At 38.8% G+C, this 144,179-nt stretch overlaps 4 protein-coding genes across 11 annotated transcripts; 2 read left to right on the top strand and 2 right to left on the bottom strand.

Moving 5' to 3' along the window:
- The first annotated feature begins 3,740 nt into the window (after nt 1-3,740).
- On the top strand, nt 3,741-9,280 carry heyl (hes related family bHLH transcription factor with YRPW motif like). Its single transcript, XM_065253692.2, has 5 exons — nt 3,741-4,297; nt 5,856-5,922; nt 6,250-6,333; nt 6,449-6,530; nt 7,934-9,280. The coding sequence occupies exons 1-5, from the start codon at nt 4,218-4,220 to the stop codon at nt 8,572-8,574; spliced, it is 954 nt and encodes a 317-aa protein (XP_065109764.1). The 5' UTR covers nt 3,741-4,217; the 3' UTR covers nt 8,575-9,280.
- Nucleotides 9,281-15,372: 6,092 nt separating this feature from the next.
- Nucleotides 15,373-41,628, bottom strand: LOC135779939 (homeobox-containing protein 1). 6 transcript variants are annotated; one of them, XM_065290868.2, is made up of 11 exons: nt 40,663-41,628; nt 39,975-40,077; nt 34,135-34,546; nt 33,573-33,658; nt 31,428-31,556; nt 28,824-28,949; nt 20,485-20,635; nt 19,235-19,317; nt 19,051-19,146; nt 16,707-16,824; nt 15,373-16,618 (listed from the first exon to the last, which is right to left on the bottom strand). In XM_065290868.2, exons 2-11 carry the CDS (start codon nt 40,051-40,053, stop codon nt 16,591-16,593), a joined length of 1,308 nt encoding a protein of 435 aa, XP_065146940.1. In that variant the 5' UTR covers nt 40,054-40,077; nt 40,663-41,628; the 3' UTR covers nt 15,373-16,590. The 6 variants fall into 6 exon arrangements, with proteins under 6 accessions (XP_065146940.1, XP_065146938.1, XP_065146937.1 ...); XM_065290866.2 differs by having other exon boundaries at nt 16,703-16,824; nt 39,975-40,100; nt 40,663-41,626; XM_065290865.2 differs by having other exon boundaries at nt 16,703-16,824; nt 40,663-41,625.
- A 1,120-nt stretch (nt 41,629-42,748) lies between these two features.
- On the top strand, nt 42,749-53,632 carry tmem54b (transmembrane protein 54b). Its single transcript, XM_065290871.2, has 8 exons — nt 42,749-43,724; nt 44,451-44,647; nt 44,986-45,045; nt 45,432-45,626; nt 47,772-47,921; nt 48,162-49,015; nt 49,836-50,004; nt 51,377-53,632. The coding sequence occupies exons 1-6, from the start codon at nt 43,712-43,714 to the stop codon at nt 48,369-48,371; spliced, it is 825 nt and encodes a 274-aa protein (XP_065146943.1). The 5' UTR covers nt 42,749-43,711; the 3' UTR covers nt 48,372-49,015; nt 49,836-50,004; nt 51,377-53,632.
- A 2,714-nt stretch (nt 53,633-56,346) lies between these two features.
- On the bottom strand, nt 56,347-126,532 carry hpca (hippocalcin). 3 transcript variants are annotated; one of them, XM_065253741.2, is made up of 5 exons: nt 126,345-126,532; nt 78,100-78,248; nt 73,412-73,693; nt 58,517-58,622; nt 56,347-58,236 (listed from the first exon to the last, which is right to left on the bottom strand). In XM_065253741.2, the coding sequence occupies exons 2-5, from the start codon at nt 78,193-78,195 to the stop codon at nt 58,139-58,141; spliced, it is 582 nt and encodes a 193-aa protein (XP_065109813.1). In that variant the 5' UTR covers nt 78,196-78,248; nt 126,345-126,532; the 3' UTR covers nt 56,347-58,138. The 3 variants fall into 3 exon arrangements, with proteins under 3 accessions (XP_065109813.1, XP_065109814.1, XP_065109815.1); XM_065253742.2 differs by lacking the exon at nt 126,345-126,532 and adding an exon at nt 89,770-89,998; XM_065253743.2 differs by lacking the exon at nt 126,345-126,532 and adding an exon at nt 85,650-85,742.
- Nucleotides 126,533-144,179: the final 17,647 nt, after the last annotated feature.

Genomic DNA, 144,179 nt, shown 5'->3' with positions numbered 1-144,179 from the left:
AGTGGCCAACCAAAAGCGTAGGAACTCGCTTTCTGCTCAATACGATTCCTTTGTTCTCTGGATTTCGTTCTTTATTTTTTCTCTTTCTGACAAGTTTATATATATATATATATTATTTATTTAATTATTCACCCACTGTTTTTCTCGTCTAATTTCCACTGCAATTTTTCCTTCTTACTTTGTCATCAATGGAGGAAGTGTGCCATGACAAAGATCAAAAACTCAAAGGAAGCGGAGGAGGACGAGGGGAAAAACAAAAGATGGAGAAAAACCTTGCGAAAGAAAAATAATTTGAATGGAGAATGAGAAGAAAGCTTGGCTTTGAAGCGGGTGGACAACAATAATAACAGCAGAGGCACCCGACTTCATTGATTTTTCTCTCGAGCTTCTTGCTTTCTGATGGAGCCTGTGAAAATTAGATCCAGACGTGAATAAAAGAGGGACTGGTAATGAAAGGAGATGGAGGACATCGGGGGACGATGGAAAAATAAAAGGATCTTTTACACACGTTATGACTGGCTCACTAAACCGTAAGCCTCCCGCGACAGTCGGATGTCAGATGTCCGTGCTGTGCTAAATGGTACCATTATCTACTGTATGTAAACATCACGGAGAGAGATGTTGATATTGAAAACTTATAAAGTGTCACACACAGAGACAAATGTGCTATATGTGTGTACACTGGCCCAAAACAAACCTAAACATTTCATTACATTCTAAATAAAATAACAAACCAAGTGGCATCTATAAACAAAAGATGCTAAACATTTTCCCAGAATTAATTTTTTTACCATCTGGTAATTTTAAGTGGCTATTCAGTCTGTTCCCCTCAAGTTTACACAGGTGTATTTCATCATATCGAATATATTCCACTAAAGTGTGACAAACAGAAAGTGTCCAAAAACATCATAACAGTCAACAGTACACATAATATTCACTTTATATCAAAGTATACCTTCATTAGAATGTGTGATGTCTGAGTTTGAACCCTCAAACTTATTTTTCTGAAATATTTAGCTTGAATGGTTCACTTACTTTACCATATGTTGATGTTTTATGATGCTAATACTTTATCTAATGAAATTACATTCACACCATTTTAATTGTAGTGTAACCTTTTGGGTGGCCATCATACTGTACATACGTCACACAAGACGGAGAGTGTTGGGTGTCTTGTGTAATGCAGGGCATGTTGTTGTCATTCTCAGGTCAGTAAGGCACCACTGCTGACAGCAAACTCCTGCCAGGAACTTGTAATTCAAGTTACCATGGCTATAAAAGCCCTGCAGCTTCCCACGGTAGTGTGCATAGGGGAACATCTCTGTGCATGCAGGCCTTTGTATGTATGATTGTATGTTTGTCATTGGGGTCAAAAACAGTTATGTTATCACCCTTGAGGTGATCGTCTCTTTTTTTTTACTCTTGACTTTTATGTTGTGTTTTCCATTTTTTAAGGTAGTGTCTAATGGATGCTTGTAGTGTTTCATATTATAGACTTATGTGTGTATGATTTGAAAGCTTAGTTTGATTTTGAGTACAAGTGAAATGGTTTTGAAGGAATTGTTTGATTTTGCTGGAAGAGTCAGGGGTTCTGTGAATTTTGTTTAAAATTGGGATTGAGTGATGGTTTCTAAAAATGTGTTTTAGCAATTCAGAAAAACTGTAATCGAATGATCATGCCACTCAGAAATATTGCGGTGTTGGCAGAATCCATTAAACGGCATTATGATTTAGTGCAAAGTCGTCAAAGTGCACGTAAGATTAATTGGGAAGTGCAAGAGCTTTTTACCTGGTAAAAGGTTTACTGAATTTATTAGGATATTGACCGATTTATTTATCCTTTTACTGTACCTTTTTCCCAGAAAGGACAGTGAAGAGAGGTTGGGTGAGGTCCAGTGTAATGATATTCTTATTTGTTGATGTTGGTGAGTTTTTGATAACTGTGAGCCAAAATCATCACAATAAAAAAAAAAGACTTTAAGGACTTCAGTTTGTGTGCATTGAATTTATTTAATACATGAGTTTCACAATTTCAGTTTAATTAATAAATTAAATGTCATTTTCTGTGACATTCTAATTTACTGAGATGCACCTGTATGTATGTTCAAGCCATAGACTGTAAAAAATATGGACGTAGTGTCTGTGACGTCATCCGGTTGGTGAAGAGCATTTTTGAAGCCAATAGTAGGCGGGGCCTGCCGTCGGCATCTTGGCCACACATCACTCGTGTAAACCACACACGCCTAGCTCAACGTTAGTGACAGCAGTAGCAGTTCACCTGTCACTCAAGTGGACACGCCCTTAATTATGCAGAACCATATGGCTCAATATAATTAAAATGGATGAGTTACAAAAAAATTCAAATTGTGTATGGGCTGACACAAAAAACTTCCAAAAAGTGTGTTTGGTAAATCTGTTACTGTATGTATTTTTCTTGTACTTGAATATTTAAATTGACAATGCCTGAAAGCATGTGAAATGATTGTTTGTGACAACGCAGCACTGGCCCGATCGGGCAAATGACAGGTCTAGGCTGTTCCCGCTCCCATCTTTTGAACTTGGAAGCTCAACCAGACGTGCATGCTCGAAAGATGATTGGCCTCATAACGCTCACTTTTGATTAGGTTAATGTTACTTTACTTAAATCTAACTAACAAACAAAAAACATTGGCAGAAATGGTGGGGGCGAGTTAGAAAGTGCCGGGGACATGTCCCCAGTTTCTGGAAGGACTTCACTGAGACAAAAAAAACAGAACTTTAATGTGTTGAATCATATATAAATCATAGCTGTATGTTCAAAATATTTTAAGTATTTTAAGTCTCTTTTGCACTTAGGAAAAGAGTTTAGCGATAAAGCCGACCACTGGGTGTTAAAACCACTTACTGATCAAAGATCGTGGGCAGCCTCACAAGGGGGGCCTGTTCTTGTTGTTTACTTATTTAATGTAAAAGATTGTAACCATAACCTAACCCTAACAAACAATAAATTATTAGAAATATCTAAGGCTCAAGCATTTGTATTTGACCTTTATTTTATTTAGAAAATCTTATAGTGACAGTAATGTCTTCATTTGTCCATACCTGTAAAAATGAAATATGACCTTCAGTCCCAATCATTGTGAAAAATCTCATTCATGGTCATCATAAAAGCACTTCACAAAACAACATCGGGACTTTGGGTTTAAAGGTGTGAATGTTTGGAAAAATTTTGATTGGTTTTGTTTGTTTACTTCAAATGTCTAAAGGAATAATATTTATTTCATTTTTATTCCAAACGCGGAGATATGAGCCACTGATTTACACTAGTCGGTTTATTCACGCGTAAAGCCTGAGAGTGCCCTCGTGCACTCTTGTGCAGAGACCGTCCAAAATTGAGACACGAAGCAAATCTTATAGTAATAGTGATCCATGACTAGGAAGCACTGATGTTCTGTGCAGATACTGGGAATCCCCTGGCACTCCTATTGTCACATTCTCATGTTTGCAGACTGTATGTGCATGTGGGTTCATATTTAAGGCAGGGTTCCCACAGCAGCTCTTCTATTGTCCTGTGATCGAGGGATGGAAACTAATTAAAGGAGTGGAAGAGACACAGAAAGAGAAATGGCAAGAAAAAGAGGCAGGGTGAAGATGAGAGCTAACTGAAAGGAAAGAAATGACAGAGAGAGAACCATGGGTTGGGAGGGTTGATGAAGGGGTAGGAGGGAGGGTTAAGAGAAAGGAGGGGATGTGGGAGTGTAAGGAAGAGGGAGTAAAAACTGGCAACTATGCCAAAGTGCCCAACTTGAGTGCAGTGCATTCTGTTGCTGTAGCACTGAAAGGGACATTGGTAGCCAACTTGACTGACTGACGGTAGGGCTTAGAATAGTGACAGTGTGGAGTATCTTAAGGAGCATCGTCCAGTGGCAACGTCAAAACTCTGGTATCCATAAGGGCAGAAACAAGGACCAGACTAAGCGAGAGAGTTCCAATAAAATCTTTTTATTTTGGACAGAGGGAAAAGTAAAAACAAAGCATAGATTGAGAAGAAGGTGGAGGATAGAAGAGAAAAAGGGAGGGGCATGCTGGCATTAGAAAGTAACTTGTTTCATTACGGTTGCATTTGAAGGGTCGAAGAGGAATCCATCATCTGACATCTTCTCAACTGGACTGCAGTTCTCCGTTGCTCTGTTGCTTTATCGATCCTGCAGTCGCTTGAGGGGATCGACCTCGTGGAGATGAAGAGACCTCACGATTACAGTTCTCCGGACTCAGACACGGATGAACTCATCGATGTTGGACAGGAGGACGGCTACTGGTGAGGACGTTAAATTATACATAAGTATCAAGTGTGACTTCTTGAACATGCATAGCATTATTTTAGAATAAAGGAATGAGCTAAAACTAAAGATATGTGACCCTGGCGGTGAACATAATTTACTGTTTTCTACATAAACTAATTCTACATAAAGAACATTCTGTGGATATATAACCTTGAACAAGTAAGGTTATGTCAATGATTGAAATCAAACATTGATGCTCTTTATATCATCATTAGTATAATAAAAGTTTCGTTTATGAGTTCAAATGCAGTTTTATGACATTTTATCTTAATCATTATGAAATAACAACTCTTGAGAAGGTTTCCAATGGGCCTTCTGGGTTTCTGATGTACACATCATCTCACATCTCATTTCAGCATTAGAAAGTTAATGTTTTGGCAATAAAAAAAGTTTCTTATCATGCAAAGAAACATTTTTTATTTGCTGTTCATTTTCTCATCTTTGCCAGTTGATTAAGTTGATCAGTTTAGTGGATGTTAATATTTGAACAAGAGACTCATGGGGGACAGCGAGGACACACTGTACCCAGCTTTGGGAAAAACATAAAATAGTTTGTATTTTCTTGTTGTAATCCTCTCAAAATGATGAAAAGGGTCACATTCCTACATGCTGAAGGTGGGCACCTTCAGATTGGGCACCTGTTGCCAAACTCACACATACGTGTATAGGGCCGATGCTCGGAGCGGCGACTGATGGATGCCCATACTAATCTTATTTGGTTTGCTCTTGTATTTGCATAAAGCGCTGCCTGCTTTGTTTCTTACTGTCTGTTTTTTATTGTAACTCAGCCATATTGAGTTCTTTTTTCGATTTTTCAGTAAAGCTGTGTGCACAAATCAAAAGCAGACCGAAGAGACACGCGACCACCGTTCGGTCCCTTTGAATCCCGCCTCACGGTGACCAATCCTTGGGGTTGATAAGCCCAATTTGTCAAAACTCTCATCTATGATGAAAAACATCAGAGCATCTTTACAGAGTTGAAACTGCTTTTCTTTTTGGACAACATTTATTTGCTTCTAAACAACACAAACATTTGGAAATGAAGTTAAGTCGATGTTAAAAGGAACGATCAAAATAATAGTTGTATGCGTGTCAACAAAGTCAAACTAACAACGAAACAAAGACTGTCGTTCTGTTGGCAAAGCGCAGAGAATGCCCATGCAAACCAGATCCACATTGAAGGATAATACCAAGTATTGATGTTTTCAAATCGCACGCACAAGCCACTATTTCAGCATGCCCTGCGGATCTGTAATCATCGTGTCTTTTGAGCTTTAAAAGAAAGCGCAGGGAAAAATATAAGAATCATAACATATCAACCATCTGACAATAATGTCCAGAAACGCGTTAAACCAAAATAATCTTGTTTTCTGTTTACCCAGGCGCTCCTGCGTCTCGCTGTTCCCCAAGACAAATTAGATTGGGTTTGATGATGTGCAACTTGGTTTCTGCCTTGTGTTAAGTACAGTAATGACAACAATATGCATTGACATCAAAGCTTCAATCTTTATTCCCGCTGTTTCTCGTTCTCAGCCCCGTCACTGGCTCCATGTCTCCAGGCAGTAGCTCTCAGATCCTGGCTCGCAAGAAGAGAAGAGGGGTGAGTTTGCGTCAATCTCTGCCGCTTTATTCCCCCTTTCATAGTTTCCCTAAATGCTTGTTCAAGAACAGACATTGAGCTTCATTCATGTGTCATTTCGGGACAGGGTTCAGAGGATTAGTCCTGCTATTCTCAAAACTCTATGCTGTGTCTGTAGTCACTGCGGCAACATTCACTTCTCTGACTTTAATTTGTGTTTATTTTTTCCAAAATCTGATCTAAAGAATCCTGCGACTGGGGCCTCGACCACAAAAATAATCCAGTTAGCAAATGCTTTCCATTGCAGATCTTGTTCTGTCTTTGAATTTATTCCACTGGATTCCACAGATAATTGAGAAGAGGCGCAGGGACAGAATCAACCACAGTCTGTCAGAGCTGAGGAGACTTGTACCCAGTGCCTTCGAGAAACAGGTAAGACTTTGTTTTTTAACAGATGACAAAGTTCAACGCATCACTTCACTTTGGTGTTATGTCAATGAAAGCAAATCAAAATATTAAGGCATTTATTTTCTCACTTATCGACCAGGGTTCCTCTAAACTGGAAAAGGCTGAGATTCTTCAGATGACTGTAGATCATCTCAAACTGTTGCATGCAATGGGCGGCAAAGGTGAGAAAATCAATAGTCAAATTATTAAAGACTTTAATGTGATCTCAAGCATTTCTTATCAAATTTAAGCCCTATACCAAAGGGTTTCTTTTTTTACAGGATGTCTGTAATATAAATTTTCAATTCGCATGGGGTTTTGACTATAATTATCATTTTTAGATGTTTTGTGACCATTTCAGTCCAGTGTATGTTGAATTCTAACAAAAGCAAACGTCGGGAGTAGGGATGGGATGGTATGAAAATTTCATATTATGATTATAGTGACCAAAGTTAGCATGGTTATCAATATCATCATGGTTTTATTAGAATGAGATGGAAATGTTCAAAAAGAACTGATACTTTTTTTTTTAAGTTTTATTTTTGAAAATCACAATTTAAAATTTCATGTCTATGAAATTATTTCTGTGGTAAAAAAATCTGTCTAATAAGTTTACTGTGAAAGAATATAATACATTATCCCTTAAATGCCTTCTTGTGCAAAAACATATGTTGCATGTGCGTGCCTGCGTCAAACCAGAATTCACCGCAAGTTTTCAAAATCACACAAATCAAACACGGTTGTAATGATAATTAATTTTTAAACGATAATACTAACCGTCAGGACATTTTATCGTGGTTAATCCTGAAACCGGTAATCGTCCCATCCCTACTCGGGAGTAACATAAAGTCACCCAACAGCAAATGTAAAAGACTGAGAGCATGACCAGAGTCATGAAAGATGTGACAATTTTTTTTTTATAAATGTTTTATTTCTTTTTTTAAATACATTTAAAAACAGTATAATTTTGTTGTTGAGAAATTACTTTGAACTTGTTTTCTCTGCAGTATTAAATATGGGAAAACACTGCATATTTTTTCTAATCAGGTATTAAGAATTTGGCAGAAATGTTGTCAGTAGTTTTTTTTTTCATTTTACTTAAATACATTTAATCTAGAAAAAAGTTAGTTAATCTAAAAGTTAATCTGAAAGGGCCTACTGAAACGATTGAAATGACACTACTGAATGCGCCTCCATTTTGAAAATTGCCAGAAAATTTCCCCAAGGTAATTTCTCCAGACCTTTTTAAGAAGGTAAAACTAAGATTGTCTGTAATGATTACTGAGATGACACAATCGGACAAGACTTAAATCATTGAGAAACTCTTGTAATAATTGCTTTACCCCACCTCTCAGTGTTAAACTAATCTGAATAGGGCTTTACAATCCAGATTTTTCTACCTATTTACAATCTACATTCAATTGAAAACTTTGTACTTGCACTTATAATAAATATATAATCTGATTTTATTTTTACTTCCCCCAAGCAAACTCTGGGTTATACTATGAGCATGAAACATTTACCAGCATCATCTGTTTATCCATTAAGTAGAAAATGTAAGAATGTGATTTGTTTTCTCTCCCAGGCTACTTCGACGCTCGCGCTCTGGCGGTGGATTACAGGACTTTGGGTTTTCGGGAGTGCGTGGGAGAGGTGGTGAGATACCTCAGCTCTCTGGAGGGGGTTGAATCATCAGACCCCATAGGTGCACGCCTCGTGTCCCACCTCAGCCACTGTGCCAGTGAGCTGGACCCTCTGCTTCAGAGCCCGGCCGCTATGCCGTTCCCTCCGTGGCCTTGGTCTTCCTTTCCTCAGCTCTCCACCACTTCCCCACCTGGTTCGGCTGCCCACTTTCCCCAGGCCTCTCGCCGGGATCTGGCACCTCACGCCACCGCCGCCCTGCTGGGCTACCCCTCGCCTGCCCTGCGCGTGGGATCTCTGGGCGCCCAGGGGGCGATATTAGCCCAGGTGCGTCGAGTGCCCTCTGTACCCGGCAATCCTCATAGACTTCAACAGCACTCGCCAGATGGACCCACGATCCCATCACCACTCCAGGCCGTCCTTCCACCTTCATCATCTTCCTCCAACTCCTCTTCATCCACTGCCCCTCCCCAGGTGTCCTTCAGACCCTTCGCACCTCTAGGGTCTCCAACAACAGCTCGTAGGGGTTTGGGTACCTCCAGTCATTCGGCACAGGGCTGGGGAACGGAGATTGGGGCATTCTGATTCACTTTGGAGTTTAAAAGGAACAAAACATTTTTGGTCATTCGGACTTGCCTGTGACAAATATCAACTGTGTTTTAAAGGAACTACAAAGCATTGGGACACATGCAGATGTGATCAGTCTGACACACAGTGCCAAGTTGTAAGCTGGTTCATTTAAAAACTGCAGTGGCATTCAGAAACAAAAAAAGACATTCAAGAAAAACCAGCATGAGCCAGATGAACGAGGGTAAAATCAGCACTTGAAAATTTCCATGTAGACTCTCAGTGAAACTGAACGAGTGCTTTGGTTTTGAATTGCAAGCTTGTGATAGAAAAGCCTTGATGCTTTGTCTTCTTGTTACATTTGTGTATTTGTTTACTTTGTCATTTAAACCTTACATTCACATAGATTCTGACAAATATATCATACATGTGACAAATTTCATAAAGAGAAATTTGTCTTATTAAAACAATCTTCCACTAATGGTGCAATGCAATGCACATACAATACTTGTGTGTAAGGATATGGAAACCTCCAGGAGGTGGCAGCATTTCAGCAAACTATGTACTTATTGTATTTTAATGTATATCTTTCCTAAATCACTTTATCAATGGAAAGCAATGACCAGTGACATCTCTTTAATTTCTGTACCCCATCAGATGGATTCTTTAATTGAAAACACAAATAAAAATAAACCAGTTTGCAAAAGCAGGAAAGTGGTTGAAAATATTTTGAGCTGAGAGGTTTATAGCAACTCCAGCGGGTGCTAGTGTATAAGAGTAAGGTGACATTTATAGCATCTGTGTTTTCTTCATGCAGCATGGTTAATGATGAGAGGACTGAGGTTCAGTGGTCACTGTCAGGCCCTGGTCCTCCAACAGGAGAAGAGGAAACCTGTGTGCCCTCTCATTGACTCAGTCAACTACAGGCTGTCATTAGAGTGCAACCTCACAAACCATCTCTCTGCAAAACAAACACACACATAGGAAATACAAACAGCAGATCTTTTTCATCACACATCGTAGAAACAGTCAGAGGAGACAAAAACAAACTTAAGAGGATGATGGGAACTTGACTAAATTATGATCCCACTTATTACACATCTAGCATACTTAATAGAAATAAACATACAGCTCTTTCCAAAACACTGAAATCTTAACAGCAGCTCTTGTTAAAATACCTGTCAACAGATCCTGGAAATTACACGCAAGCTTTAATCAGTCCCTCCAGTTGGATAAAATGTTCCATTTTAATCGCAAAATAATCATAAAATTAAAAATACCTCATAAAAATAAATCAAATTATCTTAAATGTTGTCATGGTACGAGGTAGATAGCTTTGTAAACATTTTTGGCTTTATTTTGCTAACGCACATGCGCATCTCCTTCTAGCACGCACCTACTATGGCCCTGTCTCAAATGGCACACTCCGGACTTGTGGTCCTCCTCAGAGTCCACACTTTGATGACACTATAGAGTGCAGATTTTAGGGACCCTTGATGCGAGTCCACGCGGGTGCACTGGAGTCATGTTTTGGTACGGACTCAAGCGTCACGTTGGAAATACGAAGGGAAGTTGCCCGTCAGTATGAACTCCTCCCTTCGGTCGTCTTACTGGTCTGATTGTTCTTTCGCAAGGACTTGTGGGTTGGTAAAGTGCACGAAGCCTGCTGCAGCGTGGGCTTCGCTGGAGACCGCATCAAGGTTGGCAAAGGGGGCGCTGATGAGCACACTTTAAAGCGTATTAATTACAGATGAGACACCCTACGGCAGTGTTCCCCAAATCTTAAAAATTGCCCTTTTGTAGGTGTGAGCAAAAATGTGCTGTTTTTGGATGTGTCCTTGAAAATGCAAATGAGCTGATCTTTGCATTAAATGGCAGTGTCATGGTTGGAAAGTGAAGATAAAGGGGCGGAATTATCCCCTTCTGACATCACATAGGGAGCCAAATTTCAATGACCTATTTTTTACATGCTTGCAGAGAATGGTTTACCAAAACTAAGTTACTGGGTTGATCTTACAGTTTCTAGGTTAATAGAAGCACCGGGGACCAAATAGAACACTTCACTGAAAAAAAAATCTGTAGAAATTACAGTGTTACTTGCAGCTGGTTGCCGGTAATTTACCGTAGATTTAAATTTAAGTTATTTACTGGCAAGAGTTTGTTCAAAGTTAAATAACTTTTACATATAAACAAGTCTTTTATCAAATTATCTTTACAGAATAAAACTTTAAAATAACAGTCTCATGCGAAGCATTCTGGGAACCAGAAATCATCATCAACTTTTTTCTGTTTTTTGCTTCAGATTTTGTTTCCCAGAATGCTTTGCTGTTATTTTAGTTTAACACTGTAAAGACAAAGACTTGTAAATGTTTAATGTTCATTTAACTTTGAACAAACTGTTGCCAGTATATAACATAAATTTAAATCTACGGTAAGTTACCGGCAACCAGCTGCAAGTAACACTGTAATTTCTACTGAATTATTTTACAGTGTTAAACATGGAAAATTCAGATTTTTATGATAAGTCCCCTTTAATATTAAGCATTTATGATATCCCAGTTAGAAATAGAGAAAATTTCTTTTGACTATGTCTGGAAATTACAGCCACAAAATCAGTCATTTTGATTGCAAAAATCACACAAAAAAACCCTGTTGCGGTAATCCTGCTGGGACTGTTTAACGTTGCCGGAAATGATGCTGGGGCTGAGCACAAAACTCTGATGTACTGCCTTTTTAACCTGCTAAAATAATATAATTTAAAGCCGACATTTGAAATGAAAATAAACAAAAACAGTAAATCAGTGTTAAAAACTGCATCCTTAGCCCAATTCACAACAGCACACTGAATAACACGTCACATCACACCAAATCATTTAGAATCAGGAATTGTGTACTGCAGTTCAACAGGTTGGATTTATGAAAAGGCGTAATGATTATTTCGGTTCAAACGTGTTCATTATTTCTGTTGTGAATTAGTTCAAAGCTCTGTTAAAAATGTAGTCCATCACAATGTACACACAGCTGGGTGAGTAAAGACGAACACTGCAACCCTGCTGAATAAACAATAGACAAACTAAGGATTTCCATTACATAGTGAACAATCAACCATTCGAACCATTGCAAACATTTCTTTCTATAGTTTTGGGTCTACCGAAGGAGGATTTAATGGCGGTCTATTGGTTCTTATGCACAAGATAGCATGCCACCAGTAAAAGTCAACACGTTAGACCCATTACAGTTTCCATTAAAACCAATAACCATTAGAATTTCTGTGATGGTTTACATTTTTATTAGCAGGGAAAGTGCTGTATAACAACATGAGACCACAACACATTGTAGAACAGAGGACATCAATTACGTCTTGCTTGATTCACTGGATCGTCTTGAAACAGAAGAACAGATTTCCAACAACACCAGCGGAAAAGCAGAACGCATCATTAGCTAACCAGACTCAAATGAGGATTGGGATTGACAATGAAAATCAAATAACGATGTGTTTAATCACCAACATAACAAAACATCAAAGCCTTGATGAGATGTGATGGACAAGTGATGTTTTTTATAGGCATCCGAGAGTGTTTTTGGTTCTGGGCTTGTTGTTTGTTTGCTTGTGTGTTTTCCTCAGTTTGTACTTCAAAATGGGCATGGAATGTGCGTATGCGTGTTTTAGACTGGTGTGGTGGGACTCTGCGTCTGTGAGGGACGTGCCGCTGTGAGGAAGTATGCGGCAGATTCTCATGCAAGTGCTGCGCTGTATGTGTGTGTGTGTAGACAGACTCGCGTGTGAATGGTTAGACTTGACTTTGTGTGTGTATGTGGCTCTAGATCTGTATTCCTTTGGCACCAGCAGAGTCAGACGAAGACCACAGCTTCCAGTATGGGCCACCACAATCACATATGAGGCCAACTTTCCCACGGGGAGGGGCCATAACGTACATAGAAAGAGTGGATGAAACAAACAGGGGAAACCCAAAGACACTCAAGAGAAACTGGCAAATAGATATTTTCTTGTCAAGAAGTACAGCTTGTGTTCACAGATAGAAACACAAAAGACTGACTCGTAATTATGCTCTTTTACCGTTGAATTATACAGTAAAGTCTACTATTATTTTACTGGTTTACACAATTTCCAAACTGATTTCAGTGGTATTTCCTTCTTTTCTTTTCTATTTTATTAATAACATCAAAACTATATAGGACTGTTGTCGGTTGTTAACATATTCAGGTATAAACACAACTATCCCACAGAACAAATAATTATCTTTTTTTTTTTTTATTCTATGCAAACCAATGCGTGGGAGTTTAGAAACATTTCTAATTTGATTTTACATGCTTATCAAGATTCAACATGCTCTCATTTCGGTTTGGCTATAGAAGTTCATCTATATCACACAATGTTGTTTTGGGCTGTATTTGCTATGAAAAAGATGTAAATATTGAATGCACTCTTGGCGTACATACTGTATATAAATCTTTGCTGGCCTTTTACATACAGAAAAGTTGTGTGACATGTGACATTGCCCTCTACTGGTTGAGTGCTGAGAAAATACTCTGATGTTAAATTAGGTTATACTGATGATGTTAAACTTTCATGTGTAATCTTTAATATTCACAGCACACATACTGTTAACATAATGACCTGGTGAAAGCATGTCTTTCTCTGTCACTATGAAAAGCAAAGAAGGGAAATAAATGTTAAAACGATAACAAACGCTTGTGCTTGTATTTCGTTGTTTAAAAGTTACCTTTCAACTCACAACCATTATTTAGAGTGCATTTAATCGTTGTTTTTCACTGGTGATCCCTGTGATGTACCATCTGTTCCCAGACCTTACCGGTCGAGGCCAAAGATGAAAATGAAAGATGTGACAATGAGCAGGTGATGCTTTCTGAAAACTAACATTGCCAAGCACACATGTAAAGATTAGAAAACCAAAGAGCCAAGCAACTACAGATAAATGGCAATTATTAGCACATTACATGAGGCTTACATCACAAATACACAAGGGGATTTTAATGCACAAAATGGATTTACTGTATGAATGTTTGGGGATCATTTTGTTCATGCTTCTGGACTGATGATGAGCAATCTGGGCTTCCTGTACAGTGATTCTCAGTCCTGGAATGAATGCACTTCTAAATGTGAAATCTATAAAACGCATATTAATCTTGAAATTGAGATTTGAACAAGCTCTCCACCTTTAAACAGTGGGTGCCTAATAAATTTTAGACAAAGCCCCTGTCTATTCTTTTTAAGCAGCAAGAATGGCTTATATCTCCACAACCTGCAAAACTCAGACAAGCAAAAGTGCGTAAGTCGGCTCAGACCCTCACGTGGCCATTTTCATAAATATAACTGTTGCCGTGAATTTTTGCACACTTTATGAAGGAGGCCCCAGGACTGCAGTTGAGAAACACTGCTGTAGGACATCTATGAACTGACATGAGATGCCACAGACATGAAAGACACATGCACACTGGTATAATGTTAAAATAAACCTCACTATAAACTAATAATCAAAGCTGTCTACAGTAAAGTATGTGTGTGCAGCTTTCCCCATCCGGACACACTACAGTTCTTCCTAAGAAATCCTACTTACAATGAAATCTTTTCTCAAGGTCTGTTATACCCATAACCCCTATCTGAACTGAACAACACATCGTTATCTGAGTGCTGAGGTGTCATTTAAAACATTCATATAAATATGCATAATTGCTAATATACAGTAAGCTATATCAGACTTGATTTAGTACAAATGATTAAACCACATGCACTGTATGTTCTTGAACTTTAAACTTGTATGAACACGCATTGGCTTAAAATGGAAAATGTTTTTTTTCTCCTGGAAGGTTTACTTTTTAACAAACAAGCTAATTACGTATATCAAATCAATATTTTGTGTGGCAAATAGCAGCTTGATAAGTGGAATAATGTACAGTCAGCCAATTGTCACAGCCTTTGGTAGCAGCGTGTTTGAAGGATCAGACAGCACAGGTAAGTAATTATATTATATTTAGTCAGTTTTGGAACATAAATCCTGACAAATTTATGCACATGTGGTTGACAGTAAAGTTTGGACAAGCTACACAGTCAAAGCTAATATGTGATCTATTTCAGACAGCAGCAGACCAAGAAATCACTTTGTACACCTTTATGCATGCTTGTGAGTGTACTTACATGTACAGGGAGAAGCAGTGAGTTACAAGCCACTTGTTAGAGATGATGGATCCACCACAAAAACATTTTCTTGACCTCTGCAGACTTACTTGCCAGGACAATTAAGCCGTTTTGTTATAAACCACTCCCAAATACCCAGATTGTGAGTATTAAGAGAGCCATTAAAAGAATGAGATTCTGGCAGCTTTATATTTTCCACCATGATGCTGATGGGATCATTAAAGGGACTTGAGGATATCTTTTGCTGGACTCACTTTCACTCATATCCCTCAGTCTAAATCCCAAACTCAAATACCAGAAATTAACATATTTTACCAATGAAGTGTTTTTACGGTTCCTCAGGGAGAAGCCATTAGAGCCTGCCTGGTTAGATGGTGTTGGGCAGAGTATAAACCTGCCGCATTTCACGCTGGAGTGTCAAGAGTTTGGGCAAAAATGAGTGGTAACTAATGAGTAAGTAAGGAATAATTGAAATGAATAGCTGAGCTGGCAGAACAACAACAAAAACTTTAAGCCCTGTTATTATCACAAAAATACATACATTTACATATATGTATATAACAGTGTTGCACCTGAAGAAATGCACACAAAAACATTAAACATTTGAAGCAACAATGACATTCAGAGTCAACACTACATATTGTTCAGTTTATTGTTTAATGTCATTAGGAAAAACAGAGAATGAGGCCCTGACGGCATTTAGCAGTTGCATCTTGTTTGTGTATGGCCAGAATAATCCTTACTGTGCAGTTTAAAGCCTTTATACGCTCAAAGCGTTTCTCATTATGACACACTGATGTGCCAAAACCACTTTTACTTCTCTTTGATGATGTAAAATCCATTGCTTTACTTAAGCTTTGGCTTTTGAGACCCAGAATTCAAACTGTGGCTGTCCATCCATTCAAAAGCAGCTTGTTGCATTATATGCTGATATTATATAGTTACATATATTCTACATTCTATATTAATAAATGATGCTTGTAGCAAACAAAAGTAAAAAAAAAACTTGAAGCATTTGACCCCCCCCAACACCTGTCAGGGTCGGTGTAGCTTAAGTGGCTGGATATAAACAATCATTGTGTATACAAAAACAGATAAGAGCGATAATCTGAATATTACTTTCAGATCTGAGGAAACAACTTGAAAAGACAAAGAAATATGTACACAGTCCGGTAAGATTGATGAAATTAAGAACCATCATTATGCAAAACTCATTGATTTCAATGACAACGAGACTGGGATGAAACAAACAACATATCTTTCCATTCCCAAACTGAATTCTACCTGAGTTGGTGTATCTGTCCCATCTGGCATATTGCATATGACAATTAATTCTCCTAACACTCGGACAGACTTCCAAACAGTGTTCATTGGACCCTTTCTGTTGACTTGAAACACCTGTCCTGCAGGTTTCTCTCTAGACCTCTTATTCCAGATGCTTTCTTTCAACAGTTTCGACTGATGAAACCGTGATATACAGTATGAGAATAATGAAAAATGACAGGAATCAGCACTAGCATGTTGAGGAAGGTTACCAGTATGCACCTTACACATCATTTCCCTCTCTCGGGAAGAGTTAAGACTGTTTCGGAATGCACAATATACTGTATAGGGATAAATATTGCCATTACTACAAGCGTAATTACTGCAGATACATAAAGTGGCCTCCATACCACTAGAGACACCAGAGAGCTTATGGTCAGGCTTTACTGAGAACAAAAACAAGACTCCACCCATTGGCTAATCCTTATCCACAGCCTCCCTTTTTGATTCATCCAGCGTTTGATCGGACACTTGAGATGCGGGACTTGGAAGAGATGGCACTTCTACAGCAGGTAACATGGGAGCGTCTTGCTCTATGTCCTTTCTCTGCAAGAGTTCCTCCTGATAACAGACCGAACACATTTTAGTCAACCACAAAAGCCTGCATTTCATAAATGTGAATCATATATGAGACAGGTGTCTAACTTGCTCAGTGAAGCGGTGATTCGTAACATGATCGCTAAACTCTTGAGTCTCAACCTCTTCACTGTTTGATTGACAGCTGGGGCTGGGCACCTCGATTCCATGACTCTCCAGTATGGCAGCCTCTGAGGAGAAGATAAAGAGGAGGCAACGATAGCTCATGAAACATCTTGTCGTATGCAAGAGCCAAACCATCACTTTACATATGGATGCGACAACTGCTGGAAGGATTTAAGATTATTTGCACCTCTTACATCACAATAGTCACTTTACATAGAAACCGATAAACAAGTTGCACATTCAATATTGCATTTCACGTTCAGTTGTTTATTTAGATGCTATTTGGTTGCCGCTGGTTATTTCAATGACTGACTTGTTGCCAACCAGTTCGTTATTGTGGGGACTTTCCGCACTCCGAAACGCAACGCTAGATGAAACATTCTGTGATTGGTTGTTTGGTAGGTGGTCATAATGTTATGGCTGATCGGTGTATAATTCAGTGTGAAAATAAAAGCTGATTATCTTTCTTTTCTGTTTTCACTTTTACAGCCGTTACATCCTTTATGAAATAGTATCAATACATTTAAATGTCTTCTACATTTTTCAAGTATTGCTACAGTAAAACTAATTCATGAAGTGACACAATTAAAAAAAAGTTTGATTTATTTTGTCTGCCAAAACCTTGGCGTTTTGTACAGTACTTATATGAAGCAGACTGAGAGGAAGCAGATAAATACTTCCTTTAATACAAACATACAATGACATTATTTAAAGACTTGATAAAATATCACAACCATTCTCACATAGAAATAATACGGATCATTTTATAACTTTAATCAGTCCCTCCAGGATTTCCTGATTTATTTTTGTACTTTGAACATTGTAATTATTACTGGTATATCTGTTATTATATTGCTGTCTTAAAAAATATTCCTGTAATCATAACCATCTTTAGAATTATTATTAATTACATTATTATACATACTATTATTACTTAAATACATATATTATTATTTGTTTATAATTTTTTCTTATTATCATTCCTTTATAATAATATCAGTATCATTACTGCTCTTTTTTCTCTTGATTTCTGATTTTTGATTTGTTTAATCAATGTATGTTGTATGTTTTGCACTTCAAATAAAAAAAAAAATATATGATTTTGTCTGTGATTATTTTGCAAAAAAACAACAAATATGCAGGATCGCAAAAATAACGTAACATAGTGGAATAACGAAAAACTGGAGGGACTGTTAATACTATAGTACTTCATTATACTATTACCTAAAGACTCAGATATCACTGTAAATAAAGATTATAGACAGCTGGCTTGATTGTGTACTTCAAAACCAAATTATGTCCAATTTGCCCCATACACACTACAAATATTCAGCAATGACAACTGCATTTAAACTGTGTTGATTGACACAAAGGTAACATCGTAGCAATGTTCAGCCTTCTCGCGTGTTAAGCATTCACATGTAATTGGGCTTAACACTTTTTTGGGCTTGGCTCAAAGTTTTTTAAGATATTGAAGTGGGAAGGTCCCATGCCATGTCCTTGATCCACATTTAAATACATCATCAACAATTAGTTGTTCAGTTGGGTTCGGTTCACACTGCATTATTTTAAATGGCACAAAAGTAATCAGAAACATACGGTTTTATTAAAACAGGGCTGTCCAATACGTCGGTCGATAGCAAAGGCAATGCCGGTAGATCGCACATAAGTTAACTGCTGCTCCACGCGCGAAATTGGCATTATGGTCTTAAAATACTTGCGTGTTTTACAATTATTCTGAGTTGCTGCGCCTTTCTTCTCAAATGTGTTTTTATAAATCTTATGCCAGCTCAGTCGTCTAACTTCCGAAATTCACCAGGATGTGCATTCTCGCATCCACACGGTGTGTGTGCGCGAGCGAGCAAACGAGAGAGAGAGGGCGAGGCAGCGTAGCGCTGATTAATAATATAAATAACATAATATAAATAACATATAATAACATTATGTTGTCATTTTCTAGTTTGTTTCACTAAACCGCATCTCCGCTATTTTAAGGAATACTCGACATGTACTCAATTATTTTTTTAACTCCTCAAAAAGAATAGAGTAATGGTGACAGCCCTAAATTCAATGAAGAGGTATAGTCCTAACAAGCATTTTAAGTGTTATAAAAATAATTAACTGTGTTTGTAGCAGGTAGATCTTGTCGGCTCTATCATTTTAAAAGTAGAGCAGCACACAAAAAAGTCTAGACACCCCTGCATTAAAAGATGAAAGCCACCTCTGTGTTTGCGTCATTAGATAAAGCCGAACGATCAACAGCAGAAAATGCCTAACAAGTAAAGTTTTACCTATATTGGCACGTCTCTTCATCTCTTTCCTCCTATTGGCAAACCAGTTGTACACTTTGAGTGCAGTGACTCGTTCAAACTCTGAGAGTTTGCATCCTAAAACAACATTTACACACAAAACACGTCATTTATACTGTGAAGCAGGCCTTACATTACTTCGTGCTGACTGATTTATATCACTCACCAGGTTTTTGAATGACAGCATTACAGGCGTTGGCAATTTCCTCTCTCTTGGCCTCATCAGGATACTGATTCTCTATAAAGAAACTACAACAAAAACAAGACATTAAGAACAAGAGTCTATCTGAAATGTAACTTTCACTGCTATTTGATTAGAACAGTTGTTCCCAAACTTTTTCAGCGTGCTGCCCTCCTTGTGTACGGTGCATTCCTTTGCGGCCCTCAAAGACAAATAACTGTTCTAATACTCAACATTTGAATTTAAAAAAAACAATTATACAAAAAAGTTGTGCTTTTGGTCAGTAGCCTTATTTTTTTGGTTTAATTACACAGAATTCATGATAAATTAATGTATTTCATAAAATGTCATAAAACTGGGGGCCCCCTTGGCACCATCTCAGGGCCCCCCAGGGGGCCCCGGCCCCCAGTTTGAAAACCACTGGATTAGAATACAGCAACATTTACACTTTTAAGTAATTGCTAGATGTTTGATTACAAAATAAAAATGAGCCCAAAAGGCAGCTGTCCGTAAGACACAATACTTTATGCAGATCAGGCTCTATTGTCTGATCATATTTGACAATATTTATAAAAAATATTTGAGTAAATTTAAATGGAACTGAATTATAATGCAAATTATAGACAGGCAAAATGTATGTTCCAATTTTCTGGAATCAGTAAAGAAACATAAAAGCCCAGAACAGAAGAGATAATAAAACACACGACACTAACAATTATGATTGAAGTGGAAATAAGAAAAAATGTTCCACGTTTTATGGGTACATTGTTCCCCGCCTCTCTATAAAATATTAAAGCATCATAAATATGGGGATTATGCTGCAACAACAAATCCTCTTCATAATGTTTCAGAAATCTCATCTCACAATGGTCACATATACAGCAGATAAATACAGATTTAATGAGTCTCGCTCTCTCTATATATACAGCCACAATCTCTGTGCTCACACACACACACACACGCACGCACGCACGCACGTACGCAGACACACACCAATAATAATTTTGAGGATTCCCTCTGACTTCCCTCCTAACAACCAAGAGCAAACTCCAGACATCATTATTGTTTTTTTAACAAACACCAGGATTAATAAAGTAAAAAGATTTTTGGGTCAGAAAATGATACTGGACATCTGCAGGTGATGAAAACAAAGAAATGAAAGTAAAATATGTTGACCAGAATATTATTGTCTAAATAGTGTTGTAGATAATTACCTAATTATCTAAGTAATTTACCTTTCCATGATTGACTGACACTCTTTCCTCCAGGTAAATCGGCTCCCCCTGCGCAGTCTGAAAGGACCAACCACTGCTCTGTCTCCAGGACTACCAGTCAACCTCCAATCAGGCTCCTCTTTAACCAGCGAACGCATGGACAAAGTGGCACCTGTCATAAACATTACCCCAATATAAACATCAACCCAATGACAACCAAACATGCAGGGATGCGTTTTACTAAAGAATCGGTAGCCAACGTCATTTACGGCATAGTTTACTAAAACCATCACTCCAATGAAAATTCACAAACATGTATGATTGTAACTTGTGAGCTCTCAAGATGTAGTTCAGTGTTAAGGGGGTCGCACACCGGACGATAAGCGCAGCGCCGCACCATGAATCTAAAAACAGAACACTTTGTTTTCAATGAATGTACGCACACCGGTTGTGACTCGGGACACAGCTCAAATCGCTGTCGCGCCACAGAGTGCCACTCACATAGTTTAACATTAAATAACATCATATTGGTCCCAAATCGTTAGGGATTAACATTGGCTGCTAACGTATATTATGCATTTTGAAGTAGACGCTATCTGACTAAGCTCGCACTATTTAATGTGCACTTCCAGTGTATGATATCTCCAAGTTGTCCTAGACGCGATGCGGCGCTGCGCTTCTCGTCCGGTGTGCGACCCCCTTTACTATGACAGATCACGCTGTCAAGTAAAATAAGCAAGCAACAAGAAGCAAGTTCAATGAACATCATTCCACATACAGTATATACACAAATTAAAATAAGCATATTTGAATTTGTCAAGAGAATTAAAGCGCTGCTTTTGAAGAGCAAACATGTGCACACGTGCTTTAGTACACCGGGAGAACCATAAAGTGATGCAAGATGGAAATGCAATTAATGAAAACCAGGGCTGCCAACCCTCACACTTTCAGCGGGAGACTCGTGCAATTGACCACATTTTCACGCTCTCATGCCACACATCCATTTTCTCACACAGGGCTGAGCCCACCATTGAGATCCTCGTGGTCTGTAATAACAGTCATGAAATAATTGCCTAATATGCCAAATACTGTACAACGCCTATCTCTATCGGGTCTGCCTCAAACAGCAATCTAAAAGCGCTCTTCAAAGTAAAAATCATGCGATGGCCAATCAAATCAAATCGATCTAGGAACGGCGATGTAATGTAGTCCAATGCACTTTTAGCAATGCATTAACAGGTGTCATATCAAAAGTTTTCTCTACCGTTATCAATAAAGGCGTATCAACGGTTCATATCGATATCGTTTTATTGCCCAGCTATAGTCTGTGCACCAGCATATAATGTCAGTCACACCAGGGGTTTTCAAACGTTGTGTGTGGACCACTATTTGTAATCAAGAATGTTCGTGGACCACCTCATAATACTAATACTAATATGTCTACACAAAGTCCTGAATTTATCTGGACCTCTAAATAGGCTTACTAGCACTAAAACTATAACTGGTTATCACATCAGTACAACAGATTCTTAAAACATATTCTGAAAAAATATTTTTTTCTTAAAAAAGTTATTTTATATTTTATTTTGCCTTTACACAGATCACCTGCAGTACCCTCACGGACCACTAGTGGTCCGTAGACCACAGTTTGGAAATGGCCGGATCACACAAAGCATCAAGAAGATAGTTTGAGATGAGCAAATTCACCACAGAGTCAAACACTGGTGATCGCCGTGAGATGCATGCTGGTTAGAAAAGTGTCTGAGTTACGTCCGACTTGCTGTGATGTCACGCTGTAGTGTGCCAAAAAATTATGACGACTTGATTCTAAGAACTTCACTTCCTGTAGTAGTTTTTATGTTTTTTCAACTTCATTGATTCTCAATGAAGCAGAGGAAATAGTACCACTGCAGCGGTTGAGAAACAGGGCTCCTGCAGGAGCAGAGATTGTGAAAAGCAGGGCTCCTGCGGGAGCAGAGGAAACAGCACCGTTGCGGCAGTGGAGAAACAGGGCTCCTACAGGAGCAGGGGAAACAACACTGCTATGGCAGTGGAGAAAACAGAGGAAATTGAGGCTCCTGCGGGATCAGAGGAAATAGTACCGCTGCAGCGGTTGACAAACAGGGCTCCTGCAGGAGCAGAGTTTGTAAAAAGCAGGGCACCTGCGGGAACAGAGAAAACAGTACCGCTGCTGTGTTGGAGAGAAATTGCTCCTGCAGGAGCAGAGAAGGGTCACTGCTGCGGCAGTGGAAACAGTCTTATAGTTGTGTTGTCTCAGAGCAGGCTGGTGCTGGTGGGATCAGCTGATGAGGGTTCACTGAGCTTCTCTGATATGGGAGCAATTTGATCGAATGTTAGTCTTGACCAGCATCTGAGTGCTTGAATATGTTGTTGGGATGTGGAAGGAATGGCTGGAAAAGGGGTCTGCTGGGATGCCAGGTTGGAGTAAGACAGATTAAAGGTTTTTTTGGAACCAGAAACGTGTAGCCAGGCGATTGGAGTCATCTGTGAAGAATAGGTATGAAGCGGAATCCAATATTTGGATTCACAAACTTGAATCTACAATACTTTGATAAAGCTGGCTTGGAGGTTCTTGTGGCTTTGCAGGGGGGGATTTGGAGATGGAGGAGTTGGTTGGAGAGAGATGTAAAGATTGTAGAGCTCCGCTTTATTCATTTTCGTAGAGAAGATGATGTCGGCATTGATTAATGCTTGTTTTGAGCTAAGCACTGTCTATTTCTTTATTGCAGGGATTGCTGGATGTGCTGAAGTGTAGGACGAAGCTGGGGAAGATGGCGGATGTCTTGATGGTAGAGGTGAAGGGAGATCTTCTGCATCTTGGGGTACGAGACACTGGGCGACTGGGTCGGTGGTTGTGTTGGGTTGCTAAGTTGTGTTGGGTTGCTAAGTTGTGTAGTGGTTACCTGAGTGTGAGTGCTCTTTGCTGTGGTGGAAAGCGGCATTGATGCTTTGAACTATCGAGGAACATGGGTAAGTTGATTGCCAGCCTATATAGGTTTCCATTAATGCTGATCAGGTGGACACCTGATTGATGATTGTTGACAGCTGGTTGCAATTACAAGGTAATTAGGTTGTTTATCTGAACGTGTTCCTCCTGAACTTTGTTAATAAAACATCATAAAACATCTGGAAATAAAGCAAAACAATGGAGAACAAAATTGGAGTAAAGTAGTCATTAGATGTCATGTTTGTTGTAACATGCAATAATCTGACATGAATTATCATCTGGAACGGATTAATTAGTAGATGTTATTATGCGATGTTGTTGAAACAATGTGGTTTGAACAACCAATGTGCAACAGAGCCATGTGTTTTTGGGATAAAATCCAGACTAGTTAGTTAGTTTCTCCTACGATGCATGGTAGATTAGATTAGATTCTTTATTGTTCCCAGAGGGATAATTGTTTTAACACAGTCAGGTTGTCCAGGACAGCATACATTACAGCTAATACACTCTTATACAGCAGATGACAAATAAACCCTCTTCCCACTTATAGAACAGATAACAAATAAACCCTCTTCCCACAAACAAGAGATAACAGATAAACCCTCCTCACACATATAGTACAGAAAAGCATATGGAAAACATAGACATCTACAACCCCAAAACAGAAAAAGTTGGGACATAGTAGAAATTGTGAGTAAAAAAGGAATGGAATAATTTACAAATCTCATAAACTTATATTTTATTCACAGTAGAATATAGATAACATATCAAATGTTGAAAGTAAAATATTTTGAAATGTCATGCCAAATATTGGCTCATTTTGGATTTCATGAGAGCTACACATTCCAAAAAAAGTTGGGACAGGTAGCAATAAGAGGCCAGAAAAGTTAAATGTAGATAAAAGGAACAGCTGGAGGAGGACCAATGTTTAGGAATAGGAATGTTGTCCTATTCTTGTCTAATACAGACTTCTAGTTGCTCAACTGTCTTAGGTCTTCTTTGTCGCATCTTCCGCTTTATGATGCACCAAATCTTTTCTTTGGGTGAAAGATCTGGACTGCAGGCTGGCCATTTCAGTACTCAGATCATTCTTCTACGCAGTCTTGATGTTGTAATTGATGCAGTATGTGGTCTGGCATTGTCATGTTGGAAAATGCAAGGTCTTCCCTGAAAGAGACGACATCTGAATGGGATCATATGGATCTAGAACTTGTATAAACCTTTCAGCATTGATGGTGCCTTTCCAGATGTGTAAGCTGCCCATACCACACGCACTCATGCAACCCCAAACCATCAGAGATGCAGGCTTCTGAAATGAGCGCTAATAACAACTTGGGTTGTCATTGTCCTCTTTAGTCCCGATGAAATGGCGTCCCAGTTTTCTAAAAAGAACTTTAAATTTTGATTCGTTGGACCACAGAACAGTTTTCCACTTTACCAAAGTCCATTTTAAATGAGCGTTGCCCAGGGAAAACGCCTGTGCTTCTGGATCATGTTTAGATATGGCTTATTTTTTGACCTACAGAGTTTTAGCTGGCAACAGCGAATGACACGGTGGATTGTGTTCACTGACAATGTGTTCTGGAAGTATTCCAGAGCCCATGTTGTGATTTCCATTACAGTAGCATTCCTGTATGTGATGCAGTGCTGTCTTAGGGCCCGAAGATCACGGGCATCCAGTATGGTTTTCCAGCCTTGACCCTTACGCACAGAGATTGTTCCAGATTCTCTGAATCTTTGAATGATATTATGCGCTGTAGATAATGATAACTTCAATCTCTTTGCATTTTTTCTCTGAGAAACTCAGAAAACTATTTTTTTGCCGCAGCATTGGGGGAATTGGTGATTCTCTGCCCATCTTGACCTCTGAGAGACACTGCCACTCTGAGAGGCTCTTTTTATACCCAATCATGTTGCCAATTGACCTAATAAGTTGCAAATTGGTCTTTCAACTGTTCCTTATATGTACATTAAAATTTTCTGGCCTCTTATTGCTACCTGTCCCAACTTTTTTTGGAATGTGTAGCTCTCATGAAATGCAAAATGTGCCAATATTTGGCATGACATTTCAAAATATCTTACTTTCAACATTTGATATGTTATCTATATTCTACTGTGAATAAAATATAAGTTTATGAGATTTGTAAATTATTCCATTCCTTTTTTACTCACAATTTCTACTGTGTCCCAACTTTTTCTGTTTTGGGGTTGTAGAAAAGAATAAACATGGCATGGGCAATATACAGTGAGACCAGTGAAATCTACATTTTCATATTCAGTGCTATGATAGCTGGGACAAAACTTTTTTTGAAATGGGCCTTTTTCCAGTTCAGTACCTTATATCTGCGGCCAGATGGGAGTAAAATGAAAAATTTGGTTAAGGGGGTGGTCCGGGCTGCTAACTTTGACACCTGCCAGGCGTGTAATAGCTAGATCATTTATTTCTGACAGGCTAGGGGTGGGTAGGTTGATTATCTTGGATGCTGTGTGTGGGATTTTGAGGAGTCTGTTTTTACTGGTGACAGTAAGCAGGGTGAAGAAACAGGGGGAACAGTACATTAGAATGGGTTGGATGATGCTTTTGTAGAGTAGTAAGAGGAGATGGGGGTCCCTGTGGTCTGCTGCTTAGGAAATTGTATATCCAGTGAATGTGGAGTGGAATGGTGTCCAGGTGTTGGAGCTTCTTGATGAGCTGGTGCCGCTGGATGGTGTTGAATGCAGAGCTGAAGTCAACGAATAGGACTGCTGCAAAGTTGTTAGGTGTCTGGAGATGGTGGAGGATGGAGTGGAGGAGGCATGCCACTGCATGTTCCGTCCCCCGTTTTGGCCTGTATGCAAACTGGTGGGGGTCCAGTTGTGATCCGACGGTTTGCAGAATAAGGTGAAGCATGATCTTTTCCATGCACGTCAATATTATGGGCGTGAGTGGAACTGGATGGAATTGGTTGGGCTCTGACGGGCGGGGTTTTTTGGGTATTGTTACAATGGTTGAGGTCTTCCAGAGGGTGGGTACAGTAGCTGTTCTGTATGATTCCCAGAAGATGGAGTGAAAAACTGGGGAGAGCTCCATGGCACAGAGCTTTAGCACCCTTGCTGGGATGCCATCCGGCCCTGGTGCCTTACCAATTTTGCACCTGGCCAGCTGCTGCTGTACATCCTCCTGAGTGAAGGGATGGTGCTGGGGTTCTTCCAGGAGCTTGAGTAGCTCCTCACAGTTGGTGGTATAGTCCTGGGTGTCAAACCAGTTGAAAAAGCTGTTTAGGGAGTTGGCAAAGTTCAGTGGATCTGTCGTAAAATTGTGTTGTGTTGTTTGTTGACCAGTTAGTATTTTTACTTTCTGAAATGCTTGTTTTGTGTTCATTTTACTAAATGAGTAATCAAGGGTTTGGAGTTTGGATTCTTTGTGACCTTTTTCACGGGGATGGTGCTGTGAATGCAGAAGTTGATGTAGTCTGTGATTAGTGACACCTTTTTATCCCGACTGCCCTGGAAAATGTCCCAGTCCGTGCAGGCAAAGGAGCCCTGTAGTTATGTCATGGCATCATCAGACCATTGAGTGGCGGTGTACGTTTTTGGCTTGATTTGTTTCAGTTCCGGTTTATATTGCGGAAGGAGAAAAATGACGTTGTGGTCTGACAAACCAAGTGGCGAGTGAGACCGGGCTCCGAAGGCGTTGGCTATATTACCGTAGCACAAGTCAAAGATGTTATCCTTTCTTGTGGGGACATCCACGTACTGATGAAAAGAGGGCAGGACATTGCTGAGTCTACAGCTGTTAAAATTACCCAGAATAAACGCAGGAGCCTCGGGATATTCAGCTAGCATGGCATTGGTGTTTTCAGCTACTAGCCCCACTGCTGCGTTAACGTTAGCACTGGGTGGAACGTAAAAACAGCTAACGATCACCGTGGGAAATTCCCTGGGTAAATGAAAGGGACGTAGGGTCACCATTAGCATCTCCACGTCTGGTGTGCATATCCTTTTGTGGATTTTGATGTTATCACACAATCTGTTGTTGACGTAGATGCAGATCCCACCACCTCTCTCTTTGCCTGACTGACGGGTCCTGTCAGCTCTTACGATGGAAAAGTTATCGAGGCTGACCTCGAACTCCGGAACTTCATCGTCAAGCCAGGTTTCTGTGAGGGCGATGATGCAGGCGTCCTTGTAGGCTCTCTCCACCAGGCATTTGGCGTGCAGCAACTCCGTCTTGTTCCTTAGAGAGCGGACATTCACCAGGATGATGGAGGGGAGATGGGGCCTGAATGGACGCCTCCGGAGTCTTGTTCGAACACCTCCCCGTCTGGCTCTACGTCTCCGTTGGATCTCTGGTGGAAGTGCAACTGGTGGTCTTTGGTTGCTGTGCGTGGAGGCCCGGAGATGTAGGAGATCCGCCCGGCTGTAGGTGAGTGATCCTGTGTCACTGACTAGTAGCGCCAGCGTAGGGCTGTTGTTGTTTATCCATAAAATAATGAATGTGATGGCAAGTATTTTGTGTAGATCTGGCACTGAAGACATTAGACAGACAATAGACAGACAGGACACGGTTGACACGTGGACTAAACTTCACAGTACGTAGATTAGATACTATACAAACAAACCGACGAGAGACAGATGTGACGCCGCCATTGAACACCGACTGACTGTGTGCCGATAGGGAATCTGATTTGATTGGCCCACCGGTAGTAAAGCAGGAGTTTCATCGTTGTGCAGGAAACGTTCCTTAAGCCCTATTCAGACTGGAGTAGTTTTCCGGGGGTAGGTGGTGTAATGTAATGTTACCACAAGAGGTCTGTAATATTGATGGTCAATTTGCACGAGATCTCTTCATCATGTGTACATTACCTTGCTTCTTGATATCACATGTGCAAACAACATGACAAAGACGAGGAAAACGCAAAAAGCACTTTTTAATTTCAGTTTGGGGAGAACGTCAGTTTCAGAAACAGCTTTTATATTTGAAAGAAAGCCACAAAATAATAGGAAATGGCGAAATTATGTGTATATTTACAGCTGGTCTATTCGCACTGGAGTAGTATTACCTGAGGTAATTTCTCCGGACCTTTTTACAGAAGGTAAAAGTCGCTGGTATCTTTACTGATATTGTCCGTAATGAATACTGACATGGACCATTCGGACAGGACTAAAATCACTGAGAAGATCTGTTAATAATAGCTTTACCTTACCTCCCTATGTAAAACTAATCCCGTCCGAATAGTACTTTAGATTGACAAGTATGCTAAAAACAAATGACGTTTAAAAAGGCAAGTTAAGGTCCTAAGACCTTCAGAGAACAAACAGTAATTTTTTAAAGCATCTGATCTTTAAATGAACGTGTGTTGGCAGTCACCTCACAGCTCAGTGTCAGTGTATAAGAGTGAATGTGTGTTACCTGACTGAGACTGTTGAGCAGAATACCAAGGAAGAAGATGCATCAGAAGTTCTCTCTGTCTATGCCAGGCTGTGTCAGTCCTGCTCCTGGAGACCTGAGCATGCTGGTTTTCACTCCATCTGATTCCTTTAACCCATTTGGGCAATCAGAAAACGGTGTGTTAACTAGGATCGTCCTTTTGAGAGGCCGAAAGTGTGTCATTTACAAATATTAAAGCACTGCTTAATGAAAATCATTTGAAGAAAAACTAGCAGTGGTGTTAACAGGCATTCAAAGTGACAGTTCGAAAAAGCAACATGCTTGGGGGGTTTGTTAGTAGGGTCGGGTATTAATCGCACCTCAGTGCAGAGAGGACATGAAAACCAGCATTTGACAAACCCAGGGTCAGGACTGAGAGCTGCAAAGGAGGAACTAACCTGGGAGATGAAGAACAGATGAAGAGTGGTTCTGGAGGGCTTCATCACAACTAACTATTGTCTTGTAGAGTTTAACTCAAATGATAATTTAACAATCCTGAAACCCCCTAATTCAAGGGGTGCGTCTCAATCAGCTTCTAGTTCAGTTGTAAAGACACTGATCATTGTGTGTCGGCCTTAACAAATTCCAATGCAACATAGAAGCCAACAGTGTATCCGAAGTGTTAAAATTGCACCAACCAGCCCAATAAAAATCAAGAACAGAAAAACCTTTATTTTAAAAGTGCAATACTTAACTTTTTTGATTAGAAATAAACAAACATCAATTATTGAACAAGCACATCAGAAAGTAAATCAGTGTTCAAAACCTTGCCATGATTCACAACACTAATGTAATCTTCTAGTACCCATTTGTGCACCCATGGGCGTGCTTGGCTTTAAAATGAGGTGTGTTCAGGTGCATTGCTATTTTGAGGCAACTAAAATAGACTACAACAATGACCAACTAAAACCTGGTCTAAAGTCAGTGGCGCAATATTGTTTTTGTTATTTAAAGAGCGTGTTATTATAATGACCCAACTGCTGGGTTATTTTAACCCAACTGCTGGGTTGTTTCAACAAGGTTGATTGAGGTATTTTGCAGTTTTTTTTAGCCCAAAAATAATGTCAAATAAGTAAGGAATAATTAACAACGGGCCTATGATTTTTCAAAAATAATGCGCACCCAAGGAGGTAATGTTATTATACTGCGGGTGTGCATTATTTTCAAATAATTCAAGGGACCGGAGTCAACTATTCCGCTTATACTACAGTGACCACAAACATTGCCCTGGTGTTTATTTTAAGACATTTAACAGGTTAAGTGTGCGGTTTACAGAAAAATAATCAACACCCATGGAACATTTCTCAACCACTTATTACACGGCTCTCTGGAATGCTTGATTCTGATTGGTCAGTTGAGACATTTGCAGGTTCGTTCTTTTCAAATAATAACCGCTCCAAAATAATAACGCATAGCCGGACTACTTTCACGAGTAAAATCGCTCCGCGCCAATAAAGATCAATAAAGATTACTGTCTGTTTGGCGCCATCTTGTGACAAACACTCGACAACCACGACAAGACACAGAGAGCTTACTGAGACTGAACTTGACAAAATAGAGCATGACAGCTACGAAGCCAACACACAAAAAAATACAGAATGGGCATTAAAACTTCTCAAAGACTGGCTAAAAGAGAAAAAATGGAGACAGACAAGTATGAAGCAGAGGATCTTAATAAGGTATTACGATCATTTTATGCATCTGTGCAAAGTTTCGCGGAAGGATAAAAATGTTAATTTAAAACAAATATGCCAATAAAATGTTTCAAATTCATATTCATGTCCAGTTTTTTTTCTTATGTGGCAAGTAGCCGTGTAATAAGCGGGATAATGTAGAGGCAGCCGGTAGTTATTGGGAAATAAGCCCCTTCAGTGTGATACAAGACCCTCCGCTTCGCGTCGGGTCCTGATCACACTGTCGGGGCTTATTTCCCAATAACTACCGGCTGCCTCTACATTATCCCTTACTCGAAATAAAGCATTCAACAGACCCGTGGTATAAATAAAAGAAATAATATCAATCATGCCTGTTGTTGATAAATACCAGGTGTGATATTGCTTGAAAAATGTGTCATTTCAACATACAGTGAGCCAGTGTCCTTACAAGTGCCCAAAACTTTGTGTACAAGACATACTGATTTACAAGTTAGAGAGCTGACTAAGACATAGAGAGATGAGTTTCAGACAGTGAGCCTTCAGGAAGAGGATTGCATTACACCATTAGCTTCTTCAAGAATCCACACATTCACTGTAAGAATGAATGCCAGATCATGCCAGCATTGGCGTTGTTAGAGCCTAAAAGCTTCAAAAGCATATTTATGACACCAACAGCCAACACCTGACAGTTCTGCCAAGAATAGCATTAACCTAAGAGCGTAGTTGATGGAAATGACACCAATTGATTGACTTTGAATTTAGTGCATCTACGTGACAAGTTCTTCCACTACACTTTTACTAAATAACAAACAACATGATTTCGTATTCATATTAAGCCCTCAAGGACCATAAGAACTGGTGTAGGGGAGATTCTTGGCAAAAAAAGACAAAATTTAAGCCTTTTGGTAAAAGTTCAGCAGGACAGACTCACCTGGGCTGTTACGCTCCAGCAGGTACCAGCGATAAAACGCCCTGCGTTTGGAGTCGCTCATCTCCAGACCTTGCTGTAAAAGCCACTGAGAGATGTAGCTCTGACTGATACCTGCAAAATATGATATAGCTATAGCAAAATATGAATAACAAAAACAATAGAAGCACAGTAAAAAAATAATATTAGATTTAATAGATTTCATGTAGTACTAAAATCAAAAGTGAACTGATTTACACATTGTGGTCTTATCGTGCAAAATACAACTAATCTAGTTTATTGTGTTTAACTTGATTACCAAGCCTTTTTTGAGGCTTTCACACAAGGCGCGGCAGTCGCGAGTGTTTACCGTAGTTCATTTTTAATAAGAGACATGCGGAAAGCATGTGCTTCACAGGCAGCACAGATGCCTTTACAGGCAGTTATTTGTGGCAGGTGCAGCTAAAAATAAAGTATTTTTATGTTTATGTGAGAGGCAGTGGGCTTTAACCAATCACTGAACAGATTATTAACAACCAATCACAGAACATTTTACTGAATTCCCAGAGCTATAGACCATTTTGGAGTAGACGTCACAGTTACGTCACTGCAAGCTGCCCGTGCAATGTGGTTGCAGAAAAACAGTGGAAATGAATTAGACACGAGTGAAATAAGCAAGATAACTCGAAAATGTCCTGTTGTGCTGTTAAGTGTCATAATAGAAATGACAAAAAAGGTGACTTTCATTTTTTTTTAGAATACCATTGTCGAAGACACCATTTAAAGATAAACGTAGGTGTTTATGTTTGCAATAAGCCCTTAAACGAACAGACTGGAGCGATTACATTTATAATTTATTCAGAATAAATGTTTTTTATACTGAAAAAGCAATAATATCACATTTTTTTAAAAATATTTCATACATTTGTTTTCTATAATTATTTCTTTTTATTTCCTTATATCTTAGCTGATGTCTTCTTCCTGTTTGTTCCAAAATTATTATGTTTATATACTTAATAAATATATAATTATAGCCCACACACACACACATGATGTAAAGTGTTATTTATATATAAACAGGCCTTTTTAATGTATGTGTAAACATAATACTTTTATAATAGTTTTAGAACAAACATGTAAGCTATAAATAAAAGGAAGAAATAATAGAAAACAGGAAAATGATGAAATATTTAATAAACGTTATTATATATAATACATGATAGTATTGCTTTTATTTGTACTTTACCAATAAAGAACAATACATATACATTACAAACATGCATATCAGTAGCCAAGCCATTTAAATTTTTTATTTATCTAAAAAATAAACGTAACGTGATTAAAACGCTATAAGAAACATTGCACTAAAGGGAAATATAGTGGAATCAGACTTCGACAGAACACCAGATCCATAATAATCACGGTTTAATGCTAAAACACTTCTCACCGCTACTGTGGAGATATCACTTTCTGCAACCAGTTTGGCTCCACCCACAAAAAAACTCATCTCTGTTTGCAACACATCACAAATCTTATACAAAGATAACTAAAAAAACAAGAACATGCATCACACGGGGTGCATGGAGTGCTCATGTGAGTCGTAGTTTCCCAGTGTCATATGGTTTGTCATTTTAAGTGACTTACAAAAACTACCCACATTTTGTTAATGTCAAGCCCTAGGACTTAAGCCCTGTCTGTAAAACCGGGAGGGGGGGGGGTAATGTAATGTTTTATCAGTCAATCACGTTTGTGCTCAGCCATTATTATGGTAATGGGCGTTTCGTTTTCAACATGCGCTGATGTGGAAAGACCAATCAGAGCAGAGAAGGTTCACGGACCGGAGTGGTTTAGATATCTAATTTTAAAATCTTTGAACCATTGGATCATAATAAATGTATATTTGCCATTATTTTACATTTAAGCAATTTCACTGCGTGAGACACTCTTTATTTATAACCCCTCCAGTATGGAATGCTTACTTTTTATTTTTATTTTATATGCATGAGTGACGTGTTCAGGTCATGAGCATTAGGTTGGCAACACAAAGACCATAGGTTCAATCCTTTAGCACAAATATTGAAATAAGAAATGCTTGAATTCACTAAGTCACTATGGGTAAAAGCGTTGGCCAAATGCACAAATGTAAATGAGTAAAGATGCCCAGAGTACCTGTGACTTGTCCCACAATCGCCTGCGAGATCCGCCTGTTATTGAGGAAAGCTTTAATCTCTTCTTTCACAAGGTTACTGTCCCTCCTACAGACAACACAAGACAGGTATTACAGGGACTTTAGGCAAAACATAACACAGATAAAATCACTGTGAGCAAAACCACTTAAAAATCTAATAGTGCAAAAGATTCACTGCAAATTAATTTTGTGCTACACTTGAAATAGATTTTGTGGAATTCTTCATATACAAACAAACCATTTGCATGAAATGCTTTACACTGCCAAGATGCTTTACACTGCCAATATGCTTTACACTGCCATCACCTCAAACACAATACGTCGTCGCAACGTAAAAACTTCAAATTTTTGCAAAAGCTTTTTCCTTTTACCAATCACAAAATGAACTAAATGCTAAAATCCATTTAACCCAAATGTCCACCTGACCTGATTCAGCAAGAAAATTACACGGTTGCTCAGGGACATTCACTGTCATTATCCTCTGTTATATTAATCTCTCTCTGAGGACAGAAGCCTCATAATACCAGCACTAATAAAAGATACCTCATGTATTCCTCCACCTTCTCTTCTAGATCCCAGTCCTCTTCCGCCAACTCGTAACTGAACGACCTTTGAACTCCGCTGGGTGGGTACAGGGGCGGGGGTGAGGCTTCATAACTGTTGCTAGGCGATAAGGCAGAATCCATAACCGGGGTCTGAGTGGTTGCTGAGGTAAGAGAGGATGAGGAAGAGGATGAGGAAGAGGGGGCAGCAGGGGCTGCAGAGGTAGGGGCATCAGATGGTGCTGTGTGGTTGTTAAAGTACTGAGTGCGATGGTCTGGGTCAAGCCTCTCCAGAGACTCGAGGGCTTGTATGATCTGAGGTTTGGTCATTCCTGACAGCCTTAATCGCTGGAGCAGGTCAATTTGTTCAATGGTATAGCGCGGCTCCACGTCACAACACTCCATCCTGTCATCTGGGGGACAACACGGGCCAGTTAAAGATTTCAGAGAGGACATTACTAAAGCTTAAAACTAAAAACATGTTAAATGAAGAAGTGTGTTTTGTTGGTAATTCTAAATTTTACCATAACACTTCCTTCACATCTCCCATTAGTCAAACAAACCCCACTTTTATCATACACCACTTGTTGGGCCTATGTTGCTATGTTAGGCTGGTGAGAAACATCATGAAAGGCTCAAATTATTTACACTTTTAAAGGACTCAACAGACGAAAGACTTATAATTGTTGTATTTTAAGCAAGTTGGATAAAACAAAGTTTTAATATTGAGTATAGACCATTTTAACACATCTTTGCATAATTAGTGTTTGCAAGGCAAGAAGATTTTTGCTCATTAATTTATGTAAATAATTCGTAGAGACGTTTTATAGATAGTCTTGTGTGGGTTATCTAGCACTGAGACAGATAGCCCACCCAAGATCCACTTAACTGCCTTTATATGCACAGCTTTGTATGATGCACTAATCTAGGGTAAGTGTAACTTTTAAGCCCACTTTCAACTTTTCAATCATATTCTATGCTGCTCATTATTTTAAAGTGCCCATATTATGAAAAACTCAACATTTTCTGGGTTTTGTGGTGTTCTTTTGTGTCTCTGGTGCTTCCACACGCATACAAACTTGGAAAAAAATCAATCCATGCTGTTTTGAGTGAGATACAGGTTTCTGAATGTACTCTGACTTGAGTCTCAGATTGCACAGTTTCACAATCAGCTCCGATGTTACGAAACTAGCCTTGTCGTCACATTCCGTTTGAATTTCCCGCCCACCACCCCACTACCCAGGTCTCCATCCACCAGGTAACTAGAGAGCAGTCACTTCGCTGATATCCTCCATACTGTTTTCATCGTTGATATCCTACATATTGTAATCATGTCTCACGGAAATAACAGCGCTATTTGGATATCATGTATTATACTTTTTAAAACCAAGTTATAACGGGTGTTTATCGGAACCTAAAGTGTAATCTCATATACAGTGTTACGATATTCTATTACAAGACGTTCATGTGAAATCTAATGTAAACAACAGAATTTATATCTATACTTCACGGATTATACGCATTTGTGGACAAAAATGGTCATTTGATGTATTTTATTGAACGGTTTTCATGGTTTATTCACACATCTGAAACAGACTGGATTCGATTTGTGGTCGCGATTCACGATATCAACACAAAGGTAAGAAGTCACATTTATATTCTGCATGTTGTCATCTGGACTTCTGTCACAAAATACTACATTTATGATGCTAGAGCATCTGTATCTCAAAACAGAGACCATACACTGATGCTAAACCCGTAAGTTATACCTTTTAAACGATGAATAGTAATGTTAATATATAATTAATGTTTGTAGGCAGTAGGCTATATAGATATTGTTAGCAGCGTAAACTGACATCATCCCACCCATGAATTGGTGTATGTTTTGGGGTGAACTTGTGTGTGTGTTTTAGCAGTCATTTGCCATTGAGAACGACGAGGTGGCTAACCACTGTGCTAGTTAGTTTGCAGGGTGGTTTCTCTTGCAAAGCCAGTGACCAGCTACCATACCTTTCGAAAGTTAAAAGAAATACTTAAAGCTCACGTAACACACGCTGTTTCTGCATTTCTGATATTAATCTGGAGTACCTATGGAGTAGTATGACATCCTTTATATCTCTGAAGAGTCTTTAGTTTAATCAGATTTATAAAAGAAAGATTAGCTTTACCGAATCTTTCCGATAACGTACGAAAAAATGAAGAAGGAGGAGTTATAACACGGGAGGAGCGAGTACGAGTCATGCAACACTATACAACACTGTTTTAACTTATGATTCACTACATGTTCGTGTCATTTATATAATATACATGCGCCTATTTCCAACATAATACAGAAGTCTTACTTACCGCGTGTAACTCGTCATGAAAATCCACCGCATCAAACACATACACGCAAAACTCCGCTGCTAATCCGGATAATAAACTATATCCATTGTTTCCATAAGGCTGGATGTCTTCTCCTTACATCCAAAAACACACTTCTTGTTGTGCCATTGTTGACTTTTGAAATTAAACAAAGCTGAGTGGCGTGATAAGCTGTTAGCAAGCTCTAGCGTCTCCCGCTGACTGACGGCTGGGCGGGGTTTTCCAGGGGAAGTTTTCCGGCGGAAGCCCATATAAAGAAGTGATACGTATCGAAAACCCCTGAAACGTCAGTTAGAACCGTAATCGAAAAAAATTAGCCGAAACTTGTACGAACCCTGGCGAAGTGCATTCGGCACAGAAATACTCTGAAACACGCCCAACTGCATTTTTGACACTTTGCCTACATTTAGCATGAGGAAACAACTCTATAACTGTGTTAATAAGTCAGAATGCTTGAAATACCATTAAACCCCCCCTTTAACTGCTTTATTTTACAATTCTACATGAACTAACTAAGTAATAGTGTTTTCCCAAAGTAAAAGTGTTTTGCCAAACTAACCAAGAACAGGCCTTACCGACCCGGCTTTTCCAACAAGCCTAACATACCCTCGAGTCTCTTATCACTTTCTCAAGATACGGCGGACATCCTGCTAGCTTCTAGCAATTAGCATGTGGTCCACAAGCAGTATACATCCCCTGCCTGGTCTAAATTTCCATAATTTGCAAAAATAATGAGTGTGTAAATGTTTTATAACGGGAATATGTTAGCATTGTCCTGGGCAAAACGAGTGTATTGTTGAGACTGACACATCACATCACAATTTTCTCTGGAATCATTGTGTGTCATGAGTTTCTTCTCCTGGAGTGTACTTATTAGTACTTATTAGTGATACTTTTTTGTTTGATTTGTCTGTTGGCAATACATAAACCGTTAATAATCATATATAAAAATAATAATACAGTCTGTACTGCTCGTGATACCATTGCACATGCGCACATGACATAAGTAGTGGGGCGTGGCCAAAGGAGCAGCAGCTCATAAATATGTATGACCAGCTCAAAACGGTACAATCTGAAATGCACAAACAGCTTTTGAAACATGTTTTATGGAACTCATACACCTATTTAACTTGTGGAAAAGCAGTCATAAGATGGACACTCTAAGCAATTTAGTAATTTATTAGTTCACTGACATTTTTTATTGCATTTACAATTTACATTATTTCATTAATGTAATATGCATTGATATTATGTCAAATAATAAGAGATAAATTTAATTTTGTGTGTATGAACAAATAGTTCAACTTCTTTATTATGTTATATCATTTTTCTTTAAATGTAAAGATGAGTTCAAAACAATCCCAGTGTCAAACCATATGTGAATCAAACCCAGTGTGAAACACAATGGCCCTCATTTATCAAAAGTGCGTACACCAAATTTCCAGCGTACACCTTGCGTACACCCAAAACCACGGTGACTTTGAGATTTATCAATATGGACGTTGGCGTACGGCACGCTCAAATCCTACGCCAGCTCAGGAGGTGGTGTACGCACATTTTGAGTTAGTGCAGAAATGCGCAAAAACTTCCAAACACCACAAAACGTACTGACAAACTAAAATATATGATATATTATGACCCACTGTAAAAAACATAGTAATTATAAACTTCAGTGTTTATTTTTATGCAACAATGTTCAATGTTTAATTTGAGAGACTTTACCAAAGCATTTGATTTGTATGCATATGTATTCCTTCAGTTGAGAGCCTGTGCGCTTTACCTGATGTTTCAGAGCGAGCATGTGAACGGAGCTTAGTGGGAGCGGAGCGTTGAACGGTGCGGTAATATTACCATCAAAGCGCCTTTCCGAAAATTCCGCTCCCTCAGCACCGCTCGTTGAACCCAGAACGCCCTTTGATAATTTGCTAGTTCGAGAATCTGTAAAAACGTCTAGCAATAAGTTATGGAATTCAAGCCTTATACATAAATGTAAAGTAAAAATCAAAGTTAAGATTGAGCAGGAAGAAAAAATTGAAAGGGACTGCGGAGAGACTGTAAAGAGTTAGCAAATATTATTCCTGGAATCTGAAGCGGCACATTGCAAGAAAGCACAAGGATGTGCTACGAAAACATGGTAATGCATCAAAAGGTAAGCTAGTTACTTACCATTCGATGATAAATAAATACAGATGAGGTAAGGTAAAATGCTTGTGTTGAATGGAGCCGTAAATCCGATCATGATGACATGCGGACAAAATTATGCCCACGAATAATTTTTTATGCTATGGACACTTCTTTTTCTTATTTAGTCTAAAGTATGGCCATAAATTTAGAATTTGTTCCCAATATTCAACAGTTTGTTCCTTGGAATTAATTATTATAATATTTAGAATATTTCGTAATTACTATTACAATTATTATTACTTCAAATTATGAATTAGCTTAGCTAAAACATGTGGATGTCGTGGAAACAAATTGTTAATTTGAATTATATCCGGAGCTCCGTATCAAACTGGATCTAAGATACAGCTAACAAACAACTGTATGTAAATACAGAACAACACACTACAAAAGTTACTACATCATTTTAAAATATTATATAAAAAAAATTAACTGAACCATTAAGCAGACATAGAATTTAGATGTAGGCAACAGTAAATAATAATAATGATAAATAATTATTCTTCTAAATATCAATTAATAATAAAAATAATAATAAGAATATTACAAATTGTCATCCAATTATTAATGTGTCTTTAATCCCACTCTTTAAACTGCCAAATAAAACAATTTTGTTTCTTTTCACTTCCCCGGATTCTCTTCTTTGCCGTCTTTCGTGTGTCAATGTCGTAAAATGAGGGCGTGGGGGAGGCGGAGACTTGAATTTATATGGGCTTGTTATTCTAATGACGCTCGTTTTCGGCCGCGGCATTTATGAAGGGCAGATATTGCGTACACCTGAATATCAACGGTACGCACAGTTTCATAAATCAGGCGGTGAGAGGAGTGTAAGCATAATCTTACGCCAACATATACGCCCGTTTCTACGCAAGAATGATAAATGAGGGCCAATGTTTTGTGATTCTTGTTACATTCATTTACAAATAAATACATCATAAATTGTTTTGTAGATTTGCAGATTTTCATACATTAACTTGGTTTTATAAAAATAAATTAAGAAAATATTATAAGGAAAATAAAATAAAGATATTTAATGAATAAAGTAAAAAGTATGGAGTGGTCTTAAGTGGTACTTTGGCACCCTTTAAGCCCACATCTCTCTCTCTCTCTCTCTCTCTCTCTCTCTCTCTCTCTCTCTCTCTACAGTTCACAACTTTTCTAACTGTCACTTTATTTCTAACTTGCACTATTTTAGATGCATGGTAAATTGTCACTCCCTTATGGAAATGCAAATCAAATAGTACATATCAAAATAGTTATTTCATCTTTGTTTGTATATTAAATTTGTGTTCGTACCTGAGATTTGAGGTGACACTCGGCCCGTTGGGAGCGGTTCAGCGCGTGGAGCCACAGCAGGAAGGCACCACTGTCGCATGGTCACCCGCAGGGGACAAGGGAGCTGTCAAAACATCACAATAACCCCTAACAGACAGCCAGGATGCAAGAGTTTTGTCATGTTAAACCAACCATGCCATAATATCAATCCAAACGGTCCGCTTTAATAACGAACTTCATAAACAGCTACATCAGATCTGTAATCTCGACTTTATTTACTATCATTCTCGCGCTTAGCTCGCGCTAACTGGCTAGCCCCAGCGGGTGCGCTCCAGTTTTTAGGCGTGTTTGACTTCATGCGGAATTAGGACATCAGAGTACCGCGAGAGTGACACGAAACCCAACTTTCGAATTGCTCTCGCGGTAACGTGATGTCATACACCACTCGGCCTGCGCAACGCCGCACCAAGTCGAACACACCTTTTGTTTTAACACTTGCAGCTGAACCCAGTGACTTCGGGACGGTTGTTACTCTTCACAAACGACACGTAAGGTCATATAATGCTACTTTATTTTTTAATGACTCACTTGTCCTTATATGACTTGTTATGATCCGTTGTTAGCAGCACAGCTTTGATACACGTAGCGCTACGGTAAATGTGTTGCTGCTAGCAATGAAAGCTATGCGATGCACAGTTATCCGCCTTACCTCCCCGTGCTACGGTCAAACTGCAACCCGGGCGGAAGATGGTGCAGCTGGAGACACCCTGGGTTTAATCCCGGCCCCTCCGTGCTGTCTTGCGCTTCAAGTCGGCAGCTAATGAAGGTGATCCGAGGAGGGTCACATTGTCCCGGGATGCCGCAGCATAATATTACTGGATATATGGAAGTCAACATTGACCTCTCACCCGCAGCGACAATCCCATGTGGATGCAGGAAGTCATCGAAAAAAGCAAGAGGAGGCTTCTATGTTTACTACGTTTATTATTGTCCCGCAAAATAGTATACATATGTCAATAATCGTGTTTTAGAAAATATCAACTTTATGATAAGTTATGATAAGAGAACTTTATTTGTAAACATTTCTGGATTTGCGCAGGACTACTTTTCAGGACAGATTATTATATTTTTCATTTCGTTTACCTTGAACCGATATAAATGTGGAAATTATGTCTAGGCTTCGACAAAAGAAAATGTTGTTATCATAAATAAACATCAGAATGAGTGACAAATTGCCAGTTTAAAATATTAGTTATGAAGAATTTATTGATGGCATATAAATAAAAACGCTTTAGGATGAAAAACATTACATTCATGCATTTGGCAGACAAATTAATCTGATTTATAGATTATCTGATATATTTTATAGATTGTTTTCAAGCTATAATTTTTTTCAGTAATAGTATGTGTATGCTAGGATTATGTGAATATAAATATTTTGTATAGCTTGTAAAACTGAATATATTATATTATGAAGGCAAGTTTTGAACCAAAATGTTGGTGATTTTTTTATCTGTGCATGTTGCAAATAACATTCAAGTTTTCAATTGTTTATGTGCTACCATTCAGCAGTATTACAGGTTATAAAGGACAGATGTCATTAAAAACACTGAATTATTATGATGTTACAATATGACATCAATCCTACAGGGTTCCCACAGGTCATGGATTTTCTGGAATATCATGGAATTATAAAAGGTCTTTTCAAGACATTGAAAGTCAGAGACATTTATATATATATATATATATATATATATAATGTATGTATGCACAAGACATATGCCCAAAAAACAATGTCTAAATGATGTCTTGTGCTCGGTGGTATGTATGTATGTTGTACATATGTTCAATGTATACATCTGGTATATATCATTATGTTGCACAATAAAATACAGTTTTTTGGAGCTTTTAGAGACCAGATGATAATACTCTAACATTTGCCCTTTATTACTTAGTCGTTATTGCCTTTTTTGACAAATATCTAAAAAAATCTAAACCCTGTCTGGGAAACCACCCCCAAATGTAAAAATGCATGTTAATGGGTTTCAGTGCACCAACAGGTAAAAGCGGTTTAATATTACCAAAAGGTGCAGTTAATAACAGTAACTCCCATTAAAATTCAAACACAACTCAATAACCCTTAATCAAAGCTATCATTTACACAGTGATAACTTAAACAACACAGTCAGAAGATTTAGTTGGTCTGCCTGTTATCTTGACTTTTACAGTAAGTTCTCATATCATTCTTATTTCAGGCAAATAAAGGCTTTTTGCTAAAAATGCAATCATATCTATATTAGTCTAGTTGTAATAAGTGATAGACTGTATGGGTTAAATGACCCCAACTTTCATTTAACAATAAGCTTTCACTGTTTGTGTGGTCATAGACAAACCCATTCTGCTCCTGATTTAACCTACATGCTGTCTATGACTAAATCGATTGAGTTACTCAGTCTAAAATATAAACTCTTTCAAAAGAAGAATCAAAAACACTATGGGATGTTGTTTTCATTTAATGTTTTTGTTGTGCTGCATTAAAAGAGAGCGAGCAGTTATAAATCCATAATCTGTACAGTACTGTGCTGTTACCAAAAGGTGGCACTTTTGTGCTCTTCAAATGTGCTGTTATAATAAAATTAAACCATAAACGGAGTTACTAACTGCTTGAATTAAAGTAAACATGATGAAAGGATTCTGTACATTTATAAATGCATCATTTCATATATATGTGACACTTGAAGCATATCAAATATTTCAAACAGTCTGTTGTCCAGTTTTAAACATATTTTACTGAGAATACAGGGATGTTTGTGTTTCTTATAACAAGTAACTCAACGTTTCTCATGATCTTTAAATATCTTTTGATTAAAGGCATATGCTTAAATGTTTAAAATGATTTTGTAGATGAAAAATAATTATTACAACATATTCATTTATTTTATTAAAAGATAATATTTTAAAATGTTTTTAATATAATGACTTATGCTGGGGGCAAACCTAACAACTTGCTGAAAGACTCAACACACATTAAAAAAGTTTCTTGCATAAATGTTGTGAATGTAAATGAAGACTAGGCATGATCAGTCATTATGATCAAGTTACATTCATAATCTGTGCAAAAAATGAATAGTGCCACCAGCTTTAATGATCAAAATAATAAAGAATAAGAAGCCAGTAAGAGCTCAGAACAGATGGAGAGAGGCTTTAGTCAAAGCATAAATCCCATACAGTAGATGCATTCTTGTTATTGCATAGTTTTCATAAGTTTACTATTATTCTACAATGTGGGAACATAACGTAAAGAAAGAATAAGTGATCCTAAACTTTTAAGTATTCACCTTTATCCTGTGCGACAACTACAGTATTTCAAGTATATTAACACTTGGTTATTTAGTCAATTTGATAATAACAATGTTAAAACAAAAAAATAAACACAGGAGTGGACTTTGAACATTTCAGATCTAGACCTAAACGTTGAAATAATTTGTCTGATGTGAATTTAATAAAATTAAATATAACACAGAGTTATGCAGAATAAAAGAAATTTAAAAATCGCAAACTAATTAAACCTAAACTAATTAAGTTAAAATGCAAATTAATCATGCATTACCTGTCAGTATATGGTGTTTATAAAAGCGTTTCACTCCTGACAAACACAAACATCTGTGTGACCAAAGCCACAGTGAAATCTGACAGAAGGTTCAACTTTCCTCTCCCAGAGGATGTTGAGAAATGCGACGACCTAACTAGTTATTCAAATGGATAATTCAGGTAAGCCTCTGAATATTGAGACACACACTGTATACCTAATACAAGTCTTGTCATTTGCACTTTTTATGATTTTGAGACAGTTTTGTTAAATGAAAGCTACTATGTTACTACTATGTTAGTGGTAATATCACACAGTTTTGTGATTTTTTACGCAGACATGTACAGTACATTAGTTGTTAAAAGGTTTAAGAGAAGTACCCTAAATGTTTACTCAATTTACTTTATTATACTTAAAATGTTTTTACAACTAAACTTGAAAAACAGTTTTCAGCGTATATGCTGCGTTGACGTTTTCAAAACAAGTCTTAATCATTTGAAAAAATTACACTTTAATAAAAAGCCGTAGCACTTGCTCTGCTAAAATTGTGTTTCTTTTTTTATTTTGCTAAAGTCTAACAAGTACATGATCTGTCCAGTTTGCTCCATCAAGTGTACACAGTGTGTAATGATTAACTAAAGTGGCATCTCTACTCCAACCCTGTCCACTGTCCATCAGTTGTGTTTATTTATAATGATGTTCTTATCTTTCCTTCAGCCTTCATGGTCCATTCCAGAGGACTGGAACAAAACATTTAAATTTCTGTGAAAATGCGACCCTTGTCACGTTCCTCTAACTCATTGTTCCCTTCACATGTGTTAGCTGGAGTGATGGACAGACTGTAATTTCAGCAGAGAGTTTTTGAGTTCATATCTCTCATCTCCTCTCTCTTCACACATATACTGTAGGGTCGTGTTGTAGTAATCTGGAGGAGCAGAAGGTTGTGATGAAGATTGGCATTAGTATGGTGTTAGTAGGACATGTTAATTTCCTGTTGGGTGCTTTGGTTCATGGTGTGGTGCTGAGGCACTTTAGTCTTCATGTGCGGGGACAGGCCATGGAAAGCACCATCTCCAACATCATCGCCTTGACAGCAGGCTTACTGGTGGGTCATGATACAAATTTAGACTGTAAAACAAAGTAGTTTTGTATAGAGTACAATATATGGTTTTATATATCTACTGATACTGCTGTATAGTTCAGATATCACTGCATCAAATAAGAAATATTAATGCCGTTTTATGCTGGACCTTATTTGTCATTTGATTTAACCAGTTTGTATCGAAGTGATTTTTTGGAGATGTAGTCACGTTCATCACTTTAACTATAGACATGTTTTACTACGTTTGACCAACAATAACTGTATATAGTTGGATTTATTTCAAATAAAAATATATTTTGATGTCTAATGCAGTGACATTGGAAAAACCTCTTTATCCACAGGGTGTCATAATTGGTATATTGACTATTATTTTCTCCAAAAACATGAAGAACAGGATACTGGTAAGTGCTCTGAGATTGTCTGTATCTACATAGAGGAATTGCTAATTTTAGCATCTGTGCACTGTTTGGATGAAGAGCCCTTGGCTGCAGTATGTTGTAAATACTCGAGGAACCTTGAGTTAAAGGTATAAAGGTGTTGTCATTGATGTATGTGTTTGTGGATTATTCTCTGTCAGTCAGTGGCACACATACTGTACACCTGCTGCTTCCTCTCTCGTTCATCAAGTCTTGTTGTTGAGCTCTCAAGCTTTTGATCATCAGTGAGCTTGCAGCTGCCGTCACATTTAATAAGCAGCTCAAAAATGTCAAACCTCTGTGAGGAATAAAGCCTTTCCTGGCACTTGAGTTTCTATTTACTGGTAAAACATGTCTTGTTTTTGCTGTAGGCCTGCTCATTGTTTGTGTTAAGTGCTATTGCTGGTCTCGTGGCCACCGCCTCAGTCATAGGATTGAGTGTGTCATTGGTAAAGACCATCATTCGTGGTGACAAGAGTCTGCTTGCCTACTGCGGCTATACTGATGATGTCATGAGCCATATAAGCATCGCCAATAAGTGTCCCTTTGACCCTACTCGAATTTATGTAAGTAGAATGAAAAGCATAATTTAATCTCATGTCATTTCAAAACCACATACTGTTCTTTTCTGTTGAACATCTGTCAAGCTACAAAAACATAATAATAACAACAACAACAAACATCATTAAAGTAATGTGTATGATCTATAGACCAAGTCTTTTTTTTTGACATTTTGTAAAAAAATACCATCACAGGGGTTGAAATGACATGAGCGCAAAAATGATGACAGAAATTTTCATATTTTAGGCAAACTATATGTTATGATGAATGCTTAAAATTAATCTGCACTTTAAAAATGATGTGTTTGAGCTTGTAAAATAAAGTTGCTTATATGAAAATGAATATCCCAGATGCTTTTATCTGTATAATGAAAGTGAATGACCAGCACCAAAAAAGTAAATGTATGCTAATTATGTCAAATATTATGGGGGTCCCCTAGCTAAGCCCCCACCCCATCATTATAGGGTCACCAACAGTGTTGGGGAAAGTTACTTTTAAAAGTAATGCATTACAATATTAAGTTACTCCCAAAAAAGTAACTAATTGCGTTACTTAGTTACTTTTTATGGAAAGTAATGCTTACTTTACTTTTTAGTTACTTTTGCGTTACTTTTTCTTGGTTGAGGCATGATCTCTTTCAGGACTTGCATGTGTTTTTATAACTGAAAAGTTCTGCATTCAGAAATTGAATATTTCATTACAAAAATGTCGAGCTCTGGCCTGCCATCTCAGTTTCTGACTCAAACTGTTCCCACACAGGCATAGTGGAGTGCATAACGTGATTATGTTTAGTTTAATTCCTTACATAATTTATTTTAAATAGAATTAATTACACTAAAAAAGTAACATGCATTACTTTTTAAAAAAAAGTAACTCAAATATTAATGTGTACATTTAAAAAGTAATGCGTCACTTTACTCGTTACTTCAGAAAAGTAATATTATTACGTAATGCACGTTACTTGTAATGCGTTACCCCCAACACTGTTCACCGATATTACACAAAGTAAGATTGGGATCCTGGATCTTTTTTTTGTTGTTGTTGTTGGTCCTGGATCAACGTTTTAATCAAAGTTACCCCAACTTACTTAACTCAAACTCTCAACCATTTTACCCTTTAAATAAGTGTGAAATAATCATGTGAGAATAATTTTTTAAAAGCCCCTAACCCAATCCTAAATCTAACAATCTTTCAATTCCTCCCAAAAATGCATGAAGAGAACTTGAGAGACATTTATTTCAGACAAAAATCTTTTGGATTGGTTTATAGTGAAATTGGGACAAATAATGGACAGTATCGCTTTGTAGCAGCATAGTACAAGACTTTTAAATTAATGTAGTATTTTAATTTTAATAAAAAGCAGGAGACCCCCCCAATTTATATTTTTGTGCTTTGGGGTCCCTCAATGCTTATAAGGGTGTTTTCACACCTAGTTCATTTGAGCCCTCCAAACGCTCTCAAAGTAGTTCAGGGTGTATATGTGAACAAAGACAGTGATCTCAGACCCCCCTAAAAAGACCCAAAAGTGAACCGAACTCAGACCATGTCTGGAGGTGGTCTGAGTACGGTTCGCTTCTGGGTTCTTTTGTGGTTCGATTTCTTTTGGTTTTGTGAAATCAATGAGGTCCCGGTCCGCTTCGCGTGCCGTTTTGATATTGTGTCAAAATCAACTGCTACACAGAACGCTGGAGTCTGAGTTCTTATGAAGTTGTAATGTGAAAAAGAAAGAGTCTGAGATGACTTAAGTTCTGGGTCCTCTTTTTTTCAAAAGGACTGAAGTCACATTCGGCTAGTTCCTTTTCTGGTTCACTTTAAGTGAACTGGGTTTGGTTCTTTTAAAATGAAATATATGTGAAAACACCCTAAGAGGTCCGGGACCATGCCTCCCTTCAATTTGAATACTGTGTAGCCCATGTGACTATTATTATTAAATATGTAATATTTTAATTTTAGGAACAAAACTAAAAGACCTCCTCTCAGTGTTACACATGTTCAGAGGGAAAGACTTTTTGTTATACAAGGCTACTGTAAATTAAGCATATGATTCATTTGAATGACCTTTCTGCAGTAATGGATGTAATTTATTACCAAGCAAGGGATTACCCTTATTTTCAATTAATTTAATTACAGTTACTGTATCTTTTTTTCAGAGCACCACTATAATCCTGTGGGTACCGCTGATAATCATCAGTGCTGTGGAGATGATTTTCTCGTGTCGCTTATTTAAAGTCTCCAGCATCTATTACATCTCTCTGCCCTGCTGCCTAGGCAAACACCTTCAGCACGATCCAAGCAGATCGGTATGACAGACTGTACCCTGATCAATTAGCATTTAAATATCCACCTTAACCAACTATTAAAAAAATAATCAGCGCTTAGGCGTAGGTGGACCCATCCTGTGAGTTTTTACTATCATATCTGACAACTTGAGTGCTCAATAGATGCTTGAGAGAATTTTGTGTGCGAGTGACTCATGGACCCCTGTATCGATGACTCATACTGCAGTCATACTGTAATGCTATCACTGCGTTTCATTTCAGATGGAGCCCCATAGAGTTCCAGAATCCCCTCTCCTCCCCCACCACGTGCTCACATCCCGTTGTTGTCAAGGAGACGAAGAAAGGAGGCTGCCCATTAGACCCCCAGACAACTCACGAGCACACCGCTCCGTACCCACCGCTCCACAGTTTCACCAACCCTCTTCCCGGTTCAACCGGGGAGCTTTGGATAGGTCCAGTATCTGGATCTAATGTTGGGCCATACTGTGGCTTTGTGACTCCTGCAGGACATCTCAATACAAGTGTTTCTCTTGATAAGAGAGGAATGTTGCACAGCTACTTGTACAGGTTGAAGCAGACGTCAGGTTTGGTTAAGGAATTCTCTTCATATGGCCAGTATGTCTTTTTGCTGCACTGTAAAACTTTTCTGTAAATTTACAGCGAATTTCTAACAGTATTGTACTGTATTTTCAAAAAACAGTGTTAGACTGTATATTTACAAAATATTTACAGAATGTCTGTAAATGTACAGAATTGTCCTGTTTTCAGCATGTAAAATTCGTAATACAGAATAATACTGTAAAAGCATTGCATTGTGGGATTGATTTCCTTCGCGCTCAATATTTGAATGTAAGCAGAGCTAGTGCCTCGGACGTTCGGACGCCCTTTATTTGTTAGGATTGGTTATTCATATAAACAACGACGATATGAAGACAACGCGTTCAACTTTTAATCTATAGCTGCCTATGATGTGAAAACGTACACGGAACATTTAAAAGTTTCACGACGACGCGGCAGAAATGAGAGGATTATGCATGCAACAAGAAGACGGAGAGAATACAATGTGTCTGTGATGAAGATAAACGAAGATTGACTGAATGTGCATCATTGACACGGTAAGACACTGTTGTGTTATTCGATTGCATTTCTGAACGGTTTGCACGAGTGGGCTATTTTTAGGAGCTGCGTTAAGTTACGCTAACTTGCTAGACTCTTAACAGACAGCACACGACACGTTGATAAAGATGTTTTTGTAACTTATCTGTCTGTTAATTCTTTCGTTTTAGACGACTAAACATGATAATGTGAATTGCCCTAAAACAACACAATGTTGCTGTCTGTCGGTGCGTTGTGATTTAGCTTAAGTTAGCTTGTAATACACGTAAAGAACTAAACATTTCAGCTTGTTCTCAAAAATACACCAAGTTAAGTTACTTTGATATGAAAACGTTGTGGTTGTAGCCTGGATTCATCACAAATATAGTTTTATTTGTATTTTAAAGTTATTATAAGTGAAATGATGTCAGACTTATCTCAGATATTAAAGTTTAGTTAAATTGTAACCCCCACCTCCATTACTTCTTTGTCACGTCATTTAAAAGTGTTTGATTAACATATTTTTGCAATTATCACTCAAATTTGGTGATGTATAGTATATGTATGTAATATACTTCTATATACAGTACCACTCAAAAGTTTGAACTTACTTCCCATGTCCAAACTTTGGCCTGGTACTGTATACAGTACCAGTACAATATACTGTAGTATATTTGTATTGTCCTGTAATATACACATTTTAACCTAATATCTGTATTTGCATTGGTTGAGCTCAAGTTATGTTTAATAGTTATATTTGTAAATGGCTAAATAACATCACAAAAATAGAAACAAATTTTATTTTAAATATTTTATCTGTTTTGTTTTGGTCGATTTCAGGTCCATCTCTAAGCAACCAGCTCTGGATGTTGAGCATGGACGGTCAGGTTGTGTGTGAAGGAGAGCAGCGCAACTTTGTCTCTGGTCTTGCAACGCTGATTGCCTCATTCTACAATTTTAACCTCCCGGATCTGGAAGCGGTGGCATGCACCCTTGGGTTTGTTCAGAGGTTAGATACACATTTCCCATTCATATGTTAAAATTACTTTTTTTTACATATTGTGAAGGTCTGCATCAAGATGCAAAGCGTAAAACTGAAACTTCATATTTACATTAAATAAGTAAGTATGAACTGTATTCATCTGACCTCAGTTTTTCTCCGCTTACACTTTTGGCATGGTTTTTGTGCTGAAATACTGCCAAAAGCATTGCAAGTTTGCAAACACAATTTTATGAACGACAAATACAAATTAATTGCACAGAATCTGTCTCGGTGTGTAAAATAAACCACTTTTAAATGTGTAAATGACTTGTTGCATACAGAGGGTAGGGTGGCCATTTGTGAAAGTTCCGCCGGACACGTCCCGAACATGTTTTTGGGTGCTTTCTCCGGAAGTCGCGTTGCTCGAATGCATACGTCACAAAGGTCCTCACATTTCAGTTAAAATACATTAGAAAATTAAGATTTATTTCTTTTAAGATTGCTTTTCTGAAATTAAACCCAAAATATTAAACCTTGATGACGTATGCGGTCGACCAACACGACTTACGGAGAACGAACCCGAAAACATGTTCGGGACGTGTCCGGCGGAACTAGCACGAATGGCCACCCTAACAGAGGGTAAAACTATTTCCTGAAATAACCTGACATTAACAGTTTTGTCATAATTCTCTCACTCATTTGAGCTTGCTAGCGCGTGTGGAAAGGCGTGGCTATCAAATGAGGCTTTTAATGACTCGTTGTTTTCTCTTTTATGATTGGTTGAATAACGGCAGTAGTTGTCTCAGTATCAGGTAGCCCAGTAGATATTGAGTTATTTCAGGAAATTGTTTTATGAAAACTGGTTTATTTTACACACTAAGACAGATTCTGTGTGATTCATTTGTGTTTACCGTTCATAAAACTGTATTTTTGAAAGAATGCCACTGTTTGCACACTTGCAATGCTTTTTGCAGTATTTCAGCCCAAAAATCCATGCCAAACGTGTAAATGCAGAAAAACTGAGGTCAGATGAATACAGTTTATATTTATTTAGCCTAAATATGAAGTTTTACAAGACATGAATTACGCTTAAGATTAACAGTTCAATGTTGCCAAACCTTTTTCTTATGCCTGCAACTTGATTTTACACCTTTACAAAACAATGTCACCTTTATGCTTGCAATGTCACATTTCCATTTTGACCAGTGATTTGTTGTTTTTAACAGAACATTGATCTTCCCCCATTACTCCTGTTTAAACCAAATAATTCAATTAAATTGCACAATTATTAATACAGATTTATTTGTTGTTTTTTAATTACTGTGTAAAATAAGAAGACTTATTAAAAATGTTTTATCAACATAATAATAATTGTTCTTGTTTGTTTTCTGCTTTGCAGATGATTTCTCTACATCAACCTGGAACATGGATCAAAGATGAAGAAAGGGAAAAAGAACACTACAGTGAATCCACAGGTTTCCACTCTTCTTAGAAAACTTACGGACTTTAAATGGAATTTTGTTTAGACACTTCCACTATCCAGTGTAGTTAAATTAAAAGGAATTAAAGTTTCCTACATTGTTAATGATGTGCTGTTAATTGAAATACAAACGTACAGCTGGCATTTCATCCAATATGCTTATGTTAAAGAATTAATCCACTTTTAAAATGATGCAAAAAAAGAAAGTCAGGAGGGAAAATACAGTAAAGGATTAGTCCACTTTCTTAAAGGAGTAGTCCACTTTAAAGATGGGGTCCATTGACTTTTCATAGTAGGAAAAAAGTTAATCTTTAAAGTGGACTACTCCTTTAATAAAAAATCCTGATAATTTACTTACCCCTAAGTCATCCAAAACGTTTATGTGTTTCTTTGTTCAGTCAAGAAGAAATTATTTTTGTTTGTTTTTTTGAGTAACACATTCCAGAATGTTTCTCCATATAGTGGACTTTAATGGACCTCAACAGTTTACAGTGTAAATGCAGTTTAAAAGGGTGCATACAGCTTCAAAGGGCTCTAAACTAGGGCTGCATGATAAATCGCATGTGATTGTCATTTCGCATCTTGTAAGTAAAGCAGCATGTACTACACAAAGCCATAGATCACTGACAATCATGGCAAAATTTGCATTAATAATATGTATGCGATATGGCCCTGCTTGTCAGTGAACTACGTCTCTGTCTAGTAAAAGCTGCTCCATCTGAAAGCAGGTGATGAGATGCGCATGACTATCGCATGTGATTTATCGTGCAGCCCTACTCTAAACTATCCAAACTGATGCATAAGGGTCTTAACCAGCAAAAATCATAACTTTCGGCAAGAAAAAAAAAATGCACTTTTAATCCACAACTTCTCATCTTGCACTAGCCGTGTGATGCGACAACTTGACGTCATGTAATGCATAGGCATGTCGAAAGGTCACACATCACAAATGTGAAACACACACTTGCAGACCATTTTAAACAACAAACTGACATAAAGACATTAATTGTTATCATTCCACATACAACAACGTCTGAACGTTCCTCTTTCTCCACGCTTGTAAACACTGGGGCGGTAGTTTTGCATGCATCACGTGTGACCTTTCAACATGCTTAAGCATTACGCCAGATTGCGCTGGTGGGACACAAGGCTAGTGCAAGATGAGAAGTTATGGATTTATAGTACTTATTTTTTATTTTTCTCAATAAAAATTATGATGGTTTGCTAGATAAGATCCTTATGCCTTGGTTGGGATCATTTAGAGCCCTTTAAAGCTGCATCAAAATAGCAATTTTAAACTGCATTTAATATGTAAACTATTGAGGTCCAGTAAAGTCTTTAAAATTGAGAAAAAGCATGGAGTGTTTTCCCTAAAAAACTTAATTTCTTATTGACTTAACAAAAAAAGACATCAACATTTTGGATGACATGTGGGTGAGTAAATTATCCAGATTTTTTATTAAGAAAGTAGAGTAATACTTTAATGTATTTTCCCTCCTGACTTTCTTATTTTACATCATTTAAAATATTTTGAAACATTTCCATTCTTTAAAAGTTAATAAGATCACTTGATTGTTAATGTTCTGATAATTCATAACTGTTCTGTCAACTGTTTATTAATTGTAATGCATACAGCTGACATTTCAGCAAACAATGTTTATGTAAATTTTATGGCCTTTGCTTTAAAAAAATAAAGTTTTATATTCTAAGAATTTTGTATTTGTGTATTATGTATTTAATTACCATTTGAGACTATTGTTACTGTTACACATATAATATAAATTCCTAATTTAAAAGTGGCATATCAGTAAAATACAGAATGGGTTATAGTTCTGTAAAAATACAGTAATTTGCTGGCAATATAGCTGCCTGTATGTAAATTTACAGTGTAAAGTTTTACAGTGTATACTGTAAAAATAAATAAATTACAGCGTTATACTGTATCTGACAATTACAGTGCAAGACTGTAAATGTTGTTTACAGTAGTGGTTCTGTAAAAATACAGTAAACGGCTGGCAACCCAGCTGCCAGTATTTTACTGTAAATTTACAGTGAAAAGTTTTACAGTGTGGTTTCTCTCACCCCAAGGTGCACTTGGTAATATTTAAAGACATTTAATGGTTCAATGGGATTTAGAAGTAGCTACAATACAATAAAGCAAGAAATATGAGTTCACTTCATTTGATTTTTATGGCCCTTACAAAAATGAATCATGTTTTTGTTTTGTTTTTTGCTGTAAAAGTGGGTTACACTTTATTTTGATAGTCCACTTTTGACATTCTATTAACTATAAATAACTACAACTGTCAACTTAGTTGGGAACAAGTTGGGTTAGGGTAATAAGTTGATCTACTCCTACAAAGATACTTATAGTCAGTTGAATGTCTGTTGAGGGATCAGCACAATGATGTGTTAAATAGATATAAACAAGACAGTTTACTTATACTTTAATGATTGGTAGTTGATAAGTAGTTGCAAAGTTACTTATAATTAGGGTTAGGGATATTATTAGTAAAATATCTAATGTGGACTAACGAAATAAAGTGTTACCAACCATGGTTAATTTTAAGAGGTGTGTAAATGTAATGGTAGTAAATTGTGCTTAGGGCAAAACTGTTTAAAGTGCGCATATTGTGAAAAACTCACATTTTCTGGGTTTTGGGGTGTTCTTTTGTGTCTCTGGTGCTCCCACACGCATACAAACTTGGAAAAAATTAATCCATGCTGTTTTGAGTGAGATACAGGTTGCTGAATGTCCTCTGCCTTGAGTCTCAGACTGCACGGTTTCACAATCAGCTCCGTTTGACGTAACTAGCCTTGTCTTCAAATTCTGTTTGAATTTTTCTGCCCACCACTCCACTACCCAGGTCTCCATCCACCAGGTAACTAGAGAGCACAGAGCAGTCACTTCGCTGATATCCTCTACTGTTATCATGTCTCACAGAAATAACAGCGCTATTTGGCCAAAGGAGCCAAAGGGGAGTGACCAAAGGAGCAGCAGCTCATAAATATATACTGACCACCTCAAAATGGCACAATCTGAAATGCACTGAAGCAGAGGTTAATAGAGATGGGTAACAATCTTTTCCTACAAGCTATTTCGAGCAAAACAACTTTTGAAACATGCTTATGGAACTCATACACCTATTTAACTTGTGGAAAAGCAGTCATAAGATGGACACTTTAAGTAAACACTGAACTAGTAAAAAAGCTACTGTATACTTCAATATGAAATTTGTTTTAAACGTCTAATAGCATAAGAATCTGAATTTTTCCATGTTTAAGTGCTATAATTGGGTCCCCGGTGCTTCTATCAACCCAGAAAACATGAAAAACATCAACTCATTCTCAAACCATTCTCTGCAAGATTCGCTTATGATGTCATAAGGGGATCTTGTTATAATAATACCGCCCTATAATCTGCACTATCCAGCCACTGCACTTCCATTTAGTGGAAAGAGAAAAAGAGAGAAAAAACAGCACAACTGAGTTTCAATTTTAACACACTACCATTATGGTGATCAGTGTTTCATTTCATCCGCTCATTTGCATTTTAAAAAATACCCCAAAACGGCATATTTTTGCTCGCACTTACAAAGTGGCAATTTAAACATGCTATAATAAATTATCTGTGGGGTATTTTAAGCTTAAACTTCACAAATGTACTCTGGGGAAACCAAAGATTTATTTTACATCTTAAAAAAGTCATGGGACCTTTAACAATTAAAATCATAATGTCATTCCTAGTGTGTCTGGCACACATATATATTTATTTCTATACAGAAGTTAAACTTTTGGACAAACATTTGCTACGTATTTAACAGATTGACAGTTCACAGAGTGACGGTTCACAAAAGCAAACAAATTAATGGTCTCATAATAGCACTGATAGTGATTAAAAATCTGTCAAAATCTACAAAATATTTAATTCTAAATTAGTAGAGTTTGTAATTATTATTGATGTGTTAACAGAGTGCTAACTTAAATCTTTAAAGACAGAGATTGTGTAAATATACATTTACGAGATATGTTGACTATAGTGAAAGAAGTGCACATGTAAAAGAAATATGAAGTTTCATTCTAATATATAAACTAAAACTAGAGTCTTTATTAAAAAAAAACATTGTGATGTAAATCTAAGTTTTTAATAAATAAATGTTTATGTGTTTATTTATCTTATTAATATTGCTCCTCAGCTCAGATTCTTGCATGTATCATAAATTCTCTACATTTATGTCTAGAATGTTTACATTTTATCTTGATAAATAGCTTTGTGTGATTGTGTGACTAAGCCCTATTCAGACAGTAATTGTTTCTCGTGGGGACATTGCATCATTTACAGGGGGTAGTCAGTGATTTTATTGCCGTCCGAATCCAGAATGTTTGTGCTTTTCTCCGACCACCCACGTAAAAATTCCCAGCCGAATTACCTACTGTTTTCTGACAAACACGGTTGTTTAATATTTTAATTACCGTCTAAATCCACATCTCTGGTCTAAAAGGAAGTGCAGAATGACTTTTGCATTGATCCTCTTTTATAATCTCAATTAAAAGCAATGTATGCTCATGTGCTTCACATTTATTCTGCATCAAAGAAGCATTTTTTTTTTGTGAGCATTTTAAAGATTGACATCTTCATAGCTGAAATAATGAGAAGTATGGGCAAAAAAATTTTCATTGCTCTTCTACAGCGTGTGGAAGCTGATGAAAATAAAGAGAAGAAAATCATGGAAATGTAAAAAAATGTCTGTTATCAGCAGCAACAAGTCCTAAATACAATTTTAAAATGCATTTAATTAAACAACAGTAGGCTATTCCATATACATATGATCCAGTATCCGGGTCATTTCCATGGGTTTCCAATTATAAACTCACACATCCACCGCAAATGTATCTTTATCCAAATGCCTGAGTTTTATTGCGGAGGAGGCATGCAAATATATTTTACAGACATCCTCGTGAGAAACAATTACCATCTGAATAGGGCTCGGGATCATCATCGATATGTTTATTGACACAATATTAACAAATATCGTGCAAGCTTAGGTTTGTTAAAAATTACTCTCAGTCAAACATGCTAAACACAGAAGTATATTTGTTTTCAACGTCAGTAAAAGGGGACAATCAGTATGTCCTCGCATGAGGTTTCATGCAACATAATATAGGAAAGTTGCCATAGAGGGGTGCAGCATCAAATATCGTCTCAGTACAAATATGGAAGCAACATGAATACCAGCAAACAAAATGGGTTTGTGTTAGTCAGCTGAGCTTCATGTTTTGTATTTTGTGTTTGCAGGAGCGCCTGTTGAATTCAGGCTGTGGTATGTCAGTCGTTGCATAAAAACACAAAAGAAAATTCAAAGCAGTGGCATTTTTTCCTCTTCAAACCTGTTCGTTCAAGTTCTGTTGGCTTAATTGATAAAGCAGTGTTTTAGCAGTGCAAAGGTTGTGATATGCCACTGAACTGTAAGTCGCTTTGTGTCAACCAAATGCACGTAATGTAAATAAGCCCTTAGTGGTCGCTTTCAGTATCCAAATTCTCCTTTTGGTGAGGCTAGTTATCTAAACGTAAGACATAATCATAAATCATAGCATTGTACATTCTTGTCTACTGTATGTTGTTCATGGAGCGCTTGAAATTTAAAACGCTTTTGCAGAATAGTTTGCTGCTTAAAACTGGGGATTCAAAAACAAACTTACTGTTGCATACAAACAGATTGTAAGGAAGTACACAAAGTGATACTATAAAGTTAGCACAGATGCATACCGCAAACATGCAAACCTTCACTCTTGCATACAGTACAAACGCTTATAGCCGCACGCACACGGATGAAGCGTTTTAACAGATATGTGCTACGAGTGTCTTTGATTCAAAACACAACAGCATAGTGTACAGTATATCCCCTGATGCACTGAAGAGCCTTGATTTAAAAACAACTTACAGGTAACAGCATCACCAAGTGTGTCACGTCTCCGTTTAACACAAATAAAATAAAATAAACACCATAGAAATGCAAACAAATAAATAAAAAATAAGGAAGCAAACAACATATTTACAACAAAATGAAACTAACAGGCCTTCTTTTTGTAAAAAATAAAGATCATGAGTGCCAGAGCAGAAAAATCCCAACATTCAGTCCACTGGAGGCCGGATGTTCTGGATGCTCTGTGAAGCTACATAATACTGCAGTAAGGATGCAAGTGAGTAAAAAGACATTTGTCGTTGATTTCCTTTCTCATCGCATCTTCCGATATGAATTCATACTGTATATACACATAAATATCAATATAAAAAGTTGATAAGGGGCCCTCACAAAACAATTGGGAAACGAATCAAAACCAAGAACAGCACAGATATTGAACACAAGAGGGTGGTGGGGATAAGGAAAGTGGGAGCGCATGCACGATCGCTAAGAAGAAACATTCCATTTTAAAATCCCGAGCCCGTAACACCATCAGCCTGTAATATTTCTGCGGAGACATGCACGGGTGATGCGCAGCGGACAAGAGACATCTTGGCAGGCATCATCTTTGTTCTTCAGAGGTACATGTGTCCTTTTAGGAATAACTGAAAGTAAAATTGTTTTTTTTTTGCACTTTTTTTAAACTGATCCATTTGGAACACAAGAATAATGAAATATGACAGCTTTCATGCATCGAGCGGCAGATGTCTGCTGAGCTTTAAAACTGAGAGGCGCTGCTGGGGTCACATTGCAGTAGTCGCACAATGGACGGATCGCTTTTGGCACCTTTTATGAACTCTTCCAAAGACAACTTGCCTAGAAAGACAGACAAAAACGGTTGGAAAAAGACAAATAAGACAGAATGTCAGGTGTAGGATAAGACCTGATTCAGAATAACATATTGTCCAAAATAAAATTGTGTCACACGTGCCAAGGGTAAAGGTTTCAGAAAATCTATTGGACCATATTTTGTATCATATAATATTATATATGATCCATATATTGTTTATTCATATACACAGTCATTGTCAGAATTATTATAAATTATTATAAAGACATAATTGTTATTTTAAACACATTTTAATGATAATCTTACCATCGTTATTCAGGTCCATTTGTCTGAATATTTTGTCTGTTCTCTTCTCTGGTGTAGATTCATCCTCAGGCATCTTCATCACAGATGAAACCATCTTGTAAATGGCCTGTAAGATATAAGGAGGATGTTAATAATACACCAGGTTAAATAAAAAGCCATATTTTTGATAGTCACTTGCTGTATATTATTGTGTTGAGACTGAAATTCCTAAAAAACAATAAAGATCTTTCCTAATAATAGATGGTGGGTGACAATGGAGGTCAAAGTGGTAATTAATAAGAAGTTTTTTGAGTGGTGATGGGTTCGGATTAAAATCAAGTCGAGAGTGTCTTCCTGGACGGTGAGCCATGAGAGTGTGTTCCTGGAGAATGAGTCGTGAGAGTGTGTTCCTGGACAGTGAGCTGTGAGAGTGTGTTCCTGGTGGATGAGCCATGAGAATGTGTTCCTAGAGGATGAGCCTTAAGAGTGTGTTCCTGGACAGTGAGCCATGAGAATGTGTTCCTGGAGGATGAGCCATAAGAGTGTGTTCCTGGACAGTGAGCCATGAGTGTGTGTTCAAGGACAGTGAGCCATGAGAGTGTGTTCCTGGAGGATGAGCCATGAGAGTGTGTTCTGGACAGTGAGCCGTAAGAGTGTGTTCCTGGACAGTGAGCTGTGAGAGTGTGTTCATGGACAGTGAGCCGTATGAGTGTGTTCCTGGACAGTGAGCCGTAAGAGTGTGTTCCTGGACAGTGAGCCGTAAGAGTGTGTTCCTGGACGGTCAGCCATGAGAGTGTGTTCCTGGACAGTGAGCCGTAAGAGTGTGTCCTGGACAGTGAGCTGTGAGAGTGTGTTCCTGGACAGTGAGCTATGAGAGTGTGTTCCTGGACAGTGAGCCATGAGAATGTGTTCCTAGAGGATGAGCCGTAGGAGTGTGTTCCTGGACAGTGAGCCATGAGTGTGTGTTCAAGGACAGTGAGCCATGAGAGTGTGTTCCTGGAGGATGAGCCATGAGAGTGTGTTCCTGGTGGATGAGCCATGAGAGTGTGTTCCTGGAGGATGAGCCATGAGAGTGTGTTCCTGGACAGTGAGCCGTAAGAGTGTGTTCCTGGACAGTGAGCTGTGAGAGTGGGTTCATGGACAGTGAGCCGTAAGAGTGTGTTCCTGGACAGTGAGCTATGAGAGTGTGCTCCTGGACAGGGAGCCATGAGAATGTGTTCCTAGAGGATGAGCCATAAGAGTGTGTTCCTAGACAGTGAGCCATGAGTGTGTGTTCAAGGACAGTGAGCCATGAGAGTGTGTTCCTAGACAGTGAGCCGTAAGAGTGTGTTCCTGGACAGTGAGCTGTGAGAGTGTGTTTCTGGTGGATGAGCCATGAGAGTGTGTTCCTGGTGGATGAGCCATGAGAGTGTGTTCCTGGAGGATGAGCCATGAGAGTGTGTTCCTGGACAGTGAGCCGTAAGAGTGTGTTCCTGGACAGTGAGCTGTGAGAGTGGGTTCATGGACAGTGAGCCGTAAGAGTGTGTTCCTGGACAGTGAGCTATGAGAGTGTGCTCCTGGACAGGGAGCCATGAGAATGTGTTCCTAGAGGATGAGCCATAAGAGTGTGTTCCTAGACAGTGAGCCATGAGTGTGTGTTCAAGGACAGTGAGCCATGAGAGTGTGTTCCTAGACAGTGAGCCGTAAGAGTGTGTTCCTGGACAGTGAGCTGTGAGAGTGTGTTTCTGGTGGATGAGCCATGAGAATGTGTTCCTAGAGGATGAGCCGTAAGAGTGTGTTCCTGGACAGTGAGCTGTGAGAGTGTGTTCCTGGACAGTGAGCCGTAAGAGTGTCTTCCTGGACAGTGAGCTGTGAGAGTGTGTTTCTGGTGGATGAGCCATGAGAATGTGTTCCTAGAGGATGAGCCGTAAGAGTGTGTTCCTAGACAGTGAGCTGTGAGAGTGTGTTCCTGGACAGTGAGCCGTAAGAGTGTCTTCCTGGACAGTGAGCTGTGAGAGTGTGTTTCTGGTGGATGAGCCATGAGAATGTGTTCCTAGAGAATGAGCCCTAAGAGTGTGTTTCTGGACAGTGAGCCATGAGTGTGTGTTCAAGGACAGTGAGCCATGAGAGTGTGTTCCTGGTGGATGAGCCATGAGAATGTGTTCCTGGAGGATGAGCCATGAGAGTGTGTTCCTGGACAGTGAGTCGTAAGAGTGTGTTCCTGGACAGTGAGCTGTGAGAGTGTGTTCATGGACAGAGAGCCGTAAGAGTGTGTTTCTGGACAGTGAGCTATGAGAGTGTGTTCCTGGACAGTGAGCCATGAGTGTGTGTTCAAGGACAGTGAGCCATGAGAGTGTGTTCCTAGACAGTGAGCCGTAAGAGTGTGTTCCTGGACAGTGAACTGAGAGAGTTTTTTTTTCTGGTGGATGAGCCATGAGAATATGTTCCTAGAGGATGAGCCGTAAGAGTGTGTTCCTGGACAGTGGGCCATGAGAGTGTGTTCCTGGTCAGTGAGCTGTGAGAGTGTGTTTCTGGACAGTGAGCCATAAGAGTGTGTTCCTGGACAGTGAGCCATGAGAGTGTGTTCCTAGACAGTGAGCCGTAAGAGTGTGTTCCTGGACAGTGAGCTGTCAGAGTGTGTTTCTGGTGGATGAGCCATGAGAATGTGTTCCTAGAGGATGAACCGTAAGAGTGTGTTCCTGGACAGTGAGCCATGAGTGTGTGTTCCTGGACAGTGAGCCATGAGAATGTGTTCCTAGAGGATGAGCCGTAAGAGTGTGTTCCTGGACAGTGAGCTGTGAGAGTGTGTTCCTGGACAGTGAGCTGTGAGAGTGTGTTTCTGGTGGATGAGCCATGAGAATGTGTTCCTAGAGGATGAGCCGTAAGAGTGTGTTCCTGGACAGTGAGCCATGAGAGTGTGTTCCTGGACAGTGAGCCGTAAGAGTGTGTTCCTGGACAGTGAGTTGTGAGAGTGTGTTCCTGGACAGTGAGCTGTGAGAGTGTGTTCCTGGACAGTGAGCCCTAAGAGTGTGTTCCTGGACAGTGAGCTGTGAGAGTGTGTTCCTGGACAGTAAGACAGTATTAGACAAAACGTGACCGGGCCAACACATACTCGTAAGCACACATTAGACTTAATTCTGTCACTCGGACTCAATATTAATGACGTCGAAATATCACCTCAGAGTGATGCAGTTTCTGACCATTACCTTGTGTCATACACTGTACTTCTAGATAGGATCACTCAATCTACAACATGCTACCGACTAGCCAGAACAATAATTTCCACCACTAAAGATAGCTTTATTAGCACTCTTCCAGACCTGTCCCAAATGAAACATGTAGCAGATAACTGTGACGATCTAGATATTGAAATAGAAAACCTAAATAATGTCTGTTCCAACACATTGGATGCCGTTGCTCCCATTCGAAAAAAGAGATTCAAAGAAAAACCGCCAGCTCCATGGTATGACCATCACACAGCAGCCCTTAAAAAGGCAGCTAGAAAAATGGAAAGAAATTATAGAAGCACAAAGTTAGAAGTATGGCGCGCAGCATGGAAACAGAGTGTTAAACACTACAGACAGGCTATTAAAACCGCCAGATCTACATATCTCAGTACGCTTATTAAAGAAAATCATAATAACCCTCGTTTCCTCTTTAGCACAGTTGCGAAACTGACTAGAAACAAAGAACAAACAGAAACCAATAGTAAACTTCAACACAATAGTAACGACTTCATGAACTTCTTTTCTAACAAAATTTCGGCTATTAGGGAAAACATCGTAGCTACCCAGGCAGCCACCACTCTACCCATTAGTTCACTTAACACTAGACTACCATACGAACAAGGCCGCCTTAATGCACGGGCTTACCTGGGCTGAAGCCCAGGGGCCTCCCAAGTTCAAGGGCCTCCCAAGTTTGCGTTCATGATGAGCTGAAAAGGTCATATTGTTTTGTAACTTGTCAGGTTTTCTGTCAATCACTCTAATTGCACGTTACATGGCTGCTGATTGGTCCGTTGTAACTTAACGTAAAAAAAATAAAATGTTAGACTTAACATATTTTTTATTCCGCGTGATGTAATTATGTGCGCGTTGTCAACTTGACATTCCTGCATGTTAGACTGAGTGTGACAGAGAAACGGGAAATAATCCACCAACAAATGAAAGAGTAATTTCTGAAATTTCATAATAAGCACTGAGGTGCAGGTCTCTCTCTCTTTCGCGCGCGCGCTCGCTTGTTTGCTCTCTCTGTGCTCGTGCAGCTGTCTGAGTCTCTGGCATGCAGAAGTCTCTCCAAACGTGCACAAGAAACTGTGCCGCTAAATTAAGAAAGGAGTTCCCGCACATAATGCTGTTAATTGTTATAAAGTTTAAGTTTACTCGCGTTTATATCAGTGACGCGTGCGCAGCTGGAGCGATGTTTGATGCGACGTTAGCTCACAGTACACACATCTGTTGGTTTAGAAAGACGAGAAAGAGACGCAACGGTAAAGGTGCAAGTCTAAGAAAGTAAAGAGCGACTAGACCATCTCAAATGATCATCCCCTGATAGCACCATTATAATCTCATTATCTTAAGATCTTATATACAGGTATGTTCCCTGTCTGTCTTGTGCATATTCATACTTGGTCGTTTTACATGCTTATGTATGCATAAATACTAAATACAATGCATACTATATCTTCAATAGCCTACAAAATAAATAACTGATTAAAAAACAAGATTCTGTCTAAAGACTTATCTTTTGTTATCATTAATGCATTTAACAAGATTCTGTCTATAAAGACTTATCTTTTGTTATCATTAATGCATTTTCACTTTAAAACTAACTTTAACTTATTATATTTTTAAAACTGTGGTGAGCATTTAGTTGTGAGTGGCAATTTTCTGCAAATTTGTATTTTCCAAAAACTATATAAATATAAAGCTTATAAACATATATACTTTCACACATTTTGGTTTTATTATCACCACATGTTGCTGTGTGTGGTTGTTAAATAAAGTGTCTTGTGTTTATGCTCAAGTGGGCTCAGTGATATGTTAATAACAATATTATGGTGTTTTCTGGCTCAAAGAGGGAAAACTCACTGTTGTATGTCTCGAAAGAAACTAATGCATTTTGTGATGTACCTAGATATTACACTTAAAAAAAATTAGACTATAAATCGAGGGGAAGGGGGGCCTACAAAACCTCTTAGCCCCGGGGCCTCACATTAGGTTAAGGCGGCCCTGCATACGAACATCTTGATTCATTTAAACCTACTACAATAGATGAGCTCTCTAAACTAGTCACATCATCCAAATCATCGTCCTGTATATTAGACCCCGTTCCCACAAAACTACTTAAAGAAGTATTCCCTGTAGTGTCAACCCCGGTTCTAAATATCTTTAACTCATCGCTAGAAATAGGATACGTTCCAACAGCTTTCAAACTAGCAGTTATTAAACCGCTGATTAAAAAACCACAGCTTGACCATGGAGAACTTAATAACTTTAGACCAATCTCAAATCTCCCTTTTCTTTCGAAAATATTAGAAAAGGTAGTGGCAAGCCAGTTACGCACATTCTTGACAAATAATAGTACATATGAAAAGTTCCAATCAGGATTCAGGCCCCACCATAGCACAGAGACAGCGTTGCTTAGAGTTACAAATGACCTCCTATTAACATCCGATCGTGGTGAAATCTCAATCCTTATATTACTAGACCTTAGTGCAGCATTTGACACAATAGACCACAGAATCCTACTCAATAGACTAGAAAACTATGTTGGTATCAGTGGTCAGGCGCTAGCCTGGTTTAGGTCATATCTAACCAATCGCTATCACTTTGTTTATGTAAATGAGGAAAAGTCATATCACTCCCTGGTTAAATACGGTGTACCGCAGGGATCAGTTTTAGGTCCTATCCTGTTCTCGTTATACATGTTACCCCTAGGAGACATTATCAGGAAACATAACATAAGTTTTCACTGCTATGCGGATGATACCCAGCTTTACATCTCCTCGCATCCCAGCGAAACACACACGTTTTCTAAGCTAAAAGACTGCATTAGCGATGTTAGTGACTGGATGGCACATAACTTTCTTAAGCTCAACTCCAATAAGACAGAGGTACTTATTATTGAACCAAATCGCTACAAACATAATATGTCAGATTACAAATTGCACATAGATGGCTGTACTGTGGTGCCATCTTCCACGGTTAGGAACTTAGGTGTGATGTTCGACAGCAACTTATCCTTTGATAGTCATATCGCCAACGTCTGCCGCACAGCATTCTTCCATCTTAGAAATATCTCAAAAATACGCCATATACTGTCTACATCTGACGCAGAGAAGCTTATTCATGCTTTTATGACCTCTAGAATAGACTATTGTAACTCGCTACTCGGGGGATGCCATTCAAATCAGGTCAACAAGCTTCAGCTAGTTCAAAACGCTTCTGCAAGGGTACTTACTCGATCTAAGAAGTATGACCACATAAGCCCAATTCTGGCATCTTTACACTGGCTACCAGTTAAATATCGCATCCAATTTAAAATATCACTAATCACCTACAAAGCTTTAAATGGCTTAGCACCCTCATATCTTAGAGAATTACTATCAGAATACAATCCATCACGCACACTACGGTCGCAAAATTCTGGCCTATTGATTATCCCTAGACTATCAAAAGTGTCTAAAAGTGGAAGATCCTTTTCCTACTTAGCCCCTAAGCTCTGGAATGATTTACCAACCGATGTCCGAGAATCAGACACAGTCGATCATTTTAAATCTAGACTTAAAACTTTTCTCTTCAACAAAGCATTCGCATAATTTGTCTAGTAAAGGTTCTTAACTCGCAATAGTTATTTTCACGGAACAAAGCACTCACGGTCATAACACAGACCAACCAAATAAATAAATAAAAACCTTTTCTACATGAACACTTAAAATGAATTGCATTAAATAGTTTGCCACCGTTTGCCACTGAACCTGCATTAACGACGACAGTGGGGCTTCCGGCCTTAGTCAAACGGTTTGGCACGTATGGTCGGGTTGCGATTTTGGTGCTTTCGTGTGTCTTGTGAATAGTATGCCATACAGACCCGTTTGCCACTGAACCTGCATTAACGACGACAGTGGGGCCTCCAGCCTTAGTCAAACGGGTTGGTATGTATGGTCGGGTTGCGTTTTTCGCGCTTTCGTGTGTCTTGTGAATAGTATGCCATACATACCCGTTTGCCACTGAACCTGCATTAACGACGACAGTGGGGCCTCCAGCCTTAGTCAAACGGGTTGGCACGTATGGTCGGGTTGCGATTTTGGCGCTATTGTAAGTCTTATGAATAGTAGGCCATACAGACCCGTTTGCCACTGAACCTGCATTAACGACGACAGTGGGGCCTCCAGCCTTAGTCAAACGGGTTGGTATGTATGGTCGGGTTGCGTTTTTCGCGCTTTCGTGTGTCTTGTGAATAGTATGCCATACAGACCCGTTTGCCACTGAACCTGCATTAACGACGACAGTGGGGCCTCCAGCCTTAGTCAAACGGGTTGGCACGTATGGTCGGGTTGCGATTTTGGCGCTATCGTAAGTCTTATGAATAGTATGCCATACATACCCGTTTGCCACTGAACCTGCATTAACGACGACAGTGGGGCCTCCAGCCTTAGTCAAACGGGTTGGTATGTATGGTCGGGTTGCGTCTTTCGCGCTTTCGTGTGTCTTGTGAATAGTATGCCATACATACCCGTTTGCCACTGAACCTGCATTAACGACGACAGTGGGGCCTCCAGCCTTAGTCAAACGGGTTGGCACGTATGGTCGGGTTGCGATTTTGGCGCTATTGTAAGTCTTATGAATAGTATGCCATATAGTATGCCGTTTGCCACTGAACCTGCATTAACGACGACAGTGGGGCCTCCAGCCTTAGTCAAACGGGTTGGTATGTATGGTCGGGTTACGTTTTTCGCGCTTTCGTGTGTCTTGTGAATAGTATGCCATACAGACCCGTTTGCCACTGAACCTGCATTAACGACGACAGTGGGGCCTCCAGCCTTAGTCAAACGGGTTGGCACGTATGGTCGGGTTGCGATTTTGGCGCTATCGTAAGTCTTATGAATAGTATGCCATACAGACCCGTTTGCCACTGAACCTGCATTAACGACGACAGTGGGGCTTTAGGCCTTAGTCAAACGGGTCGTCAGGTTTCATTTTCTCTTAAAGATCGGAAGGTGACCCTTATTTACCATATATACCCTCGCATTGGGCCCCCAATTTGCTAAATCCTCAACTGTGGATAACATAATTATGCCGCAATATTTAGTCTGTCTGGAACTAAGCTGAGTTAAACCACATCACTGTGTGACACTTCAATACATATGAACGGCCGCTACGCTAATACGATTTTGTTTTTCTCTCCCTGTCTCGTCCTCGACCCTGTCCTTCAACGTTATGCCCAGCTGATACCTGACCAACGATCACCGGCAGAACCGCTTAATCTCCGCTAAATCTCCATTTCCGTTCTCCCAAGGGTTTTTCCCTCCTAGGACTTATTTTTCCTCGGATAAAAGCCCGGGGTTTTTTTTTCTCCTAGGGGGTTTTTCACCCCGGGGAGGCAGCCTTTTTGGGCTTTACCTAGCTTCCTCTTCTATACGTTGCTTTAGTAATACGTGCAATTATAATATTGAGTCATAGCCGCAGCAAATTTAACTGCTCATGCTATCATGTATTCTGTTGTGCTATCTGTCGTTTTCTGTGCTTTTCACTGCTTCTATTTATGTAAAGCTGCTTTGAAACAATTGACTTTTGTGAAAAGCGCTATATAAATAAAATTGAATTGAAAAAATTGAATTAAGCCGTAAGAGTGTGTTCCTGGACAGTGAGCTGTGAGAGTGTGTTCCTGGACAGTGAGCTGTGAGAGTGTGTTTCTGGTGGATGAGCAATGAGAATTTGTTCCTTGAGGATGAGCCATGAGAGTGTGTTCCTGGACAGTGAACCCCAAGAGTGTGTTCCTGATCAGTGAGCTGTGAGAGTGTGTTTCTGGTGGGTGAGCCATGAGAATGTGTTCCTACAGGATAAGCCGTAAGAATTTGTTCCTGGAGGATGAGCCATGAGTGTGTGTTCCTGGACAGTGAGCTGTGAGAGTGTGTTCCTGGACAGTGAGCCGTAAGAGTGTGTTCCTGGACAGTGAGCCATGAGAGTGTTTTCCTGGACAGTGAGCCATGAGTGTATGTTCCTGGAGGATGAGCCATGAGAGTGTGTTCCTGGACAGTGAGCTTTGAGAGTGTGTTCCTGGACAGTGAGCCGTGAGAGTGTGTTCCTGGACAGTGAGCCGTAAGAGTGTGTTCCTGGTGGGTGAGCCATGAGAATGTGTTCCTAGAGGATGAGCCGTAAGAGTGTGTTCCTGGACAGTGAGCCGTGAGAGTGTGTTCCTGGACAGTGAGCCGTAAGAGTGTGTTCCTGGTGGGTGAGCCATGAGAATGTGTTCCTAGAGGATGAGCCGTAAGAGTGTGTTCCTGGACAGTGAGCCATGAGAGTGTGTTCCTGGACAGTGAGCCATGAGTGTGTGTTCCTGGAAAATGAGCCATGAGAGTGTGTTCCTGGACAGTGAGCTTTGAGAGTGTGTTCCTGGACAGTGAGCCATGAGAGTGTGTTCCTAGAGGATGAGCCGTAAAAGTGTGTTCCTGGACAGTGAACCATGAGAGTGTGTTACTGGACGGTCAGCCATGAGAGTGTGTTCCTGGACGGTCAGCCATGAGAGTGTGTTCCTGGAGGATGAGCCGTAAGAGTGTGTTCCTGGACAGTGAGCTTTGAGAGTGTGTTCCTGGACAGTGAGCCATGAGAGTGTGTTCCTAGAGGATGAGCCGTAAGAGTGTGTTCCTGGACAGTGAGCCATGAGAGTGTGTTACTGGACGGTCAGCCATGAGAGTGTGTTCCTGGACGGTCAGCCATGAGAGTGTGTTCCTGGAGGATGAGCCGTAAGAGTGTGTTCCTGGACAGTGAGTCATGAGAATGTGTTCCTAGAGGATGAGCCATAAGAGTGTGTTCCTGGACAGTGAGCCATGAGAGTGTGTTCCTGGACAGTGAGCTGTGAGAGTGTGTTCCTGGTGGATAAGCCATGAGAATGTGTTCCTAGAGGATGAGCAGTGAGAGTGTGTTTCTGGACGGTGAGCCGCAAAAGTCTGTTACTAGAGGATGAGCCGTGAGAGTGTGTTTCTGGACAGTGAGCTGTGAAAGTGTCTTCCTGGACAGTGAGCCGTAAGACTGTGTTCCTGGACAGTGAGCTGTGAGAGTATGTTCCTGGACAGTGAGCTGTGAGAGTGTGTTTCTGGTGGATGAGCCATGAGAGTGTGTTCCTGGACAGTGAGCTGTGAGAGTGTCTTCCTGGACAGTGAGCCGTAAGAGTGTGTTCCTGGACAGTGAGCTGTGAGAGTGTGTTCCTGGACAGTGAGCTGTGAGAGTGTGTTCCTAGAGGATGAGCCATAAGAGTGTGTTCCTGGACAGTGAGCCATGAGAGTGTGTTCCTGGACAGTAAGCTGTGAGAGTGTGTTCCTGGTGGATATGCCATGAGAATGTGTTCCTAGAGGATGAGCAGTGAGAGTGTGTTTCTGGACGGTGAGCCTCGAAAGTCTGTTACTAGAGGATGAACGGTGAGAGTGTGTTTCTGGAGGATGAGCCGTTAAAGCAGGGGTGGGGAACCCTGGTCCTGGAGGGCCACTGTCCTGCATAGGTTAGTTCCAACCCTAATCAAACACACCTGAAATTAATTTCGAAGTAGTCCTGAAGACTTTAATTTGATTTTTCAGGTGTGTTTGATTAGGGTTGGAACTAAACTCTGCAGGACACTGGCCCTCCAGGACCCAGGGTTCCCCACTCCTGCGTTAAAGCATGTTCCTGGACAGTGAGCCGTAAGAGTGTGTTCCTGGACAGTGAGCTGTGAGAGTGTGTTCCTGGAGGATGAGCTTTGAGAGTGTGTTCCTAGATGGTGAGCCGTGAGAGTGTGTTCCAGAAGGATGAGCTTTGAGAGTGTGTTAATGGATGGTGAGCCATGAGATTGTGTTCCAGGAGGATGAGCCATAAGAGCATGTAACTTTATGTTGAGCCGTAAGAATGTGTTCCTGGACAGTGAGCCATGAGAGCGTGTTCCTGGATGGTGAGCTGTGAGAGTGTGTTCCTGGACGGTGAGCTGTAAGAGTGTGTTCTTGGAGGATGAGCAGTAAAGAGTGTGTTCTTGGAGGATGAGCCATAAAAGTGTGTTCCTGAAAGAAGGGCCATGAGAGTGTGTTCCTGGAGGATGAGCCGTAAGAGTGTGTTCCTGGACAGTGAGCCCTGAAAGTCTGTTCCTGGAGATGAGCAGTGAGAGTGTGTTCCTGTAGGATGAGCTGCGAGAGTGTGTTCCTGAGTCTGCCCCGGGGCAGCGGTCTACTTCAGTGGCCGCATCATCTTTTGAGCCCACCTTAATGCTGGGACTGTCTGACCTACATCCTTGTCCTGAGAGCATGTCCCCAGAACTATCCATTCCCTTGGCCTCTTGGACTTTGTCTCTATTTGTGTTGTGTTGTTACTGTTGTCTGTCATTGTCTGCTGTATTTTGTGTTCCCTTGGGGGATACTGTCATGATCCTGTCAGTCCTGTTTGTAAAGTTTGCTGTCTCAAGTCAAGTCAAGATGGAATTCATCAATAGACTCTGAAGATGTACTGATCAATTGTGTTCAGTTCTTCATTCTATTTCTATTGTCTTTATCAGAGATATCTGTAATGTGGAAAACATTGTGTCTTTTTCCCATTCCAAAAAAAAAATGATATATGGTGGTCATAGTTTAAATAATCTGAGACCCATAGCCTTTAACATCATATAGAATGATTATTCTGAGTCATTTAAATAGACAGATGTCATCTTTTCAAGATCCTTTACGATTTATGCATAGAAAAGTGTGGAAGTTGATGATGCTATACTTTTTATGTTAAACAATTTTTATTGTGATTTTAAAACAACTGTTAGTTCTGTTAAAATTATGCTTTTTATTTTTCTAGCGCTTTTAGTATAATAAAACCACTAGTTTTGGCTGATGAATTGTTGCATTTTAACTTACATAGTACAATAATCATGTGGGTATTGCATTATCTTCTTTTGACCCCAGTTTGTCAGGCTGGATGATAAATTATCTGATACTATATTGACCAAAAGAGGAGCCCCACAGGCTCATCATCTTTCCTATTTGCTTTCTATACTTCAGATTATGGGAATAAACATATGTCTTGTTGTTTAGAGAAATCCCCAGATGATAATGCCCTTGCGGGTTTAATTAATCAAAGTAATGAGGTTGACTATAGAAGAGAGGTGGAGTTATTTTTTTCATGGTGTGATGAATGTTGATTTTAAATAAACTAAATAAGTTATAATATTACAAGTGACAATAAAAGATCAGGATATTGAGAAGAATATTGAAGTTCAGTCAGATCAATATCTGTGTGTCTATTTGGACAGTAAATTCAACTGGAAATAGAATAGTGAGGATGTTTTAAAGAAGGAATGGTCACGATTATTTTTTAGAGGAAGTTGAGTTCAACTGGTATTGATAGGAAGCTTCTTTTTGTCTTTTATCAGGAAACTCTGACAATGTTTTGTGTTGAGGAGGCAGTATCATTGCAGATCATAAAAATTGGAGTTATTAAAATGAATTAAGAAGCCTGGTTTAGTCATACGTTTTCCAGTTGAGTCATAGGTCATCCAGTTTATAGTATTTTTATTGGACTTAAATGTTAATTTAGAGGAAGACTAGTAATGGCTCAGTGTTCAACAGAGCATTCTAGAAGGTCTTTTATTCCCACTGCTTAGACTTAATGATGATGTGTAATTTTTGTATGCACTGATTATGTCGTCTAATGTTTTTACAGTTCTCTATATAATTCAGTTCATTTAGTAATGTTTTTGAAAGATAATGATATTTAAATTTGGTTAGACTGCAGGTGTCACATTCCTGGCTTAGCCCTCTACCATTTAAAAGGCTGCCATTATAAAATTTGCAACCCGCTGCAATTGCCGAGTACCAGCCAACTGTAACATCCATCGGGTTCGTGGATAATCCCTCCGTTCTGCACACACACAGATAAACTGGGTTAAATTTAACTGGATAATCCTAGAGAGAAGACAGGCGAGACGGGCGGGTGCTGCAGTGTGATCCTTCTCCCCCTCACCAAAATCTCATTCTTCACAGCTGGTTAGTCGATGGGTCGGTGTGCAATAGTGCTTTGCCAAACCTGGCTGAGGGACAACGGGCATCAACTGAGCATCTTAACCACATGCTAATAACTTTCTTTTCCTGCTACAGCACAAAGTATAAACTGAAATGAAAGAAATCATCTGGGAAATGTTTGTGCTTGATCTCTCCAGCAGGGGTCAGGTTTGTCATCCATCTGTTTAATACACAGTAATATAAAGGCTTGTGTGGGTGCTTCTGATATCTGCATTATTTTCGAATAATAATCCTAAGTGTTTCTCAGTATAAGTCACATCTAGAAAAATAACAATAAGTTCTGCTGCAGTGAGAATACACATAAAAGTGATAGATTTGGCAAAAAATTTATAAAAAGAAGTGTTCTTTATAGATTTAGAATTACATTGATGCAAATTGTATAAAACATATTATTATTTAAAGGAGCGGTGAATCAAATACTATTTTAACTTGATACTTTGTTATATAAAAGGGTCATCATAGTTAAATGAACATCCTGCAAGTTTGAGAACTGAAAACGTCCGTGCTACTGAAATATAACACTTTTTGGCACCAAGCCAGTTTTACAACCAAGTGTGGAATTCGGAGAAATATGACGTCAAAGTAGAATTGAAGCACCTCCCCATAGCCAAATACAACGACCACTTTTGTAGCCCCGCCCACAGCTTTGCCTGACACACGTGTGTCTCAACAATCAGTAAACATGTCTTTAAAGATTGCCAAATGTAACCAAAATGACTTTTAAATACATTTTTTTCTGATAGACTTTTATTTTGACGCGGTGATCTGTTATGATAGAGTAACCATGGTAACGAAGTCTTGGTTTGTGGAAGAACCGCGTGGGAACAACACAGAAGCTGAATACTTTAATTCAGAGGCTCGGAAAATAACATTAGGAATGCGTGGATAAAGGTTGTTTTTGAAGAGTTCCAGCTTGCGTGGGGAGTGTTTGATTACCTTGTGTACTGTGCGGATTCACTTGTAAAGAAGTCGATGCTGGATTTGCAGAGAGACTGTGATTAAAAGCACCACTAATATTGGATCTGACAAAAATGACACAGCAAGTAAGACATTTTACTTTATTTAAGTTACTGCGTTTCACTATTGCTTTGTTAGAAGAGATCGCTTGATATGTCCTGTTGTAACATCCGTGTCTAAACACGTATGTTTGACTGTTTTATTTTACTAAAAACATTAAACGATTAATAAAGGTGCAACACTTAACAATACGATTGTAATTTAACGGTAGAAATATGCAAAGGTAGTTTACGTCCAGGTTTTCAATGCGGCCCGCCCCTTCAAACGAAGCTTTTCTCCAGAGAGCCACTAATCCATGTTACAAAATAGCCTATTACTTATTGTTTTTGATGTTTTTGAATGTAAAAACCATGCGAACATACGCGAAGTAGACCTCAGACAACAGTATAAAACAATAAAATCGACACATTCACTGCCCCTTTAAAAAAAGCAATCACAAAGCCCCACCCCTAAACTTAACGTCACTAGTGTGAAAGCAGATCGCACTAAAATGTACAAATCAAATGTTTAAAAATGAGACGTTTCCATTAAAAGAAATTAATCAACCTGATGAAGCAGTTATGGCTTGCAGTGAGATTGTGTTTTTTAAAACCAAGTGATTTGTATTAAAATACAATATTCTGTTTAAAACGTTTACACTAAAAGTGAATTAAGGGTTCAGATTGTCCTCTGACCTGTACGATCTCCAGCATTTCCTCACGGCTGATGTAACCGTTACCATCCAGGTCATACATACTGAAAGCCCATTTCAGCTTCTGCTCCAGTTTTCCTCGTGATGTCACGCTCAGAGCGATGATGAACTCCCGGAAGTCGATAGTGCCGTCGTTGTTGGTGTCAAACGTACGGAAGACGTGCTCAGCAAACTTAGAGGCGTCCCCATAGGGAAAGAAGTTGGCATAGATTTTCTTAAATTCCTCCACGTTTAAATGGCCACTGGGACAGTCTTTAAGAAACCCCTGTTAAGAGTGGGCAAACACATTTTTGTCATTATTGAAGCGCTTCATCAGGTTCTTTTATGTACTATAAAGACAACTCATGTCAAATTCAACCATTGCAACAACAACTAGTAGCATGAACAATTTAAAAAATGTAACAAAAAAAATTTCCACATAAGTCCTGGGGCCTGATGTATAAACGTTGCCTACGCACAAAATGGTCATAGAAATATGCGTACGCAATTTTCCACGCACATATCGGGATTTATAAAAAATAAACTTGGCGTAAATAAGTGCGCACCGTACGGATGCTCTCCACTGTGCGTACGCACTCTTTTTGAGCGGAGTGAAAGAACACAAACTCTGTTCTTGTTTTTATACACATTTAGTTTTAATATTCCTGTTTCATTCATGAAGATCAGCACTCAAATTGCATCGAGGAGTCGCACCTGCCTATGAGTAGCAAATATTTAACAGATGAAATTATTGAAAAGACGAAGCCTCTAAGGTGAATGGAGTGCCACACACATCTGTCATGAGCGCGTCTGCGTGTTTGAAATAGAGGCTGACATTTTTTCGGGAATCCCGCGGGTCCCACGGGTCCCGCGGGATTCCCGTGGGATCGGGAACAAAATCACTATTAATCACGGGATTGGGACGGGACAGGAAAAAATGTCAGCGGGAGTGGACGGGACCGGGATCGTAATAAAACTATGATACCCAACTTTATACACAAATATGCAGTTTCTATAAATAAACTTAGTTAATATATTGTGTGCGTGCGTGCCTGTGTGTGTGTTTGCATGTGTAAGAAAGGTTGCATGAATGTTCACGGATGCGTCTCCCTGGTGCATAAGCGCTCCAACGCAGCCTGAGCGCTTATGAGAAAAGGGAACAGCAGCAAAGAGTATAGCGGCTCTGATCAAACGGAGAGATAAGTGTGTGACAAGAGTTGTGTTGCGAAGAGATTTCCTGCTGTTTGGATAGTTTCTGTGCTTTATTGTGTGCGTCAGTGCCGAATAGTTAGTTTTTTCTAGTTGTCTTTAAATTAGCAGCAAGATTACCGCGTCTTTTATGTTATATTGTCAGTTATCATTCATAATGTAAATGAAGCTGTTAGATAGCGCGAATCTTCTCATTAATAGTCATGGTACCCAGTTTATATTTGTGTTAGTTTATCTTGTACATATTAATTCAGTATTATTTCCTTATATTGGAGATTGTATAGTTCTAATACTTATACAGTTATTTAACAATTCTAACAAATATAGTTATTTACTTTATGTGTTATCTGATACATGTGCTAGTCACATTTTAGAACATATGACACCATTTCGCGGTATCTTCAGATAGTATCTTGTATATTTTGCATATTTTGAACTTAATTACAGCTGTTAATGCTGGTTATTTAAACAAATGTATATTAATGTTCTTTCATAAGGCTTTTATTCTTGTTTATTATTTGTTGTTGCAGAACCACACAAACACAGATACTTAAGTGCATATTAATGGAAGGTTTTATGCCCATACTGCAACTGTGAATTAAACACCCATAATCCAATTATTCGTCTGGTTCTTGTGTTCTGGACTCCAGACTTTGGATTTATTGAACTAAACTATTGTAGACATGGAGTGAACTATGTATTGTTTTTCTTTTAGTTGCTGTATTCCATTTTCTGGAGAAAATCTAGAAACCGGCTCAGCAGCTGGTCCAAAACAGGATGGAGAGCAGATTAAATCAAATTCTTTGTATGAACTAAACACAAGTTGAAGAAAAAAAATATATGGGAGCGATTCAGGAGCGGGAGTCAGTTTAAACAGGAGCGGGATGGGAGTGGGAGTCAATTTACCAGGAGCGGGATGGGATGGGATTATTTTTTAAACTTTGGTCTGGGAGTGGGACGGGACAAGATTTATTTCTATGGGAGTGGGACGGGACAGGAGTGAAAATCCACTCCCGTGTCATCCTCTAGTTTGAAACGCAAGGCTATAAAGAACTACATGAATAAGCTTTTCTTCACTCAACAAACCCTAAAGGCTAATGTTTCGTGTATTAGTTTTTATCATCTAATCATAGCTGTAAAAAAAAAAAGTCAAGGCAAGTTTATTTGTATAGCACATTACACAGAGGTCATTCAAAGTGCTTTACACAGAAATGAGAAAACAATATATAAAAAAGAAAATGTAAAAATAAGAGATACACGATAAAATCACAAAAAAACCAAAGATATATGAGAATTTAAAATAACAATTAAAGAAAATAAATGTGATTTTAATAAAAACAGTTTAAAATGTTAAAAATAATAAAACAGGAGTAAAAGTAACTTGAGTTAAAGATAATTCACTCATCCCCACGCTGCTCCAAACCCGCACACATCCCCCCCCCCCCTCCGACGAAGGCAAAAAGAAAATACCCCGAGAAATGATGGCAAACACACAGCAGCAAGCAATCATAGACCTCCATAGTAGGAAAAAAATATTTTGTAAGTATTTGGATAAATGACTAAGAAAACATTTTGTTAAATGATGGTAAGAAGTTCCATCATATTTTTTTTTATTCCTACCATGGAAGCCCACGGCCACCCACCGCTGCGTGCCCACCACCACCCCCAAAATATCCTCCCCCATGCCTACCAGAAAAAAAAGAAACTTATTTAGCAAAATATGCTAAATAAGTTAATTTATAAAGTATATTTTTTTAAGTTGAAACTATTTCATTTTAATCTTTTTAAAACTGTTTTGTTTACAGGTTCGTAACATAACGTTTTTCTTCCAATGCGACGTGAATATATTTCCTTGAATTAAAATATATGAAGGGCTAAATATATTTTTTAATGCTTTAAAATGTATTTACTTGTGAATTATTTACATGTGAAAAATATATTTTTGTAAACATATTTCAAAATATATTTCAGCAAATATATATTTTGCCATTTTTTATTATTTTGAATTTAAAAATATATTTTTACGATATTTTCCTTGCGTTTTGTAACGTTAATCCATATTAAAATGATATGCAGACCACATTATGCCCATTAAAACTAAGGGTTGTACGTTCCATATATGGTTGTTTCGGGGAGGAGATGGGGGCGGGACGCATGTACGCACAATCTTCCGCTCACTGGGATTTATGAATGGAATTTTGCGCAGTTTCTGGAGTACGCATGGTTTTATAAATCTGAAAACTTTTGTGCGTACGCAAATTCTGCCTTATGTGCGTACGCACAATTTAAGGATGGAATCTACGCAAAGTTTTATACATGAGGCCCCGGCCAGCTCTTCACCATTCATGTCCAGACGTTTGTGGGTTACATTACAATGAAATAAATGCAATAATCATTTCATTATGATTCTTTCAGCCCTGGGGTCAGTGTGGCTCAAATTTGGTCTTAAAAGTGCTCTAAGCGAAATCACAAGTTTTAGGCAATAACATTTTTTTTTGTTTCATACAGTAAACATCTCCTCACTATCTGCTAGCTTCCTGTCCCCTGAACACACTGTAAAAAAACGCGGTCTCTGTAGACAGCCCAGGCTCCACAAACTGCAACAAAAACAAAGTGGTCAAACCTATCACCACGAAACATAACAAAGTGTTCCAGCCAACAAACAACAAGAAGGATTGGGGAGTGGGTGCATTCATGACTTTTTTAGAAAGCACAGAGGGGAGGAGTTAGCTACGCTCCATTTTGTTTGACAACACTTCGAAGTGACGTCACACAAATTTGCTTAGAACGCCTTTAAATGTCAATATATGGAGTTTTTACACTATTCATGTGTTTCTCCCGGGACCCCCACAGACCTGGGATTTGCCGTGTCTCACTTCCCATGACTGTCATTTCAGGCAACATGCACTTAAGTACTATAGAAGTACTGCATTTAACCATCTTTTATGTAGAGGGTGATCATTTTTATCCTTATTTTTAAGGCGGCTTAATGTTTATTTATAAACACTATTCCACAGGAAAATGTTATTGCTCACAGGTTGTGTTTTATTTAAGTATCAACTAGAACATTATAGTCAATAATATTGACTTTTGATAGCAGGCTTGACAAATCTGAGCTCAGTTTGTGTCATTGTTGAAATCTCTTCTGAAACTCTAATAAAGACATCTGTCTGAGATTTAAGTTTCCATTTGCTCTGCTTGGTTCTGCCAAAAACTATATTAAACCCATGATTTACTCACACTGAGATGCATATGTCCTTCATATATATATATAGGAATAATTGAGATTTTAATGAGATCTTATGTCTTGGCAGAAATCTATCTTTACTTGAAGTTAGATCATTTGATGAACACCATCTGTGGTCATTATTGAAAAATTGTTTAAATAGATAGAGCATCATTTCTTTGCAGATACTACTCAGTTACAGTATCTGATACAGGTCTATTATAGTCATAATGAATGTTTTCTGTCCACTTGCTCACCTTGTACCACTCCTGTAGCTCATGATCAGTAAACTCTGTGTTCTCCCTCAGGTCCTGTAGCATCTCTGGCCTGAGCTTGCTGTTCTGCTTTCCCATGATGTTAAGTCTTACAGTGTGCGCAGTAACAACACTGAGGCCTCTGGTCAGACCTGCAAGCACAAAAACGGACAGATGAAACGAGACTTGACTACATTACATTTCACATGAAAGATCCGGTCAATATTGTTAAACAACCCCTTACCAATGTAATCAAAGTCCCGATGACAACTTAAATTTACATTTAGGCATGTATGCTTTTATCCAAATGACTTAGGATTAGGAAACAATTAAGCAATTTTCATAAGAAGGCAATCATATAAGAAGTGCGCAGAGAGTTTTTTTGGCTTGTAGAGCAGTCAACAACTAATTGTGAAATATTCATGGTAAAAGGTTTTTAATTGTTTGTTTTTTTAATAATGAGTAACAAGGCTTAGTGAAGGGGAATAAGTGGGAAAGTGATTTTGTGCCCTTTTGTGAAGGCATCATTAGGCGCCGCTCATTTGCTAAATGTTAGAGTCTTGATAGTTCAGTGTCAGTATTGTAAAGTAAGCAGTACTTTTACATTTTTATTTAAGCAAAAAATACAGATTTAATTATATATTTTATTAGTTTATTATGTGAAGCATATAAGTTACACCGTAACCTGATATTTCTGTATCCCTATTTGGGTGATGATAATTGAGGAACATGAGATTAATGAACCAATCAGAATACAGTTGGGTAATAACTAGTATTATGTTTCCAGTTCAAGTGGAAAGAAAGCGTTTGAGTTATGAGGTGTGACAAAGTGAACACCAGCGGTTCACCTTTGACGTGGGTAAGTCCCAAAAATAAAGAAAAAATCCCCAAAACAAAAATGATGGCTCAGACCGCAACTGTACTCTTGTACAAAGTGAAGTTTATTTACAGTGAAACAGGAGAAAAACCAAGGTGATATATTTATATTTACAAGTGTAGAAACCAAAACCCAAAATACCAAAAAAATAAATAAAACAAAACAATGACGAAAAATATACACAAGTAAATATTCACAATATATCAATAGCAACTTCTCCACAACCACTCACTCCGGCCGACTTGGTAAACAAGTCCTGATTGCGAGTCTGGCCTCCCTTTTTATAGAGCCAGACTCCTCCCCTTCAATGGGAGTTCCCATAACCAGGTAAGTATCCAGGTAAGCATTTTAAATTGCCATTAAACTCAGATCCAGTGAGTTTAAACACATAAACATGACATTATATACACCTAACAAAACATCTGTTTGACACATATTAAAATATAATTTAACACATAGCCCCTTTAACAATGACATACAAAAACAACACCCCCCTACATACAAACATAATGGACTCTGCCAACCTTCGCGAATACTGCGCCGGCGCGACACACTCTGTGACGTCATAAGCGTGTGCCGCTCAATCGCTCAGGTTTGCCGGCGCAGCATCCCACCACGGAAGGCTGGCTAAACAAACAAACCAAACAAACAAACAAAACAAAGTGTGTGCATGTGTATGAAATAACAGGATTAACTGGGGGAAATGTTGATGACTGTAATGTCCATGTAAATCGGCTTCGTGTGCACCCGCCGCCGAATCGGAGTATAGTTAAGGTAAGTGTATGCGTGTATGTATGTGTGTGTGCGCCAGTGTTGCCTGCTCAGCGTGGTTGGCGATCGTGCTCCATCACATTACCTTCCCCCTCTCCAAGCCGCGTACTGGCCGGGAAACGAGACAGGTAGTCGGCGACCACATTTTGCTTTCCTGGTCGATGCCGTACCTTGAAGTTGTAGGGTTGGAGATTGAGGTACCACCTTGTCACCCTGGAATTTCTGTCCTTCATTGTATGCAGCCAGGTCAGGGCTCGATGGTCTGTTTCCAGGTCAAACTCCCGCCCTAGGAGATAATAGCGGAGGCTATCCAGACTCCACTTGATGGCTAGGCACTCCTTTTCCACCGCCGAGTATCTGGTCTCTCGAGGCAGCAACTTCCGGCTTAAGTAAAGCACTGGTAACTCTCGCCCCGCTTCGCCCTGGGCCAGGACTGCCCCTACTCCTGTTGCTGAGGCATCTACCTGGACCAGGAACCGCTTGGTGAAATCGGGACTCTGGAGTACTGGGTTGGCACACATCTTGTCTTTCAGGGTCCTGAACGCCCCTTCAGTATCTTCGGTCCAGGGTATTGGGTTTTTGATGTTTTTCCCTAGCAGGTTTGTTAGTGGCACAGCGATAGCAGCAAATTCAGGGATAAATCTTCGGTACCACCCAGCAAGACCCAAGAAAGACCTCACCTCTTTCTTTGTGGTTGGTCTGGGGCTCCGTCGAATCGCTTCCACTTTATCCACTTGAGGACGCAGCTGTCCACTTCCCAGTTGGTAACCTAGGTAACAAGTTTCTTCTTTCGCCCAGTTACACTTGTCAACGTTTAACGTCAAACCTGCTTCTTGAATCTTCTTTAGAGTTCTTTCTATATGTTTTAGATGCTCACCCCACGAATGACTGTAGATGACCACATCGTCTAGGTAAGCTGCAGACCACTCTTCACATCCTTCAAGCACCTTGTCCATTAACCTCTGGAAGGTCGCCGGTGCCCCATGCAGGCCAAATGGCAGGACCGTGAACTGGAATAGTCCTAGAGGTGTGCGGAACGCAGTGTAGGGCCTTGAAGCTGGATCTAAGGGTACCTGCCAGTACCCCTTACACAGGTCCAATGTGGTGATGTACTGTGCCTTACCTATTCTTTCCAGAAGGTCATCCACTCTAGGCATTGGGTAGGCATCGAATTTAGATTGGCTGTTCAATCTCCTGAAATCAATGCAGATCCGTAACGACCCATCCTTCTTTGGTACGATCACTACCGGACTGCTCCACTCACTTGACGAAGGCTCTATGACTCCAAGCTCTCTCATAACGGTGACTTCCTCTTTTAGTGGTTCAATTAGCCGCTCTGGCACTCTGTAAGGCCGCTGTCTTGAAGGTGTCGGATCAACTAAGTGGATGGTGTGATGTGCCAGCTCCGTCCGCCCAGGCCTCTGACGGAACATCTCAGGGAACTGGTTCAGTAGCTGTTGCAGGTCTCGTCGCTTGAGGTCCTCTAGGTGACTCAAATCCACCACAGACGCTCTCTGCTCCACTCTGGACTCTGCAGCATCATCCTCCACACTCTCCACCTTTCGCACCAGCAGTGACTTTTCAGACGTCTTTCCAGTTGGCTCCTTCCACTCTTTTAGTAGGTTCACGTGGTAAGTTTGCTTGGTCTTGCCTTTATCAGGGTGAGAGACTTCGTAGGTTACTGGCTCCATCTTCCGGATCACACTGTATGGACCCTGCCACTTGGCCAGCAATTTGTTTGATGATGTAGGTAATAGGAGTAGTACCTTTTGTCCTGGATTGAACTCTCGGTTCCTTGCATTCCTGTCATACCAACTCTTTTGTGCTCTTTGTGCCTCTTGCAGGTTCTCCCGAGCCTCTTCTCTATACCGCTCCAGCCGATCTCGCATCTCTAGCACGTACTGGACGATACCTCTCTCTCCAGGTTTAGATGCAGAACCCTCCCAACTCGTTCTCAGTAGGTCTAGGGGTCCTTGCACTTGCCAGCCGTACAAGAGTTCAAACGGTGAGAAGCCAGTTGACGCTTGGGGTACTTCTCTGTAGGCAAACAGCACAAACGGTAGCCACTTGTCCCAATCTCTGCCAGTGTCTGCCACAAACTTCCTCAGCATGCATTTCAAAGTCTGGTTGAATCTCTCCACCAGGCCATCTGTCTGGGGATGATACGGAGTTGTTCTTATGGCGGTGATGCCCAATTGTCGATTCAGCTGGCCCATCAGCTTTGAGGTGAAATTTGTGCCTTGGTCTGTCAGGATCTCGTCGGGTATTCCCACCCTAGAGAATAACTGGATGAGAGCATGAATTACCTTGGCTGTTGTGATCGATCGTAGTGGGAAAGCTTCTGGGTATCGGGTTGCATAATCGCTGACCACCAAGATGTACTGATATCCTGTACTGCTCTTTTCTAATGGTCCGACAATGTCCATCGCAATGCGTCTGAAAGGAACAGAGATAACAGGGAGGGGTTGCAGGGGAGCTCTACCCCGCTGAGATACAACACTGGTCTTTTGGCAGATGGAACATGTGTTGCAATATGTTTGTACATCAGTAAACAGTGTTGGCCAGTGAAAACGTGATGATATGCGTGCATATGTTTTCTGGCGGCCAAGGTGACCAGCCCAGGGCACTGAATGTGCCAAATGCAAAACCACAGGACGACAACATGTAGGAACAATCAAACGTGTTACATCCTTCACTTGCAAATACAACACATTATCCAACACAACGTATGATTCATCACACACATTTGGATTTCCCAACTGTTCAGCTTTATCAAATAATGGTTTTAAAGAAACATCATCCCTTTGCAACTCAGATATGTTTTCTGGGACCCTCCAGCCATGAACATTGAGACCCTCCACTGAGGACTCAACGACTGGGGTACCCAAGTACTTTGCAAGCCGCCGTTGTCGGCGTGTTTTCCTGGGGCCCTTGGTTGCACCCTGCAGCAGACTATCGTCAAAGTCTGGCAGTGATTGCAGACCAGCCTTAGTTTGGGCTCTAGTTAACACAGCACATGACAGATTATTGACAGTGGAAGACATGGTTTCAACATTCTTAAATGCTAGGAGATCATATAACACAGGTACATCTACTCCCAGAATTACATCAGCAGGTAAATTGTCCACTACCGCCACTTTCAACAGAAAATTTTGGTCAAAAATACCCACAGTGACTTCTGCTTGGGGATACTGCTTAACATCCCCGTGTACACATTTTACAGCAGATGTATGCATATAATCAACATTGTTAACATGACATGACTTAACCAATGAAAGTGAACTTCCAGTGTCCACTAAGGCTCGTAAGCAATGTCCATTGATGGTCACATCACACATAATGTTCAGTTCATGTATAGTGTCTTTAACATTGTCCCCTTCTCGTGGAACATAACAAAATCCAGTTAATTTTGCTTTACGTACCGGACAATCAGCAGCTTTGTGCCCCGACTGTTGGCAGTAAAAGCAAATCAGCCTCTTACTTGGCTGTACACAGGTAGTGGATTCGCTACCACTCTTCTGAACCACAGTATCAGACATCTTGAATGGTGTAACAGTGCGTACAGTACCTTTTGGAGGTTGAGTGCGAGGGCTATCACGATGAGCATTCAGGTATCGTTGCGCTAGCTTCGCCGCTTCCATTCCTGATCTCGGCTCATGCTCCTTCACCCACATTCGTGTATCGAAAGGTAGCACCCTCAACAGCTGTTCGAGAATGATGGCCTCACCGATCTCCTCCTTCGAATGCTCCTCTGGCCGGACCCAACGTGTATACAGGCCCTTCAGTCGGTTGTACGACTCCGTCGGTGACTCACCAGCAGGTACTGTTGTCGCCCGGAAACGCTGACGATAGGTCTCTGCCGAGATGCTGAACTTTGCCAGGATCGCCTCCTTTAACTGGGGGTAGACCTCCGCCTCATCCTCATCCATCGCCAGGTATGCCTCCAACGCTTGTCCTGTCAGCAATGGGACCAGACGGTAGCTCCACTCCTCCTGTGGCCATCTCCAGGTTTTCGCCAGACGCTCGAACCGACGGAGGTAGCTCTCAATATCATCTCCTTGCTGGTAGGCGGGTAGCTTCGGATCTGCCCGTTGCATTGGCTGAAAGGGAGCAGGGTTTTGCGGAGGGTCTTGGTCATAATCTGAAACGTATCGACCCATACCTTTCCGACCTGCTGGGGTTGGTAGCTCCATACGAACGCTGGCATCCACTGGAAACTCAGCATGGGACGTCGTCTGCAGAACGGCCTCCCGTAGGCTTCGGAGCTCCAGCATCTGTTGCTCCTCCCTCTGCTCCTGCGCATCCAAGAACTTGCGCATTAGGGCAACCATCCCTTCTTCAGCCACTAGACCTGGTGTAGCGGTCTTGCCTAGTGGAGAGCTGCTCTTTGGCGATGCACCCGAATGCCTGGTAGCCAGCCCCTCGCCGACCAGCTCAGTAGCATCCCAGGTTACATCCTCCCTCACTGCCTTCACTTCAGGCCGGGCTTGGCCTTTCTTCTTGCAGGGAGCCATCCCACTTCTGACACCAAATGTGACAAAGTGAACACCAGCGGTTCACCTTTGACGTGGGTAAGTCCCAAAAATAAAGAAAAAATCCCCAAAACAAAAATGATGGCTCAGACCGCAACTGTACTCTTGTACAAAGTGAAGTTTATTTACAGTGAAACAGGAGAAAAACCAAGGTGATATATTTATATTTACAAGTGTAGAAACCAAAACCCAAAATACCAAAAAAATAAATAAAACAAAACAATGACGAAAAATATACACAAGTAAATATTCACAATATATCAATAGCAACTTCTCCACAACCACTCACTCCGGCCGACTTGGTAAACAAGTCCTGATTGCGAGTCTGGCCTCCCTTTTTATAGAGCCAGACTCCTCCCCTTCAATGGGAGTTCCCATAACCAGGTAAGTATCCAGTTAAGCATTTTAAATTGCCATTAAACTCAGATCCAGTGAGTTTAAACACATAAACATGACATTATATACACCTAACAAAACATCTGTTTGACACATATTAAAATATAATTTAACACATAGCCCCTTTAACAATGACATACAAAAACAACACCCCCCTATATACAAACATAATGGACTCTGCCAACCTTCGCGAATACTGCGCCGGCGCGACACACTCTGTGACGTCATAAGCGTGTGCCGCTCAATCGCTCAGGTTTGCCGGCGCAGCATCCCACCACGGAAGGCTGGCTAAACAAACAAACCAAACAAACAAACAAAACAAAGTGTGTGCATGTGTATGAAATAACAGGATTAACTGGGGGAAATGTTGATGACTGTAATGTCCACGTAAATCGGCTTTGTGTGCACCCGCCGCCGAATCGGAGTATAGTTAAGGTAAGTGTATGCGTGTATGTATGTGTGTGTGCGCCAGTGTTGCCTGCTCAGCGTGGTTGGCGATCGTGCTCCATCACATGAGGTCTGGGTCAATATTTAACAGCAGACCTCCAGTTATTTGAAGGCGTCACGGCATCATGAAGATGAAATTGAAACTAATTAAAAAACCACAAGCTTTTACAAAATCATAACAAGTTGTGTTTGAATTCTGCTGTGACACCCATCATGAGTAAAGGTTCAGTAAACTTGAATGTCTCCCCTGACATTACATGGATAATTAAAGCCAATGTGATTCTGTCTGTGTGTACAGTGTGTGCTCTGTATATGTGTGTGTGGATGTACAGTATCTATTCGTGAATTTACAGCTGACTCACGCTCAATAACCAGAACGTACAGAACGTGCTCTGATAAAAATACACAAACGCTGCATGATTTCAATAAAACAGTGCAATGCCAAGCATTATTTAGACCAAAATGTGAGACAGAAAAGCAGACATTTGCGTTGTCATTTTTTGTAATGTTTTGAGCAGACTTGCACTCACTGTGAGATGGGCAGAGATCCGAATCCAAACACTGCACCACAGCCAAAACACTGGAGGAGGATCAGTAAACACAAACAAGACCGGCCAAGATATAAAAGCATCCAGCGCTAAGCGGCACTATTCAGAAATCAGCTGAGTGAGATCACTGTCTTATTTTTAATTCAAATCCTGAACTAAGATCACAAACAGCACACAGAATGTATATAATAATTCATAGTGGGAACGCCTCCTATAGTAAAGTGCAGATGTTAAGAGCTCACGCCAGCCCAAGCCATTGTTTTACGATTTACTCTATGTGCTATATTTATAAAACATGCTTCGCTTTCATTTTTATACTGCAATACTTTGTATCCCTTTTACAGTCATATCATTGATTATTAAATTATTAATTTAATTTAAAGGTGCAGTGTGTACATTTTAAAAGGATCTTTTAATAGCAACGCATTATAATATAGATAATTATGTTTTCAGTGGTGTTTAAAGACCTGACAAAAAGAACTGTATTGTTTTTTATTACCTTACATAAAAGCCGGCATTTTGTTCCATCATGTTTCTACAGTAGCCCTAAATGGACAAACTGCTCTACAAAGTGCGTCACAATGTTGTCTCAGACAGTGCCATGTTTGTCTCGTGACGGCTTCCGTAGCTTCTCTATGTGCTTCGAAAGGGAGGGGTGCAATACGCAACTTCACCACTAGATGTTGCTAAAATCTACACACTGCACCTTTAATGAGGGCCAAAGCTAATTTATTCAAATTATAACATCGAGACAATACTCAATTCGGAATTTTGTCCAACACTGCTAATCTGAAACACACGAAAGCCATCACTGAAGTAAGATGATCTGACAGTTTATGTGATGAAGGAAAACGACTGCTGACAGTTTAGGCTAAATGATCTTAGATTAGCATTTAGAAAAAAACACATTTGCCTATAACATCCTCCAGTATCACTTTCATAGATGTTAATTTTTATGTGATTGGATGCTATCAGTCCGTCTGATTTGATTTTCCTACCCAAAGCTGAGTGCTTGTACTCTCATGAGAGCATTAAAGCTCAGCAGGGATGGATCAGATGAGGGAAACATCGTTAAAAACCACCTTTTAGCTTTGCAGAAGCATTTATCTGAGGAAAGACTCGCCATCTACACACACATCCAAATAAAAAATCAATTACAGATTTTTTTCCTGTGTATTTCCTAAAGCAGGTTTGTATATTCCTAAATTATTGATATGTTTATATTTACGCCTATAGTTTGCATAGCTTTATATGTGACCTGGCCCACTAACCAGTCATTAGGATATTCTCAGCGAAATAATGCCCTATCCTAACAAACTATACATCAATGGAAAGCTTGTTTATTCAGCTTTGTTTATTTATTGATGTATAATCTCAATTGACTCTTAAAACTTTGTGGTCCAGGATCACATATTCTTATTTATAAAACGTCTCGTTCTCGTCCTTCATTCTGATTGGTTGAAACGCGTTCTAAACATGGTAACCCCACAGTTCAGACCACATTACATAAGTATCACTGCGCCACTGTTGCTGCTTACTGATGTATGAAAATAAACACGACAGTCTTTAATCATATGTTAAATTTTTCTACAGTTGCACAATTAATGTCGATATCCAGATAAATGTCAATAAATATTGCTGAGTCATCTCGTCACTAAAGAGAAAGCGCTTCTCTTTATTATTCTTTAACATCAAATCCATATTTCCGCTATCCACTGGGTGGCGATCTTACCCAACTTAAAAACTGACGCATTCCCTCAACACTAAAAACACTGTAAGTTTTGATCAGGCTCTGAATCTGATCTCTTACAAAAGTTCTTCACAAAAATTGAATTATCTCTCTTAAATTTGAGAGGTGATAAGAGAACAAATGAAGGTAGGATGACACAAGTTTTTGTTGTTGTTGTTTTAAAGCGGATGGTCTGTTCTTTCATTTGATATTTTATGTTTATTTAAAGAAGAAATTTTTCTGCAAGGCATTAAACTAAAACTGGGTGGCAAAAAAAAAAAAACCGCTGACGGGGAAAGAGTTAAAGTTCAGCATGCTTCCAAGCATATTTGATCATCACTTCAACAGTTGCACAATATAAATGTTAATGTATAAATTAGATGAATGTTGATTTATAAAAATAAACACCACAGTCTTAAATCATATTTTCATTGTGTCTTTGCTGCGTCTGTGTTGGTTGGGAACTGCGCTCTGTTTCAGTCACACTTATTTCTGAGGAACTACTTTGTTTGGCGGAAGAGTAATATTTGTACTAATATAATTACAACTTATTTGTGTTTTATTTGTGTTTAATCCTGCTATGCATATAAAGTAACTGTTTTATAAAAGCAATAAGCCCCGCAAAGCAGAACCCAATGCTTCTTGGGGCTTATTGCTTTATAAGAACATGATTAGAAAGAAATGATTCGTTAACAAACATTTGACTGAATGATTCTTCTATGGCATAGCTGTGAACACTTTTATTTTTAGGAGTGTTTATGCAAAGCTCCACAGCCTGATGTAGACATACAACACCACAACAACAACAACAACAACAACAGTAAGAATGCTGAGTGTTGATGTTATACTGACATGCAATGGCTTTGTGCCATATCTGTCAATTTTCTGCCTTAATCAGAATATCTAACATACATTTGCGTTTCACATTGTTACATGAAAAAGAGAAGAAACTGAACGTCTTTGAACTTTTAACTGCGGGGTTAAATAAATGCATCTACTATTGGAAAACCTCCAGCTGGGTAGCAGTGTAATGTCAAGTGACTACTGTGACCACTACACTCTCTTTCTCTCTCTCTCTCTCTTTCTCTCTGTGTGTGTGTGTGTAGAGAAGACATCTTGCTGATATACTGAAAGAAATGTGGTTTCCCAAGAGCTTTGATATGAGCACTCACACAAAGACATGCTAGTTTTATTTCTCTCCACACTCATTAAGCCTTTAGAGAAGAACCCTGGTTAAAAAAGTCCAACTCCAGCCAACATGACTGAAACGCGAGACATCTGGGGGAGGGCGAGAAAAATATATAAAGAATGAAAAGACTTCATCTAGTACATTTTCTCTCTGGCCAAATGTGCAGAAAGTCAGGAGAGATGAAGTCGCTTTTTAATATTTTAGTTGGTCTTCCTTGACAAAAATGAGATGAATAAATTGAGAACAAATGTAGGCTTCTCCTTACTGAAACTCTCTGGAGAAAACCACCATATAGTCCTCTAACAGTTTTTCCTCAGAAGATATCTCATCTGGGAAACATTTCCAAGCCAATTCTTTTAACACAATGTTATATCGACATTATAGTTTTCATGCGTTTACATGCAAATCAATAAACCGGCTATGCAGAAATGGGATTTAAAGATTTGTCAGGCTTCTCGGAGGCAGTGACGTCACCGTATAGTACATATAGTCATTCAAAAAGCTCAGGAAATCTGTCTTAAGCTATACTGTTGTATCTCTTTTCATGTAACATGAGCTGTATTTTTCACAGTTTCTCTGCTAACTGCATGAGTCAAGCGCAGACTTTCATGCATTACTTTGGGCTTACTTCCGCATGTGGCATTTATCTTTCATACGCGGACACATGCGCACATCAGCAAACCTGCAAGAAAACATGTTTACAGGAGACCCGAAATCGGGGTAATGAGCAAAAAACTACCTGTGCCGATCTTTATGTGCTTAGGCCGTTAAAAGAAAACCATTTTAAACGTTTACATGACAACACACATTATCAGTTTATTAAGCACAATCGGCATAAGACTGTGGGTCTAAACGCACTCATTGAAACTTGATATACCATGATATATTTTATACACTTACATGATATACTGTGTGTGAAACAAGATGAAGATTAAAAAGAAAAACTTTTTTGCTTTGAATTACGGTGCACTGACAATCCTTTGAGAAAATAACACAAATGTGCATTAAGTAGATGGGATCAATTCTAATGTCATGTTGACTAAGCATCTTGAGTAATGAAAGAGCAACCTATGGGCATTGACATGATCTAGAAAAGCATGGCAAATAAAAAAATGATAGCAGCACATAACATTTCCTGAAACAGCAGATGGGAGACATATACATTTATATATCCATACACAAACCTTTCCTCTTCTTTGCTGTTTCTCTTGTTCTTCTCTTTAGCTGTTTAAGCTTATGGACTAATCCTCTCTCATCACAGTGCTCCACATGTGTTAGCTCTTGTCATGACTGTTAAAATCCAGGACAGCTTCCACCCCATCCTACAGACAGCTGTTCCTATCCTTTATGTGGGTCAGCAACATCTGGCTTTCTAATCCAGCTGTGGAAGTCTGAATGAGAGGAATGACGCTGAGCTCTCTGAGAAACCTCACAGGTTTATATTCTGACACTGAACTTATTGCACAACATTTGATTTAGTTCCAATCTGTTTCTTCATCACCCGATTCACTAAAAGTATTACGGGTATTATGGTAACGTTGTGAAGTCTGAAGCAGACTACTACTGTACTTGTGTTACAACCGTACAATACAGTACCACCAAAACAGCTGTTTGAAATGTTTAAAAAACTGTTTCAGCTTTTTCCTTTGTCAGTCGTTGTTGGATGTAGGTGTTGGTTCTTGTGTTTATTTTCATTCATTGTCCCCATTCAAGGATTACCTTGTGTCTGTTTTGCCTCATCTTGTTTTGTGTTTATTTAATAAAGTAACTGCGTTTGAATCCGCTGCCTCTGCCTGCTTGCCAACATGTTACAACCTCATCTGCACAACAAGGTATAAAAGTGATATGATGAAATTTCAGCAGGGGCAGCACAACGTAAGTGTTAAAACAAACAGCAAATACAGGTACATTAACATAGATCTTAAATCAAATACAAACAGTACAATGCTATTTCAGCACATTAAGACCCTGGTTAAAGAAAATTGTGACAGGCTAGTTAAAAAAAAAAACTCTTGTTTTGCACTGAAATACCGACTGCAGAAGTGTCCCAACCATTCAATGAAACCCAGACAGGCTTTTATAAGGAACAGTTTGGAGGGCTGTGCAGGTTAAGAAATGATGCTCATTACGTGACATGTCGGCAAAAGTGTGGAGAGCAAACGAGCTGCTGCTAAGAGAGAGAAGAGATGAAGGGAAGGGGTTAAAGTGTATCAGATGAGAAAAGATGAATCTTACAACAAGAGGATCTTATTCCTGCATCTATATAAAGGCAGAAGGAAAGAGGATGACAGAATTTATTTCTTTCTCTCTATTTGCCCGCATTTCTATCCCTCCATCTTTCATCCATTTTTGAGAAACAGAGGTAATCAGAGAATCAATCTGACCTGACAAGAGACTTTTGATCTCTCTTAATCAACCTCCACCCCTCACTACCGTTTTCTCTCTAATCTCCCAGCCGTGACGCTTTTCATTCGTTTGATTTCTTTTTAATTGCTCTGAAGTTTAATTCTACTTGCTTATCCTTTGCACGGACATTTCTTTCAATCGCTTTGCTTCTAAATCCTCATTAGGCACATCTAACTCCTTCGCTGCCAGCGGTTTGAAAACAGTTGCCAGTCAGTACCAGCTTTTTTATGATTCTCACAAAAGTTGAATGCCTTCCAGAAATTGTTCTTCTTTAAATATAAACATGCAATACATCAAATGAAAGAACAGACCCTCTGCTTTCAAAAATAAAAAACTCGTCAATGGCGAGTAAAAAGTTAAAGTAGGGCAGGACATTTCATGTTATTCTGTCAAGTACATTGATAACCTAAACTAAAATGTAAATGACAAGTATGATATACTTGGTAAAAAACACTAGTAAAATGCCTAAAAATTTGATTATAGTGTAGCCTTCTGAGATTTCAGCTAAGCATTGAATTTATCCTTTATGTAGAAGCAATCCCATAAAAACAGCTGCCTCTGGGAACAATTCAAACCATTTGGTGTCATCTTAGGGTGTTTTCACACATGTTGGTGCGCACCGTGGTGCCGCCTCGGAGCCCACCAAATTACATTGTATAATTTTTCAGTTAGTGCGGTCCGTGCTCACATATGTTGTTTTTACCGTATTTGAAACGCCACACCGTACAGTACACCATGGGACAGCTGTCAGCACTGACATTGGTCTCTGACAGCTCTCTCCCCCATGATTCCACGAAAACCAGCCTGACAGCAATAGCGAAGCTAGCAAGATATGGAGATAAACGTTGCACGTCTTTGCGAAGTTTCTTTGCTTTAACGCGAAATTGCTCAACTGTTCTATTAAAAGCCCTTCTCATGGAGCCAGCACTATTTGTGTGTGTTGAGGAGAGCTGTGCATTTATAAAATCATCGGCTCAAACGTCCAGGAGACAGCGAATCTCTGCAACGGATCAAGATTGCCTTGTTTGTTGTTAACCTATGATATAACACCCGGCTCACGTCACGACAGAAGCCCAGTGGCTCAAACATGTGGAAAACTTCCTGTATTTGGTTCGGCCCGAGGTCGAGCAGTGTTCACACCACAGATGGGTCGCACCAGAGTTCGGCGATAGCCGCTCCAAAACCACCTATTTAGAGCATTCTCGGAGCGGCCATTTAGTGTGCACCAGAGTGCGGCTGTTGTATTCACACTGACCCAAACAAACTGTACTCACACCGACACATCATTTGGGCCGACCTAAACAGTGTATTTGTGAAAGCACCCTTATTTGGGATGCTGCTTTAGAAAGATGCTTCTTGTGTAGGTGGTAGAGAGTTACTGTAGACTGTCTGGGTTTTTTAAATCTTTTCTTAACAATCATTCCCTTCACTCTCTGGTATAAGGGAGAGAAATCACTTTTTTCCACACACGCACACACATTTTGACAATATACAAGAACATCTCTCATCAGCCACAAGACAGACCTTCATTTTAAAACACAGCTGAAATCTCTGGTCTAGGAGTGGGCAATATACTGGTAGGTGGATTAAACCAGTAGAAATGTGTTAACCGGTAGAGATTTTTCTATCGAGGTTATGCAAAAACACGAAAACATAATGTTTGCACATATTTTAAAGCACCGCAGTCTTAAAAGAAGCCATTGAAACGCAAACAACGAAGCTCTCTAACACTCCCTCTAACATGCACACACCAATCATTATCAGTTATGTGTCCCACCCCCAAAACACACACACACCAAAAAACAAAAAAAAAATAACATAGGTCCTACTGTTTGACTGAGAGTCACTCGGATGAAAATCGCTTCAGTGATATCAATTATAGTAACGTGCAGCATTTTATTGTCAGTAACGGTAACAACGTTATAACAGGGGAAACAGTAATTAGTTTAATTACTCATTACTGAAAAAGCAACGTTGATAGTGACGCTGTTTATTTATGACAACGTTATTCCTATCACTGTGCATGAGTGATGCCAACATTGCTTATTTTTTCTTACAATTTTAACATTTGTTCCTGTGAAAATAATTTCTTCAGGCCTTGAAATACCTTAAAAGTAACCACCTCAGACTACATTATCCACATGGACAACACGTTCATCTGACAACATACAAAATACTTGTGACATAGAAAACAGGGCTTTTTTATTTGGAGAAAATACTCAGCAATGATGTTAACTGATGAATTATCAGATGCTTTTGTTGTATGTACACATCTTTAGTCCGGTATGGCTTTTAATAGAGTCAGCAGAGGTCGAGTGAATCAATTAATCTATTTCTTTAGCAAGTATATTGTTCAGACCTGTTTGCACTACAATATAAATCATGCATAAAGCTGTAATATGATTATGATTTGTGCAGCCTTCGGATTGAAAACCGGCAACGGTTTCTTAGCATTGCTTCGATAAAGATCTTGGAAATACTAGTCATGTAATGTTCACTTGTATCCTCAGGAACTGTTTTCCACACTGACACAAAGTTGTCTGCTAAAATGTATGTGTTCAAAATGTACATTTGATAATTATTATTTAGATTTAGATTGTACACTATTGTGTTATTAAACGCAGTAGCAGTGCTTCACCTTCTGGGAATATAGTTCCCAGTATGTATACTGTAAAAAGATGTCTGTGCCTCAAATCACCTTGTTATTTGTACACGGTGTGCCTATACAAATCACAACACATAAATAGGAAATGTTCACATTATTTTGTCACTTATCGGGAGCAGTATGCTAGCTGGAGCCATTCACTTCCAGTCTTTGTGCTAAGCTAAGCTAGCGAGGGCTTCTTCAGACAGAGTTACAGCACGCACGGAGATGAGAAAGGTATGTATGGACTTATCTAACTCTGGGGGATACGGCGGATAAGCTAAAATCCCAAAATGTGGGCGTGTTCCTTTAAAATATAACATTATTTCCTTGAAAATACAAACATGTTACTCAGATTTTATTGAAGCACAGTTTGTGCTGAATACAGTGTTATGTGATATTAGCCACTTATATGTTCTAAGCAACTGAAAAGACCCCAGAGGGTTAACGGCAAACAGTAAAACAAGCAATGTTAAATTAATAAGTTATAAGGTATCAAGTCAGCTTACGTTATTTGTAAAATAATGTTAAATTCAGATACTCTTATTAAACCCAGCTCTCGGCATTATTATAGTCAGAAGAACAGGATTTCACCGGAGCAGGTAGGCTAAACATGGTTGTCTATCTTTACAAAAACATGTCAAACTAAATAAAGAAGATACCCATAGGTCGACTGTGCAGTCTGCTATTCTAATATTTGTTTTTTATGAGCTTAAATATTCAAATATTATATTTTAGTGAAAAATGCCCATCCCATGTCATAAAGATGTGATGTGGGCTCTTTTGACATGATGAACCACTTAGCAACCACCTCGAACACTCTGAGCAATTACACGGTGATGTCACAGATGATGTCACAGAGAACACTCTAGAACCACTACAAGATTTATACTAATTCGTCTGAACTCTCATTTGATCTGCATCTATTATAAAATGACAATGTTTATCACATGATAGAAGTATGGTCATATTACACCTTTCATTGTGCTTCAGTTTAGTTCAGGTCATCGGCTCAGTTAATGGGGACCGTAAACACAGTCATCCTCAGTCGGGTTACAGTATAGGGTCATATGATGGTATGAGCATTATTGATATTACTCAGATATTACTAGGCTTGTGGGGTGACATGACGCACTTCCATCGCATAGGTCTGATAATCGAAAAGCTTTTTTACTGGAGATTGGATGGCCTCTGTGATATGCTATGTGTGTGTGTGTGTGTGTGTGTGTGTGTGTGTGTGTGTGTGTGTGTGTGTGTGTGTGTGTGTGAACGTGCGTGCGTGTGTGTGTGTGTGTGTGTGTGTGTGTGTGTGTGTGTGTGTGTGTGTGTGTGTGTGTGTGTGTGTGTGTGTGTGTGTGTGTACTGTACTATACTGTATGTCCATCTGCTTGTATGAGGTCTGCTCATAAGCTGGATAAAGTTACAGATGGTACTGAAAAAAAGAACTGCTCATCTATTGTCATTTATTGTTTAAATGTTGACAATGGTTCAGTTTGACTCCTGTTGCAGTACAGTTTTTAATCAGAACAGACATTGTTCATTGTATAGAAGTACTGAGCATTCATTTAACAAGAGAAATTATTGAGCAGACTCTTATGAAATGTATTCTTATAGGATTACCACAATGCCTCAATAAATACCCACCCAGCAAGCATTAACGGGCATTTCACTGTCTAGGATTAACTATAGACCTGATATACGGTATGACCCGGCTATGAGTGACCCACTCCCTAAATTTAAATCCAAAATAAACTCTATTTTTTTCTTGCCAAAATAACTTGTGAGATTACAAGGTGTTTGCTTTCATTTATTGATTTAGTTTTTTTCATTTATTTATGGGCTATGGTTAAGACATCTATTCAATTTACACTGCCAATCCAGATTTTCCCTTGTTTTGGCGTAGACGTCTGGCCTGTGTTTGGATGGCTATCAGATGTCTTTTAAACCCATAATTGCTTGCTCGGTAAGTTAAGGGCTCTATCTTACACCCGGCGCAATGCAGTGCAATGCGCGACGCAAGTGTCTTTTGCTAGTTTCCACCCTGTGCAATTGTCATTTTCACGTTTAGCGCCATGTTGTTTAAATAGCAAATGCATTTGTGCCCCCTTTTGCGCCCATGGGCGTTCTGGTCTGAAAACGAGGTGTGTTCAGGCGCATTGTTGGCACGTTGATATTTTGAGGCAACTAAAATAGACAATGCCATTAACCAACAAAAACCTGCTCTAAAGTCTAAAGTCAATGGCGCAATGTGTTTTTTGTTATTAAAAGAGCGCATTAGTAATGCGCTTATAAACAGGACTATAATGCGGGTTTCTTATCACACATATGGATGCGTAGCAGCACAAAAACGCTTTTAAATATGAAAGATTAAAGGATTGAATGTAAAAGATTATTATTGAGTCTCTTGGACATAAATGAGGATCGATTATGAGACGTTAGAATGCGCGAAGAGCTGCTTCACCTGTAGCCTGGTAAGTAAATAAACGCTTTGCTTTAAACAAATGCATCTGTTTTTAAATGTTTTTTTAAATGCTACCTCACAGATTTATTGTATATGATGACTCTGTATCTGTGGATATGGTGGGATGAGAAACATTTTTAAGTAATGCTTAAAAAAACCTCATGACGCTGTCCAAGTGCTGAAACGTGTGGAGAGCCGTTTGTACATTCTTTATCTCCTGTTTGTTACAAATAAAGTACAAACCTTTTCTTACATACTTGTAAATTTATTTTGTGATGATATTGGATAGCCATACAGTTACAGCAATTAAAAGCCTGCTATTGTTACTTCCGTGACTAAAAGAAAACGGGTTTTAAAGGTTTTAATAAAAAAATAACAATTTCAATACAAGTGAAACACAATAAAACATTTAATAAATTTAACATTAATCTTAAACTGGGGATCTTCTTCCTCCACTTAGTTTTTCAGTTTACAAAGTCCGTCATCTAAATAGGGATTAGACATAGCGCCAGCGCAACTGGCTTTTAAAGGGGATGAGAGCTGAGACTCTCATTGGTTTATTGCATGTTACGCCCAAAATACTCCCATTACTCATTAAAAAAATAGGACCAACCCTTTTCGACCATGCACTCGGCGCACAAACCATTTTTCCTGTCGTTAAATTAGCAAAAGTGGATTCGGACACCCATTTAGACGTTGCACTGTGTGCTTTAGACGATGCGCTTAAATCGTTAAAATAGGGCCCTATGTGTTATAAAATACACAACGAGGAAGCATATGAGGAATAAAAATAAATATGAATTTCATCCATGCTTGTTTTGGTTGCCAGGAATGATTGCTAAGGTTTTCCAAAGGATTTTTAGCACACTGCTAATCTGTGGGGTTCTGGGTTTTCGCTGGGGTGTTGTTGAAGTCTGTAAAGTGTATGGTTTTTTTCTTCATTTATTGCATTGTCTACTACGCAAAACTGCTGAAAGGTACGTGTCAAACTCTAACATTATGTATTTTGCTTTTAGTCACATAACATTGAGTTTTCAAAGTGGTGCATTGAGGTCAACCCTGTACATGTCTCTAAGGAACTCTGTCTTTATGGACTTATGACTATCTGGGTCACACAGAAAAGGGACCGCTGGCCTTCATTTACAGTCTGGCTTAGCACAGAAGCAGATGATGATGAACTCCAGATAGAAAGACACATACAAAACATCTTATACTCCACTTTTAACAGACTAAACCTTTCATGATTATTTAAAACACCACATCTGAATCTAAACAGCAATTACTGGAGACTGAACTGTGCTGCATTGACAACAAACTAATAGTGATGTTAAACAGCCAGCATCTGGAGATGAATGTAATTTATATTCAGCTGTATATTCACACATTAGCCGCAATCATGGCATAAAATGTCATCTAATATCAATCCACTTGAGAGAAAAATGGGCTGTGTGAATCAAGTATTTCTAGAAACAAGCGTTTTGACCTTTCTCAATTCTTAACAAATTCCTGTTGTTGTCACCGGTGAAAGCCCAGGTGGTGAAGTAAAGTGTTTTCAATGATGTCTAATGGATTCAGTTTCAGAATTCAAGGGCATAGAGATTTTCACATTCATGAAAAATTCATTCATGGGGACTAATAAAGATTTTCCTTTGTAACATTCAGGAGATAATAACAAGAGCTTGTAGATCTGAGTCTGTAGCTTATGAGGCTGTCACCTTATCGATTGGCTTATTTGGCAGGAGGTTTTATGTCACAATATACGGCTCACTTGGACTCCGCAGCTGACAAATTCAGCTTTCATTCTTCCCAGCTTGCAATAAAATCTCATTCATCTTGTAATGTCAAGTCCTGACTTGACTTTCATGTGCACATGGTACCAAATGTGCACACACAAATATACACGTACGAACCGAGGGGCATCCGATCTCTCTGATGAAGCCAATACAGAAGTGATTTAAACTGCAATTCATCGACTGGCCGCTAGACGCTCCAAAAGGGAGTCAATTCCCATTGACCCCCATGTTAAAAATGCCCAACTTTACAGTAGAAAATAATGTTTACAGCCTGGTACAAAAAGTGTTTTTGGTCTATATAGCTAATTTTGCCCTTCGTGACAACTGTGATGGGGATGATTTTTTTTTGTAACTCATCCGTTTAAATTATATTAAGCCTTAAAGTTCTGCATAATTAAGGGCGTGGCCACTTGAGTGAGGGGTGAACGGCCACTGCTGTCACTAGACTCGCGCTAGGCGGGCGTGGTTTCAGCAACCAGCCACCTCAGGTTCACCCATGTCTCGCCTCTTTACCCATTTTCGGTTTTCTTCGAGTGATTCACGGTGATGCACGGCCAAGATGGCGACGGCAGGCAACACCTACTTTAAGCTTCAAAAACGATCTTCAGAAACCTATGGGTGACGTCACGGACACTACGTCCATATTTTTAACGTCTATGGTACGAACACATACACACAAACACACATGTACACACATGCCCATAAAAGTCAGCTTATCTACTTATTCTTTGAAACACACACCCAACCTGAAATCTCCCGAAGTGAGTTTTAAACCCCAAGAAGTGCAGCGTGCTGACTGTATTGTTGGTACAGCCACTGAAAGTAACTTAAAGAGCATCTCTTTTCCATTTCGGTGTGTATTAGTACATGTTAACTATCTGCAAAGGTACAAACCCCAAAGTAAACGATGTCCCAAGTTATCATTTCCAATGTAAATCTCTTTTCTTGGACTACATCAAACACATGGATTGTAGACAACAGTTTACTTCTTCAGCTTGTTGATGTGGCCCCGTGGTCATTATCATAATTCCTCCCGCTTCTGACTCACAGCCTGTAAGAAGTCTATGTTTTCATATTTAAAGAATTAACTACGGACTAAACCATGATTCAAGAGTAGCGCTTCTAGTCGTTTTTCTAAGATCACAAATGCAGACATGGTTTTAATGTTTTGGTATCTTTACCTCCTTACCTATCTGCGCTGGTGGGTTGATCGATCAGCTTGGTCATCTGCATTTTCTGGATCAAATTTGGCTCGTATTGATGAGTTAGTAAAGACGATATCAACTCCTGTCAGCATTGCATTGTGAGCTATGCAGTTTTTAACACAAATGTACAGAAAACAATAAGTGGGAAAATAAACCTAGCATATAAAAGTGACTGCATGAATACAGTGACATAACAGCCTCATGGTTTAGCTTGACATTTAAAATGTGCAGCGCTGCTATCCTGATTTCACCTCCTTGCTTCTCTAGTAATCCCATTACAACAACATAAAGGTATGACACCTATGATTATCTCTAAACTGCTCAGATTAAATTCAGAAAACACCATTCATATCATGCACACAAACACACAAACAATAGGTCCACTATTCTTTTACTGTTGTGGCAAAGCTTCACAAAAACTTTCAGAATTAGCAATAAAATCCCAGATAAACCTGCCGTTTCAATTCAAAACAGGCCTGTGAATCTACTGATGTTTAACAGTTCCATTAATTTCTGTCTCAGACCTTCACCTCTCTGAAGTTACCGGGGAATTGGTTTCTCAGTTCCTGTTGGCAGATTTGCTGGTGGTGTCATGCCAAGCGGTGACTGTTCAGCCGGGAGAAGACACAAACACATAAATCACATCACACAAGGCTCTGAAGTTTCCCGCTGTCGCCCGTTTTTGCTCAAACTATGCCTGAGGGTGAATATTACAATCAGGGTGAAGACACCAACAGACTATCCAAAGCACAGCGTCAGTTACCGTTTTGTTAGGGGCTTGCAATATGGTTATTTTCCGTACAAGCTTAACTGTGAAGACAATGCAATCTGAGTGCAACTTCTGTCAGTTTTCCTCTGGGATGTGAAATGTAATGAGGTGAGGAAAAGATTCGCCTCTCATTCATTTCCCCAGAGATACCTGTTGAGTATTTCTGCTGATAAAATCCCATCGACTGGGATTTGGGCATCTGCTCTTAGTGTACTAGCACAAATAGCATCACACACATGAGACTGATCTTATTGGTGAAACTGAGGTGAACACAGTTGATCATTTATGTAAGCATAGATATCATTAATATTGTCAAATGCATAAATTGTTCAGCACCAATACTAAAAGCAATGTAAACAACTCAATAATCACGGCACAAAATGAGTTCTGTAGTGAATATAAACTCTAGCAGTGTGAAGTGGATATGATAAAGACCAGCTCACTGTACACTATCCTCCTTATTATAATCAATGGAGAATATATAACTATTAATTTACATTTTTCATATTTAATTTACTATTATAGTTTTTTATGATTGCTATGACAAGTTTTTTAAATAAAACTTAAAACTAGAGTTCGAATGATATGTGTTTCGATATCGTTTATTACAGTTCGAGTAGACCGATAACTGATATTTTGAACCGGTGTGTCTGGTGTAAAAATGAAAATTAATGTCAAAATTAAGACACATGCTTTGACAAAAACTTTCAATGCTTTGAAACATTTTTAATTCTGACACTAAGAAATGTTAATTATAACAATCAAATTAATAAAAACAAAAAGAGCAGGAAGCACCCATATATACATACAAAATATTAAAAATATATAATTTCATTGAATAAATCAATTATTACTGATGATTTAATTGTTGCATACAATAGTAAAACCATTCAGTTAATCATCTTGCACATCAATGGATTAACTATCCTATGGATATAACGATTAACTAAACAATTTGAATTTATATAATAAGTGTAAATAATTTCATTGACTTCATAGCTTTATTGTGTATGTTGTTGAAAAGACCGCACATGTTTTCATGAAACTATAACATTAATACCATATTATAGTCACACTTAGTTAGTTCAATAGCCTATTCCTTAAGTATACATGTGTGTATCTGAACATATGTGTGTAATAAATAAGTCGCGAAAATAAATCTCAATCTGTCACTTGTTGCGAACAGCTTGAGAGGCGGCTGTGTGCGCATGCATGAGAGCGCACTGACTAAAGACCGAAGTGCTCGAGTTCTTTATGCTTTCAAATTGCTTGTATTTTTTAATGGCATGACTTACAATGACATGCAAATGCCAGCTTGGTCAACTGCCCGGAACACATGCTAAAATCTTTTTTTGCTGTGTCCAGCTCACTTGCAGAACGAATTCCTTCCAGTTAGCAAGTGCTTTTGGCGGGGGCCTGCGCTGATTGGATGAACTCGTGACTACCAACAAATCAGATGGGCGCTGGGCGGCATTGCTCTGACAATTGCTTTGGCAAGGGAGAGGTGTTCCTCTCGTCTTTGATTGGAAGACTTTTATTCTTCTGTGGCTTTTCCTTTTTGTATATTTTGTATTTTACACAGTGGCAGATTAGTAGGGTTTCATAGCCTGGGGTTTATTTCAGGGATAACCACACGTCTAAATTACAAGTGCGAAATGATCCTTAATCTAGGGTTAAAAGCGGGGTTTAGATTGACGATAACCCAGGGTTAAGCACAGTGTGAAAAGTCCTTAACTGACTGTTTAAACAGGAACACTTGCCAAGACTGTAGTATTTTGGGATAATTTTGTGTGTATGTGTCCTTTTTGAAATGCATGTCTCCCATTGCGTGCGCTTATGAGTGAGCACAGAAAACAGCTCACTTTAACATCTTCTTGCGCTCAAATTTTTTTGCTTTCCCCAAAAAATATTTTGCGTCTCTTCTGACTGGGTGGACCAGCAACCAATCTGAGTGGGCCAATGCCAAAACAGTTTTTTTTTTCGATTGCTGACAAGCATTGTTCAATACTGAAGACACGTTTCCAAAACTCATTCACACATTCAGTGAAACGGTCTGTGTAGACCAAACTGTGATCAAACTCAAAATGCATTGAGTGACCACATTTTTTTAATTCATGAACTCATTCACGCTTGACAACCGGCAAAACACTATATATTTTCAGCACATTTTATATTTTCATGCCAAAACACTGCATTCAAAATTATTTAAAACACACTCAAAACTGAATGATGGCAAATTTTGTGAATTCTGCAGTAATTTATTATTTAAAAATATTAGTGGTGGGAATCGTTAGACCCTTATAATTACATTCAGAATTGATTCTCAATATACTTATTAGAGCCATTAAAGCCATTTTCATTGACATACAGTACGTGTTTTTCTCGATTGCTCAAACACTATGGGGTCAGGGATTATTTTAAACCCGGACTAGGCCTTAGTTTAATTAGGAAATATAATTCTTAAAGTGCCCGTATTATGAAAAACTCACTTTTTCTGGGTTTTCGGGTGTTCATTTGTGTCTCTGATGCTCCCACACGCATACAAACTTGGAAAAAAATCCATCCATGCTGTTTTGAGTGAAATACAGGTTTCTGAATGTCCTCTGCCTTGAGTCTCAGATTGCGGGAGTTCAAACTCAGCTCCGTTGTGACGTAACAAACAATTTCGTCACATTCAGTTTGAATTTTCCCGCCCACCACCCCACTCGCAGGTCTCCACCCACCAGGTAGCTAGAGAGCATAGGGCAGTCACTTGAATGAGACCCTCTGTGCTGTTATCATCTCTCACGGAAATAACAGCGCTATTTGGATATTATGGATTATACTCCCACCTACTTTTAAAAACAAAGTTTTAACGCGTGGTTATTGGAACCCGGAGTAATCTTATATACAGTGTGTTACGACGCAAAAGTCCTCAGATTGTAGGCGATAAAACCTTCATGCGAAATCTGATGTAAACAACAGACTATGTATCTATATTTCACGGATTATACGCATTTGTGGACAAAAATGGTCATTGGATGTATTTTATTGGACTTTCATGGATCATTCACACATCTGAAACAGACTGGATTCGATTCGCGATCGCGTTGTTTCATCACAAAAGGTAAAAAGTCACGTTATATTTTGCATGTTGTCATCTTCTGTCACAAAATACTACATTTATGATGCTAGAGCTAAAAGCTTTTTGCCAAACTAACCGAGACCGTACGCCCCGGCTTTTCTGACGAGGCGAGCCTCTAGTATCTTTACGGTCCGCATAGATATACAGTATACACGGTCCGGACCTCCCGCTAGCTTCTAGCAATTAGCACGCGGTCCACAAGCAGTATAAATCCCCCGCCGAGTCTTAATTTCTGTAATTTGCGAAAATAATGCGTTTGAAAATGTTTATAACGGGAATATGTTAGTATTGTCCAGGGAAAACGAGTGTATTGTTCAGACTGCTACATCACAATTTACGCTGGAATCTTTGTGTGTCATGATGAGTTTGACACACCGAGACCGGGCCTTACCGCCCCGGCTTTTCTGACGAGGCTAACCTTAGCACGCGGTCCACAAGCAGTATACATCCCCCGCCGGGTCTTAATTTCTGTAATTTGCGAAAATAATGCGCTTGAAAATGTTTTATAATGGGAATATGTTAGAATTGTCCAGGGAAAACGAGTTTATTGTTGTGACTGCTAACGTAACATCACAATTTACTCTGGAATCATTGTGTGTCATGAGTTTCTTCTCCTGTAGTGTACTTATTAGTGATACTTTTCTGCATGATCTGTCTGTTGGCAACATAAACCGTTAATAATAATATATAAAAATAATAACACAGTATGGTCTGTACTGCTCACGATACCACTGAGCACGCGCACGGGCACATGACGTTAGTAGTGGGGCGTGATCAAAGGAGCAGCAGCTCATAAATATGTAAGACTAGCTCAAAACGGCACAATCTGAACTGCCCTGAAACAGAGGCTACTAGAGATGGGTAACAATCTCTTCCTACAAGCTATTTCGAGCAAACAACTTTTGAAACATGCTTTATGGAACTCATACACCTATATAACTTGTGGAAAAGCAGTCATAAGATGGGCACTTTAAGTATAAGTCTTAACAAACATGCCTTATTAAAAACATTACTTGTTATTTTAAGATATGTCAGTGCAAGTTGTTTTCAGTTTGGACAGCTCTTACATTCATTTTAGTCTAGGATTAGTCTAATCCCTGTCCGGGAAATCACCCCTATAACTAGTTTTTTAAACTAAAATGACAAAACCATAATGCCTTTAATCAAAAGCACAGTCATTTTCCTAAACTATAAATACTACTGCCTGCTTTGACACATGTCAGATTTGTTTAACTGTCACTGCAATACTCCCTCCCTAACAAATCCCTTACTCCCTCACTCAAATCAGCACAGCATGAGCACAATTAGCACCAAATTAGCACCCAACTACCCAGGTGAAAACAATAAGAGTCAGAACTGATCACACACCAATCAGATCCTTCAATAGATTGATAAAAGTGCCTGAATCAGCTCATTCAAGAGGGAGAGGAGAAGGTGGAGAAGAAGAAGAAGAAGGAGGTGGAGAAGAAGAAGAAGAAGAAGAAGAAGAAGGAGGTGAAGGAGGTGGAGGAGGAGAAGAAGAAGAAGAAGAAGAAGAAGAAGAAGAAGAAGAAGAAGAAGGAGGTGGTGGAGGTAATGGAGAAGGAGGTGGAGGGTGGAGGAGGATGATGACAATGATGACAACGACGACGACAACAAGGAAGGTAAAGGGCACAGGGACAAGCAGTCTCAGATGAATTTTGAGCCACTGTTGTTGAACATGTCAGCTTGAGCACAATTAGCACCCAATTACCCAGGTGAAAACACAAAGAGTCAGAACTGATCACACACCAATCAGATCCTTCAATAGATTGATAATAGTGCCTGAATCAGTTCATTTAAGAGGGAAAGGAGGAGGTAAAGTAGGAGGACGACTATGAAAACGACGACAGCAAGGAAGGGGAAGGGCATGGAGACAAGCAGTCTCAGATTAACTTGAAGCAGGCCGGGCAATGAGTACAGCCAAATTTTCGTCACTTTACCGTCACTTCCATCATCAAAAACTTCAGGGAGGATAACAGGTAAAACTGATCTATTCTGTACAGTAAGTTTTGAGTGTTGTACTCTCTGCTGTCACAACACCTACACTGTCGCGCCATCAAAAAGCATCAAATTGCGTCACAGAGTTGTGTGACTGTTACAGTAATCAGTACTTTTATTTTTGTAGGACACAGAGACGACCACCTGGTGGAGGCAGGCTAATGCTTTTGTCGGAGGAGCAAGAGTCGAACTTGTAAACATGGTCTTTGCCAATAATGTAATCTGCCTGCGAGAGATTCAAAGGAGACTGATTAAAGACAATCATTATTTTAGAGGGATAAATGCCATCAGCCTTTCCACAACTGATCATATTCTCCAAAAGCACAGGTTCCGGATGATACAAGCCTCCTGCATCCCTTTCCAATGAAACTCTGACAGTGTGAAAGAACAATGTGTGGAATATGTTTGAGTATGACTTTTGATTTTGAATAAAGTATTGTGTACCATCACAGAATAGCAGTTTACACTGTAGTACAAAGTACATATGCTGTTTGTGCCCTCTTGAACTGTGATTCTGGTAAGCGATTTACTCTACTGTGTTTCATGTGTTCTGCGAAGAATCTTTGATATTGAAGGCCGGCCTTTTCTCCATGAGATTATCTTTGTTGATGAGGATGGATTCAACTTGAACAAAAAAAGGAGAAGAGGGAGGAACATAATTGACTATCGGGCCATTGTAAGTGTTCCTCATCAGCTAGGAGGGAATGTCACTATGTGTGCATGCAGCCATCAACCAAGCAAGGGGTACTTCTCCACTATGTCATTCTGCCTTGGATCCTACAACACTATGCTCCTCCTTGCTTTCCTTGACGGTCCAAAAAAGCATATGTGCCAGCTTGACCAGAGGGAGAAGGAAAAGACAGCATCCTCACTACATTGTTGTTTGGGATAATGTCAGCCTCCATTCATCATTTCAAATGGGCTTTGGGGGGAACACAAGAAACATAACTGACCAGTCTTTGTAGTAGTTTTAAATTTATTGCACCAGTGTAGGACTATGTTGTAGTGTGTGTATTTCTGAGGGTTTTTCAGCAAAATTGAAAGCTTCATTTTGACCTAAAAATAGGATGTCTGGGGAATTGGGTCAGACCTTATGGATTTGTGTTTACAGTTTTGAAAAAAATAGACATTGCTTCAAAAATGAATTCAAGCAATTGAGAAAAACTGTCAGTAACTTCCACAAACTGCCACATCATCTGATCATCATCATTATACACATACATTAAAGGGGGAATTTCAACAAGTTAAAATTGGCACTTTTTTTAGTTGTGAGCAAAAATGTGCAGTTTTTGGGTGTGTCCTCTTAAAGGAATAGTCTATCCTTTTTCCATATTAAACTATGTTATTACCTTAACTAAGAAGAGTTGATACATACCTCTATCATCTTAGTGCGTGCATGTAATCGCTGTGGCGCGCTGCGACACTTCGATAGCATTTAGCTTAGCCCCATTCATTCAATGGTACCAAACAGAGATAAAGTTAGAAGTGACCAAACACATCAACGTTTTTCCTATTTAAGACAAGTAGTTATACGAGCAAGTATGGTGGCACAAAATAAAACGTAGCGCTTTTCTAAGCGGATTTAAAAGGGTAACTATATTGTATGGCGGAATAGCACTTTTGGGAGTACTTCGACTCGCCTGAAAAATCCGCTCCCCTTCTCCCTCTCATAATGGGAGAGGGAAAGTGTTACTGCGCCGAGTCAAAGTACTCCCAAAAGTGCTTTTACGCCATAAAATATAGTTCCTCTTTTATTGTTCCGCCTGAAAAGTCCACTCCCCTTCTCCCTCTCATAATGGGAGAGGGAAAGTGTTACTGCGCCGAGTCGAAGTACTCCCAAAAGTGCTGTTCCGCCATACAATATATTTCCTCTTTTAAATCCGCTTAGAAAAGCGCTATGTTTTATTTTGTGCCACCATACTTGCTCGTATAACTACTCGTCTTACCACAGCGCTTACGTGCACACACTAAGATAATAGCGGTATGTATCAACTCTTCTTAGTTAAGGTAATAACATAGCTTTATATGGAAAAAGGATAGACTATTCCTTTAAATGCAAATGAGTTGATCTCTGCACTAAATGGCAGTGCTGTGGTTGGATAGTGCAGATTAAGGGGCGGTATTATTATTTCCTAATGACAAAACAAGGGGAGTCGAATTTCAATGACCTATTTTTTCACATGCTTGCAGAGAATGGTTTACCACAACTAAGTTACTGGGTTGTTATTTTTCACTTTCTAGGTTGATAGAAGCACTGGGGACCCAATTATAGCACCTAAACATGGAAAAAGTTAGCTTTTCATGATATGTCCCCTTTAAGGAGCAGTTGGTTTGGCAGTATTACTGTATTTGTCAAATGCAGTGCTCCCGGCACCTCCGTCTGGATAACAATATGTGTGATAAATATATGTGCATATTTTTACAGAAGTATGTTCAGTTTTGACATAAAATGTCTGGCTTCACGTGTCACTGCACAGAAAGATCCTTGCGTTTATTTATTGTCATACGGAAATATGCCTTCGCAATGACAAATTAAGTTTTTGGAGCTCATGACACAAACAGTCTCCAGCTCTGGCTGCATACAATTAGCCTGGTCCAACCAGACTCTCATACATTCATTTCATTTGTACAGAGAGTCTGGCCACGCTCCATTACAAAGCGTTACTTCCGTTAAGGAGGGTCCATTGTTGAAGTTTAAAACTATTGGATCTGCGCAGAGTCACTCAGGATCTGCCAAAGCCAATCGCTAACGTGTGGTCGTGACGTATATCATGCAGCGAAACCGGCTGGAAACAACAAGTCAGAATAATCAGACAAACAAAACTTAGCAAACCTGGTTCTTGCTCCGGTTTAACTTCTGTATATTCGGCAGTTTTGCAACAACGGACCGAATAGCTTTTCTCATGTCTTTCTCCACTGCCATTACTGAACTACAACTCAAACTGACGCATGATCCCAACGTCATCATTCTTAGCCACCCCCATCTGTTCGCTGATTGGTCCTGCAGATTTTTGCAGGAGAAAACGAAACTCTATAGAGAAATCCCAGACGCACTGCTGAAGCGAAATGAAAATTAAGTGGAGGGGGAGCCAGGCTAGCATACAATAGCTGTGTACTGCCTTTATGGCACAAATGTCTGTGTGTAGCAGTCTAGGACAGAGGTCCCCAACCACCGGGTCGCGACCCAGTACTGGGTCGTGGACAAGTTGCCACCGGGTCGCAAGAACGTCCCGAAAAAAATGTGTATAATAGCCACGTAATAGCTTAATCGGGTATTTTGTACGGTAAGAGCCGACTTCAAATAACATCAATCATTTCCACTTTTGAACAGAGCCGCGCTCTCTCTCTCTTTTTCTCCGCCTCTCTCTCTCTCTACCAGCGCATCAGCAATCACATTGCTGTCATTAGAGTTTGAGCATACAGTACTTCTAAAACACAATCGATCAAAGAATTGCGGAGGTATGACTTTATGAATCATTTGCAAATGTACGTCGCAATGATGTACATATGCGGAGACGTTCAAATGTGTGACAGCGCACATGTCTGAAAAGTAATTATTTTATTCTTCTTTAAAACAACTTCAGAAATATCCATCGATCGTAGCACAATGATCAAAATAAACTATAAGGCTAATAATATTTTAACGGCTACACTTTTAACATAGGTTTGAAAGGAACCTACTTGTCAATCATCATTAATCATGGTAAACGTGAGTGTTCGTGCCCAGCCGCAATTTTTCTGGCATCTCTCCTCCTTCAGTGCATTTTTCTTCTCTTCTGTTACTTGGAATTGGGTCTCGAGCCCGACCAAGATTCGAGCTGCCTTCGAGAACAGCAAGCCAAGTTCGTTTAGGTTCCATTAATTATTAAGACTAAATGGGCAAACTAGTAAAAACAATGAAAGTAAAAAACAATCCGCCAAAATATGGTTTTACACGTCTATAGAAAATATACTATAGCCTAAATAAAGCAATTATTAATTTTCCTCATGCGCATGGTTGTTATCTTTACTTCCGTTTAAAAGGTAAATTTCGAAAAGGAGGATTTTCAGCACTTTTGAACAGCAACTCAGCGATATATATTTCTGATGTGCAGGAAAATGCCATTCTTGACATGGCAACTGCCAACAATGCAATAAAACTGATTGAAATTCCGGACAGATTGCTGGCAGAAAGTCAGTTTTGGAAATGGGAATATGGTTAGCACAACAACAATTGGCCTAGAGAAACATAAAACATAAGGATGAAGCAACTGTACCCTTTGAAATGTGTGAAAGAACTCTCCAGACAAGATCAGTCGATTCAGTAACCAAACGGTACATACACATTAATGCATTATGTAAATCACTTCAAAACTGTTTGTCATTTTTGAGGGTAATGGAGGTGGAAGCCAGATGACCTCCACATTATTTTATCTTTATGGGAAAAGATGGATTCAATGACAAAAATACACCGCAGGGGAAGAAATTGGAGAAAAAGCAAGTGTGAACTATCCCTTTAATCAGTGTTGGGTGTAACTAGTTACTAAGTTATTACTGTAATTCAAATGGTTTTCCTCTTATTTGTTCGGTAATATAATAATTTAATAATTAATAATAATAATTTGTTACATTTATATAGCGCTTTTCTGCAGCACTCAAAGCGCTTTACATATGAAAGGGGGATTCTCCTCAACCACCACCAATGTGCATCATCCACCTGGATGATAATATATGGATTTAACATCGACATTTAAAGTCTAAAGTTAAAATGCATGTTTTAAATGTATCCTTCTCACTTTAAATAATGTGGTAAGTTAATAATAATAATGGTAACACAAACTAGTGTAGTGTTCAACTGGTTAATTATTAGCATTAATATTACTGAGATATTGGCTGTTTATGAATACTTAAAAAGCACATATTAATGCCTTATTCTACATCCTTAATCCTACCAATACTTAAAGGAGCGGTGAATCAAAAACTCAATTTTAACTTGATAATTTGTTATATAAGAGTTCATCATACTTAAATGAACATCCTGCAAGTTTCAGAACTGAAAACGTCCGTGCTACTGAAATATAACCGTCTTTGGCACCAAGCCAGCTAAACACTCCAGTCTAAAATTCGGAAATCTATGACGTCAAAGTAGAATTGAAACACCTCCCCATAACCAAAAGGACAAGTCTACTTTTGTAGCCCCGCCCACAGCTTCGCGTGACACGTGTGTCTCAGTAAGTAAACATGTCTTTAAAGATTGACAAATTTAACCAAAATGACTTTTTAAATACATTTTTTCTGAGAGACTTTTATTTTGACGCGGTGATCTGTTATGATACCATGGAAACGCATTATCGGTTGTGAAAGAACCGCGTGGGAACAACACAGAAGCTTAATACTTCAATTCGGAGGCTTGGAACTTAACATTAGCAATATGCTTGGATAAAGTTTGCTTTTGAAGAAGTTCCAGCTGGTGTGGGGAGCGTTTGTTAACGTTGTGGACATGGATTCATTTGTAAAGAAGTCGATGCTGGATTTGCAGAGAGACTCAGTCAGAAGCACCACTTATATTGGATCTGACAACAATGACACAGCAGTATAATTCACAGTAAGACATTTTACTTTATTTAAGTTACTGCGTTTCACTATTGCTTTGTTAAAAGAGATTGCTTGCTATGTCCTGTTGTAACATCCGTGTCTAAATACGTTTGTTGACCGTTTTAATTTACTAAAAACATTAAACGATTAATAAAAGGTACAACACTTAACAATACGACTGTAATTTAAAGGTAGAAATATACAAAGTTAGTTATAAGGAAGGATTTATCAACCGCAGTTTAGATTCTGATGCCCGTTTACTGTGTTGTATACGGTAATTTAGGCAAGTTGCGTTTGAAAGGTCAAACACTCAACAAAGCTTATTTTTTATCATATGACTGTGGTATTTAACATTACGTGAATGTAAAAGCAACCTCACAAGCACAATAGAAATATACAAAGTTATTGATAAGGATTTATTAGCCGCAGTTTAGATTCGGATGCACGCTTACTGTGTTGTATACGGTAATTTAGTCACGTCGAGTTTTGTTTCTACTTTAATATACGTATTGTCATTTATGTGTATCATGTTTAGCACCCAGAATCTTTTGTGTCTCAAACATATTTGTGTTCGGCTGCTATTTTTATCACATTAATGTTTTTAAAACATTTCCCTACATGTAATGATGGGGAACGAAGCTGTCCAATCATAGCAGTGGGTGTTTACGTTCAGGTCTTCAATGCGGCCCGCCCCTTCAAACGAACCATTCCTCAAGACAGCCACTAATCCATGTTACAAAATAGCGTATTACTTATTGCTTTTGATGTTTTTGAATGTAAAAACAACGCGAAATGCATAAGTAGACATCAATCAACGTCATAAAGCAATAAAATCGACCAATTCACGGCCCCTTTAAGCTTAGCAACTACTGTACTTAGTATTAATAAGCTGTAATTAGGAGTATACTGAGGCAAAAGTAGTTAATAGTTTGCTAATAGTGAAATTGGACCTTAAAAAGTGTTACCAAAATAATGTATGTACTTTTATATGATTTCTTTCAAGCCTATTTTTGTATCATTTACTAAATGTGATTTAGAAAGATATACTTAATGTAGTTACTGTACATGATTGAAGATGTCATCAGTAACTAATAATTAATTACCTTTTTGAGTACCAACACTGCCTGTAATGTTGTTGATGTGCCTGAACTTCTTTTACACGCAAGCTCAACCAAGACCAAAACAACACATTTTAACTAGTGATGCACCGATGCATCGGCCGCCGATATTTATCGGCCGATTTTTGATGAATTTGAAACCATCGGCATATCGGCAATAGCACGAGAAAGGCCGATACCGATTGTTTATTAATTAACCGCATAAAGTCAATGAATTGCATGTCTGTTGTTCAATTAAAATGATTTAATGTTTGGGTGTGCACTAGGGCTGTTCCGAATACCATTTTTTGAGCTTCAAAGCTCTAGTAGAAATCAAATCAAATATTCAAAGCTTCGGAAGGAGGGGCTGAACATATTTTTCTCTTTAATAAAGGCAGGAATCTGTGTGCATATGTAGCGGCGTGCCTGTCACGCGTGCTGCGAGAACAGCATTAGTGAAACAAAACACGAGCAATACTTTTAATAAGGTAACGTTAGCCTATTATTTTTCTAACAAACAAACACTCCCTTATCAGAAATTAGAAGCATAGTAATTACTGATAACGTAAAGGGTAACTTAGGCTATTTAAATAAAACAACGTAAATAAATGAACGAATGAATGAAGTTCAACAAACTGTAATAAAACGGTAGCATACTTTCAAAATTAAGTTTATTTACTAACACTTACACCATCCAATATGTTTTTCATCAGTAGAACAATAAAGAAGATTTTTTGCAGAAACCCCAGTGGTCCGGCATGCAAGTCAACCGATCCGCCACTTTAAACATGTATATCTAATACAAAAGTAATCCCCCATAACTCCGTGTGGCATATTGATGTCTTGTGAAGCAAATCAATCAGTTTTTGCAAGAAACTGAACGTTATTTACAACACTATTAGCGTGAATGCCAAAGCAGAAAGCCCGCTTTCCGTTCGAGGCGATCTCTTTCTGATCTCTTCTACTGGCTGCGTTTGATGGCTGTTGGCTATGGATGTTGGTCTCTCTGCGCCACCTATAGAGCTGGAGCGTGAAGCGCACTTCCTGCTTGGCAAAAGCTCTGCATTAACGCTGTAAAATATATATATATATATATTCGAATCTCAAAACTGAAAATCGGATGTCAACCAACGGAACGAATATTCGAACATTCTGGTCCAGCCCTAGTGTGCACTATACTTAAGCACCGACAGAAAACCTTTGTTGAGCTGGCTCAAATGTCTTGGACAATAAAAGAAACAGACTGCACTTTAGTGGGGCAAGAAGTCCAACTTTTTTGAAGTAGCAATATTTATACTCTGTTTAAAGCAATAGCACTGGCATTATTTATGTTTATTAAAGAAATCCATTATTTGTAATAAAAAAAATAGTTAATGTTGTTTATAAAAGAAATGCTGAATAGCAAAAACCACCATTGAAGGTTGTCATGTTGTCTTATTATATTTGTTTTAGCTTAATTTGTGCCTCTTATTATGTTGGTCAGTTGAATGTTAATTAGATACAATCCATGTTCAGTAAAAATAATTTGACGCAGAAATAAACTAGCTAATAGACCAACTGTATAGATTGTATACAAGTGTTTAATATCGGTATCGGCATCGGTATCGGCCAGAAGTTGTCTGCTTAAATCGGTATCGGTATCGGCCCAAAAAAAATCCTATCGGTGCATCCCTAATTTTTACGGTCAAATGTACAAATACTGTGTGTCAAAACAGATAACATCATTTGCTAAACCTGACTTATAGGCTAAAGTCTAAGTGAACAGCTGTTCATGATGAATTGAAACACAAACACATCCCATGGGCTCTATCTTACACCCGGCGCAATGCAGCGCAATGCGCGACGCAAGTGTCTTTCGCTAGTTTCCACCCTAATTTTCACGTTTAGGGCCGCGTTGTTTAAATAGCAAATGCATTTGCGCCCCCTTTTGCGCCCATGGGCGTTCTGGTCTGAAAACGAGGTGTGTTCAGGCGCATTGTTGGCGCGTTGCTATTTTGAGGCAACTAAAATAGACTACGCCATTGACCAACAAAAACCTGCTCTAAAGTCTAAAGTCAATGGCGCAATGTGTTTTATGTTATTTAAAGAGCGCATTAGTAAAATGCGCCTATACACGGGAGGACAACGCGGGTTTGCTTATCACAAGGTACATGAATGCACAGCAGCACAAAAATGCTTTTAAATATGAAAGATTAAAGGATTGAATGTAAAAGATTATTATTGAGTCTCTTGGACATAAATGAGGACTAATTATGAGACGTTAGAAGGCGCAAAGAGCTGCTTCACCTGCAGCCTGGTAAGTAAATAAATGCTTTGCTTTGAACAAATGCGTCTGTTTTTAAATGTTTTTTTAATGCTACCTCATGGATTTTATATGATGACTCTGTACCTGTGGATATGGTGAGATGAGAAACATTTTTAAGTAATGCTTAAAAAAACTATTTGCTAAAAAAAACGCTGTCCAAAGTGCTGAAACGTGCGGAGAGCCGTTTGTAAATTCTTTATCTCCTGTTTGTTACAAATAAAGTATTTTTAGAGTACAAACCTTTTCTTACATACTTGTAAATTATTTTTTGATGATATTGGATAGCCATACATTTAAAGCAATTACAAGCCTGCTTTTTACTTCCATGACTAAAAGAAAACGGGGTTTAAAGGTTTTAATAAAAAAATAACAATTTCAATACAAGTGAAAAACAACACAATTATTTAACATTAATCTTAAACTGGGGATCTTCTTCCTCCGCTTAGTTTTTCAGTTTACAAAGTCCGTCATCTAAATAGGGATTAGACATAGCGCCAGCGCAACTGGCTTTTAAATGGGATGAGAGCTGTGACTCTCATTGGTTTACTGCACGTTAAAATAGGGCCCCATGTGTTTTACAGTATTCCTTAGCAAATGAAAAACAGCTGACTGAAGTTATGCACATCACAGCTGATTCAGGTTTTTTCAATCACATGACCATAAGGTACAATACTATAAAAGAGGAACTCTTTGGGTCGATCTTGTGTGGAAAAGAAACAATATGAGGAACACAAAAAAATAAATGATGAAGATAAATGCCTGTATGAGTCAGACAAAGATGAGTATCAGAAAAAGGGAGAGGTTTTCCTCCAGTACCTCCTGGATTCAGTGTCTGGTGTATGCCCAGACATCACAACTGAACACTGTCAGGAGTGGATAAGACATGGCAAAGGATTCTTGCCAAGATTCCTTGCCAGATAAGATATCAGGTGTGATGTGGATGAGAACATATGGCCAATACAAACGCGATAGATTAGACTTTTTTTTTACTGTATTCTTCTGTGGCTTTTTTGTTTGTCATTTTTCTAATGTTATACTGATGGCAATAATATTGTATATTTTTGTTACCTTGCGGTAATGTTCTGTCTCTGTCTACTTTCTTCATAAACTGTCCATTCTATAAAGGTACTCTGAGATGGGTCATTCATTTTTGTATTTAATTTCTGCAGCAAACCAAACAATGCATTAATTTACTAAACCCAATGAAACAAAAAAAGTAGAGACACTTCAAAAGAAAGTGCAGTGCGAAACACAATCAATGATCAATACAATATACTCTGTATTGTATAAGGGTGGACCTGACACATCTAAAATAATAAAAATGTGTTTTTTATGACATTGTGCTATTGACAAAGTGTATTGTGTTAGTGTATTATTGTATTTTGAAAATGACTGTTGGAGTTTAGTTTACAATGTGTGATTTTGAGCATAAAATGAACATTTTGCTATGCGTGTTGTAGGTATATTGTTAGATGTAAAAACAAAAAAGAGAATCCAATGACCAACCAATCAACATCAATAAAAGGATACCAATCAAAGGATAATGTTTAATATATCTATGTATAACAAAAGTGCCACATGTCACTAAAATACAGAGAATTACGTTTGATATTTCAGCAGACAGTGATGTAAATCCACCTATGATTGATGTTGAGCACTTTTGCCTCAAGTCTTTTGTCTAAACTCGTGAATTCTGAGAACCGGTTTCCTATTGGCCAACATACAAATCACATCTGTTTTTCTGAATGACGCCTGTTCGAATTCATAAATTGTGCCAGACCACAGACGTTTTACCAAAGCCTTCATTTCCAGATTACAATCTAATAATGAGGAAAACAAAACCACACAATACAAAGACCATAAGCAGCAGGGTGCTAGCTATAGATTCACTTGACGTCATTTCAGTGGATTTTGATATGTAAATTCAACTCCACAACAAAAGCACAGAGCACAAGCGGTGTGTACTAATTCAAACGAGCCAATTATTTAACAGTAATGAATCAGGCAACAGTGACAAGTCAATTAAATACAAATGATGAACTTAATTTTGATATGATGACGGATAAATTATCTTAATTTGGTCTTTCCTGTTCAATGCAACTTATAGAGATTTTAAAATACAGAAAAAAATGCTGCACTTAAAGGCTTGGTTGATAACATTACGTTGATCCTGGGACAACGTTATGTTGATCCTGGGACGACATTCAATCGACCAATCAGATTTTAGAAATAAGTTTACAGTTTGTTTCAAGTTTAAGCTTTAAACCAGGATTAGCTGCTTCTAGACCACATCATTTCCCTTTGATTTTAGGGTATGGTTTTATCATTAACACTTTATCATTGGGGCAACACAATATGTTGCTACAGTATACACATTGGTATTTGTTTGACTGCTAGTAGAAAATAAAGCCTTTACACTTTTCCAGAGATACTGTATCACGCCTCAACCTCTATGATACCTGCATGAGAGTAAATGGATTTTGTGGAAGTTTCCATTAATGGAAACCGAATGTAGAGCAGCTCATTCCTATTTATAACACTACACACTGAACTGTGTGAGACTCAGAGGACATCCTCATCTCATATCATAATGATCCTCTGCACACCTTAATTGCCCAAGGCACCGCAGTATTCAGGTCAAGGAGAACTGATCTCTCACTTAGCAGATCTCTGATGAAGAAACAGGCCTCAAGGTGGACAAATACTGTCAGATTCCTGAGCCTTTTATGATGTCCTGACATAAACCCTAACATGCCAACCTCAGTATCTCTCAATGACAGGACAGAAGCTAAGATCCTGTCACACTGGATTCAAGCCTAAACTGTGGGAACTAAAAAACTAAGCTTGGCCAAGACCGGCAGTATAGTTTACATTTACTTTGATAAGTGTAAAGAAGATACAGGAATAAAATGTACACCTACTGTAACTTACAGGCTTCTGCTGGGAAGGGGCGTGTAGGGGTTAATGGCCAATATTACCTTTTGTCCAAAAATTGTTTTGCAATTAAATGCCCTTTTGTGTAGGCCTGCTCAATCTAACTTTTAGTAAAATGAATGAATAATAATTTAGCCGTAAATAAAATGACCTTTCACCGTACAATCTCATCCGGGGCGATCCCAGGCACTAACGGGTTCTTACTACTGCACAATGCATAGTACAGGGATACCCTTGAGTTGGCATTGTAGCGTTAAAGAGATAGTTCGGCCAAAAATGATATTAAACCCATGATTTACTCACCCTGAAGCCGTCAGAGATGCATATGTCCATCATTATTCAGACAAACACATTTTCAGTTATTTTAGATCTTTTAGTTTATTAAATGTGAAGTTATGGAGTCTTCGTCCTTCAAGTCAAAAAAAGTTCCATCTATCCTTCACAAAATAAATCCATACGGCTCCAGGATGATAAACAAAGGCCTTCTGGGGGTAATCCGCACAGTTTTGTTGTAGAAATCTTGGTCGCGTCCGCATTCATGACGAGGGTTTTACGCAGCTTAGGGAGGTTACTCTGCTGCTGCTCTGTGCCCCCGAGTCTAAGATGGCGGCGCTACCGGAAGGTAGTTATTTTCGTTTATAAAGTTTTAAATATGGATATTTCTACAACAACACGGCACGGATTACCATCAGAAGACCTTTGTTTATCATCCTGGAGCCGTTTGGATTTATTTTGTGAAGGATGGATGCACATTTTTTGGACTTGAAGGACGTGGACCCCGTAACTTCACATTTAATTAACTGAAAGATCTAAAACATTTTCTAAAATATCTGAAAATGTGTTTGTCTGAAAAACGATGGACATAATGCATCTCGGACAGCTTGGGGGTGAGTAAATCATGGGTTTAATATCATTTTTGGCCGAACTATCCCTTTACGCGAAATGGTATGCTTGTTTATTTTTATTATTTTACAAGAACGACGTGAAAAGAGCATGCACCGCTTTGGTTATTGCTGTGTGTAACCTCCCTAGAACGTTATATGCAAGTAACCAGCAGCTAAACTTCCTCACACAGGATTCAATATAAACAATGGTGCATACATGTTCACTCACAGCATTCCTGAAGATTCACATGCTTCGAGGAGGGGTTTGGTCTTGATGTTGTTTGACTAAAAAACTATTAATGCTTTTGAATTACTTTGAGTTTTTTTTTTTTTTTTTTCATAAAAATACTTTTCATAACACCAGTAAACAGGATCATACGGATTTTCGAATCCTCTGAATTATCCTCATAATTGCGTTTTTTTTAAATAATCAAAAAATAATAAATTCAGAACGGGAATAGAATTATATATTAAATATGATAAAAAATCCACAATACACTGTAAACTTAATAATATCTTGTAGTCACAATGCATTATATGATACAAAGCTGCATACTTTAGACCCCTCTATATAGATTTTTCTGTCTCACTCTATTTGCAAGAAAAATATTAGATCTAAAATTGTCTTTTTTATTGTGTTTTGCACGGCCCTGATGACTACAGCCAGTCCACCTCTCCAACCTGCAACAGCCTTGACAAATGTATATAACTAAAATGATGGAAAGCAATTTTTTATAAATGGAGACAGGTTGAAGGTGACTGACATCTAATAACCAGCAAAGCTCATCCGTCATGCTATATATATAACAGGATGTGACGTTTAGACAACTAAGCTTAGTTGATGCCGTTTCATTTATCCAAATAGTACAAATAAACCCAATTTGCTCTAAAAATCAAGGGACTCACTTTCCTTCATAGCCAGATTATGTTTTGAAGATTATTAACAGTTAAAACCGCATTTAGCACTCCAAACAGAACATGAATATACTGCTGGGTGAACTTACTGTATAAGACACTTCAAGTTCAATAAAAAGTCAGAATTGTTTTCAGTTTATCAACTGTGTTGCATATAGTCATTTAACTTTAAACTATGACAAAGCAAAAAAGCTATGACAAAGTGGTATTATGGTACATTTCCATATGGCAAAGCTTCCATGGTATTCCCAAATAAGGATGAACTATTCCACCTATTCTTTAGTGGGAGGGTTTGGGAAACTGTTTTAAGGGTTGGGAGAAAAGGAAACTGAAAAATATGCTATTTGAGACATGATGGAGCCCACTATCCTATTTCCTGTTGTGATGAGGCCAAAACTAAAAATACACATCCCCCTATCACCAGAACGCAAACCGGCCCCTCAGCGCGAATTTCTCCTTCAACCTCAAACATGTATATAAAGTCTCAGAAGAGGAAGTGAGCTCCCACGGTCCCTCTGCATTGGATCAAACATGCCAAACTGTTGGTTTGCTTTGATCCTGTAACGTGTAACGTTTGTGTAAGCGCGGTTGACTTATTTCTCTTGTTGTGTCAAAGGACTCTGAAAACCTATGGGAGTTTGTCGACCTTGGACAGTTGCTTTATTTAACCTTACGCTACTATTTCTAGATCATTTGAGATTACTTTTAAAATAACTATTTATAGGTCATTAAGGCTAAACTGGATTTTTAAAGTCTTAAGAGGCCTTAACACACAAAATGATCAACAAATATGCAAAGTCATAGAACGTAATCATTTTACTTAATAATATTAAAAACATTTGATAAAAAACTTCATTAGAGTTGACAGATTTTCAATTTCACTAGATAATCGGTAGACAATCTGATAACTCTGATGTCTTAAGGTCACATCGTTTCATTACCCATGTTGTCAAGAGTGAACATTTTTTCGATGTTTTATTGGCTGAACGGTCGACAACAACAGGCTGAACATCGCAGCTCATTTTCATTCACATCAAATTAAACATGTCATTTATCTTGACTAAGTCTGTGCTCAGGAAATCAATACGCATCAATTTTTCAGTAAAGGTGTGTCATGCCTGCTGTTAATTGACGCAACTTCTTTTTTTTTATTCAGTAAACCTCTGTGCAGGTGAAGAAACTCCTGTGTAAAAACATTACATTTACTCGTCCCCTGCGGTATGATATCTCAGTCTGCAAATAATCCCTAAATACCTTGTGTCATGTCAAAGAGGTCCTCCTCATTCCCAAGTGTCAATGAAAGGTCTTACAAGACTTGACAGGGAAGAAACTGACTCACCAGTGCATGTTAACATCAAGCCAGACCTGAACAGCAGTGTCTGCGAATACAGTTATCACTACAGTCCTCTAGTGCTCTCAGACGAAACATAATTATTCACAATATATGTTGCTTTTCTTAAGTTTTTCTGCAGCCTGCGAGCTTTGAAACAGCATGACACTGATTGCCTTTACTTACAGACAGAAGACCAACCAGGAAAACACTCAAAACTGCAGCAGGCACAGACGCACACAGACAGACACACAAACACACTTACTTGTTGGCTAGAACAACACAGTGGTTTCCAGCGAGCTCTTGGAATCAACCGCAGCTGCTGAGGGTAATTGGCTGCTCCTTCAGCAGACTAATGGAAGGTGCCGGGCGAGGCCGGGTCTGGGCATACTATGGATAAAGGAAGAGAAATCTTCCCGGTGGGGATGCAGAAGCCACATCCTGCTTTGAAAAGCCTCTCAAGCTCACAATCGCATCCCGCAGTGCAGCCGCAATTGGTCTGAGTGGAACGCAGCGGTCAGGTGAAAGTGAGGCGCACGGGGCTCGGTTACACGAGGAGGTGTTCCAGTGAGAGTTTTAATGCTGAATGTGAAATACTGAAGGTTTGAATGGACCTCAAAGCTCAGTTACACCACTTGTTTTTAAACTACCACAGTCCCTAAACATGGGCACAAGACATCTAGAAAGGCATTTTTGATTGCTAGAGGTTTTGTAGTGTTTTTCAACATAAATAAATGAAGCGTACTTCCAAGTAGCGTTAGACCAATATATCGCCCGATATTTGGAATTACCGTCATTGTCATATGGCCACCATATGGCGCAAAATAGAATAAAATCACCAATGATGTGCTACAGTACGGCCAGCAATACTATGGGCTGTGTGAGGTGGGTGAGATCCTAACATTGTATAACACAAGTAACAAATAATTGACGACGCGCTGTTGAATTATTCAAAAATAATGCACATGCAGCACAATGTGAAGCAGAGTTACACCGCGGGTCAAATTATGCCATCTTATACTACGATGAACACAAAAATTGCTCTGGTGGTTATTTTAAGACATTTGACAGGTCAGGTGTGTAGTTTACGTAAGGAATAATCGACAACAGGTCATTGAATTATAATGCACACCCATGGTGGTAATGCGGCACGACGCCAAGCGGGTGTGCATTATTTTCAAATAATTCAAAGGACCGAAGTCAATTATTCCGCTTATACCACGGTTACCAAGAACCAGTGCTCTGGTTTGACAAAGTAGGTGTGCGGTTTACAGAAAAATAATCAAAACCCATGGAACATCTCTCAACCAATCAGAATAAAGCATTCAACAGCCCCGTGATATAAACAAAAATAATCAACAACCGTCGAACATTTCTCCACCAATCAAAATAAAGCATTCAACAGTGTGTGTATAATATATACATGTGGCATAATACATTTGATTTCCTGTATTACTGATTATTTTATTTGGCACACAAATATAATTTGTCCAATTCTACTGTATTTCATATTTTGTAATTACATTTCTGCTCTATCGGCCTCATATCGGCCACATTGCTTTCTCAATATCAGTATTTGCCATTAAAGGTGCAGTGTGTAAATTTTAGCTGCATCTAGTGGTGAGGTTGTGAATTGCAACCAACGGCTCAGTCCACTGCTCACTCCTCGCTTTTGAAACGTATAGACAAGCTACGGTAGCCGCCACCGCAAAAACATGTCATCGTCTGAGACAACTTTGTTAAAAAAGTTTGTCCGTTAAGGGCTTCTCTAGAAACATGGCTGCACAAAATGCCGACTTCCACGTAAGGGACCCTCGGTGTATTTAGACAAAAACGTCTCATCCAAAAATATAACGGTTCATTATGAAAGGTCTTTACACACCCCTGATAATATAGTTTTGTACATAATTTAGCATTTCTGTCAAGAGATCCTTCTAAAAATTACACACTGCACCTACCACTACCTTCAGTCCTCTATATGTTTTTTTTTTTTTTTTGGTTAAGTGCCATGACTAATATTATCACTAATGTCCATTACCGTAAATCCTCTAATATTGGCCTGTATTCCATTAGCGGCCGGGTCTCTAACATTGGCCGGTCTCGTTGTCGGCGGAGGTAAATAAAGGCCGGTCTCTAATAGTGGCCGGGGCTATTATTAGAAGTAACATTTTTCTGGGCAGGCCACAACATTATGCTTGTCATACATGCAAATACCACAGGGGGGCAATGTTTGCTCACGAATCCAAGCCATCGCTACGGTAGCCTGGTCATGTCATTCAATCAATCACTTCGCGTTTGAGGTTTGACTCGCACGTGAGACTTCAGTCAACATTGTTTACCATGGCAGCTGCGGAGCCAAAGAGGAAGAGGAGGAAACTGAGGAGGAGGAGGATTAAACAGAATTGGAGGATTTTTTTTTTACTTCAAACCAAACGAAACCGGACACACAACAACATGACATAGGACTATAATTGAACGATCTGAGGATGGTTAAACTTTGGAGTGGCAAGGTGTCTAAACCAGTAAGTTGCCTTTTGTTATGAATACCGGTAGCCTAATTATCACAGTGTATGGTTAAATGTTTAAAATGCACCACCGTTATGTTTGCTATGTTTTTGCCAGTAGCCTGAATTACCGTTATTTTTTGTAAATGTTCTGTATGCATACCATAATGTTATATGGTAACTGTACATTTTCCATAAATGCACCTAGTATTTAATAGGTTCAAATTGACACAAAATCTCGTTTTTATTCATTCTACTGGTAGTCCGTTTTGCTCAAATAGAAATAAAGGCCTGTCTCTAATTCTGGCCTCCTTCCAATAAAGGCCTGGGTCGCGATGTGCTTGAGTAAAATAAAGGCCCGGGCCTATATTAGAGGATTTACGGTAATTCTTAGATTACAAAAGTTGATATTTTATAGACCAGTGTTTCTGGTGCCATAAAGTACAAATTATGAATAGCAAGCCACAGGTTCTCATGATTGAGGACGTATTTCTTATTCATTATTGTTGAAAAACTGAATGAGATCCACATCATATTCAGCCTTTCACCAGAGGCGAAGAGGATCATGTGCTGCTAACCAGCAAAGAAAACAATAGAGTGAGAATGAATGAGAAATGAGATTTCTGAAAGAAATAAAAAAGCCTTGACAGGGATTCATCCTTCAAAGAGGTAATGCATTGTTTGTATGAAGTACTGATCCTTTGGTGTTGTTAATGCCATGCAAAAATCACTAACCCCTAAAGTCAATCTCATCTCCATTTTTTTCAAATGCATACTTAAATGCGAAGTAACCTCTAAAGGGATAAACCTATTTAAATGTGCACCATAAAGAACAAACAACCCAGTACTGTACTGAATACAATTTCACAGCTTTTTCCCCTCCACCATCACACATCTGTCAACTAAGCACACACAAACATACATCACGTCTAAAGTGGCGAAAAAACCCTGAAACCATCCTTGACCTGATGTCATGACCCTTCCATCAGAAATGCCCTAAAGGGATTCAGATGAGGCCACTGCTTGATTATAAACAGACTGTTGAAGATGAAGCCGCTTCTTATCTTCTTACATAACTGGAGGCTCCAGCAACATCAATGGCACAGAGGAGACTCCATCATATGCATGATGTGTCACTCATGTAAGATTTATCAAAGAAAACAGAAATCAAATGGAAATAAAAAGGTTAAAAAATCAGCTGATGTAAACAACAGGTAACAAAAACAGCTCATATCAAACAATGAATAAAAGCTGATTTTATAAAGGAGGAAATTTCACATTCTCAAAAAAGACTTGAATGTGATTTTATGTGAAATTGCATCATTATGAAACAAAACTCTCCAATGACATTTCTTTCATGTTAATATTATTTGCTACAACTCATTATCATCAAATGATCCAGATTTTTTTTAATGCTCATTCTCACCGTCATGCACGGTTTCATTTTAAAGAGCTCTATAAAAGCATTAAAAATAGCAACAGAAGAACAAGTGTGGCCATGGCAAACTACTGTATAGCAGTTTTAGTACATCATATATAAATCTTTTCAGCTTTAATACAATCGATTAATAAAAAGACAACACTTCAAAGGATAGGCTATTAATTCTATGACTATCATAAAATCATGTGATTCCAATAATTTTCTGTCATCTAAACGGTCCATTATACTTCTGATAAGACCTACGGCGTAGCCTTGACGCATCAGTTTTCATTTATACTTCTGCATCATTGTTAGGCAATGTCCACTACACAGTATCAATGCCAAGCCAAAAAAAAAAACAGCAGCTTGTTGTGTACGTTTATGAAGCATCAGCAGTGATGGAGGTAAATAGACAGCTATGTTTGTTCCAGCTTAAGTTTAATATCACTCCTCAACTTAAAATATCCAGCCCAGAGATCATATAGAAGGCATTTTCGTTTATGTTTTGATTAGTTTGCTAGCCTGCATGAGTGCATTAATGTCTGCAAAATCTAAGAAAATGTGTCATCTTAAATTGGCTAATGTTAGCTATCCCATAATTCAAGATCATTTGCTTATGCACATGCACATACACACACACACACTTGGGATGTAACAAGCCCAGTGCACACCCAATTCTGTAACACACAAATCAGATCAGATCAGACCATTAACAACATCCAGTGACATGTTTTCTGTTTATAGATGAATATACAACACGTTTAAAAGCTGGAGTACAAACAGATGGAGAACAAGAAAAAAGACTGAATGGGTCAGAGACGATGAAGAATAAAGTGAATAGCAGATACAGACATGATAATTATGGTTTGTAACCCAAAAAACATCATGCAATTATTTTCTCACCCTTACGGTATGTTGTTCCAAAACATAACTTATTTTACATCAGGCATTAATGGGGTCATGTATGATTTATGTCAGTTTATGAACTGGGCTATGCATGCTGTGTTATGACTGCATTGCCTAATAATGTGTAATGAAAGGACTGGTCAGTTTTTATACAAATGGTTAATATTCCTACAGCAAACTTTGTCACATTATTAGCTTTCATACCTTTATAGCTGTTTTGGATTTTTAGTCACCATTACTACAAATGTTTAATTAGTTTGACTGAAGATAAAGTGATAGTCATGAGGGTTTGGAGCTGTATGGAAGAGTAATATGTATATAAATAATAATACTGATCCCGATGTACAAAAAGCCATCAAAATGCTCTCTTCATATCCTTACTGAGGGCTCAGCCCCTCTAAATATAAAATCTTCGTACCTCCTTGAATACCAATGTTATTCACTTTTAATGAGTAAACATGTCACTTTCTATAACATACAATGTGATAAATGAACAGCAGTCGGCTGCAGCCCTGCACATCTATGGTCATTCTGTACAATTCAGAATGTGCAATACTATAAAAAAACAATGCATTTAACCAAAATGAATGTGCAATACTGTAAAAATATATATAACATGAAATACTGTACTATACAATGCAATATCATTGGAAAACTTATCATAAAACTGCATAAAAACTTGCATTTAACAATATTGAATGCAAATATTGTGCTAAACAATTTATAATGTGCACTTGCTCACATTTCAATGTGTAATACTGTTTAAAACATTTCAGTGTGCAACATTTCTCAATAATAATGTGCAATACTCAAGTCCTAATCGTGTCTGTCAATGTTTTTGTGTTTCTTTTATTGTTACATGTTTTGTTCAAATTGTTAAATGTTTGTACTTATGCACTCAATTTAAATATGTTATTCTTCTTCTATTTGAGTGAAACAGTCGACGTAGAAATACCTTGCCTTGTTGTACACTTTTAAACAGCTTATAGCACTGATCCAGTAGCAGAAGATAGTGTTACATGTGCGGGATTCGTCTTTCTCAGTGCTACTGTACCGTGTGAACAATAGCATTGACTGACTGTCCAAACAGAATGACTGGAAGCGCGCACATCCGTCGGGCGCGCGACCCCTGAACCGTCCGAACATTCCATACATGCGTCATAAGATGAGAGCAAAACTATCAATTCATTCATAAACTACAGTACATAACATGACTACAAGTCTGTATGATCACCCGTATCAATGAATAAACGCAAAGAAAATTACCTTCGTGCATTGCTTCGTACGACTGGATATTATTTTCGATTATTTCACATAGGTAACGTAGTAGGTGAACGCGTGGTTATGATGGGATGTGTTTTTACAACAGTGCGCTCAGTCTATGTGTGCGACATGAGAGTCAACGTTCCGTCATTAAGAATAGATCCAAATCAATATTTAAAGTGCGCAGGACGCGTTGGTTGTCTTACCGTGTGCAAGAAACGCGACGTTGCCCTCGATGTGTTGATCTGTTGTTAAAGGAGAGTCCCGTGATGTGTCTAATGCTGCCGCTCACTGTAGACCATGATAACCGAACACGAGCCGCGGCGGCGCGCTGCTGCTGCTGGAGGAGGACGAGGAAGAGGAGGAGGAGGCTGCTCGTCTACACTACTGCGACCGAAGAGCGCATTTAAACCGAGGGAGGGTGTTGGTAGGATTACGTGGTTGGTGCCGTTTTAACAAGATGTCACTACGATCGCTTCGGTGTCGGGGTCAATTTCTTTCATAGCAGCACCTTCTGGAAAACAGACATGAATAATGAATGAATCATAAAAGCTGCAGGATTCTTCATTAACATGGTTAAAGTTGCATTTTAAAGTGTATATTTTGGTTGAAATTTATACAAGATCATATTCAGAACGGTGTGGAGCCAAATATGCAATCATCCACTATAGGCTACTATAAAAAATCCATTAAATAAAACTAAACCAGGACAGTATTGTTACTTTTACACTTTATCTTTACATGTATGTATTTGGCAGATTAAATCTCATTAAATCTATACAGTATGCACACAACAGTATGGGTGTTTACATGGATCAAACCCCATGACCGTATGCAGTGCTTTACAAACTGAGCAACACTTTATTCATATTATTTATAATGGTCCATAAATAAGATGATGCTGGGTGTCTCCCTCAGTGTCTGTGGTGGTTACAGCCTCTGGAAATTCATACCAAACTAGTTTTCAGATTTATGTATAATTGCATACTTTGGAAAGTCCAAATGAAAGATTCTTCTCTGTTGTTAGATAAAAAAACTATATGTTCTTTCCCTACGGAAAAATCCAGCTAAGACCAGCTGGTCTCCCAGCCCTTACGAAAATTAACCATGGTTTTACTACAGTTAAGACCAAAAAACCATGGTTACTGTAGTAAAACCATGGTTACCACAAAATAACCATGGTTTTGACAACCATGGTTTTCAAAAACCATAGTTAAACCATGGTTAGTGTAGTAAAACCATGGTTTTGCTCATAGTAATCAATTGACCAAAAAACCATGGTTACTACACTTTTACCACAATAAAACCATTGTTAGTTTTCGTAAGGGAGCTTAGTTTTAGCTGGTTTTGCTGGTTAAGCAAGCTGGTCTAGCTGTGTTTTGATCACTTTTAAGCTGGTCTATATGGACTTAGCTGGTCAGGCTGGAAAGACCAGCTTAAACCAGCTAAATCCAGCTACCAGCTTATGCTGGTCTTAGCTGAATTTTTCAGTAAGGTTATCGGAAGGATTATAAAAAGGTCCAGTGGAAACGATGTTTTGATAAATGATGGTAAGAAAAACAAATACAATGGAATTCAATGGGTACCATCAACTGTGTCCTTACCATCATTTATCAAAGTAGCTTCTTCATCATTTATCACAATACTTCAGTAATATTTGTTTTCCTACAAGGACGTCAATGGTTACAATCAGCAGTGTGCTCACCATCATTTATCAAAATATCTTCTTCATCATTTATTACAACACTTGCATAATATTTGTTTTTCCTTCTATGGAAGTCAACAATCAGCTGTGTGTTTATCATCATTTATCAAAATATCTTCTTTTGTGTTCATCGGAAAAAAATGATTTCTGTAGTTTTGGGTGAACTGTCCCTTTATGTAATACATTTAGTATAGAGTTTAACAGAAAACAAGCTTGACTTATTTTAAGAATAATGTAAAACTTCTAAAAATAGGAGAATGGTAACAAATCTATAGCAAACCCAAACATACAGAGTCTGTGGTAGTTAATAAAAATGAGAAACTACTTTACATTGTTTGTCAGTCGTACTGTAACACCCAAGTCATGACGTTGTTATTGCTTCATTATCTTGTTGCTTCATTTTATTTATTTATTTATTCGATTAAACGATTGGTCTATTTTTGAAATGCAGGAATAATCCAATCGTGAGATCTCTCTGGTGTGAAATCAGGGGTGTTGCTAGACATACAGTAAATCTCTACTGGGGCACAGGCCCCACCCTTTTTTTGTGACTTTTTTCTTCAAAACCTTCTGCAAGAAGTGTGCATCACTACTATACAAATTCCCTTTGCTTAACCCACTATTCCTACACTGCAACAAGTTTACTGGGAAAGATAAATATTTTCAAATACATACAGTACATGTTTAAGTATCATCTTCATCATACATAATATAAACATTATTAACGTGTTTGGAGGCATAAATGGCATACAATGTGTGGAAATAATGACAGCAGAGAAAACATTTTCTTGAATATTTTTTACAATAGCAATACTTCAAGGAACAAGTCATTAAAATAATCTCTGTAATAGTTACTGCCAACTGTTTATGTAGTGTCCTAGAGCTGAACTAAATGTCATATCTGAAAATACAGAATACAAACATGTGTTGATTTTCTCAGGAACAATCCAGTTCTACAGGGGTTTTCCTGAGATTTTTCCTTTAATGTTTGAGATCTGACTGGGTGAGGATGTAGTTTGTCTTACCTCCCTCAAACGAATTTCTGCTTTATGAAAATTAACCATGGTTTTATTGTGGTAAAAGTGTAGTAACCATGGTTTTTTGGTGTATGGATTAGTGAACTATGGTTTAAAGAGTAACTAAACCCTAAACCAACTTTTTTTAGTTAATGATCTGTAAGAATGATGCTTTATTAGTGCTGTTCATTGTTTTTAGTAAGTTTTTTGACATTTGGATATAAAGTGTTTCAATACTACAATATATGGTGTAAAAACGTCTGAGTGCTGCCCTCTTCAGGTTGAACGGTGGCTACTGCAGTTGAATTTTCCTATTGGATGTTGCGTCCAAAAAATGACTCGTGACGTAAGCAGGTTCAAGCTCACCACGCCCTTGTTACGATCTCACCACACACTTAGTTCGTCCCATCTATCTCCGTTGGGGTCTGCCCACTTTTCTTGCATTTTTCAAATATTGCCAGTGGGCGGAGTCAGGCTCTGACCAGGGGTTTAGTTACGCTTTAACTACACTAACCATGGTTTAACTATGGTTTTTGAAAACCATGTTTGTCAAAACCATGGTTATTTTGTGGTACTATGATTATATATTAATAATCTTAAATCAGATTAATTACTGTTTTATTCATCCCGGTTAATGTTTGCTGAGAAAAGCAACAAAATAAAGTTTCTTTAGGAGTTTATATTGACTATTGTGGCGTAGATGTAAATCCTTGAATAAAAATAATAAAATAAAAAGAGGCTTTAGAAGTCACTTTATTCTTTTATATACACTGTTCATGGGTTACTTTATAAAATGTTTCTCAAAATCCTAAAAATCTATTATTTGATATGGGATAAGGAATAAATAAATAAATAAATATCGTGTGGCAACATACAGTATTCATAAACTTATAAGCAGAATTTCTGGTATAGATAGCAATGGTAGAGTAGGTGTGCAGTCTGAAGACAAAGCTCTGACTCAGCTGATACACATTGCATTAGTGCTGATACAACTTAAAGTCTCTCTCTCTCTCTCTCTCTCTCTCTCTCTCTCTCTCTCTCTCTCTCTCTCTCTCTCTCTCTCTCTCTCTCTCTCTCTTCTTTGTTGGTGTTTGTTTACCACTAGCGCATGCTGGTAACGTTGCAGTAACGTGTGGTCAAAGCCTCTGATTCAATAGTTGTCATTATCGTACAGACCACATGCTTGTCAGACCCAAGTTTAAACGATACATGTTCACAGTGTAATAACACAGGCTTAAGGGTCATTATTAGCAAATTAGGATGAAAGGACACAGGGAGGTGTAATATTTCTGTCTGAATCGGAGAACTGCTGCAGCAGTTGGCACTTTCACCTGGCCACTGTATCATTCGGTGACGGCTAATCCTTACGCTGTTGATGTCATCTTTGTTCAGTTAGGGGATTATCAGGTTGAGCTATTTCTGGTGAAACGGGACAAGCTGCCCCATAATCTTAATAGAAGCTTGAGCAACCTGGACATAATGGGAAGCGATGAGAAGCAGACATGTCTTTAACTCGCTGGCTCACAGAGCTTAAGGTGAGGATTGATTTAATGTGCTTCTCAGAGCCATAATGCGTTGACTAGGTGCTGGGACACCTTTGAGTAATCGCCTCTTAACTGAAAAGAGCAGATGTTCTTGTATTAATGAAATAATGTCGGACGGATGTACGAGAAGGTGAATGAAACCTGCAGATGAATGAGAGCGAATTCTCTAATACTTGAGTATTTGTCTCATTTATATTGCATGAAGGGTTGTAACAGAAATAGTAGACTGACATTTTTTAAGCATGATGAAAGAAAAAGCAAGGTACTAATCCCAAGGTTGTGTGACCAATACACTTCAGTGCCTTTTTTTTTTTGGTTTTACGACAGCATTACGGAGCTTGGAAGCAGGTGCTTTGAAGTCTAAATAAATCAGAGAGGTTCCCTCTTCCACCTGTGGCTCACTTAACTCTGTGAATGCGACCTACATTATGTCCCTCATGCAAGTGATACTTAAGCATTTTCTGAGATTTTGAAAAAGAAAAATAGCTTTGTTAAGGCCGGTGCCACACTGGATGCATGTCAATCTCAATGTATAGATTTCAGTCATTTAGACTCTGTAGAGGGAGATTATTGTAATTATAAAATTGTCAGGGTTGGGAAATGTCCAGAGACGAACATCTCAACATTTATCAATAGGGCAGGGCAGAGAGAGATGAACTTTAATGCATGCAGTGAGAATTAGCGAGAGTGCTTATAATTCACAACACATCAATTATGTATAGAGCAAACCATTTGCTTATTGTAAAAACATACATGACCACATGAAGCAGGTGTCAATTAGTGCATTTACATGCACAAAATAAGCAGATAACAATCAAAAATCTGCTGTTTATAAAACCTGTTTTCATGCGTATACATGTAAATAAATACACTGGTCTTGGAGAAAACTGTGTTTAGAGGGGATTTGGAGATTTGTCAGGTTTCTGATGTCACCGCTTGTAGTACAGTACATCGACTGGTCATTCGCATTCTTCTCATCATAAGAATGCTTCTGAAGGCATTTTAGGCCGAATTGGGCACTTTTGCATGAAAAGTCAAAATCCAACCTGAAATGTTGAAATCGCTTGAAAAATGCTTTTCTGAGCTGGAAATGCCTTTAAACGACATTTCTCATCATAAGAATGCCCCTGAAGGCATTTTAGGCCGAATTGGGCACTTTTGCATGAAAAGTCAAAATCCAACCTGAAATGTTGAAATCGCTTGAAAAATGCTTTTCTGAGCTGGAAATGCCTTTAAACGACATTTCTCATCATAAGAATGCTTCTGAAGGCATTTTAGGCCGAATTCTGTCTAAAACAGCTATTGTATCTTATCTTATGTCTGCAGAATGTGTAAATGTAACATGAGATATTAATTTCTCAAATTTTTCTGCCATTGTGTTGTGTATCATCTGGAGTCACCATGCATCATACATTGGTGAAATTGTACTGTAGAGTTTTTAATCTTGGTCTTGTTTGTTAGGAAATGTAATATACTAGTGAGTTGTCTGCATCCTCGACATTCATGGATAAAAATCAATGTATAAAATAGTTTTCATCTGTGAGGAGATAACACTGGTGAATGTTAATGGCTCATCGGCGGCACAGTTATTGCACATCGAGCCTTAAAAGTATACATAACGTTAGTTAATATCTCTGTTTTAAATGATATGAAGTCATGAGGATGCTTTAAGTGAAAGACAGGTTTTCTTACTTCCATAAGACTTGCAATATGACCTTTTTTGCTGTTTTGTGGGTTTACAAACCATTTACTTTAACTGATAGCATCATTTACATTTTGGGGTAAAATATTGTTTTATAGACTACATAATGTTGGTGAGAAACACGACTGCGTGCATCTGCAGTGCAGCTCAGACATCTGTACTAATGCCAGCTCATCAGTCTTATGTACTGTAACAGCAGCTAAAGAGCAAGAGACTGAAAAATGAAAAAGAGGAAAAGAAAACATTAGTAAATTAATAATGATGGTGGAGCCCACCAGCATCAAGAGACTCTTACTGCAATATTGATGAGATCTGAATATGAGCAGACTCTTAATTCTGTGCTGCGAGAGGCTCAGGGGCTTTTTATCGGCCATAACATATAATCCTACCTTATTATTGAGCTACACGAGGCTTGTTTCTTACAAGAGAGACGTTGGGTCGTTGAGCAAAAAAATTACTTGCGTAACAATTTTGTTTATTAAAATGTACAACATGCTGCACTGCAATATGTTTTGCTCTGAAACGATGGGACTGAATTATTTCTGTTCTTTGAAGATATACTGACTCTGCATAGCAATTTTATATGCTTTGACTTTCGAAAACTTTAAATCAATACCTACACCATGCTTGAAATTTTTTTAGCGTAGCTGGCTTATATAACCCCCAAAACACTAAATTATTTATATAGAGAGGATTATGATTTATTATTTTTATATAAAAAGTGTGAGAAATCGAAAAAAAATTTCAGTGCATGAACAAAAACACAAAATATTTTGACATTCCTGACGGAATTGATAAGGTTGCTAAACTTTTTTTTTTCTTATTTACTCTCACAGGTGATATGTATGGACACAGAATGATCTTCATAAATCATGCATATGTTTATTTTATGTTAAAAAAACATAAACACTTTCTCGTATAGGACTGAAAAATGCCCACGTATGACATTTCCTATTGATTGAAGCATTAGATCTTCTCACACAGAGCAGAGGGAAGCCACATTCACACATTAAAAACAAACCTTCTATCAAAAGCCATTAAATGCATGCACACCCACACCATCGTAATTTAGTTACACAATAATAAATGAGTAAAAGGTCATTGTCATTTTATTGTTTTGACACCAGAGCAACATCATTGCATTAAAATCAAACTTTATAGTATTGTGATGCAGATTCATCCATCACTTTAATTTGAATCCATTTGAAATGATGCCAAATGAAGCAGAAATGGGCAGTTTCCATGACATTCCCTTTATCTCCAGAAGATATCAAGAAGATTAACCAAAATACACTAAACACAAGTTCACATGAAACATGTGTTAATGTGGTCTGTGCAATAAAATCTAGCTTTACTTTTGTACACTAAGCAATATTGCTTCAATAATTCATTCTTGAAATGTGCTCATATAGTGAAAGAAATATAAGAAGTTATATAAGAATATTGGTAAGTCATTAGGTGCTTAATGTTATGCTGTATGGAGATTACATCGTGTGATGTATTAATGATACAGCACTAGACTCAAGGTTTTATAAAACTGTTACCACACAATATGAATATTAAAGCAGAAAAATGTATCAACACAACTTCCTTCCGCTGGATCAAATACATATTTAAAAATTAAGGTGCATCACAACGCCATAAAATAATCTTTTTTGTCTAAATGGTTCTTTGAAGCACCTTTATATTTCACAAAAGTTTCTTTAGATTATAAAAATGTATAAAAAAACAGTAGTTCTCAAACTGGGGGTCATCGCCCCCTGGCAGGCTCTGAGATTGTACCAAGGGGCCTCAGTTTAATGACATTTTATAAAAAAAAAACATTCATTTATCATAAATTCTGTGCCACTACATCTCAGAAAAATAACCAACGGCACTATATTGTGTCATGATTCTGCCCTCTTGTCCTTGTTCTACTCTAGTTTTGAGGCAGGATCATGACAGACCCATGTTTTGTGTGCTAGAACATGGCCTTTTGTTTGGGCTGTGTGTTTGTGTGTCTCGTCTCCTGACCCCGCCTCCCTCTTCTCTTTGTTAATCATCCTCTCATTGTTTGATCATTGTCAACTGTTCCTCTCTTGATTTGCTCCTTTATTTAATGTCCTTGTGTTTGCTGTCCTGTGCTTGTTCGTTTTGTACCTTTCATGTGAGAAGTCCAAGTCTATATTCATATTCAAGTTTATGGTTTGATCTGTCTAGTGTTAAATATCTTGTTTATGTTGTTTTCCCCCTCGTGGGTTTTCGTTTTTTAATAAAAGTGTATTTTGTGAAACTGCTGTCTGTGCTTGGGTTTTGTCCTCCTGATTCCAGACAGAACGAACGAACCAGTTTAGAACCCAGCAGACAGCATGGACACAGCCCGGAGGGGACACTAAGCCCAGATTCTGTTCGGTCTCTGCCAAAAGGAGGCCGATGTAAGGAGCTTTGCCTTTGACTTCTTGCAGGCAGCGAGGGACTCAGACTTTAACGAGGCAGAGCTAAAGACTATTTTTAACAGCTGCCTCGATGAGCCCCTCAAGCTAAGCAAGCAGAGGATGTTGAGACCCCTGGGCTTCCAGGACATGGTATGTTACCTTTGTAACCAGCCTGAGCACAAGGCCACACCCCCAGCCCCACTGTCCTCAATTCCAGAGGATTGCCTCCTGGCTATTGCATCCTTGGGGGACCCTGCCCCACAGATCTTGACTGCTGATAGCCTCGGTGGGAAACGGCCGAGGAGGACGTCATGGGATACAGGGTCTTACACCTCCTCTGCAGAACCAGCCATGCCAGCGGCAGACCCTCTGGACTCTATTACAGCCTCTGCTGTATTTCCTCAGCCAGCCACAAGCTCCGTGGGCCGGTCTAAGAAAAACAGGAGGAAGAAGGGGAAATCGATCCTGCAGCCAGCTGCAGCGCCCCCTGTCTCTGCACCCCAGTCAGCTGCAGCTCCCCCTGTCGCTGCACCGCTGCCAGTTGCAGTGCCCCCTGTCTCGGCCTCCCAGTCCACTGAAGCGCCCCCTGTCTCGACCCCTGTCTCACCTCCGCTGCCGGATGCAGCCCTTCCTGTCTCGGTCCCTATCTCTGCTTCCCAGCCCGCTGCAACACCCCCTGTCTCCGCTCCTGTCTCGCCCCCTGTCTTGGTCACTGTTTCACCTCATATGTCAGCTGCAGCATCTCCTGTCTTGGTATCCGTTTTGTCTCCGCTGTCAGCACCCCCTGTCTCACCATCAGTGTCTCCCTCTGTCTCCATGTCTTCCCTGGACTCTCTCTCCTCCCTTGGTAGCCCTGGTTTGTCTTCCCATGTGCTCATTCATGCCCCTTCTCAGCGTGGAAGTCCTGTTTTGTTCCCCTCTGCTCCCCCCATCATGCCCGGACCTGTCTCACCTCACATTGTCCCCCCTGGAACTGCTCCTCGTGTGTCTGTTGCCAAGTCTGCCACTCCCACATCCCCTACGGAACCTGCCTGTACTCCATGCCCTCATGCCTCTCCCTCACCCCCCAACTCAGACTCCTTCCACACCTAGTCCCTTCCTGCCTGGACCCCCCAGAACTTTCTTGTGCCCCCCACCCCCCCTACCATGGATGTTGTTTTTGTTATGTAACCCCAATCCTGTTGTGGTATATTTTTGCCTGCCTTTGTGTTTAGTTGCCATGTTTTGTTGGTTTGTGTCTGTTTCAGTCTGCCATATCCCGTGTATGGTGTTCTCCCTGAGGAACGTCTGGTAGCCGCTCCTTAAGGGGCGTTCTGTCATGATTCTGCCCTCTTGTCCTTGTTCTACTCTAGTTTTGAGGCAGGACCATGACAGGCCCATCTTTTGTGTGTTAGCACATGGCCTTTTGTTTGGGCTGTGTGCTTGCGTGTCTCATCTCTTGACCCCACCCCCTCGTCTCCTCGTTAATCATCTTCTCATTGTTTGATCATTGTCACCTGTTCCCTCTCTTGACTTGCTCCTTTATTTAATGTTCTTGTGTTTCCTGTTCGTTTTGCATGTAAGAAGTTTGAGGTGGCGCTCGATGTGTGTGGTTCATAATTTCAAAATATGTGTTCTGCGCATTAAGATATTGTGTGTGTACATCACGTGTCTTGTCAAAATAAGTTCCTGCTGCAGACACGTCTAAAGGGTTTATGATAAAAGAGAAGCTCACGTTTGCCAGATACTCGCATAATCTCATGCGTAAACAGTTTACTGTTAAGGGAGTGTCTTGCATGTATTTTGTGAACTTGTGCGTCTCTTTTATCATAAACGGTTTTGACGCGTGTGCAGCAGGCACTTATTTTGCCAAAACACGAGATGCACATGGTTTACATGACGCAACAAACGCATATTTTGAAAATACAAGCAACACACATGACACTCTGAACACATATTTTGAATTTGCGCCCCTTGGATGAGCAGTCATGAGCCGCCACTGGTACAGCGGTCTTAGATGGGATTTATTTATGAGAATCAAAGACTTAACTAACTGTTTTATAAGAACGTTTACATACTAGAAGTCTATCGTCTGCTCAAGGCAACATTGGCTAAAAAGCTAAATGAATCATTTATTCAGAGTTATCCAAACCTAAAAAAAAACTGAAAGGGTTTAGGGTAAAATTTAGGCCACTGATAGCTAACACTGCTAGTTTTTGTGTGTCACATGGCCAATATTTTCCAGCTCCCCTAGAGTTAAACATTTGATTCTTACCATTTTGGAATCCATTCATCTGATCTGGGGTCTGGCGTTAGCACTTTTAGCATAGCTTAGCACAATCCATTGAATCTGGTTAGACCAGGGGTGCCCAACCCTGTTCCTGGAGGGCTACCATCCTGCAGATTTTAGCTCCAACCCCAATCAAACACAGCTGAAGCAGGTAATCAAGGTGTTCAGGGTTGCTTGATAATTACAGACAGGTGTGTTGGAACTGAAGTCTGCAGGACGGTAGCCCTCCAGGACCAGGGTTGGGCACCCCTGGTTTAGACCATTAGCATCGGGCAAAAAAATAACTAAAAAGTTTCAATATTTTTTTCTATTAAAAACTTGACTTGTACTAAGACCGACAGAAAATTAAAAGTTGTGATTTTCTAGGCAGATATTGTTAGGACTATACTCTCATTCTGGCGTAATAATCAAGGACTTTGCTGATGTAACATGGCTGCAGCAGACATATTGATATTACACAGCACGTAGTGATATTATGGACTGCCTGAAAATAGTCCCCTTGGTAACTTAATGGCAGGGGACTATTTTCAGGCAGTCCATAATATCACTACGCCTGCTGCAGCCATGTCACAGCAGCAAAGGCCAGTTTGAGAGTCTAGTTCCTAGCCATATCTGCCTAGAAAATCGCAACTTTTAATTTTCTGTCGGTCTTTGTACACAAGGTAACTACAGAAGAGTCAAGTTTTAAATAGAAAATATCAAAACTCTTTGGTCAAACTCTTTGAAACTCTTTTGTTATAAGAAGTTACTCCGTTTGCCATAAGAAGTGGTGGAAGCACACAGACTGCAATCCTTTGACTCTGTTGGTTGATCTGGTCCAAGCTTCTTAATTCTTTATATATTCTTCAACTGAACGCCTTTCAAAGGGTGATTTTGTAAGGATAAAATCATATTTTCTTTCATCTCAAGATATTTCACTTACTTTTACTGATCAGCACTGTAACTATCAGTAACATGAAAATCTGCAACGTGGTTATGAGACTCTGAGAACGGTCCAATCACATGAGGTCAAAAACATAAAAAACAATATTGATTCACTTACAACAAAAGTGGGAGGGTTTGGGGCGCACAGTGCTGCGCCCAGGGCAGATTTGAAACAAGCCAATTAGAGCTTAGCCTCAAGTCACATACTTTTAACAAGTATACTGACCTACATACACACTCATTTGGGTGGCGACCCAGACACACACACGACACACAACAAATAAATTGATTTGTTTTATAAATTATAACATGACAAACAGTAATAAACATGATAAAATAGTACAACTAAATGATTTTATTTTGTATAAATTTGCACTATATATTTAACTTTTTGATAACATTTTAAAGTAGCTTTCTTCTCTGGCCAACTTTTATTCACCAGCCGTCACTGGTTATGGTTAACCTTATAGTTATTGTTATAATGTCAATGGCCCTTTAATCCCAGACCATTTTTTCATTTAACTTAATCTCTATTTCCTTTTTTCTGGAAGTGTGCTTTTTCACAAAGCTATAGGACTCTCCCCTGAATAATTCAACGTGTTACAAAAATGGATTCCATATTAAAGCAAATCTTGTGGACTTTTTCCTCCCTTTAGGAAGGTTCCAAAAGCATCTATTTAAGAGCCTTACAGGAGCGTAGTGTAGACTCTGTCTACGTAAAACGTCCTTTAGATTCGTACCAGGCCTTCGATTTAATCGTCCATTTCGAGAGCAGCTTCACATGGGAGCAATTTTAATTAATGTGGATTGCCCTAATTAGCCTCTTTGTGACTGTCTTAATTACCAGGACAAAAACCGGGACAACCCAGTCTAAATTAGCGTCATGTTTCTGTGCTTTATTTTTATGCAGCAAGGTCAAATGTTTCTGTTCCGCTCTTCTTGTATTCATGAGAATGAATCTGCATGTCTATTGAATTAGATTTGAAAGATTATTGTTCAGCTGCTAATCTCTTCAATTAGTCAACAGAAAGTATTTTTCAAAACAAAAAGCCTCCGTCCATTAACATATTATCACAGACCAGAACAGAAAGGTTTTAAAACTCTGGTAATGCTGTAAAAACCCATTAAGGATGCGCTCACATTATCCCAACCAAACCGTGCCCAAACGCATTTGACCCTCAAAGCCTGGTTCATTTGACTAGTGTGATCGCTCCCTACGGTGCCAGGGTGTGGTTTGGTTAATTGCGCCCTGGCCGGCTTGCAACGGTGGGCTTGAGTGCAGTTCACTTAGGCGCAGTGTTAGCGCAAATAGCGTGGTTCAAAAGGAGAGACATCAATTGCACGACCACTCACCTTCATCTGCCGCAGGGTTACAACCATTAGCCTCGCGCTCAAAAATGCCAAAGAGTTTTGATATTTTTCCTATGCAAAACTTGACTCTTCTGTAGTAACATTGTGTACTAAGATTGACAGAAAATTAAAAGTTGCAATTTTCTAAGCAGATATGGCTAAGAACTATACTCTTATCTGTAACATGGCTGCAGCAGGCCGAATGATTGCTAGAAAATCGCAACTTTTAATTTTCTGTCGGTCTTAGTACACAATATAACTACAGAATAGTCAAGTTTTAAATAGGAAAAATATTGAAACTCTTTGGTTATTTTTAAGCGTGATGCTAATGGTCTAATCAGATTCAATGGATTATGCTAATCTATGCTGAAAGTGTTACCGCCAGACCCAGAGATTGGCTGAATGGATTCCAAAACGGTAAAACTTAAATGTTTAACTCTAGGGGAGCTGGAAATGAGCCTATTTTCAAAAAAAGTGCAACTAAACACTGTCCAGACCAGCTATACCAAGACCAGATCACTACATTAAGACAGTTTAAGATGATCTTACAGAACTATAGGTTGTTATGGATGATCGATAGCAATGACAAAAAAGCAAATTCAGCAAAAAGAGATCTATCGAAATATAGGTTTTAAGGTACAGCACATGAATGAAAACTATAAACCAGGCTTATTACTGAATTTCGGTTGTATCCAAGCTTTTCAAAAAATATGGAAAAACATGCAATAATACAGTATCAGTAACTCACATATCCCTTTAACCTCAAAACTTGTGAGCATTGCCCGAAGCATTGGATTTAAAGGTCACGTTCTTCCTGATCCCATTTTTTAAAACCCTAGTAAGTGTGTAATGTTGCTATAATAGCATAAATAATACCTGTAAAATGATAAAGCTCAAAGTTCACTATCAGGTGATATATTTTTTTTAATAGATTTACTCTTTCAATGCTTACAGCGAACGGCTGGTTTGGACTACAGCCCTCTATTTCCTGCTTTAATGGCGTCAGTAGAATAGTTTTTTTGACTAAACTCCGCCCACATGCAGGGACGGACTGGGGCTAAAAAACAGCCCTGGACTTTCTCCCAAATATGCCCATCATCCAGCCATTCGCCCCTAGCTGTGCGTAACAGACACAAGGATGTCCTGATACTATGCCAAAATACTGTCAGACTATCAGACAAGGTTATTTAATATTTTGCCAGTGTAATATTACACTTTGATGTATATTAAGGCTGTGAAATAATGTTTTTTTATTTATTTTGTCTGTAAAGCTTTCACAAACAACCACCAGCCCAGGTGAAAAAGTAGTACACTTCCATAGTGTACTTAAAGTGCTTTATTTTCGCACACTAATTTTGTACTTAATATACTAAAAATTCATCTTTAGTACTTTTTAAGATGTTCTTAAGATCATCTTAGTGTACTTCACTGTGGTATTTTAAGACACCATAAATATGAACAAAAATGTGCTAAAATGTATTTAAAAAATGTATTTAGGTACCACTTGTAGTAAACTTGAACCCATCTTTGTATGAAAGTGTTAACAAAATAATTTTTTTAATACAGCGATAGTATGTTAAAAGTGCATTTTAGTTTTTATTCATGGTGTCTCACAATAGCACAGTGAAGTACACTTAGATAATCTTAAGAACATCTTAAGAAGTACTAAAGATTATTTTTTAGTATATTAAGTACAAAATTAGTGTGCGAAAATAAAGCACTTTAAGTACACTATGGAAGTGTACTACTTTTTCACCTGGTCTTTCCCAATTCACAATACTAAACACAAATATGAAAGACAAGGAAAAACTGCACTCTGATGGAAGACAGACAGAAAGTGCAAGCTAGGATTTTTTTGTTAACCCTTGTATTGTGTTCGATTTTTGTGACGATTTTGATGGAGCGGGTCAAATTGACCCGCATTGGATTCAATGCAATTCCGTAAATATCACATTATGAAAAACAAGAAGGGATTAGGTATGAACAGAACCATTTTAGTATCAGTCTTTGTCACACATTATAAACACTTTAAATTAAAAAGTAAGATAAAAAAAAATGCATTTAACCACAATTTTTAACATGTTTGTTTGGTTACACTTTATTTTGATAGTCCACTTTAGACATTCTACTAACTATAAACAACTTTGCTACTACATGTCAACTAACTTTCAATAATTTGCAACTATTCATAAACTAACTGTCATTAGTGTATTAGTAGACTGTAAAGGTTGGGGTTAGGGAAGAGGTTTGGGTTAGTGGAATAAGTTGACATGCTCCTGCAAAGATACTTATAGTCAGTTGAATGTCTGTTGACATATCATCAAAATAAAGTGTTAGTAGATATTAAGCAGACAGTCTACAAATTCTCTAAAGATTGGTAGTTGATTATTAGTTGCAAAGTTACTTATAATTAGTAAAATGTCTAAAGTGGACTATCGAAATAAAGTGTTACCGTTTGTTTTAACAAATGTTGCACAAAAACTGTTTTAAATTTTAATTCAACATGTTTTTTTTTAACATACCTATGTTTAAGACATCCTAAATGAACAATTTAATATTGCTGTGAAATGAAATTAAGCTTTTCTTTTTCTAAACAGGCTTATCTTTTGTTCTTGAGGCTCATAGTCCAAATTCAAGAAATCACTGTTTACATGATGTGCACACATCAAGCATGTGCTTTCTGACCTCTTGCATTTTACACAAATGATGCTTATTTTGGTGTCATGTTTTGTGGGGCACAGCTGGCATCACCTGTATTCACATCTGGATTTACTGTGGGTCTGAATTCATCTGCTTTACATAGTATTTCATATACATTGAAAATAGAAATGATAGTTCACATTTACTTTTCTGTGTCTGAGGAAGTCTTTATCAGTACTGAAAATAGTGAGGAAAAGCTCACTTTTCCCTTTCCAGGGTAGTAAAACACCAAAATATACGCAATAAATGTATTTAATTTGTGTTTATACAGTTGCCTTGGAACAAACAAATATGGGTCAAATTGACCCGCGAACATCAAAATCGTACCAAAAATCATTATTTGTGCTAAAAAAAACCCCACTTCAAAACACATCAGTGTATCCTAACTTTGCATGCATGTTCATGGCCCCTAAATGAGAAAAAGTGACACAATTTCTGGAAGAAAACTGAAACTTAAGTAGTATTTCATATACATTGTAAATAGAAATTATAGCTCACTTTTACCATCTGTGTCTGTAAAAGTCTTTTTCAGTACTCAAAATAGTGAGGAGAAGCATTTTTACCCCCATTTCAGGATAGTAAAACACCAATATAACAACAAACACTAAAAATATATATATATATTTAATTTAGGTCTATGCAGTTGCTTTGGAGCAAAACAAAATGCGGGTCAAATTGACCTTTGACCTTGACCAAATTGATTTTGATTAACCTCAAAATCGTTTCAAAATTATTTTGGTACACTTCAAAAAATATCAGCATGTCTAAACTTTGCATGCATGTTCATGGCCATAAATGAGAAAAAGTCAGAAAATTTCAAGAATAAAATCACAGGTTAACTGGTTTATCCGACAGCTGAAAAATCAAAACGGGTCAAATTGACCCGGAACATAATATAAGGGTTAAACTAAAATTTGGTCAATTATTTAGACCTCTTTCTTGTATATTAGCACGTTTAAAGTGGTAGCAATGCATGCCTGATATTTCCCCATTTAATTCAATATGTTAGTTTTCATTGTAGCAGAAAATGTGAGCTCACTGCAACCCCTCATATACAATAAAGTCAATGAAAGAAATGAAGAGTTGTAGGTTACAGTTTGACAAAGGTACAATGTTTTGTTTTGTTTTATTGCGACTGTAGCAAAAACTTTGCAGTGTGAATGATGTCTCATATGAACAAATGACGGAATATGTATTGTTTTTACGGTTCCACTGTTCAATTGCACCCGCGCCTCTCTCTGTCTCACTCACTCACACACGCACGCACGCACACACACACACGTCTCTCTCTAACAGAAGTTGCGCATTACGTTAATTTTCAAGTGAGTTTTATTTATATTTATATCGTGTATATTATATTATAATGTCACGTGTCCTGCTACTGCTGGCACTTACAGGACATCTTGCTGATGTGAAGTTAACTCTGTGTCTGTCCCTCATCATGACCAGGGTGTGGATGCTCAGGCTCGCGAATTCCGGGAATCCGGGGACCAATCACAGCTAGTAGGCCGACTCTTCTTCCTCGTTTTTTTTACCCGTAGCAGCATATAAGTGATCGTATTAGTACCACTGGTGTTGGCTGTTCATATTGTGTTATTAGACTTTTTTGCCGACGGCCGGGTGACGGCCCTCCATTGAACGGCCGTTCTGGACTTTTCCAGAATGCACAGATTGCCAATCCGTCCCTGCCCACATGAATACGTCAGTCACCAGCTTTGGCTCAAATGGCTCTGCTACGCTAAGCTGCTATCGAATCACAACACACTAAACAAACTACACAATCAGAACTCTTTACGTATTTCTGAAGAAGGACTTCATAGAACAAGGAAGACATCAGCCTGTTTTGAGGACAGTGAAAACAGCGCTATACAGATAAGTAAATTGTGTGAAAAAACGCTGTATTTTTACACGTAAAAGATGAATACATGTTATATTGCAAACTATAAACACAATCAAATCTTCAAAATCACAGAAAGATTGGGAGCTTTAAGACGCTTTAGAAGTCATATTGCCAGATTGCAAGACGCTACACTTTAATTTAAAACAAATGCGATTCAACAGAGCCGATGTGTGCAAAGTTGTATGCTGAAGAATCAGCTCAGGCAGCCCAGGAGTCTTAATTAAATGGAGATTGAAGAATGAGAAGCTTTGCCAAAAGGATTGAGCTTCCATGGCAACAAAGTTGGGATGGTTTGTGTGTGCGTGTGTCTGATCTTGAGCATTTTCTATCCCTACATTATGGAGATTCTCCATGAAGTAAGAGTGAATAGTAATGACTTTGCTTCTATTGGAAGGTCTTGTCACCCAGAGCTAGTGCTCATTGCTGGGTTTGATCATTGCTATGATCTAAATATAGACTCAGAGCTGTTAACAGATGAGAGCAGACAATCACTCCCTGGAGTAAAGGACTGTTTGTA

The sequence above is a fragment of the Paramisgurnus dabryanus genome, chromosome 19 (genome assembly GCF_030506205.2).
Source record: "Paramisgurnus dabryanus chromosome 19, PD_genome_1.1, whole genome shotgun sequence".
Taxonomy (NCBI): Eukaryota; Metazoa; Chordata; class Actinopteri; order Cypriniformes; family Cobitidae; genus Paramisgurnus; species Paramisgurnus dabryanus.
The sequence above is the reverse complement of the archived record's forward strand: the minus strand, read 5'-3'. Positions and strand labels throughout refer to the sequence as shown.

What these genes read in the sequence shown, in the direction of transcription:
- LOC135779939 (XM_065290866.2), bottom strand. Translation starts at nt 40,053, where the DNA reads ATGCGACAGTGGTGCCTTCCTGCTGTGGCTCCACGCGCTGAACCGCTC. An exon ending in GATTGTGGGACAAGTCACAG is followed by an intron (nt 31,557 to 33,572) that starts GTACTCTGGGCA and finishes ATTTTGCTATAG; the next exon opens with CTATATCATATTTTGCAGGT. An exon ending in TGCTGTCATTCAAAAACCTG is followed by an intron (nt 19,147 to 19,234) that starts GTGAGTGATATA and finishes ATGTTGTTTTAG; the next exon opens with GATGCAAACTCTCAGAGTTT.
- tmem54b (XM_065290871.2), top strand. An exon ending in CCTTGACAGCAGGCTTACTG is followed by an intron (nt 44,648 to 44,985) that starts GTGGGTCATGAT and finishes CTTTATCCACAG; the next exon opens with GGTGTCATAATTGGTATATT. An exon ending in AGCACGATCCAAGCAGATCG is followed by an intron (nt 47,922 to 48,161) that starts GTATGACAGACT and finishes GTTTCATTTCAG; the next exon opens with ATGGAGCCCCATAGAGTTCC.
- heyl (XM_065253692.2), top strand. Translation starts at nt 4,218, where the DNA reads ATGAAGAGACCTCACGATTACAGTTCTCCGGACTCAGACACGGATGAA. An exon ending in GGACAGGAGGACGGCTACTG is followed by an intron (nt 4,298 to 5,855) that starts GTGAGGACGTTA and finishes TCTCGTTCTCAG; the next exon opens with CCCCGTCACTGGCTCCATGT. An exon ending in GCATGCAATGGGCGGCAAAG is followed by an intron (nt 6,531 to 7,933) that starts GTGAGAAAATCA and finishes TTTCTCTCCCAG; the next exon opens with GCTACTTCGACGCTCGCGCT.
- hpca (XM_065253741.2), bottom strand. Translation starts at nt 78,195, where the DNA reads ATGGGAAAGCAGAACAGCAAGCTCAGGCCAGAGATGCTACAGGACCTG. An exon ending in AGCTACAGGAGTGGTACAAG is followed by an intron (nt 73,694 to 78,099) that starts GTGAGCAAGTGG and finishes CACTCTTAACAG; the next exon opens with GGGTTTCTTAAAGACTGTCC. An exon ending in AAATGCTGGAGATCGTACAG is followed by an intron (nt 58,623 to 73,411) that starts GTCAGAGGACAA and finishes TATATCTTACAG; the next exon opens with GCCATTTACAAGATGGTTTC.